Here is a 144,179-nt window from a genome sequence, read left to right on the forward strand (position 1 = left end):
TTATCTCATCTTTCCAAATTTACTGAATGTTCTCATTCTCCGGAGAGTAGTGTTACAAAACCCGCGCATTCTTGGAATGGTAAAGAAATAAAAATCAGGCAAGCGACTTTACATCGATAATTCAAGAATGCAAGGGACTGTACTTAATACCGCATGTTTCGAAATGCACGCAGGATAAAATTTCCTCCACGAATTCAAATGCAGGGAACTCTCAAAGCAAAAAAAGACGTGCAATATCAACATTCCAATCGCAGATTTTTCCTCGAATTTTATTTTTTTCGAAAATGTTAAAAGGGGAAAAATTTATAACCCGTCAAAAAATATTCCTCGCGGTCACCGAGAGAGCGACAGGAAGGCGGAAAATATTTTATACGCTTCTTATAAAATGCGCTTGAAAATAAACTAGGTACCCAGAAAGTCGTGTTGCTCACGCATTCTTGGATTGGTATGATGGAATAAAAATCAGACAAAAATTTATAACCCATCAAAAAATATTCCTCGCGGTCACCGAGAGAGCGACAGGAAGGCGGAAAATATTTTATACGCTTCTTATAAAATGCGCTTGAAAATAAACTAGGTACCCAGAAAGTCGTGTTGCTCACGCATTCTTGGATTAGTATGATGGAATAAAAATCAGACAAGCGACATTACATTAGGGGTAAAAAAAAGTATGGCAAGCTTTCCCGTCGTACAAGTTGAGATAATTCTTCCGCGGTTCTCCATCAGTTGAGATTCTCCATGGACGACGTTTCAATGGTCAACTCGAGCATTAAAATAATGTCAACTGGTGGGTAATCTCAACAAAAAATAAGAACCCGATAAGAATAGGGTGGTTTCCTGTTATTTTTTAATTGCCTCAATCGAAAGAATATTACTCTTGGAGTACGTATTTCACGCTTTAAGATTTTTATTTGACGATATCTATTTTTCGCGATTAAATGAAAAGTGAAAATTTTCAAGCGCGCGAAAACGCGACGGCTAAGTATGAATGCCGGGAAAAACTCCGCGTGACGTCGTTCTGGTTACCGCTGCCACAACTGAGGTGACCTTGGGGCGAGGCTCTGAGCGCTGATACGACGCAGGATGCTAGCAGGTAGCTGAGTACCATTCTAGCTGGTAGCGCTTGGCTTAGATAAGGATTATTAATACCTTATCAAACGAAGAAAACTTTCCGACCTTAGCCAGTTTTAATAGGTGATTATTAAGACATGTTTCCCTGAGCTCTGTGCCTCATGCACGCATTGGTAACCTCAGACGATGTATAACTCCTATCTACTTGTATAGAAACTAGGTCCCTGTGACGTGGAGTGGCATCGCATGGGCGCCAATCTGGCCTTTTTCTAATGTGGTTAAAACTGACCTTTGCCAATCGTCTAAACCGGTATTTCTAAAACCAAATAATTTGTATATTATGAATACACTAATGGTGGGTAACGAATCGCAATCAATGCCTTTCGTTTTCTTTGATGAAGGAAACTACCCTATTCAAGAATGCAAGGTATCGCACTTAATTCTGCATGCTTTGAAATGCACGCAAGATGCTTCCTCCACGAATTCAGATACTTACAGTTAATTCTCAATACGAAAAGTAAGATGTGCCCCACCAACATTCCAATTTTTCAGATTTTTCCTGAAATTTTTTTTTTTTTATTTAAAAGGAGAAAAATTTACAAACCCTTAGGCAACGAATGCGGTTCAAAAATTGGCAAATTTTTCTAAAATAACAAGGAATATTTTTTAATGCCAGCACAGTTAAGTATGATCCCGCGATGGACTGATACGTATTTCAATTTATATAAAATACAGAATATAATAATCATTTTTCTATGATTTTTAGAGGTTTAATGTTTTACGTCTTGTTACCAAAGAATGTAGATAAAAAATTGAAAGAAAAAATTAACAAAGATTTGACTGAAAAAAAAATAAGCTCTGCATGGGAATTAGAATGATTTAGGTGAGTCACTGGGCCTCATTCTTGAATTCTTCTAGGTAATCAGATCATCTAGCGGAAAGCGGCTGCTTGCAACTGCCTCAGAAGTAACTTAACTTACAGCAAAAAAACTAGATTATAGTTGATAATTTTAACTTCTCTGCAGCGTACTTTAATTCTGGAGATGGAGCCACTATATCTAATGTAATCCCAGGTATATAGAACTTTTTAGGCAACCTATCAACATATTTTGTTGAGGTTAGGGTAGCAACAATGGAATGAATGAAGTCAACTTGATGTAAAAAATGATGTATTAGAATGGTACCATAACTGAGAGAAATACAGCTGACATCAACACATTTACCCTCACATTCACTGGTAAAATAAGAGTAGTTCATAAAGCATTTTGCTTTACTTAGGGGTATACTCTGACTAGTTATACCATTTTTTCTGCTCAGAAAATTGCAATTCCCAGAAACTTTTTCCAGCATGAATCAATATTACAGATATTATTATTCTTACAAATTAGTACAGTGGCGCAGCAAGGGGGGATTTTGGGGGTTAAACCCCCCCCTAGAGCTCAGAGAAATTTTTAAGTTTAATCCATTTTACTTATTTGGATCAGTATTACTTATAGAATAGTGTAAGGATTAATCAAATATCCATCAGAAGGCCATAAAACGTAATTTTGAACCATTATTCTTAAAATTTTTCTAAAGGTTAAAAGGCCCTCGCAACTCCTGCTTCCCCTAGTGGGTATGCAGTACCCCCACGCCCCTAAGTATTATTTGTGCCAAAAAACCCCCCTAGCCTTAATTCTTCACTGCACCCCTGACTTAGTAAATAGGTAATAAATAGTAACTATTTTCATAGATTTTTTATTGAATTTTAAATGCAAAACTTAAAAGAATTGAATTTTCAGGAATATTTTTGGTCATAACTATATTGTTAACAAGCATAAATAATAATGAATATTAACATTATAAACCTCAATATATTCATGACATGGCCACTTTTCATCAATAAATTGACTCAACTCAATGACCTCTCAAACATTGATGCCAGGAGCACCATTTCTGAAGGGGAAGTAAATAACTAGAGGAAGGTATTTCTTCTTGCAGATATCTTAGAATCCATGATAGCAAAATTGTCTTGATAAGTCTTACTAGATAAGAGGAGATAACCTGATACTTCCTCCTAACACACTTAGGTGATTATCCAAGTTTCAAGCACATGCGGTTGAAGAATACATTTAAGGATGCTACACAATGCTGCAAAGAATGATGAAGATAAAATGGATTGACCATGTAAGTAATGAGGAAGTAATATGAAGAGTTGGAGAAAAGAGAAGTCTTCTAAATACCATAAGGAGAAGATGGGACAACTTAGTTGGCCACATTATGAGACATGATGGCCTGACGAAAACAATTGTAGAACGATAGGTGCAGTGGCGTAGCCAGGAATTTCATTTGGGGGGGGGTCCAAAACCAGGGGGGAAAATTTTTGAAAAGCAGGGTACTAAGTCATGGGTTGTAAACTTATTTTAATGATTTTCATAATCGAAAAAACTTCATTTGTTAAAAAATATTTTGTAAATTCATGATTTAGTTCAATATTGTTTCCTTTAAGAAGGAAAATAATTGTGCTTTTATATTTCAGGGAGATCCGGACCCCATAGACTAGCGAGGCTAGCCTCGCCACTGGATAGGTGGAAGGGAAGAAGGGCAAGGGACGGCCTCGAATGAGTTACATAGGACAGGTTATAAAGGATGTAAAAGAAAAGAAATGCGTCACTATGAAAAGGCTAGTGGATAGGAGAGAGGAATGGAGGGCTGCATCAAACCAATCTTAGGATTGTCGACGATGATGATGATGATGATGCAATGCTCGATCAAAAGTACATTTGCATTAAAATTGGTGTCTCAGTATCATCACCATCAGCAAACTACACAGCGGAAAAGGAGGAAAGATTTGGGTTCAAAAGGAGCATGACTGGTTCCACAAAAGAGAGGTGATGTCCAGCTTCATGTAGTACCTAGGGCATCATAATCTGAGCTGGAAACTACACTGCATGGAAATGAGCTACCTTGAGGACTTAAGAGTGTACAAGGGCCAGTGACATAGCTAAAAAGAAAATAATCACCATCACCGCTAGGAACAAATTAGATCAGCAATGCCAGTGAAAACAGGACTTCCCTAATCCAGCCACAACATAATAAGCAGACAAGACTGACTCCAAGTTCCATCCCAGGTTAATAATCCTATTAAGTCACATGTTCACCGCCTTTAAAAGGGAAATCCTGAATTAAGGTATTAGGTCAGTCCCACTAAGACCACTTCCATGTCCTCACAAAAAGTCAAATGGTGGACTGTGAACTATATAGGTGCTGGATTGGAAATTATAAATATGTGGGTCTCTTTATTATTCAATACCCCACCGCATTTGGCAATAAAATAAAATTTTAAGAAATGAAAAAGAGAAAACTTTGTACTTTGACATGAAATATTTATTCACATATTTACACGACCATGGCGTCAACGTTAGACGTCATCATCGAGTAAACTCTACAGAGACCCATCACATCAATTTATACCAGGGTTGGAGGGGGAGGGAGGAAGGTAACTAGGCTGAACGGATTGGTCAACAGAGATGAGGGAGAGGGAAAGAACTTGGTCACAAGGTAGAAAGAAGTAGAAGGGGGAAGAGGCTCCCTCAGGGAGCATACGGCAGGTGGAGAGGGGGCTTCAGGTGAGAGAGAGAGGCCAAAAGGCTCATCATGTCATTACAGTCCAGCCGGCGAGAGTTGTCCGATGACACTTTGAAAGGAGGGGCGGAGAACCCTGCACCAACATGGTTTGCAACCAATCGCTTTCCCCCAAACGCACCTCACACCCTTGCCTAGTCATACAACGTTGTCACATGCATATGAAGCACTGAAACAAGCCTGAACCACCAAAACAAGCCCTTTCTGCGAATCGCCAAGACAAAGGATTTTTCCTTTGAATTCTTCACGCTCGTCGTCCCTTCTGGCTCCTTTTTTCATGGAACCCTTTTGTTTACATGTGATGTGGGCGTTTCCCTTCCTTACCTGGTAACCTTGCCCCCAACCCCTTCTAGCTGTCAACAGACAATTCTCGGCGGCCCAACTGTAGACCAGGAATTTAGGAGTGGGAGGTTAAAAAGAGGGTCGTGGGAGTCACACAAGAAGTCGTTATAACAATGTTGTCACTGGAACGTACATGCTGCAAAATTTCCATCCTTTCTGAAGCATCTAATCTTGGTCCTTTAGGTTCAACATGATGGGTCTCTGTAGAGTTCACCTGATGATGCCTTACTTTGAAGCCACGGTCGTGTAAATGTGTGAATAAATATTTCATGTGAAAGCACAAAGTTTCTTCTATTTCATTTTTCAAAATGAATCGCTTGCACAAAGTTATGCCTCAAACCAACAATTTTAAAAGAAAATTTGTTATTGAGCCAATAGGGTAGTTTCCTTCATCAAAGAAAACGAAAGGCATTGATTGAGATTCCTTACCCACCATTAGTGTATTCCTAATGTACAAATTATTTGATTTTAGAAATCCCAGTTTAGACGAATGGCAAGGGTCAATTTTATCCTCATTTGAAAAAGGCAAGATTGGCGCCCGTGCGATGCCACTCCACATGACGTCACAGGGACCTAGTTTCTATATGAGTAGATATGAGTTTTACATCATCTGAGATTACCAATGCATGCATGAGGCACAGAGCTCAGGGAAACATGTCTCAATAATCACCCATTAAAACTGCCTATTAAACACTAAGTTACTAAATGGAAAGAAAGGGAAAATTTTCAATGTATTATATGTTTAATGTAAGAACCAAGTGAAGCATTAAAGAATTGCTGTGGAATGGAAGTCAACAGAGACCACAATCTAGTGATCATTGAAAGTTACATGCATGGGCATACCCAGCGATGGGCAGGAGGGGGCAGCTGCGTAGTCGTTAAATGCCATGGTCGTCGTCCGCATAGGCGGATCTAGGGGGGCACGTGCCCCCCCAGACCCTTATAAAATATGCAATATTTTTAATACGGTCTCGTTATCATTGTGTTCGTTTTATATTATGGGGTATTCTTGTGCCCCCCCCCCCCAGAACAAAATCTTGGATACGGCCTTGCTTGCCCCCGCCCCCTAGAAAGAAATCCTAGATCCGCCCTTGGTCGTCCGTCATTCAAATAAAGTATGAAGAAGTTATGAATTTAAACTAAAGTTAGTAATCTTAACACATCAACAGAGTCTACTCGCTTCAGCTAATGGCACATGCCATACACATGTAAAATTTATGCTAGAAGTTCTAACATCTAGTCACTCAATAATTGAATAGAGGTTAAAATTCTCACCAATCATTTAATTGCATCATCCTCCTTGGTACCTTCATCGCTACTTCCAGACATATTCGCCTGCACATCGACGATATCCCAAAGACACATGACGCTTGGATTCTGTATACCATTTTCTGGGCCTACCCCTAAGCTAAGTATACAACATCAGCACAAGAATCAACTTTTAATATGAAATTACAAAATTTCTATCATGATGGCCCAATACTCTATATAATGCAAAAATACCTTAAAACAAAAAGGAAGCCCAGAATGAAACGCGCCAACAACTTTGAACATTTACATGCAGAGAAATCGCATAGCGATGCGTAATTGTTTCAGCTGGATTTGTTATTGTGGGTTGTTCATCTCTGGAGCTGTTCCTCAAATTCGTAGATTAGGCTCTAATCAACTTTACGCAGTTACGAAATGAGTGCTTAACGGAATGGTTATTTTTCAGAACTGTGCTACAGCTATATAAAACTTACAACACTTGAAATGGACGGCAAACCTCATGTTGTTGCCGGAGAGGCTCCCGAGTCTGACTGTGAAGACGACGTGAAGATTGTGTGTAATCTATACTTTTTGGTATTATATTCAGCAGCTTTTGTTGTAATATTTAGTAATGTCACTTCTTTTGAATGTCTGTAGGTCCCAAATTCTAAATCGAGCACAGCGTCAACACCACAGGGCATAGTGGTTGCAGGGGAAGCTCCTGAATCGGACGAGGAGAATGAGGGTTGGTGAACCACAAATTTTCTTGACAAACTGAAGTAATTTTAAGTCAGAGAATGAAATTTCCATTAAAAAATATAACTGTTTAGTATTTAAGGAAAGAAGAATGACTACATAATCATAATCGATGTACATTGGAATGGCATATGAGTATTAATAATTATTTCCTAATGTCCAAACCAGATGCTGGAAGTGTAAGTAGTTGTGCTAGCGTTACGTCCGTATCGTCAACGACATCGCATGGGTCGAAACAAACATCTGGCTGGAGGAGCAAAAGCAGTGAAGGACCGAAATATAGTACCCTATTACATAAAAAATTACGTAAGCTGGAATTTATGTACTATTATGTCAAAGTGATAGTAAAACTTTTGATTTATGAACATTTTTATGGTGATTTAGTTATGCTTAGTAAGTGGTGGTAGTACTTAACTTTCAAATGTCACCTTATTGAACTCCTCATGTTGTTATCTCTTACCTTTCCTCTGGGAACTTTTCCTTCATTTTTTTCCATCTATATGTTTCCCACGCAATTGCTGCAGTGGTGAGGGAGCAACTGCCCACTCCCCATCTAAGTTTTCTTAAAAGTGCTGTCTAATCATATGGTCAATCTTATGGGCCCAGATTATGGGATTTTTAATCTATGGGGAAGTTTTTTCCAATGGTGCAGGCCTGTTTACACAGTACATTAACCGTACGAGTTGATGTTTAAACATATGAATGCAAAAATGCACTGTGTAACCACCCAACGTATGCAAATGCATGAATAGAAGATATAACCTGTTCATGTTTGGTTCATACATTCATATATGTTTCGTTCCAGTCCACTAAAATCGTTGATGCATTCACTCATTAATGTATGTGTGAAGGTGTCATGTAAACAGGCCTTAAGGCTTACACTTCCATTTCTTACTCAAATGTTTTCATTTGGGGCCGGTTTTATAATGCCTGTTTAGTATTAACTGGGACATGTTACTGTCAAAGCCTTCACCTCAAATATTGGACAGTCAAAATGAAGTATTTCAGAATGACGTTAAGTTAAGCAGGTGACCTGGAATGGAAGAAATCATTAACTGATTTTTGTCATAAAAAAAAACTTTCTTAGGCATGGAAAACCAGCCCTTACTGTTTCCATGTTTCAAGTTTTATTTTTCATATGTACTGTACACTGAATTTATACTACTTTTAAGTTCAATAAACATTTTCAAATATTTAATGAAAGTGTAAACATTGCAAAATAATTCACATTAATAATCCTAAACTTACAGTTATGTAACCAAATATTGATTGGTAAATTTTGTACTTAACCTGTGAGAATGGAAAAATAGAGATACTGAAAATGGTTTTTTTCGATGTTGTGGGGCTCCAAATTTGAGTAAAAAGTGATGTCGTGACAATGCTTTAATTAATGGTGAGTCAAGAATGGTTTATGTTAAGCATACTGGATGTCACACTTTTCTGTCCAGCATTAAACTTCTCTATTTAATTTTCAATAGGGTGTGATCCCTTTCTTCTATTCATATACATCCTTCGCTTCATGGTCATTCCTACCTTGCCTCAGATCCTTCCCTCAAACACAGGTTTAAACATCCCAACCTTGTCAAGCACATACTTGCTCCATCCAAACCCCATGTCTCTTCCTTATCTCTTCTAGAAATGTTCTCTCCTCACCAACGTCATCAAGCTCTGCATCATTTCTCTCCCTTTCCATTCTATTCACCCACTCCATTTTCCTCCACACCTTATACTCTACCCATCTTTTCTCGTCCTCCTTCCTAAGTGTCCTCATTTCTGAACTTTATAGTGGTACACTCCAGATCATATTTTTTTCTAGCCTTTTCTTAACCAGTGAACGCCTACAGGTGCCATACGGCACCCAGTGCAGTGCCAAGCCAATACTCCTGCAATGCATATACAGTGGAACCTCGTTAAAGCGAGTGCGGGCTATAGCGACACCCCCGCTATTACGAGAGATAGCCGATGCACCGTCAATGGACCCTATTATAAGCGTGTTAGAAAATTCGTTTTTACGAGACCCTTTCGGTGTTGGCTCTCGCCATAGCGAGGGTTTCACCGCCGGAAGACTTTCATCAAGACTCCTTAACCTCTGTAATTGCTAGCGATCTGTTAGAAATGAAGTTAATGGAGTGCTCAGTCTCAAATTTATGTGGTAAACTGTCGTTCTATAAATATAATGATGACGAAACAATGCTTTGCATGATTTTTATTCAGTGCGGTGCTTATAAATTGTTTGAATAGTTGGTCGTTATTTGAGTAAGGAAATTTAGTGATGCAAAAAAACATCGCCTTTCGTCTGGATTTATGCTTACGTTTATCGGATAGATGTTTATCTGTCGCCGCACCACTCCTGTTCCTGTATATCTGTTCGCAACAGGTATATTGGCTATTATTTGCTCCACCTCCGGTAAAGCGACAATTCGCTTTAGCGAGTGTTTATTAGTGCACCGTGGGGTGTCGTTATATCGAGGTTTCACTGTACATAATATGTGAATTTTAGCATACGTTTCAGTGCACATACTCAGTAGAAGGTTTCCTCTATTATTCAGTCAGTTATAATTGTGTTCATTGTGTTGGACTTAAATGTATCATATTTTATAAAAATCAAAGATTTAAAAAAATAGCTTTGGGTGCTGACGGGGCTCCTACATCACTATCCTCTCATTTTCTTTTTCCTATTCATAAATGCCTCCTTTGGGAATGCAATTCTTCCTTACGTCCTTACTACTGCTTCCATATTGTACCTTTAATGTGCTGTCCTGAAGGTTAAATTATTCCTCACACTTAATTTTGTGATGCTTTACTTTGCATAATGATAATAAAAGTTGCGGAAAAATATTTTATCATATATTATTACCAAAATACTCACTTAAAGAATTTCATCTTAGCATGTTATGTTGCAAGCTGATAAAATACATTCTGCTTTGAATATGTGGGTAAATCTTCTTTCTGCAGACAATGGCAACATTTTCTAGATGGTTATATCTGCTTTATGCTGCTAGATTTTCTGTTTTTGGGTGTACAGGGTGTAAAAAGCTTGTGGAACAAATTATCGGCCACATTCCTGAGATGTAGACATTGACAATCTAATATGAACATGATGCACAAAATGCTTTGTTTCCGCATTATGCCTCGTTATCTTCAACGCAGCCACCCATGTATTCTACCCAGGCTCATTGGTTACATTTGCCCTAGTTTTGGTAAGAGTGTTGTACCTGTTGTGTTTGAAGATGTGCCTTCTGTAGTTAGACAAAACATGTACAGTGCAACCTCGATATAACGACACCCCAAGGTGCACTAATAAACACTCGCTATAGCGAATTGTCGCTTTACCGGAGGTGTAGCAAATAATAGCCAATATACCTGTTGCGAACAGATATACAGGAACAGGAATGGTTTGGCGACAGATAAACATCTATCCGATAAACGTAAGCATAAATCCAGACGAAAGGCGATGTTTTTTTTGCATCACTAAATTTCCTTACTCAAACAACGACTAACTATTCAAACAATTTATAAGCGCCGCACTGAATAAAAATCATGGAAAGCATTGTTTCGTCAATCATTATGCCAATTCACAACCGACGAAGCCATTTTTCTATGCACTTAATTAGTTCATTTACGTGATCATTCTATTATTTTGGTATTTTCCACTGAAAATTCAAAAATTAACTGATGAAACAGTATCGCGGTTATTTAATGCCTCAAATGTTTCCATTGGTGTATGTTTATTGTTTCTGTACGTTAAGCGGCAGTGAAGTGAAATAACGCATTACATTTGTTTCTACAGGCGAAAACGGTGGAAGGTTGTATAACGCTGCCGCCTTGGAAGACTTTTTTCTATCAGATAATGTAATATCTTCATCATCTACGGTAAAAAGTTTGCTAAGCTTGAAAAATGATGTGATTAAAATTGCCGTTGTTGAAAAAAAGTTTCTTTTTGAGTGTTACGCACGCGACGTATTTTAAATAACACACCGAGTTTACCACGGCACTGCAAACGAGAGTTAGTTGTTCTGTGAGTTCTTCCAGCGGCCACCAGGGGATGCTCGGCTACCCACGTGACAAAAGAGAGCGCCAGTACGACTCCGACCACTGACGCGAATAGTTCACCCTTGTAAATCCGCAACGGAGAATAAATACGTCCATCCGGACAATTCACGCTGAGTATCATTGCTTCGTAGATCCTACATCATCGCTAAGGCGCACTACCTACCTTTAGAGGCATCATTGCAAGAAATACCTCATACTGCAAGGGTTTTTTCGGGGAGTTGTATGTAAAAAAAGTTCTGTTTCGTCTATGTTATATGACGCGGGGAATACTTCTAAAGATACTGATGATCGGAGTCCTTTCTTCCTCGACTTCGGGTTTACACCGCAGGCATCACCAGCAATTATGAGGGGAGATAAGGCTTTGGTGCTTCGCATTAGTATAATCAACCTTCCGCACTCTTAAAATTCTCGATTCGCAATCTATCCTTGAAATAATCCGCTTTAGGCTTGGGCGTAGCCTCTTTCTCAGAAGTTCCCGCAGATTTGAATGGGCAAAACCACCCGAACAAATCTCCTTATAACTCTTCATCGTCTGCATTCCTTGGGCGCTTTTGTTTTTTTTTTTTTAATTTTCAGAGCGAATAGGAAGATCAATTAATTTCGACACTCTCATATTACTCCTTTATTTTTATTTTCTCGCTTAGACGTGTTTGGCGTTTTTTTGGCCATGGTGACTGCCTGCCATCAAATGCTTTCTATTCACGCAACTCACGAACGTGCGGGTATGCTGCCGACTGCTTTCTGCCGCCCGAGGAACAAAAGAAGATGAAGCATTCGCGAATGCTAATTCCACAATATTTTCACCAAAATTAACTACTTATTTATCGAACGACATTTTACCACATAAATTTGAGATTGAGCACTCCATCAACTTCATTTCTAACAGATCGCTAGCAATTACAGAGGTTAAGGAGTCTTGATGAAAGTCTTCCGGCGGTGAAACCCTCGCTATGGCGAGAGCCAACACCAAAAGGGTCTCGTAAAAACGAATTTTTTTAACACGCTTATTATAGGGTCAATTCAGGGTGCATCGGCTATCTCTCGTAATAGCGGGGGTGTCGCTATAGCCCGTACTCGCTTTAACGAGGTTCCACTGTACTTCATGCATGATGAAGCATCTCATTACTATGTAATTTCTGTCAGCCCCTCAATAATAGATTCAGTAACAGATGGATAAGTAGAAGTAGACCAATTGCTTGCCCTCAATGCTCACTAGAACTAAGCTCACTGGACTTTCAGTTGTGGGGGCATTTGAAAGCTCCATTATATCAAATCCCATCAAAAGATCCTCAGTGTGCATGTTAAGGAAGTCTACGAAATCATAAACAATACTCAAGAGACAGTGGCGCCCTGTGGGGGGGATAAAACCCCCCCCCCCCCCAGGGCTCAGAGAAATTTTTAAGTTTAATCCATTTTACTTAATAGGATTGATATTACTAATAAGATAGTGTAAGGATGAATAAAATATCCCTCAGAAAGCCGTAAAACTCACCATTTTGAACCATTTATCTTTAAAATTACGCAATTTATTAATCTCGCACCTACCGCTTATTCTGGTGGGTATACTGCACTCCCACACACTCCGGTATTAGTTGCACCTAAACACCCCCCAGCCTTAATTCCTAGCTGCGCCCCTGTCAAGGGATGCATCAATGCATCCAAGATTGTCTTTTAGGGCAGGCTTATGCATTAGACCGGCACGTATTTTTTCAAAATTATCCGATTTAAAAATTGTGGCCTCAAAATGTGCGAAATGGTAAGAAAAAAATTATAAATGAGTTTCAGGTTCATGCGATGTCAGATAGCTGTGCCCTAGGCGCATATAGGGCCTTAATGCAGTTATTTTGAATGTTGAGTTTTTTGACCCAGATAAAACATTTTGTTAGGTAAACATGATACTTTAAAGCCCTATGCTCGAAACATTTCAACCGTTTAGTATTATCTTGATTGCTTCAGGCGGAAATGCTGCCTCTAAAGTGCCCGCCGCATGCTCCCCGTCTCCTTGCCGCCAGGCGCACCACACGTTTCTTGGTTCTCCAACTCCCCTTGGTACCTTCCTTTCTCTTACATGCTGGCAGAGTGGATATCCAGGTCCAAACAATCAACATTCAAAATAACTGTATGAAGGCCTTCCAGGTACCTCAGGCATCTGATATCGCATGAACCTGAAACTTCTTTAAAAAATTTTTCTTATCATTTGGCACATTTTGAGGCCACGAATTTTTAAATCGGATCATTTTGAAAAAATAAGCGCCAGACTACTGATGCATCAATGGTCATGGAGGGAACATTTTATCCTTGGTGAGAAAATGTTGCATGTGGTATGCTATTGCTTTCAGTTCTTGGGTGTTTCCCATGATTACTGCTGCAGAGGCAATGAGGTGTAACAAATTAAAATGCTATGTGTACAATATGTTTATGGATCCATGTTCTCGTACATCAGGTCTCTGTCTACATGAATAATGTGTCTTGCAAGTCCTCCCCCACATTTTTGTTGTTTGTATAGCTACTATGGGTCTCCATGAGACTACTCAATTTACTCATATGTTGTCAACGTTTCAGGTGAAAGGAACATGTCTTTGCATCGTAATATATCAGACTTGACCAACCACACTATTCATAATGCTACCAAAGATCTGAATGCCATCAATCAAGGACTTTTGAAGTCACAGGTAAAAATAACAAGTAATGAAATTGTAATAATAAATAATAATAAATTTTTTATTTGTCCAAGGATCTTATGAATACAACATAGATATAAGACACGTCAAAGTAATCAACATAACACTTAAAAATGTAAAAATGGTCAGAGTTCATTTGTCATTTAAAAATTCATTTACACTGTAGTAGCACTTATTAATTAAAAATTTCTTTAAAGAAGATTTAAATTCCCTATTAGAATTAATCAAATTAATACTTTTGGGAAGGAAGTTAAATATTTTTGATCTCATTGCAATGGGACTTTTTGCTGCTATACGTTTTTTATGGAGGGTAACATGGATGTGGCGATGAGACCTAGTTAGGTGCTCATGTACATCATTATTAATTGGTAAATCATTAATATTCTCTTTTATCAGTAAACATAGTTGGTATAGTAAAACTTCGATTTTACGCACTTTGATTTTACACCAAGTCTCGTTTTTACGCAGTGACACTCAAGTCCGGCCGGAAAGCATAGGGAATTGCAATGGTGAAACTTCGATTTTACATCTTTTCTTGATTTTGCGCAGTTTTTTGATTTTGCGCAGCATAACCCCAGCCCCAAAGAGGCCGCTAATCTTGATTTTACGCAGTTGTTTTTCGACTTGTTTTGAAAATCCCGACTGGAGCAATATGAAGTTAGGTTATTTATTCGTCTCAATGAGTTGCAAAAAAGAATACAGGAACGTTTGAAATGACGTCACGCTGTTGAGCGCGAAACTAAAAACATCGCGAATCTAATTATTGCTTCCTCCTGCGCCCTCTCAGTAATATTTCAGGCTCCTTTACGAACGCGAATATCGCTCTTGGTTCAAATTTGCCGTAGACGGATATCGAAACCTAAAACATATCGCCGTGTATGCGTAACTACTTTTGATTAAGACAGATGATCGCCGGAGATATTAACATTATCACCTTTCGTTTATTATTCGACTTATTGGTCGACGCTGTTTGTAACATATTTATTTTAATTACAGTAGATGGTCGTTAATCCGGAATTATGAACTACGGAATATCTATCCCTAACGGAAAGTTTTCTGGAATTTTGCCAACGCCATGTTTTCCGTCGCCCCAGCGAAATATAACGGCGAAAAGACCCGTGAAAAATCCTACCGCGCCAAAATTTTGGCTTCCAAGGTGATCTAAAAAAGACCGTCGTACTTCTAGTATGGACGTAAGTCGATGGTGATTCAACACGATGGTAAAAGCAGCATGCGTTGTCTCATTCTGCGGGCTAACCCTACATATGCGGGACGAATGGAGGCGAGGGAAAATTGCTTGCGCGGGGCGCTTATCAGAACTGACTCATCTTGTATCTCATTGTCAGTGGGTTTAAATGAAACATGATCGGAACTTTATAGGTATTAGCTTAACTCCGCTAGGTGGCAAGCGTTTATTTTTAACGGAACGGGAGTAAATGCCGTCGGAGAATAACTCGCGTCGTCAATCGTCATGTAATTATTGAAGTCAAATTCAAGACGTGAGTGATATGGCAGTCCCTTTAAACTCAGGAATGGCTTAGCACTATTAAATCGAAATAAAAAAGTGTCCGGTGTTGTTATCAGATATGGGGAAGCAAAATATTACGTGGAGATGAGTCACACGACTTGTGAGTCGAAGGTCCCGGCGCTGAATTCGCGGAAGAATGCCAACAGAGAAGCTATTCCCGGTAGATTCAATCTACTAATGCTAAAATTTCATGGGGAAATGCTTTTTTAATGCGTAAAAATTATAAAGAGGGAAAATTGTTCCGTACTATTAATCATTTTTTATTCATCACTGGCGACATGACGGCAGTTGCGCGGTTATTTAAATAGCTCACTTAAAAAAGTGATCTTATCACCGGAAAAATCTGAATTTCCGAATATCCCGGGTTCTGTGTGCTCCGTATTATCTATGGTATGCTATTTGGAAGGTGGTAATCGACAGCTGGGGTCATTAGCGCCATGAAGTTAAGGTTGGGGGGATAGGAACCCTATGTTGGCATTATAGCTAGGTTGTAATGATGGGCTCCAAAGGGACCAGGACTTAACGTCCTATCTACTGGACAGCGTGGTGCACTGGAAGTGCCCTCCACGTCAAGTAGGGGTAGGGCCATCTCTGACAAGTTTCTGCTACTGTCAGGACTTGTACCCGGGCCCACAGGGTGTAAAGCCTTTGTGATGTATCAGCAAAATTTTGCTCCCTGTTAATGGGGTTAATTTGGATGACGAACCTCAGATATCTCATTTCTTCAATCTCCAATATTTGTTTGTCTGCAGGTGGTTAAACGGACATCCTGAAAACTGCTTTTATTGAGAATATTTTCGAAAATTAGCTTCTCTGCGGCCATTTAGTATCACCATTGGAAAATTTCTCCTGGGTAACAGAAGTAATCTTAGTGCCAGGAATGCTGGCAATTCAACCATTTTGTTCAACCATGGGAAGCATTGTTCAGGAATGCAACAATGTTTCTCTTAAGGTAACTCGTCATCAGTGGTGTTGCTTGTGAGTAAATATGATTATTAGGCTTCATTTTCTTGCCTTCAAATGAGTAATTGATTCCGGGAAACATATATCTGATGCGATTGAAAAGGATTTCATGCTCATTTACCATAAAACCCCACATATGAGACTTTTTCTGGTTCCGGTTCTGGCTTAAATCAGAACTATATGAAGAGGTATGACTAAGCCTTCTAAAAATGAGCTAGTGTTATCCTGAGAACTATACTCCTCCTCAATACCAACTCTTGATTTTACACACTTTGATTTTACACAGTGCCCATATTTCGGTCCCTCCAACTGCGTAAAATCAAAGTTTTACTGTATATATACAAGGCACTGTTAACAAATTCAGTTCTTTGAATAAGGGTTTACAAGAATAAGTATAAGGCTTACTCATTATACATCTTATAATCTTTTTTTGCATCTTGAAAATTGTATCTAATAGCGTTACAGTTGATCCCCAGAATACAATTCCATAAGTCACTCTACTTATAAAGTTGCAATGGTAAACTGACATCATCGCCTTGTGAGGTAAGGATGCTTTTAGGAACCTCACACTATACAGTACTCGGGACAATTTCGAACACAAGTCTTTTACATGGAAGGACCAGTTCCCAGTATTTTCAATTTGTAGCCCTAAGAATTTACAAGTTTTAGTTAGACTCAGTGTATGGTTGTTCAGTGTCAATGTTCCAAAATCTTTGGAATGATTCGGGTTAAACAGCATAGACTGAGTTTTTGCACTGTTTAATTTTAATTTGTTGGAAAGACACCAATTCCAGACTAAATCTAATATATGCTGACCATAGTGATGCACTTCATTGATGTCATTAGCTGAAATTAGGAAGTTTGTGTCATCTGCAAAGAGGACTGGTTTGACATGGATGCTATTAACAATCAAGGGCAGGTCGTTAATGAATATCAGGAAGAGTAGAGGACCCAAGATGCTACCTTGAGGGACACCTGACGTTATCTTGTTTTGGTTTGATTTACATAGTGTGTCACTAAGTCTCATTTCAACACATTGCATTCTATTGCTAAGGTATGATTTTAGCCACTCCAGTGCGACTCCTCTGATTCCATTTTGGTGACACTTGTTTATGAGTATGGAGTGATTAACCATATCAAATGCACAAGAGAAATCAAAAAATAATGCCAAGACCTGTTTGCCATTATCCAAAGAATTTGAAATAAAATTCCAGGCAGTGATGAGGGCATCCTCTGTAGAACGTCCTTTCCGGTATCCCCACTGAGAGTTAGAAAGAATTTTGTATTTTTCCACAAAAGAAAGTAATCTGTTGTAATATATACGTTCAAAAACTTTAGAAAGCTGTGTTAAAAGTGAGATAGGCCTATAGTTGGTTATATCATCCTTATTACCTTTGTTTTTGTACACAGGTATTACTTTGCTCAGTTTTAGGGGTTCTGGAAAGATCCCTAGCCTCAGCGATTCATTGACTAAAAATAGTAATGGTTGCACAATAAGTTCTTTTAAATCCGCTACTAGTCGACCAGGTATATTATCAACTCCAGGAACTGAAGAGTTAGATAATTTATCTAAGCACATTAACATTTCTTTTTCATCACATGGATAAAGGTAAAGGGAATGCACTTCACTGGTGTAATCTACTAAACAATGGTTGTTATTATTGTTCATGAGCTGGGATTTAGTTAAATTACAAAAGGCTTCGTTGATTCGATTGCATACTATATTTGGATCAGTTATTAAAGAACCATCGTCATTGAAAAATTTTGGTACGCATGGGTTTCGTTTTTTTCCGAGCTGTGCATTGATAATTTTCCATGTTTCCTTTGTCTTATTTTGTGCTTCAGTTATGCGTTTGTTATTAAAAGATTTTTTTGAATATTTTAGTAAAGCAGTATACTTCTTCTTTGTCTTTTGAAAATCTAAGAACAATTCATTATTCTGGGAATTTTTGTATCTATGTACTTTTTCTTTTACAATGCGTGACAAATTAATTATTTCCTCAGTGAGCCATGGTTTTTTACATTTGTTTTTCCTATTTTTAATGTTGATGGTGACGGTTGGAATGCAACACACTATATGATGGAGCAATTTGTCGTAAAAGATCTCAAAACTATTCTCAAATGAGTGAGATATATAAACATTTTCCCAAGTTTCCAACATTAGAACGCTTTTTAGAAAATTTATGTTCTCCTTTGAGAACACCTTGGTGGTAATTTTACAAGGTCTGACACTCTGAAGTTTCAAATCAAACGTCGACATGATCATGTGATGGTCGGATAAACCAAGGTCAACAACAGTGGATACACTCTTATTATGATTATAATTTGTTACCATATAGTCAATTAATGACTTAGAAGTCTTTGTCACGTGAGTTGGTTCCTCAATTAAACATAATAAGCCATATGATTTCACAATGTTCAGTAATTCCGTCCGCTGTGGTGAATCCACTAAATAGTCACAATTTAAATCACCAGTTATCACTAGAATTCTTTGGTTAACATAAAGTAGTTCCAAAAGTTTGTCAAGGTTGTTTATAAAAACATGGAAATCACCCACAGGTGAACGATATAGTGATATAAGTACCAAAGTCCCTATGGCAGTTGTGAGAAAACACACTGCACACTCAAAGTTTTTTTCTTCCACGAATTTGGAGACATTAAAAGCACTAATTTCATTTCGTAGCCTGTTGTGTGCAAATATGGCTACACCCCCATTTTTGTGTGTTGAGCGGCTAAACTGACTCACCAAGTTATAGTTACAAATACAAAATACACTTAGTTCTTCAGCACTCATCCAGTGTTCAGATACACACAAGAAGTCTGGTTCGGTATTATGGAGGTACACTTCTAATTGGGTAGTTTTGTTCCTCATGCACTGAATATTAATGTGGGCAACACTTATACCATTGGCTATTTTCACTGTTTTTTGATTGGAAATATTATCATTCAAAACTGGAGTATTGTACCATTCGTCATTTAGGTAGATGGGGGATTGTTCCGAACTATCCGAAAAAAAAACCTGTTTACTAGTACGTTTTCTGGCCAAAATTCAGGATTTTCAAGTTCATTTTTGAGCCTGTAATCGGCAGACACGCGAAATGAGGCATAAGAGTCCCCTCTTACCTGCAGCTTTTCTACCTCAACCTCTTTATCTGAAAGTTTATCGATAATAAATTTCCTTACAGCTTCCACTGTGGTATCTACTTTAAAACGCCACACATGGAGATGTGTTTTCCTTGGGATGCCGGATATGGTGTTGTCGGTGCTTGCAGTTCCAATGATTGGTTTCGGTCTCGGCTTTCTCTTGTATGTGATGAGCGTGAAATCTTCATTCTTGGTTCCCAACATGATTCCGTTTTTATTACTAGTGCTAGCTTTCGCCAACTCCACTTCATTGCCTGACGCTTGTTTTAACTCTTCACCTTGTACGTCGGGCGCAAATGATTTCTTCGTCGAGGGATTTTGACGGTAGGTGTCCTTAAGAAGTGTTGAAGAAGACCCGTAATCGAAACGAACCATCTTAGTTTCCTTTTTTATAACTTCTGAACCACCTGATTGAGGTTTTACGCACACTTTAGAGTACGCTTGATTTTGTATATTATCACTCACGTGCGAATTCTTACTCGCCGACTTTAAGGCAACGATTTCTTCATTCTGCTTCAACATTATGTCTATGCAGTTTGATAATTTCGCTTGGAGATCTGTAACAATCTGCATTATTTTTTCTTGCTTTTTTTCCATGTTTTTCATCGAGTCACATGTTGCGAACAAACACTTGTTGCACTGAAAATGTAACTGCGTGTTGTTAGCAATAGCAGTTATCAAGCTTTTTGTTAAGCCAACACAGCTGGCGTGAAAAAACAACTCGCAACCGAAGTCACACTTGATTTTTGGTTGAATATCAACAATTTTTTCGGAGCAAACTTCACAATTAGCCAACTCGGGCGCCATCTTGTAATCGACCCACACAGTCATTTGACACAGTAATAACACAGTCATTTGACTGGCGTCTATGTTCTTTTTGAAATGCTTAATGACCCTTCAAATTTGCCTGAATATGTACTCTGTTTCTCAAGCTCTCCTTTTATGAAACATCTCTTTTTGAGTTATTGAGTAAGAAATAATATTTATTGAGGAATTGTTCTGTATGTCAAATTTAATTACATGTTTTGAAAAAGGAAATTGTTACTTTAGAATTTATTGAATATATGTACCCTCTGATGTAGCATGACAATGCCTTCTATAGTAAGCTTAATCCTTGTGATAGAATCTAATCCAGATTATTATTTTCAGGTAACCTTGCAAGAGGCTGCAACTTCTTTACATGTTCTTCTTGCCATGACTGTAAAACTAAAAGACTCTTTGAATGTGACCATTTCTTCTTCTGCACCTTTCTTGCCAAGTATTCAACCACATACAACCTAGTTTTATGTATATATCTCCTGCATGCCAGGAGTCTGTGCAGCATCTAGTGTCACATAAATTGTAATGTGCTTAAAAATTTTAGGTTTATTTTGTTATATCATTTTGATTCCAGATATGATAGCATTAACATTCACTTTTAGTGCTAATCCATAAGTTTTTAGATTACTACATAATGAAATGCATAATTACTGGTATAGTTTCTATTTCATTTATGTACTTAGTGATTGGCTTGGAGTTAAGTTGGCAGTGAGTATGCTGACCTAAGTTTATCTGGAATTGTATTGTGCTATGAATGTGTTCTGAGTGAGCTCTTTTTTTATGTATACCTAAGTGAGAAGCAGGATGTATGTATGAAAAATTGATCATTCCATAGTGTTGATGTTGCTGTTATTATTTTTGTTGTATCTTACTATAAATGTGGAAATATTGGAATTAAATTTGAATTTTACATTAAAAAACTTATTACTGCTGCATCATCAAAGTAATTCCCTCATCATATGCATATTTCCTTGGATTAGCCTAGCCCATTTACTATTGATGCTATTCATCGTTCATGGTAGGACATCTATGCTTTACTGTGTTAATATTTCTGGTTTTCGTTTAAATATATTAGTTTTTCACTAATTGAGGGGCCAAATTGGGTCAACTCATTTATAGTAAAACTTGTACTGGTGCTGATTAATGGTATCACATTAATAATTAATCCCAATGTGTTGAACTCAGGAAGCAAATAATTTGGACTTATGTTTGGAGCATGGTTCTTTATGGTAGTGAGAAATGGACAGCAGTTGATAAGCTATTGAAATGTGGTATTATAGAAGAACGATGAAGATCAAATGATAAATTGGGTGAGTAATATGAAAGTTTTGAGAAGAGCATGTGTGAAGGAAAATATTTTGATATTATCCTTAGGTAGAGGACGGACAATGTAAATCAGCAACATCACGATCCAAGCATCAGACGATATCCATCTGATATCTAAATAAGGTTGATATATCCAAAACATGTTGTTATCACAAAACATCCTCGACAAGTTTTAAAAATAACGTTGCATAGATATTGAAGTTGTTATATCCGTGATATTAAAAAAATTATGATTCCAAACAGTATCCATAGGTAGCATATATTCTGTATAGAATTGAAGAGCACAAATGTTTTGTTTGTGAGGATTATCAAAAACCATACGTAATTAGCACACCTATTATCTACTCATTGGACGTGTGAAGATATCTAAGAAATGTTGTAATATGGACCTCCATGTCCACTGTTGGACATCCCGTCAGTGCATTGGACAGGATCTTGGATATTTGATGGATATCTACAGAACGTTAATTGGATTAGCATGGATATTGCACGGATGTCATATGTTAATGCCGAAAATGTCATCTGTATGTTGTTGGGATATTGATTGCTGCTTATGAAGACAAGAGGGTCTGATGAACATTATCGTCAAAGGACAGCTGGAAGGGAAGAATGGCAGAGGTAACCCATGCAATATATATATGGAGCATTTTATGAAGGATATAAAGCAAAAGAATTATGTTTGTCATTAATAGATTACCCGATAGGAGAACTGAGTGGAGAGCTGCATCAAAGCTTCTTAGGATGGATGGCTGCTGACAATGATTACAGAAAAACCATCTTAATACTCAGAAAACCATCGCACTATTTCTCATTGAAATTGAATAAAGACTCAATCACATTAGGGCCTTCAAAATTATACCGTAGTCTTTTGTGACATCTAGTTTCAACATCTATCTTCTGTCGGTTAAATTTTCCTGACAAATTTTTGTCCACTGTAGTTTAGTCTCCAGCAACTTTGCTGCACCTAATGGATCAGTTTGTTGCAAAACTGATTTCTGTCTTTCTACAGGAAAAGACGGCTTCTGATATTTATGGACGATATTTTAATAACTGGGAAATATAAGAAAATTGTTTAACTAGGTACTGTAGAAAGAGTTTAACCATTTCCTGCCGGTGCCTACAGTTGGAAAGCATTTTCCGTGCTACATAAGTAGCATCAAGGCCGTAGCCAGGGGGGGATTAAGGGGGATTGATCCCCCCCCAAAATGAAAATTTTTTAGATACTATCTACTTTATGCTCGCTTGGTGCTCACACGACGATCTTATATAGTGGCGCAGTGATATCTAGTAGTGAGTGGTGATAGTACGTAGTATCACTACTCACTACCAAATGTCACTAGATAGCACGTACTATGCCAAATACGCAAGCAACTAAACTTCGGGGTCATGTTCGAATTGAATTAAGGAGTAGTCGATAGGCTTAGAGATTCCAAATATTCACAAACTTCTAAAGATCTTCGCAACACTGCCTATTTCCACATGTACCCCTGAGAGGACTTTCTCTCCCCTAAAAACGCCTCAAAACTTATTTAAGAAACTCTGCAGGCCAAGAAAGACTAAGCGGTTTGGCTTTGATGTCAATCCACTGCAGAATTGACATCGACACCGAGGAGTTAATTAATTTGTTCACTACAAAGAAAGCTATAAGGCTAAAGTTAATTTTGTAATAATATAATTTGTATTTTCCTTTAAGGGTTTATAATAAATGTGTATATTTAACTGTATACGCTATTTTATTATAAAATAATATACATATAAAAAAATATCTTATAAAAATAATTTTTTTACTACTCTACTATTCCATAAAACCCCCCAAAAATATTTTCTGGCTACGGCCTTGAGTAGCATGAGAATATTTTAAACCTTTCTGTGATGTTTCATCCCTTAGATTTGGGACCCAGCTCAATGGGGCGCACGTCCCTTACCCCGGCCACTGGACTACACCCGCTATCCTTAGTATAGCAATTTTTATTTTCAACCTAATGCTGTTCTTGATTTTCAAAAATTAATCTTCTAAAAGAATTACTAACATTATTTTTAAGCTTTTTGGAATTTTAAATGGATTTCTAGCGTTAATAACAGCAAAGTTATTAAGTGAAGGGTAAAAGGCTAAAAGTCCAGAAGTCAATTATTTTCTACGCTAAAATTTCATTTAAAAATTGCTTAGGCACAGAACAAAACATTGAATTCATTTCAAAGTATTAAAAAATTGTAGTATGCAAGAAAATATATCATTGAAAAAACTATTGACAATATGACTACTTCGCAACGGATTCCAGCGGTGAGGATGATCATAAATGAGTGGGAGGGTCGGCTTTATATTGTATGGGGAGTGGCCTTAAGGACTAGCTAAACTGGGTCCCAGGCCGGGCCTGAATACATCATACAATAGGGTGGTTTCCTTCATCAAAGAAAACAAAAGGGATTGATTGCGATTCGTTACCCACAATTAGTGTATTCATAATATACAAATTATTTGGTTTTAGAAATACCGGTTTAGACGAATGGCAATGGTCAATTTTATCCTCATTTGAAAAAGGCCAGGTTGGCGCCCATGCGATGCCACTCCACGTGACGTCACAGGGACCTAGTTTCTATACGAGTAGATAGGAGTTTTACATCGTCTGAGATTACCAATGCATGCATGAGGCACAGAGCTCAGGGAAACATGTCTTAATAATCACCTATTAAAACTGGCTAAGGTCGGAAAGTTTTCTTCGTTTGATAAGGTATTAATAATCCTTATTTAAGCCAAGCGTTACCAGCTAGCACAGTACTCTGCTACCTGCTAGCATCCTGCGTCGTATCTGCGCTCAAAGCCTCACCCCATCGTCACCTCGGCAAGTTGCGGCAGCGGGAACCAGAACGACATCACACGGAGTTTACCCGGCATTCATACTTACCCGTCGCGTTTTCGCACACTTGAAAACTTCCACTTTTCATTTAATCGTGAAAAATAGATATCGTCATTTAAAAATCAAAAAGCGTGAAATATGTACTCCAGGAGTAATAACCTTTCGATTTAGGCAATAAAAAAATAATAGGAAACCACCCTATTGCTACGTCAGCAGTCACTTCCCTTCCCTCACATCGGCTTAAGCCGACGTCCACAGCCACGTTCCAAAAGAGAGCCCATAGGTAGTCTCATGTATATCTCTACAATTGATTAACCAGGCATATCATGTGCAACACTACACTTAAGCCGATTTTCTAGACAAACCTATATTAACAAATCCTGGAAAGCTGGCAAGAAAATTTTTCCCCATCCCAATATAACATTCCAAACATATAATTGACATTAAAACACATATTCACTTAAAGATCTTGTATAAAAAGGTGATTGGTGTAAAATACAAACCAGCTGAAAAAAAATTGTAGCTGACAAATTCAAAAACCCTTTGTAATTGGGTAAATTCAATATTTTAAGAACTGTTTTATGTTTATTTTTAACCCTTAGGCTACAGGAACGTTTTTAAACGTTCTGCATGGTGAGTGCGGGATAAACGTTTTTCTACGTTTGACCAGATTTCTTACCACTGGCAGACTTTCCTTAGGGATTTATTGCCATCCTTTCCGCGGTTGCTTGAACTCGGCCCAACCTAGTGGCAGAGAGCACAAAGGTGTCTTTCGAGGACTGGATACCCTCACCACGGGGAGCACTACCCAGATTATCCCTTCTTCGAGAGAGAGTCTCTCTGCTCTCCGCGGCACATTCACGAAGAAAACAATTCCAATGAATCCTTACATTTCCTAGGAATTTTTTATCTTGTCATTGTCCATTAGCCGGGGAAACTTATTTGAAAGCATTGGTTATTCTTTCTTATACTTTCGGTGGTGGGTCTGTCGCACCTGCGTAATTACCAAGGACATTTCTTTCCTTTGAGTATTATAATCTCGTTCTGGATTTCCCACCGAATGGGTTTCCCTTCGAATATCCTGTCTTTTCCACATGCTCTATTGATCTTTGCTCAGTTTTTCCAGAGTTTCGGTGGTGTACTTTTGCTCCTAATCAAGTACCTACTCGAGTGACAACATTTTGTGAATCTCTTCATTTATTTTCACTATGGATAGTGAAAATTTGCCATCTTGGCCAAAAAGGAGAAAGGTTTCTCTCGAGGATGAAGTTCTCAATATTTTATTCGACTCTGATTGTGAGAGTGAGGACGGAAATTTTTCCGATGTGTCTGTGTCTACCAGGGATACTGAGACGGATGAGGATGATGCAAATGATTCCGGCGATGGTGGTCCATTCAATTTGGCTGAAGACATTGAATCCGCATCATCTTCTTGGTCCAGGACTGATGATTTTACTCCTCATATTTTCCAGTTCGACAGCTCCTCATCTGGTGTAATATCGGACCACCTTCATGAGAATGCCTATTATAACCTTTATTATCCATTACCTTTACCTACCGCATCCAAACATACGTTCCAAATGCTCCCCAAAGTTCAATTCGGCTGAAGTATGGTTGTAATATTGAGGAATATATGGTGAAAAATCAATGGATTTTTTTACTGTTTGATATCAAATCGCTCATAAAAATGTCATGCTGGCCAAATTTGAGGAAAAAAAATTCATTTACATTCGATTTAGAAAAAGTAACGTTCAAATATTTTAATTCCAATTATGATTCTTAGAATGGTCTGTCGTCAGGGGGTAGGGTGGGTAGTCCCGGATTATGAGGGCCCACTACCTGCTAGACACACGCTCGGGGTCGGCGGAAAAATATCTTCCCCGCTCATGTCCCGCACACAGTGAGAGAAAAATTTTAATGCTCCTGCAGCTAAAGGGTTAAAGACCTTGAAAAATGTTTGGAGTGCAAATATGTCAGAATACATATGTATCCCTGCAGGGGTTATTAAAACTGCTTATTTATTTGAAAAGGTCGTTATTGATCATTTCATTGCTTGTTAAAGTCAACTTTGGTCAAATATCAGATTACAAATCCAAGTCAATGTATGTATCATGAGTATTTTCCAATTTTGTATTTTTGATGACTTGAAATTGAGTGGGGGTTTAGAGAATGTATTTGATTTAGAACATTTAATTTAAGGTTACATTATCCTTATTTTGTCTGTTTATGTAACGACCGTTATTATAAAACATTTCGCACTTATCCACAGGCGTGAGTTTTATTCCTAACTAGTATTCAATAATGCCATTCTAGATTATGAGACCCAGTTGCTGGCACAATAGTGGGTTTGGAAATGTTTTAAGCAAAGTGAATTTCATCATAAATACACTATAAATGTGACTGAATTATAATTAAAATTCAAACTTAGAGCTGTTTTTACACAGCATTATCATAAAATAATAAGGAATAGTCGTGTATTGTTGCAGAAGTTGTACTGTTTTCCATCCAGTTTGAACTATGGCGCTAATTCTAATTGATATTAGGGGCACCTAGCGGGAGCAGGTACGAGCCGGAATAGTTGACGATCTGTATCGCGGTATCGCTCTTGCCTGCTCTTGCCCATTCTTGGCTGCGCAAATAGTCGTAATTGGTCATCTCCTCACTTGTTGTCTGGATTTTTCTGATCGTTTCCAGCGTTGTAATAGTAATTTTTGGTCTTAGATTTGTCTTCATAATGCCTGTGAAAGCCGTATGTGTTCTCAACGGTGAAGTGGTTAAAGGAACCGTTCATTTCGAGCAGGATGTATGTAGTTGTTACTTAGTTCCTCCGAAGCTATTTACGTTGCCTTTTGAGTTCTTATCTTATGACATGCCTTCTTCAGAACGCAGATGGACCGGTCAAAGTGACAGGAGAGGTTACTGGCTTAACTAAAGGTCTTCATGGGTTCCATGTGCACGAATTTGGAGATAACACGAACGGTGTGTATTCTTTTTGGTTGAGATCAACGCAGATTACCGTCGGTCATTAGTATTAGTTTTATATCACGATTTTTTCCTTGTGCAGGCTGTATGAGTGCTGGCCCTCACTTCAATCCTCATGGAAAAGAACACGGAGGTCCTAAAGACGAAGAGCGTCATGTTGGAGACCTGGGAAATGTTGAAGCCGGTGATGATGGGAAAGCCAAAGTCAATATATGTGATAGTATGATTTCCCTCACTGGCCCTATGAGCATTATCGGGAGAACTGTGGTGGTAAGTAACGTGATATATTGTTGTAATTCATTTCGATTTCGTAAATGTCTTAGTGTTCACGATGTTATTTCTTCAATCAAGGTGCACGCAGACCCTGATGACCTTGGAAAAGGCGGGCATGAGCTGAGTAAATCGACTGGAAACGCCGGCGCGAGAAGCGCTTGTGGAGTCATTGGCATTGCGAAATAATTACGTAACCTTATGGATCTTGTTATTGTTTTAATCATTCCGGCTTCGTTTGAATAAGGGTTGTATCTTAATAGCATCATCTCGCCACTTAGATTTAGTGGACGACTATATAATGTTAGTGTTATGGTGAATTTTGAACTGAATGTTTAATGCAGCCCTCAATGAATGGAAATAAAGACTGGTTCTTCCTTTACGCCAGTTTTTTATGTAATTACGTCGGACCTCCCTTGGTAAAGTGATATTTGTCCTGTCCAATTAAGTAACATCGTAGATATTCGTTAGTCGAGCGCGAGGCACTTCGTTGGGAATATTTTCCTGCTTCTTATAGGTAAATGTACGCAAATTAGAGACACGTATTTCTTATCTTCGAGCTCAGTCGATTCTCATTTTTAAGCTCATTATGTGTCTCTTGGAACTACGTTTCTGAAGCAGTGTGTTACTTCTCACATTTTTTGTGATATTAGCTGATAAGGAGGGATTAATTATTGAAAAGATAGCATAGCATAAACCGATGCCAACAACATGCTGCCGCACAGTCTTTAAAATGACTGAATATAAGGGAAGAAATTTTAGCCTTTCTGCATTAGTTTCTGACGTATACATCCTGTGCCAAATTTTCAGTTTAATTAGAAGCCATCAAATTAATTTGCAATATATTATTTAATTTTCATAGAAGAAAATTTGATTATCCGTTACAAGAATTTAGCCAATGGTTTTTTGTGAACGATATCAAGAACTACGTAAATTATCGTTTGTTGTATCTTTAACTTTATAGCCAATATTTCAATGGGGGAGATTAATTAATACTTTATAATGAGTCTGTATTGTGTACCTGCTGTTGGAATGTGTATTGTTGAGGCAAAGCTTCAGAGTGCCAAGGAAGTATAACATGAATATACGAAATTCAACAATTTTATGTTCATTGAAATTAGCAAATAGTGTGAAACTATCCATTACCCACAAGATAACACCTATAAGGTTGCATGTCGAAAGCAAAAGCAGGTTGCAACATACATTAATCCTTATTTGCGAAACTACTGCTTGGAAAACATTGAATTGCCTTCTATTCTCTTGTATTTGTGTGAAGTGAAATCTTTTCAGTATTATGGACTACAGTAAGGGTGGATAAGCTGGAAATGGAAAAGTGATATGCTGTGGTTTTCCAAAGTGATACGGAGGGAGATAGTGAACTACTGGAATGATGGACGTAGAATAGAAACTAGTGGTGGGGAGGATTATTAATGAGGAGTTTCTTCGGTTTAATAAGTGCCTGAAAAAAATGATACCGCAGAAAATGTATTTTTTCTTAGTATGTACTGTGGTTTCCTAAAGGTAAACAGGCCTATTTTCATGTAGGGCCAGTTTTATATGCCTGGTTAGCACTTACTGGGCATATTTGAAAGTTAAAATGAAGTAGTTCAGAATGACAGTTAGTTAAGCAGTTGACCTTGAAAAGAAGAAATCATTTAGTGATTTTTGTTATCTGGAAAAAACTTACCGTATTTCTCCGAATATAGTCCCCCTCTGAATATAGTTTCCCCCCCCCCCCCCCCCTTATGTTGATGCTTCAGTTTTGTGAAAAGTTAAAAAAATGCATTTGAATATAGTCCCCCCCTTTACTTTTACCATAGGCATTTTTGGAAAAAAGGGGGGACTATATTCAGACGCATATGGTACTTAAAGACTGGCCCTTACTGTTCCCATGTTTTGAGATTTTTGTGCCATGGTTTTCTAAAGCTATGAGATCAAATGGAAGCTTGGATGGAATTGGATTAGGTGAAATGGACAAAAGGAAATGAAAAAGTTCTAGCCATGCTTAATGAGGAAACAGCTGGAGGAGGAGGCAGAGGATGCAGATAGAGCATGTGCTGATGGGAAAAGGGAGACTAGGAACGGTGATAGTGGGAAGGATGTTGAGAAATCAGGAAGGGAGAAGAAAGACAACAGGTTCCACACAGGTATAACATGTTATAGAAAGCATGAGGGGTTCCAACCACTCCCTCAGAGTTTTAGGGAGATTCAGAATTTCTTAACCCTTTCACTGCTGTGAACGTACCTAGTACGTTTGCACGGCAGACTGCTATGGACGTACTTTTTCTTCCTCCCTGCCATGCACTTTCTCAAAAGCACTTCGAAGAGTCCCTAATCCAGGACCCTATCCTTGACGAGCTCACCCATGCAGGACTGTCTCATCGACCCTACCAGCTCACCCACGAGTTCCCTCCCTCCCGAGGGGGTCCTCCCTCCCGAAAAGTGACCGCTCTACTGCATGTTGAAAATCAATCAATCCGATCATCAAAAAATAATTGTTTTCATCAATGTCAATCAAGCAATCAAGTACGTATTTGAACCATGTTTCTGTGATGAAAAATAACGATTTAGTTAACTTTTCTAAAATGGCCATTTTCCGGTGGTCTGCAACCACGTTTTTAGCAAAGTTAACAGAATCGTTATTTTTCATCGCAGAAACACGGTTTAAAGACGTACTTGATTGCTTGATTGGCAAGAGTGCGATGCAAGCAATCGTGTTTTGATGATCAGATTGATTGATTGATTTTCAAATTGCAGCCAGAGCGGTCACTTTTCAACTTCCGCTGGTAGGGTCGATGAGACGGTCCTGCGTGGGTTAGCTCGTCGAGGATAGGGTCCCGGATTAGCAACCCTTTGGAGGGTGTACCACGCCCATTATTGAAGTACCTTCTCCATGGGCCCAAGAAACGCATTTTAACCTTTTCGCCGCATGTGAGAAGGTTTTCGGAGATAGAACAGCAGCTAAAGGGTTAAGTAAAACCCACTAAAATGGAGCTCTTAGCAAAATGCACCTCCGATTCATATACTTTGGTGAATCCCAAAAAATTCTTCAAGCATATGACTGACCCTGAGGATCCTTAAACTGCAGTAGTGGCTGTAATAGAGAAGGAAACTGGGATCTTATTCTGAAATTCATCACTGATTTATCATCCTTTTTATGTTCCCATAAATGTTTACTCTTAAAAGGTGGTAATCAAATAAAGTACAAGTGAAGAAGTTACCAGAATTAATATGATGTTAGAGGATGACTTTACCTTTTTCTCATTATATGAGAATATTTAAAAACTTCATTTAATTTTAAAACTTAATCCATCATCTCTTGATATACCAAAGCATTTTAAAATGTTTAAAAGCATTAAGAACCTCACACATGGGTAATTAATTATTCAGTTATAAAAAGTGTCATCATTTTCATCGTGAAAAATATTATCAATCAGCTAAATAGGCATATAATTCTATGTTTGTTTAAACCAGATACAGATATTATTGATTTGATTTAAGTTCACTGAGGATGCAAGTATCCTTCACCAATCAAGGATGCACTTGTCCAAGTTGCACAGTGAGTTGGGGTCTACTTTCAATATTGAGAACTGGATTATATTTTTTTATCAACCATCCTGAAAGATATGAAACTGTGCTAATTACCAACTGGCCTCTGGATTAATAATTGTTACCATTACTTTACCACCCCTAAGTTTCTGATGCTTAGTTTCCCGTAAAGATGTCGAAGTGTTAATTAACCCTTGCACTGAGGAAATGTTTTTATACATTTTGCAGACTGACTGTGGGGAAAATGTTGTAAATGTTTGACCCTTGCTTGGCTACATACAGCAGTTACCCAAAATTTTCATCGCTACCTTGATATCTTGTGACATCCCTTACCTTAAGGATTGAATGGGGGCTTGACTCTCCCTGGCCAACCCTGACAACAGCAAGTGAATCTTAGAATTTCCCATCTCACTGGCCCTTTTGTATTGTTTCCTACCTCTCCACTCTGTTAATGTACCTATTACAAGTGCCCAAATGTAGGCCCATGCTTTGGTAAGAAAGAGGGAAGAGTCGCCTCAGATTATTAGGGTCCATGTAAGACACTCGGCCTGGCTAGAGGGGAAATATATTTCTGGCTGAAAGCTAAAATCAAGATATCCTGCAGCCCAAGGGCCAAAAGGTGAAAAGCAGGTTGTGCGAGGTTTGGTGTTGCTGCCGTCATCAGAAGAGTGTTATGTCAATGAGCCTAATTGGTTAAGGCCAAAACAGGCTTAACGGGGCCATGTTGAGGGAGACGTTTCTGAATGTTGTGATGATCTACCTTGCAGGAATTGAATACACACGCACATTACTACTACTCTCTCAGATGTTCTTGATGCAACATGAGCACAACTCATTAACACGACTTGTGGAGGAACCAGCATTGTTTTACAACTCATGGCTCACTTTTCTAGTTTAAGGTTGTGGAAAGACTCCTGAAGGAATGTGTGGTGGAAACTCGATGAGGATGTAAAACTTGAGCGAGATAATAGGGTGCTAAATAAATTCTCACTTCAGTGATACCTGCTGTGGTGGGTCAATGGCAAAAGGATAATTAATAATGGAACACTTGTTGTATTAGGTATCCAAGAAGTTATTGTTTTGCTGTTTAAACAAAACAATTGAAGTGTGCGGTATTTAGCTCAAAGAAGAACATGAAGTGTCAGTTCCATTTCCAATAACAAGGTACCCAGTCAACGCAGCAATTGTGGCCACTGGTCATAGTGGGTTGCCGTTATAATGGTTTTGGCCCCCGGCCATAGTGTGGCCTGCCATAATGTGGCTTAAGTATGGATGATACACTTTCTTTATATCAATTAAATCAACCAACTTCCATTTTAATAACTAACCTGTATCAATAGCAACCGTAATATACTTATGTTTACAAATGTTTGGTTTGCCAATCTGTGGCCTTCCTGAGACGATCCATAGTTGTGCACGTTTGGCAAGCCAAACTATGGCTTGCCACATGGCAACCACAGTCCAGCCATAATACGGCAAGATGTGGCTAGCCATAGCCATAGTTGCCACAAGTAAACCACAATTAGGCCACAGTGTGGCCATAATTGTTGTGTTGACTGGGTAGCTTCAGAGGTAATCTTCCTGGGGAGCAAATATGAACCAAAAACTATTTATGCCGAATACAAAAAAGAGGTAAAAGCCCTGTGCAACATTTAAAAAAAACGGGGAAGAAGATTAAACTAGTATCAATTGCTCATTTAAAGCTGTGGGGAGGTACCCCTCATTGAGAATAACCTTGCAAGGTTGAGGCTGAGCAAACCATTCTAAAATTGTGCAATCCCTTGAAAAAGTGCCACCTCCATGTCTTTACGAATATCTAGATATGGGAGATCTTGATACAGTGGCGGATACAGAAAAAACTCAAGGGGGGGGGGGGGGGGGGCGCAACATATCTTGAGTTGTCTTTACTTTTATCGTAATAAAATATGACCAAGTCACAGGCAAAGTATATGAAAATTTTATTTAAAGTGATTATAAACATGTAAATGACAATTCCATCTTATGATATAAAAAAGCTACAATTGTGGTTTTGCAATGTTCGGCAATACAGGCGGACCCGCAAGGGGGGGGGGGGGCGCGCGCTCCCTGCGCCCCCCATCTGTATCCGCCACTGTCTTGATATATAAGAAGAATGGGGTTTAAATAAAATTAAGCGTGCATGCATTAAAAAACGATGTCAAATGTGAGCAAAGAGCGTAACAGAAGTGTGAAGAATGCAAACAGTGTTAAAAGAACATGCAAGAAGTTGGAATACTGTGAATAAAACTATGCAGACGGTTTTCTGCACACCTTATATTTTCACCGGCTGCCTAGGAAAGAATGAGTAATAGTCCTTACAACGAACTGAAGAGGGAAACATGAGAGGTGAGTGACCAGCACAGATATATACAACAGATATATATATCTGTGGTTGTGGTTGTATATATCTGTGGTGACCAGGGTAGTTTATTCTATGCAATCCTATACTTCAACCGTAATGACACCTATCTATCCAAATAATAGTTCCATCTAGGTTTTTTTTGGAAGTGCGAGCAGGATATTATATATTGGAGGTGAAGGCATCAGTAATTTACTGCTACCACGTTTTTTCGTAAAATATAGAGCTACATATTATTTAAAGTCAAACTTCTGTTACCTCATTACTTCTTAATTATTATTATAAACGTAAAAAAATCTTAAATAAACAATTCTCATTATTTAACGTGATTCCCCATTTCTCCAATTCGGCGCGTGTGCACCATTTTCTCCTTGAAGGTTTTTTTTTCGAATATCCTGCGATCTTTTTAGCTGATAGTAGTACATATATGCATTTGATGAGGATCACTGGGAGTGACTTTAACCAAGAATTAAACTATATTTTCCATTTTGAACAATTTTCGGCGGTTTCTAAAGCCGTGTCCCAACTCGTTAGCCATTAGGCATCATGTATTTAGCCAGCCAGATTCTGGGCAGCCAACCACAAGGGAGCATGAATTGGGACATCCTTACGGAGGTGCTGCCATCTACTGGGCACTAGGCCAATGCAAAACAAGAGATAATCGGAATGATTTGAACAAATGATGAACAAAACCCACCCTAAATTGTTAAAATGTGATTTTGAGTATTAGATGTCGGAGAAAAGTATTTGATCATAATTTTAGTATCTTAGACAACCTTTTTGTAATAGTAAAGTAGGGGTATACTTTCAAATTCGTATTTTTAGTTCCGTATGGTTTTGTTAAAGAGGTTTTAGCTAAGTTTGTGGCGAAATGTTAACGTATATCCCTTTTAATTGGTTTGTAATATTTAAATCGTCTCTCAACCAAGTACTTTTTTGAATTCCTTATATTTTAGCAATTAAATTTTTAGTTTTGTATTATTAGAACAGGTCTATTTAGTCTATTCAAACGGTTACCGTCTGATTTGGGATTTATTTTCAAAATTTATTTAAAGTATGGTTTACGTACATAAATCAGGTTTCGGTATCATCTTTTAATCACCATAAATTTTAATTTTTGTTACTTATTCCGATTCCAATTTCGGGACTTTGTCCAATAACATATAATAATAATTGTTTATTCTTACGGGTGTTAACCTAATGTACAAAAAGTGTTAAATAAGAATTTAGACATAGTGTTACATAATTAAGAATATATTAGAAGCATATAAACATCAATAAGCATTATTTAACACGTTAGAAAAGTAAACGGTAGCAAAAGATAACATGTGATCGGTATAAAAAGTTATAAAATAACATATACATACACAAGAAGCATATAAACATTAATTAGCATTAAAATTAACGCCGCTTTCTCTTTAACTAATTTCTCCGTAATTCTTACACTTCCATTAACGCAATTTCATTATTATAAACAAAATAAAAATTAATAATTATTCGAACAAGTCTCAAAATATCAACACTACTTGCAAACAAGTACTATCCCTTGTTGACAGCCATGATGCCCTTTCTCCTGAAGACGCTTTGCACGCTTTGAATCATGGGAAAAGTGGGGCGAAGGATGCACTCCTCGATGCCTAAATCTGGCGGCCGCGTTAGCTGCCTAAATTCCCTCCCTTATGCTGGCTAACGAGTTGGGACATCCTTCCAAGATGGCGTCATGGCTAAATCCTGGAATTGGCATAGCCAAATGGCCAATTGGGACACGGCTTAATTTAAATCATTTTTCGTATTTCAATTATTCATTCCGTCATCTACCGCCATCCAGTAGCCATATCCGTAACCAGTTCTGTGTCGAATGTGTACCATTTGAATATATCTTAATATTTCTTGTTATCAACTTGCGAAAAATGTCGAACAGTAAGGTAGTAATACCTTTTCTTCTTCTCTTGTTTGACGGAAAATGTAGAAAGTTACCTTGTTGAAGACCCTTCAGGTGGCATGTCTTTTCAATGTGGTTGTTAATTTCTCATATCCCAATATCTTTGGGTCAATGATTCTTTGGCTCTGATAATAATTTTCTCGTGGTTAAATTGTTATTTTTATTGATTTTAACTTACTGAATGTGAATTCTATGAAATTACCTCGGTTTTTGTATTGTAATTATTCCATGACCCTCCTGATTGCCCTTTAAAGAGTTTAGAAAAAAGATAAAATTTCTGTACCTATCTGGTTTTATGACTTCCTGGAGTAAGGGAAGCAAGATTTAATTTTCAGATTGGATGTATTGGGGAGGTAATTTATTATATGATTGAGGCAAGGAGATACATAATTGAGGCACATCCTTCGATTTTCAGCTCGGATACCTTGACGCCAAACGTGAAGAGTTTCGACGATATCTTGAGCAGTCCGGCGTTATGGATGCTTTTACAAAAGTATTGGTTGGCCTGTATGAAGAACCACAGAGACCTAAAGACGCCTTGGAGTATCCTTTGTTCGTTTGCCATCTTTTGTGTTAATGCTTCGTTTTAGAGATTCGGTATAAAATATGCATTACGTTCAAATTAATAAATTCAAATACAAAAACATACATTTAGTTTATACTGATGAGGGAGGAATTGCTGATTCTATGAGAGCATAGCTAGCAGATGCTTCCTGGCTATTCTAATTGTTCCCTTTAACGGCTGAAGTTTATTGCCATTATTTTGTATGTTGTTCCTTAAATGGAGGTTATGCGAATTTCGAAGTATTTTTCTACGGGTGTTGTTGCCTTATAGCTTTTGAATCTTCGATTATACTTTTCAATTCATGAAAAAATTACTTCCATTTTTATAGATTGTGTTTAGGCTCTATTTATTCGTAGAAGAATTCGCGTAAGGAACAGAAAATAATTACTGAAGTTTCAACGGCGTAGGGTAGGTTGGAGACAATTAAGTCTTTTTTTATTGCCAGAATTTGTTCTCTTGGAGAGAGATGAGAGATTATTTCCATGCATAGATAATTAGTGTTGTTGAACGAAGGGACCTGATCCTTCCCTATCATAGTTTCTCATAGCCTCTTCTTGACCCAAAATTCCTTTCTTTATTGAATTAATTATTTTGTGACAATGGAATAATTTACAACCTTCTTAGTAAGAAATTCGATGATCTTCTATTACATTGAGGATATTCCCTTTAACTGAAATGAATATGATTTGGATATAATGACTAGTCGTTGCTAGCTGTTATCCATGCAGTTAGTTTCTGTTCTCTCATAACTGCCTGTGGCACAATTTCCTCACAATGCAGTGTGTGACCAGTGTTACCTTCGAGGATTTGCCCTATGGGCTTGTTGTAGCATTTGTTGTCTTTGTGGTACTTTTGTCAAGCTTATAATTTTAAAATTTAATGCATGTGATACTCTCCTATTTTTTTAATTTACAAAGTGAAAACTTACCCTTTGAAAGATGAATTGTGAGTGAAGGCTCCATGCAGAAAATTGGTCACAGGTTGAGTGAAATTTGTTTTTGATGCCATTGCATTGGACAAATTTGCTACAGTTGTCCCCAAAATATTTCATCTGATGACTAAATTTGAAATTTCCCCTCTATTTAGACTCAAAACTAGTCTTGTTGAATGAAGATGTCTAATATGGAATGTAAGTAATTGTTTATTTTGGAGCACATTTTGTTGGCGAAATGCCGGGCTAAGTCTAATGCTTTCAGATAAATTAAATTGAAATCGAAAAAGGAAAAAATCTTATATAAAGCTATTTTATTCTTTTGCTGAACCGAACTGCCAAATGAAACTGTTCATGGAAATGAACTTGTTATGGAATGAACAGTTCTCCAAAACTCCCTGTTCATGTCTGCACTGCACACATGGGGCATATTCGATCCAGCAAGTACCTATGCTCACCAAGAGGTATTTTGAACTGCAGCTTACTCCAGCAATTGCGTTGTGCTTACTACAAATGGTGGTTATAATGCAGACCATCCTGTCCATTCTGTACCATTCCCGTCTCTCCACAAAAACGAACTGTTGAGCTGCTGAACGGATCGAACGGCCTAATATTTTGAACTGGTTTATTTTTCTGAAGCTGTTCATTTTCCCAATGCGTTCATCGAGGCCGTTTGTTTCCTCTGGGTGTTTTTTTTTTTTTTTTTTGAGGCTGTTAGTTTTCTCTGGCTGTTCGTTTGGGATTTTGCGTTCATTGTGATTTTGTGTTCATTAGAACATTTGCAATTGATAAACAGAATACGATGGTTAAGGTTTGCGGTTAATTCACAGGTTGGTTATCTGTTAATAATTTTTTCTGTGGTTCATAGTTAATTTAAACATTAGGTTAAAACCTTATTTTGATTAGTTGCATTAATGCAAAAATGTTTCATCAAACTGAAAAGTTAATTAGAAATTGTTCAATTATGTTATATCCACTATTTACGTTGTTATAAAATTAAAATATTGGTGATGGTATCATGGGCATACCCAGAATCTAAACTAGGAGGGGGCAAAACTAGCTGTGGTCATTCAAGTTGTAACTTTTCTGCACAGAAAAGGTTAATGAAACAAATTTTAACGAAAACTGTAACTGGGTTAATCTATATGTCACACTGCGTTGCTTCAAGAGGTCTGGACTGATGATTTTGGGAAACATAAATTTAGCTCCAACTCTCCTCAAATTACTTGTATTGTAATTGAACATTGAAGGGGAAGGACTTTTTACTCTTCGGGAGAAAGTCTATGGAGGCATATATCCATCATTTTCTAAGGAATGAAAAAAATGTTATCTACAGTGATTTTATGACATTAGGTTTTTCATGTCTTGACATTTCGTATCACCACTTAGCTTAATTGCACATAAATACACCTCAAAGCATTAACTCCTTTGTTTTTCTTGTTTAATGCTTAACTATGTTACAGAATTCCATGGCTGTAACATATTTGACGTATTTTTTACATTCTACCGAAAGTACTTATTTGGCAATGAAACTTGACTATTTCTCACTGTCTTACATGTGCTATTATTGCCTGTTTATTGCATCATTAGAGTGAATAGATACCTGACACAGGCTTTAGTAAGGAGAAAAAAATTGATTTCTTACCAAAGAGTCTAAAAGAGAGGTTCACAAATGCTATGTATACTATAAATGTTATAAAGAACAGTTAGTTGTTTATAAAAGTCTAAGTTGCTCATAGGAGGAGCATTTAAAAACTTTTATGGTGCCAAAAACGTGTGAAGAAGAAGATGCTGAGTTAATAAATGTTAATTCTGGCTTATTCTACTTGTGGACAGCAGATATTTTCCTGCACACAGATAACCAAGGACAGAAATTACTATGCACACACCATATAATACCGCACTAAGTTTTCATGTACTCTAAACACCCAATAAACAGTATTTTCTACCCGAATGACCCTGACTGTTTGCCAGGAACGGATATAGCTATTCTTTTTACTGAACAGGATCAAAGTGAACGGTTTATCAAAATGAACTGTTTAACCCACCTCTTCATAGAAGTAGCCTTTATCCAGGAGTTGTTGACATTCCCTGTATCTTTGGTTGTTGTCTTGAGTTTTATTTATGGATATTTATGTATAGGTACGTCAGAAATGGTAAACAGGATTTAAAATTCATGTTGCAATTTTTTCATGCATGCTAAACCTCTTTATTTTAGACTTAATAAGTTTTCGTAACTACTGTGATGTTTTCTACATTTGAGTGGTGAATAACTTGTTTTTGTCATACATTTAATGCAATAAAGTAATAATATTAAGCTGATGCGAGTACAAATCTTATTTTCTTTTTCAATTTTGGAGTTAACTGAGCTTTTTGGTTAACATGACGTCAAATACAACCACACTTAGTATGGATACGAGTGCGTCATGAACTGTTTAACTTTTTTTGTGGTTATCTTTATCATCTTTATTACCACTAGTTAGAATTTAAACTTGCTTTACAGGAGGTTTGATCATTCCATTACAATGAATACGTAAATTCTTGCAAATTCCATTGTGCAGTGGGTAAATTTGTAGGCATAATTTTTAATTAGCATGATGAAGTTGTGATGGGAAAAGACAGAGAACTAGCTTGATATGTATGTAATTCAATAATTGGTGAAGATTCAGGACATATATTAATTGGATTTTGCATATTTTATTTATCAAGGTGATTTATGACGCTGTTAGTCTAATGTCAGAGTTACTGTATTTGGTCAAAGGGCAATTGTAGGAAGATGAAGTAATGGCTGCAGTTTATTGTCAATAGATCAATGGTGATGTCTTTCAGATCATGATATTGTTAATGAGCTTATCTAAATTTCAGGTATTAAGGTTTTTAGAGACTTACATCTTAACTCTATGCAGATATGTCAAAAAGCACTTGGGAGATGACTCACCAGAGTTGGTGGAATTTGAGTCAATGAAGGCGGAACTGGAAGAGTATAAAGCTCGCCTTAAGTCATTAGAAAGTGAGAATGAAGAGCTGAAAAAAAGACTAGGGGAAAATGAGTCCGATCAAGCTGTAGATGATTCAAATGCTACAAGAACCCCAAGTTTTGTTGAACCTAAAGCAGATGAGGAAACTACCAAGGAAGAGCCAGTTAATGAATAAGGTATCAATATATATTGTTTTTACGTAAAAACATAGCAATTTTTCTTTTTTCTTATTCCATTTCTTTCCCAGGTACCACCAAAGGAAATAATGGATAAAACTTACCTCTTGAACATATCTGATTGAGTGCATTGTTGTTGAAGGGAGAATTTCATGAATAACACAAACCAGTATGGTAATTTTTGTTGTCAAAGGTTTATTTTTTCATAAAAATGAATATTTCATAATATTGTAAAATTGTAAGTTTGTATTTAAATACACATTAAATATTATACAATGAGAATCTTGTTATTGCAATGAAGTAGTCACTGATACTTTTGAAATAAATAAGCTCGAAGCAGGTATTGTTAAAAGGAAACTGTAAAAACAAGCAACCTGATGCAACTCATTCAATTAAGACAGTTAAATCAAAGGCATATGTGATTTCTGAATGATAAACTTGTGTTCATTGAGATTTGGCAGCCTGCCTCCGCTTCACATCCCAATTGTAAACTCTGGCCATATTAACCTCGGTGGTGGTCAACTGATCTCTGTAAGAAAAATGAAAAGGATTTAGTCAGGATCAACAGGGGTAATAATTAAGTTCAGGCTGCATGAGTTATACCATCCTTCTGACGTAGCTACAATCAGGGCTTTTGAGTTTTTGGTCATAGAACATGGGTAATACCATAGAGTAAGTATATCCTAGAGAGCTCACGGCATAGGCGGAAATGGTATCGAGAGTTTAAATTCTCAAAGAGCAGATAGATGGCCCCGGAGTGGCAAGCAAGAGGCGAGTGTGTCAGCATTCAAGGTCGTTACCTGTCCCTCGCTTCTCCCCTTTCCTTCCCACCATCCCCTCTTCCTAACTCTCTATCAGTCTCCCAAGCATCGAAGGAAGGGAAAATAATGTTTGCATGGGTCTATGAGAATAGTCTCACTCTTCCCAGCAAGCAAAATCGGGAAAATAGGCTGGGTCCTATAGGAGGGATTTCTTTCTCGCCTGGTGAGCTGCGTCTTCCACGAAACCTTCCCTCTTCTCTCTGCTTGGCTTTCCCCATTACTAATGAAAACAGTTTTACAACGTGAATAAGTGTTGAAACTGTCTCATGCACTTCAAAGATTGCTGTTCGAAAGCCAACCAGGAGAGAGAGGGTATTTTCAGGGGGGCCCCGGGCCCTATAAATATATATTTGCAAACTAAGCGAATAGGCTATCAGTTAGATAGGGTCACGGAAGTATTCACTCGACCAACACACATTTTGATTAAATTGTGATTGGAGATGTGCTCGAATATCAAACGGATGTTGGAGGGGTTTTACTTAAAGCTATGTAATAGTATGCGAGACAGAATGATTCCTTTGATGAAGTACTACAGCCTTCCGCAATGCGGTACTGGAACATTTTCAAATTTGAGAGAAAATATTGCCGATGGTCTTTTATCGGAAGATATTATGCTGTGCGACTTTTTGAAACTTTCTGCATTCCATTTAATAAGTTAAGTTAATTAGTTTCTTGCTGAAAATTTGATGCGAAAGCGGAAATGCATTTATGACAATAGGAGTTTTTGGTTTGGAGTTTCTTATTTCAGGAATAAAGGACATATAAAATGTAAAAGTTTGCAAACAACAACATGCGAAAAAATATACACAAGAATTCACATTGATTTAAATAAAAGCTGGTAGCAATTTTCCACGACATTTCATTGCGTACTATGCGTTTCTGTTCACGGAGCCATCATCTGGTACAAGACACACACTTACATATAAAGATTACCTTTTTACCTGAGAAAAAGGGGTGGGGGAGTATTTGACATGTTTGAAGAAACGGTGGGAAACAGGCATACAGAGTGGAGACAGAGATAAAAAGGTATAAGTGAAGAGGTACGGGAAATCCAAGGTGGGAAGAGGACTCTAGACTAAACTGTAGAATAACGGGGGGATTGAGAGGAATAAAAAGTGGGTAGGGTAAAATGAGAGGCGACGCACAGTTAGATTATCAAGTGATATTTTATTTATTTGATTGCAATTTATATGAGGAGCGTAATCAGAAACTACTCGAGAATATCAACCAATGAAGACTTACTTCGCCAGCACCTTTGCACTTCGATTCCATTAATATCGAACTACGCAATTATAATTGCAAAGAAATCCCTAGGCTTGCCAATTGGACTAATGAGTTAACTGTTATTATTAGACAATTGGTATGACATTCTGAAGCATGGAAGTGGATGGGACAGTACTTATACCGAATCCAAATCATGCAATTACGTGTGTGATATTTCCAACAGCTATCAACCTATCTATTGCTAATCCTTTATTTAAATGGAGAAACAGATACAAAATTGTGTAATCTATTGAGTAAACAATAAGGATAACGATATATGCAAAAATAGTCTATATTCCTATACATATCAATTGTAAATTACGCTGCATCACGGCATTCCATACCATCCGGGAGCTGCCGCGGACTGCAAGCGCGGCCTAAACATAGATTTTTATTTTGCATGATGCTAATGGTCATAGCTGATTTAATTGGATGGACACTAAAAAGTTTGACGTAATTTAATGTAAATACCTTGAGGTAACTCAGTGATGCTTTTCTTATAATCCCAAATAAAAACAAAATTTCGACGAAAAACAGTCCTCCAATTTGTATTGTATTGGCGATAAATATCGCAAGACAGCGAATAAATTAGGTTATATGAAATGTAAAATAAATGTGGCACTAAATAAATTAGTTCTTATACATAATTCACATGCTAAAAGATTCACTTTCCAACGTCCGTCGAGTACGGTAATTCCCGTGGCCAGCAGCAAGCTCCGAACTGTGCGCCACGATAAATTGATCTTAATTTCGGTGTCGCAGGTGGTCACAATTCTCCTTTTGGTATCATACTCTATAGGTTTTGTTGTATACATGGTGTAAATATCTCTAGGTACCTCGGTGATCCTTTTTTTTTATAATCGTACATATACACAAAATTTCGACAGAAAACAGGGTCCACCATTTGGTATCGTATTGACGATAAATATCGTAAGACAGCAAAGAAATTAGTTTGTATGAAATGGAAATGAAATGTGGTACTAAAATATAGCTTTTATACAATTAATCTGCTTTAAAAGATTCAAGGCCCAACATCTGTCGAGCATGATATTTCCCGTGGATAAAAGCGAGCTGCAAACTGTGCCGTACGTTCGAAAAACCGATCTTTATTTCGGCGTCGCAGGTGGTCGCAATGGTGTCATACTCTATAGGTTTTGTTGTATATGTCGTGTAAATATCTCGAGGTAATTCTGTGATCCTTTTTTTATTATCCCACATGAAACAAAATTTCGACGAAAAACAGGGTCCGCCATTTTGTATCGTATCAGCCACAAATAATGCAACTGACAGTGGAGACCACGAAACTTGTTCCGCCTTTTTCAATGCTGTATTTTTTATGGCCTTCGGAATGGTGAACACATCCCTGAACTAGTAGCGGTTCCGTTGAATGGGCCTTAGTTTGGCTGTAATTAATTAATTTTCATGTGGTACTTTTCACAAGCCGTGTATAGTTCCATGATATCGCATTACTCAGCAGACGGGTCTGGGGCCGTATTCTGTAACTCCAAACCGATCAGTGCGGCACCAATTCGTCGGGTGCGACGTCACACCGACTCCCGGTAAGAAGTCGTGCGATTCTGTACGAACCCGGTCGGTGCGGCACCGATGAGAGGACGGGAGATCGTCGGTAGCCGTACCGACAGCAAAGAGGTGTCGGTACGGCCACCGACTAGTGGGTTTCATGAATTCCCCGGTGCGCATTGTACGTTTTATTTTGTTTTTACCTCATCACCGAGTAAATAATGAGGTTTTCTCCAATGTTATCTTTTTCTGCCCCTTCGAATACGCCTCTATAATTCACTGTGTCATCATCTATATTAATTACCTTGACAGAAATATAAGATAATGGTTAATAAAAATGAGGTTTGCTAACATATAATGACTTTCTCTCATTTATGTTACCGCACTTTCACTCGCTTGTAATAAGCTTCATTTCTCTCTATCATCATTTATTTGCTCCTTTGACATAAAAAAGATATTTTTGATTAAATATGATTTTTGCCGCAATGTTATCACTTTATATCACTCTGAATAGGCGACTGTATTTTCACTCGATCATCAATTTGGGGTTTCTCTCGGCATAGAAATAAGATCTTTTTATTTAAGTATGAAGTTTGCCTCAACGGTATCAGTTTCTTTCATTTGTAACGGGCAACTATATTTCATTTCATCGTCAGCCATTGATTCCCTTGACGATAAAAGAAGATATTTGTTAATAAGTATGAGGTTTACCGCAATATTATCATTTTCTCTCACTTGGAATGCGCAACTTATACATATGTATTTCACCCAATCACAATTTATTTACTTCCTCGTCATTACACTTCTTTTAATTGCACCCAGCTCCATATTTTTATCACAATTTCCTCACTTGTTCCTCTAATGTTACATTTGCATTTGAATCCTACGTTCACGTTCCATGGTATGCTATTTTCGTCTGCTACGGTGCCAATGGCAAAACCTTCCGTTGATAACATTTATACGGAACTTACTTAATGACAACTATATTACCAAATCATGAATAAATAGCATTATACGGAACCAATATTTAAAAAAAGAAACTACGATCTCAAGGATAGTTTCAATAATTCATTCCAGCAACAACAATCTCCATCACATACAAACTTTATTGTGATGTTGTAATATTGTTTCCTTCGATTCTGTAGGTACAGCATTACTACCACACATTATATAAGCATTGTTAACAACTTATCCAATATCGTTTATCTTAATCTAGCAATAAGTCGTAATTTCCGCAAATAAAAAGATTGAGAATGATGACAACAAACTGTGCCAATGAGTCAATTCTCTTGTTTTTACCCTTCTTTCATTGGTGGAGACACGTGAAACTTCGGATATAGTCGGATTTTCCCTGCTTGGGAAGGAGAGGGAATCGTACCGACTGGTTTGAAACCGACGACCTTACAGAATCGCTGAAAGTGTCGTCGTCGGTGCGGAATCCGTTGTCGGTACGGTTTGATGTCCAGTCGGTGGGCTTGAAAGGGAAACCGACCGGTGCGGCACCGACGAAATACAGAATACGGCCCCAGGTGGGGTAGTGGTAGCGTTTAAAGCTACCACCGAGGGGACCAGGGTTTGGGGCTTCATGATGGCTGCATACCGTATATGCCTGAATATAGTCCCCCCTTTTTTCCAAAAATGCCTGTGGTAAAAGTAAAGGGGGGGACTATATTCAAACACATTTTTTTTAACTTTTCGCGAAACTGAAACCTCAAAATTAGGGGGGGGGACTATATTCGGAGAAATACAGTATTTTGTTGTCTTCATTGTGATCATACGGCATCAACTTTTTCATTAATTTTAATTGCGACAAGCATAGACATGAGACTATTTTTTTATTATCATAATGGCGTTTAGGTATTTAAGCAGTGTCATTTCAAACATGGAGATACGACGACTACACTAGCAAGGGTTGGTGTGCACCAAAATGTTAATTTTTTCATTGCTTATACTGATCAACTTCCACATTAAAAATGAAAACCACTCTTACGAGAGCACATGCCATTAAAGGCTCGCGGCGATCAACAACACGCGTACAGACTTAATTACTAAGAACACAAAACTATTATAAAATGCCATATTTCTCTTTCTATTTAACTTCATTGTTACTTAGTTAAATTTTGCAGATCAGAAATTTCCTCACCCTTGGTAGAAACAGTAGAGATTCATTTCCCACTAGCATAACATAGGCACTATTTCATGTGTCTATCAAACATGTAAAGAGCAGGAGAGGTCTTAACAAAACTAAAATTCCTACAGTTATTGACGTGCTGAACAATAAGGTACAGTCCCATTCAGAAATAAGTTACCACCCGAAAGCAAGTCTCAACATGGCAGTAAATTTGCCCCGAAGATTGCAGATGACTGATTGTGAAAAAACCAAAGGCCTCTCTAAGAGACCTCTAGCATGGAGCTCTTTGTTTGCCCAATTTGTGATAATTGCTTTTGCTATTACATTTTATACATCAATACACTTACATACGTATTTTATAATTAATTGCATTATAAATTATTATATTTATTATAATTATTAATTATAATTAATTTACAGATTTAAAAAAATAACTTGTGCAGGAAAAAAATACATTGCTTGTTTTTTCAAGTTTCAGATTTCATGAAAAACATGAAGAATAGTGGGGCAGATCAAATTACGAATTATGAATAATCAAATCAGTATATTTGAGTACTACGTCATTCATCAGCCCTGCATAAACTATCATCACTGCACAATCGGTTTAAGTTTTTGGGGTTTTGGCCACCATTTCAGTCACTAGTCCCACAGTGCAGCTTAAAGACCTGAGTGGAATTCACTCATAAGTCAAATATTTACCTCTGCTGAGTAACTTCTAGAGCTGATGGTACCATAATCCGTACACTAACTCCTTTTTACAAAATAGGCCGTAAGTAGTCATTTGAGGAACATTTCCTCAGTCATTTTCTAGATAACATTAAATAAATTATAGAAAACTTTAAAATTTTCACTTTTTAACGCAATATTAATAATATGTAAATGGAATTACTGAACGCTTTTAAACATCGCTGTTAAAGTAGACCACATACGGCATGTGTTCATACCCATTGCTACCATCTGGCTAGTTGGGGAACTTAAAAAAAAAGCACAGGTAGTCACTTAAGCTCTCATGACCCCCACATGTAGTAAATGGAATTTTTTATAAAATCATGAAGTGAGTAAGAAACTAGGTAACCATAGGTCTATTTCAAGTTACATAAATACCACATTCCACATACATGTATGAATTTCTCAAAACAAGAAACTAAACATAATCATACACCAAGCTCTTAATTCCTTAGTTCAAATATCTTCAAACATAAAATCACTGACAAATGAAAGCATTTTCTGCCTCTACAATGATCAGGGGATCAATGGAGTTTCACTAAAAGAAAAATCAAGGCAAAAACTTACCGAAGAAAATCTAAATCATGCTCTACGTAGGCAAGGTGCTTCTTTGCAGTATCAATATTCTTTTTCAATAGTGAGGAGGCATCATCTAAGGTGTACTCCAACATTATATTTGCCTGAAAATAAAATCACAACTGAGTAATGTTTTCTTTAAAAAAATCCACCAATAATCTTGGGGTGGTTGAAATTATAAAGTCATAACATTTTCACAACAACAAACATTTCCACACTTACCCCAAGCCAAAGACACACTTTATCAGTGGGTGGCACTAAGGCTTTCATAAATACTTGTTCTGACAGTAAAAATTGGGTTTCAATATCCTTGGGAGACTCCCGCTGTTTTTTCAGCAGATTTATCATCAGCTGTGAATGCTCTAAATCAGGAACTTGGGACTTTAACCTGAAAAGAAATTTAATTTTTAGGGATGAACCAATCAACACTACTAACATAAATCCTTTCAACCATTTTGCATCACAAATTGGCTATGGCATTATTTTTCAAGTTCTCAGAGTATTGATAAAACTGATTTAAGTCCTAGGCATTTGTTAAATGATGGGAAAAAATCTGTAGCACGAGGATGCAAGAACATCCCTAATCAAGGAACACCCACAAAGATTCATAATTATAGCCCTGCCACCAAATTGTATCATTCGGGCATTTAAACCTGCACCAAACGGGAAGCGCTGGTTCAGGAGTCTCTTCAATTGAGCCACAATGGGATGGGTAGCCCCTAAGAGATTTTCACTTAAAATGTAATAATTATTTTTTCATATTTTTGATGAAAACCTCTGTTACAATGAAACAATAACATGTTTTAATGTCAGCTATGTCCAGTGGCAGATCCAGAGTACGGACAAGGGGGGCTAAGTGGGGGTTAACCCTCCAGCAGTAGTGGGGTTCAAAAATTATTATTCTACCTAGTGTAAATTGGATATCCCAGGGGGGAGGGCTATAGCCCTTTTTGCCCCCCCCCCCATTGATCTGCCACAGTAAAATACATAATATTTCTACGGGAGGAATGAAATTAATTATTATCTTAAAATTATGGCAATCATCTGAGGTTTATCATGACGTCGAAACTTGATTCTGACAAATGGTCATTTCTTGTAAACAACCATCGTAAAATGAAATTTACCTAAACTTACAAATTTAATGAAATTTTCTTGATAATGAAGAATCCATTAGCTAAGTAGCTCATGTTTTATTTCAATCACCATTTCAACTAAATCACCACTACGAAGCATTATTTTTTTCTTTACATATGTATTGTAGGCTTCATTGCTCTGGCCGCACCATGACGCTAAGTAGGTAATAAGTATGTATTGCTTTTGAACATTATAATTTGTATAATATCAACAAAAGCAATTGAAGATGTAATATTAATCCATGAGAGTACTTATGATGATCTCTATTCCCCAGCAGAAGTGTAATTAGTACTTATGATAATATAAAGAAGAATATTCACGTGCAAGGAATATTCATGCAACACCTATAATATGAATTTTAACAGAAGAGTAACGACAATAGATAAAATGAAAAAAAAGTGTTATATAACCTGGAGGCTATACTACTTGCATAATTATGATTGACGTAAGTACATATAATTAAAGTAAATAAACTTATCTCACGCAGAAATGAGCAAAGACTTCACCAGTTCTTTAATTAGGCATGTTAGTCAGCCCAAATACATTATTTTTAGTCTATATTCTTTTGAGTCATCAAAATTTTTCACAGGACTAACCATTAACTAGACAGAAAATCCACAACACTCATCTACTACCTACACCTGATGCATTAACATTTCAGCAGCAGAATCAAAACACAAAACTACCCAACACAGTCTACATGACTCACACTTCTCATTGATCCATCGACAGTACACCACATGGGCACTGAAGGCAAGACAAGGCTCTCCGGAGCATCTGAATTCCTCAGATCATCAAGCAGTAATCAAGTACACAACTACAATGAATATTTTAGGTGAGAATTATCGTATAGCAGACAGCTAAAAAAAATCGTGACTGCTTCAATGTTTTACTGACTTTTTCAGTCTTTTGCTGTGATTTCCCAGACTTTTCACTGACCTCAAATTTACAGACATTACCAGGTTTTTGAAAGGCAAAGAAATCCTGCTCCTATGTACAATGGAACAACAAGAAATATTTATGCATTTCAATACACATTGATGATGGTCTGATAGTAGGCAAAGATAGAGCATAAATGGAAGAATTCATGGAAATTTTACAGCAGCAATTTCATCCAAATAGAGGGTCTCTCAAAAATTTCTTGGACATGTGGGTACATCAAAATGAAGACGAATCAATAGCAATAAATCAAAACTACTACACAAGGAACATTTAGGAGAGATTTGGAATGGCCGAGTCAAATTGAGTGCCTAATCTGGTAAGGTGTGATGTCAAAGACAATGTCACAGCTACAATTCCTTGCTGTAAAGCAGTGAGCTGTCTGTTGTTTTTGGCTATGTACAGCCTCACGTCTGGACATAGCTATCGTAGTGAACTAAGTAGCTCAGGTCATGGAAGACTCAAGGTGGGATCAAGTAAAATGTATCTTTAAGCAATGGATGGGTAAAATACATTAGGGAATTATTTAAAAAACAAAACAAAAGGGTTATAGGTCTTCAGTGATGCTGACTATGCAGGTAACAAGGATACAACAATTCAATGACAGGTAATGCAGCAAAGCTATTCCATGGGTCTGTACTGTGCATCAGTCAGTTACAGAAGTCAGAGACAACATCAACCACAAGCAGAAATAGTATCAGCAACAGAATGAGGAAATAAGCTGATCTGTCTAAAAAGATTGCAAACTGGATGTAGTGGAACTGGCACCCAAGACAAATCTTCTACACACTACATTTAAAATAACTGAAGCTGTCTACAATTCCAGCATTTCATAGAAAAACAAAACACACATCAACACTTCTATGGCAGGGAAAGATTCTTGAAGGACGAACTTGGATTGGAGCAAGTCAATATGGTTAAGCAGCTACCTGACCTGCAAACCAAGCCATTGGAAAGATTTATATACAAGCTGCTGGGTACAAAATTGGGGAGCTGGAGAGAAATATTAGTAGGTATTCCTTTAGCAGGAGTTTATGATATGAAAAAGAAAAATATTAACATACCTGCAGCATGTAATAGATTACAAATAATTGTTGTACTATGGCTGTAAATAACTGAAACAAGAGGTGTACTTAGGAAATATTGAACTAATAGTTCTAAACGAATAAAGATGATTTCCACAATTACCTACTTGATACAGGTGATTGTTTTCATTCAGTTGCACCAGATTGCATGGTAATTGAGGAAAAGGAAGTTCATAAACTGAGATTACCACTAAGACTTAATTCAAACTTGAAACTTAATGGATATTAATTCAAGTGTAGCGTTTTGCAGTGATTCTTATACTTTATGACATTATAATAATAATAGTAAATTTAAATTATCCAAACGCTTTCTTCCTTAGCTATTAGGCTTCAAAGTAATGAGCTAAGGGCTGAAATTAGGGGATTGATTAAAATATATTTCAAATTTAGCAATTGCAAATTTACGGGAAGGGTAATGAACAGAAAAGAAAACGACAGTTGTAGCTGCCTTCAATGATTGTGTATCCGCCCACACAGCAGCGTAGTCGCCCACTCAATTTGTGTAGCCATCTGTGCAGTCATTCGGTACAACATGTGTGGTCACTTCCTCGTGGGATCCACAGCAAATTAACTCAAACATGGACTAACTAAATTTAGAAAAAAATCTAAAATGGGGATTTTTGTAGGGACCATACACCACACATGATATATTAAACACAAATTGGCGAGGTTTGCAGGTCGTGGGGGATAAAAATGTTAGCAGACGGCGAAAGGAGCCGTATTTAACGTTTCAAAAAGTGACGACCTGAAGCAAAGAGGCTAAGCGATTAATTTTCTTACCCTAGAACGAGTTTGCCGACATAGAATCAAAATGCGTAAACGCCAAGCGATTAATCCCATACATGCCTCCGTGATCAAACAAGCAGTTCAAAAAAATTACACGAGCTTAGACATGACACATACGCCCAAAAGCGTGAAATACATGTAACCATGAAAAATACATTTAGATAGTTCACTAGCAATGAGGTTGCTTCCAAGGATGTGTTTAAGGCTCACCTTCTTCGTTTCGCAAGTAAGTTGAGCTCCATAAACTTGTATTTACTATGCTGCTCGTCCAAGCGTTTAAGAACTACTTCAACATTATTGTTATTTTCTGAGAGGGTCATAAATGTATCAACGTCGTCCTAGGGAAAGAGGTTGAATAGAATGCATTAGCCACATGAGATTGACCACCTTTGAACGATGAGAACAAGATTGAGAAACACGAAATATCACAAAGCGTGCACCAATTAATTACCACGAATGCTGCTTCAGGTATTCCCGCAAATGATTTCTTCTTTTCCTCATTACCAACATCTTCGTTACCTGCTGCCATGATGAACCGAAACCTGCCGAAACCGAAGTCACCGACTGCAGCCTGATAGCAAAATTCGGCAGAATTTTGGAATCGAAGACAGATCTTTACAAGTGGTAATTCCGGATACAATGGGAGCTAGTTCATAAAACTACTATTAAAAATACTAAATTAATTTTTGACTGCTGATTCCAGCATGATTTTAATTCTGCGTAAGTCATTAATAATTTAATCCTTGTGTTGACTGCAGTAGGAAAATCATAAGTGTCATGGCGGCGATGTTAAAGGTAAGCTGATGCCGGTGTATACGAGTGACAATCTAGTGACATATGTGTTCAAGACAGTGTAATTTTGTGGTTGACATGACATGGCATGCGAGATTAAGTATTAATCAATTTGCTGGATGTATTTTGTTGACTCCTTCCGTTGCATGACGTTATGTTTTTCGTTACCTTGTAACCCTATATCCAGTCCCAAGTTTTCACTCTAGCAGAATTATAGGTGCTGCATGTTATAAATATGTTTTTTACACAATTTTATGTGATTTATTCATATATGGATTCATTATTGATGGTGCAACTAATCCGTATCTTCGAAGAATTTGACGTAACACTAATTATGTTGCAATGACGTTAGCTAAATTTTCTTGGCATTTAGGACAAAGGACAGCTTATGTTCGAAGATAAATGGCCATCTATGAGGCCAATTATCCTTAAGCTACTTCAGCAGGAGCCCGTAACACAGAATGAATGGCAAGACTTATTTTACTCAGTCCACCTGGTTTGCCTATGGGATGAAAAGGGCCCGCCTAAAGTGAAGGAAGCCCTTCAAGAGGATATTATGGACTTCATTAAGAAAGCGCAATTGGTAATTAGATCCATTTCATGATTTTGTCGCCACCCTTAATGTTATGTCTGTGGTGTTTACATATCCTTGTGAGGGTGTATATCAGCCTTTTTAAAAAAAATCATAGGTTTAATTTGACCAAGGAGTTTCTATGATTCTTACTAAATTGTCATGAATTATTCACAAGTGATAAGTTGACCGGCGCAGATTACTCTAGGATACACCCTTCTGGTCAAGCTATTTAGCCTTAAAAATACAAAATTACATTTTTATGGTACCTATGTGGGTTCCACAGTTGTTATTTCATTGAAATTCCATGTACTTGAGTGTATGCTTGACCGTTGTGACTTTTTTAAGTTCTTCCTTGTTTTATAAATATTTATACTGAAGTATTTGGTATTATTTTTTGTGGATTATCAAGAATTAAGTTAACATAAACATCTGATGGTTCATTTCAACTTTGTGTTGTCAGTAATGTGTTCTTTTTTTGTTATGGGTTAATACTGTATGTTATTTTACAAGTCTGTTTCATAATGAATTTATTTCCTTTAGAGGGTATTGGCTCATCATGAAGACCAGGCTCTTCTCAAGGCATATATTGCAGAATGGAGGAAGTTTTTCACGCAGTGCAACTACCTACCCACTCCATTTAGGCAGTTGGAGACATCATTAGCTGGTAAAAATCCAGCCGTTCAAAAGAAAACCCAGGGTGAAGAGAGTATAGTTAGAAAGGTATGTAAATAGTATCAAGTTCAAGAATATTTCTTTGGAGATAAATCTCAAATATGTATTGTAGAATTAATGTGTCAAAATATGACAGAAAGTCAGTAATTACAGGGTCCAGCTGGGTTATTATTGATAAAACTTTGCTGTAAGTGGCCAACATTTGAAAATTTAGGAGGTTACTGCTGAGTATACGTTATAGTTTCATGTATCAGGGTTAGAATTAGTAGTGAGGTATTTACATTTTTTAAGGTGTAAGTAACGATCCTCGCATGAAATCACACAATTGTGGTCCTGATTATCACACACGCAGAAAATCATGTAGAACCTTTGAATTTGAAGAAAAAAACAGCCAGAAAACTTATTCTTTGCCGACCTGCTGTAAAACCACCAAGAATTAAGAGCTGTATCATACTACTTAATATTTCTGGTGCACATTTATCCTTAAAAGATTTAATTTTAGTACAATTTACAAAGTACAATAGCTAGTTATAATAGTTAGGCTTAGCAACTTTTCTAAACTAAACTTTTCTTCATCTTTCTTTTAGTTTTCCGAAAATTATTTTGCTTTGAATAAATAATTTCATGTTTGATGCACTTGAATTTTTTAATTAATCCACACTCAAGCAGAAGCGTGTCATTCCCGTGCCCTTGGTCACAGCACTAGTGATGGGTCGATCATGAACGATTCGATCAAAAAGATTGAATCACTAGGTGAATCAAATGACTCATGATTCATTTCGTTAAACAAGTCGATCATCAATCACTCCGACTGCCGGTTTCATATCAATCATCCCGGTTTCCGGTTTGTTTCAAAATTTGGAACGATCGATTCTTGATCTATTTTCGTCAGGGCAGAAATAGTTCTGAGAAAATTAAGTACTATGTTATGAAGAACTGAATACTTGTGTAATCTTTTTCTTTAATGTTTTCCAGCAGTTATCAGTATTAATTACACCAATACACGTAAAAGGAAAATATTAAGATGACTCCTGTAGGAGAACGTTAAGAAGTAGAAGTTAAAGCTGGTTACATTTTATTGTGCCGTTCATAAAATTATCCTGCAGATCATATTCATGCATAGTGTGTGGTGTATTTTGTGTTATATTTTGAGATATGTAGTTAGAAATTATTTTATTAGTGTTAAGAAACTGTGGCAGTTTTGCCTTCCTAAATATTTTCATGACACTACTTCCTTCATTTTTGCAATCTAATTTACTCATCTTGGAATTTACAATCAAAATAGTATATGAAATGATAATATGGATAGCAATCAGCGTTACCAATGCTCTTCGCAGATGAGGCAGTATTTATTCAATTATTCAAAGTGATTTATTACATCCATTGATTGAGTCTTTTCGATCATGATTCCTTTTGAGTCTTTTCAATCGTGACTACTTTGAGTCTTTTCAATCATGACTCCTTTGAGTCTTTTCGATCTTGATTCATTTGAGTCTTTTCGATCATAATGATTGAATCACTTATGTGACTCGAGTCAAAATGATTGAATCACTGAAATGATCGACTTTGCCCATCACTACACAGCACTATTGACAAGACAGCAGGAGAGGTCTCTTGGGTGCTTCACTTGATGGCATTATTGTTGATGTTGCCACAGTGTAATTTTATTGTATTTTACAATTAAATTACATTGTGGTAACATTCAAAAAAGGAGTGCTTCAAATATGTGGAATTAAGTACCCTATGTTGAAATTCGACTAGCTCACCATCGAAAAGTTGAAGACCTCTCATTTAAGATTTTTCACTGTTATTCTCTTTGTAGATTTTATGAAATTTCTTGTGCACAAGAATAATGCCTATCACACCTCTACCTATGGATCCTTCCCTTGTGAATAAACTTTAGGCTCCTCATTGTTAAAGAGGCCTCAAAAAACGAAGTACCAAATTCTTGTCTTACAATGGAAAATTTTGATGTTATTTTCAAGTGTCAAGCATTCTGTATTGGTTACTTATATTTATTTTTTAATATTTTCTATTTGTGTCTTAATGGTTTCAGCTGATGCTTGACAGTTGGAACCAAAGCATATTCTGCAACATCAAGCAGAGGCTTCAGGATTCTGCAATGAAGCTGGTCCATGCTGAAAGAAATGGAGAGGCTTTTGATTCCCAGCTAGTCATAGGAGTCCGGGAATCGTATGGTAATATCTATGCGCTTTTAGTATATCTTTCATTCTTTCAGTAATGCGCTGCCTGATTTTTATAATACTGTTATAAAGGCAGTTAAGAAAGTAATTATAAAGGAATTTAAATATTCTATATTAATTTACAGATGCTTGAAGCTGACCAAAGATTCAAATTTTTTTTCTAATTCATTATCATGAATTTATTTTTCATTCATTTCCTGTATCCAGGGAATTAAATTTAAACTGTATGAGCTAATAGAGTAATCCTGTTGCATATTATCTCCATTCAACAATTTCCTTTCAAACAAAGCCTTGAAAGAAATCTTTTTAAATCAAGATAAGCTCACTCTACTTGCAAAACAGCTGGTTCTATTCTGGATAATTCCATTTTTTACTGAGTTATCTCGTATTTTTTCACTGATTTCCTTAAAGAATGGATCTTCATTGGCTACAAATTCTAAGCAACTGTCGCTGCACTGTTACTCATTTGTAGGTTTCAAGTTTTCAGGAGAGGAAGAATTCAATACCAGGTAGTCATGACAGTTTTATGTAGAAAGTTATTTAATGGCTAATTTTATCCTCCTTCCTGAAACCCTTACACGTCTTCCCTCTATTCAGTGGTCACCACCTTGACCCTCAGCTGAAGGAAACGTATATGTACTAGTGGACTGTGGGAAAATTGCACAAAAGCGTACGACCCCCTTCTGACCTTCTCTTCCACATCCTTTTTATCGTTAGGGCCCAAATTCACTCTTGTTTTTCATGAATATGACCATTGGCTACCCTTCCTTCTTACCCAAACTATTCCCTCCCTTGCTTGTTAGGGGTCCCATTCCTCACACTTGAAGTAATAGCCTGCCCTTCTAATGTCCTGTCAATTTTTTCTGGAAATTGCATGAGTGAGTGAAAGAATTTTAACCAATGTGAGTAAATATCAACTGATATCAACTTGGTGTTTGGTACATAATTAAATAGAAAATTATTGACAAACTTCTTGCTGTATTTATTTTGTCGATTTTTGCCAGTAAAATAATTCGCCAAATTATTCCATATTCCACTAATCCTGAACTTGGGTGGAGTAGGTACTTCCGCCCCTGTGGGAAAGGGTCTTATTCTTGCTCTGTCCTGCCTCGCAGAATAAAGGCTTAGGCCTCATTGGCAAATTTTCCTGCATTGAGCGTGAGACATGCAATCTAACTACAGCAGCTGAAGGCTTGAGTGACCTCTTCAACCTGTTCAGTGGCTTCTTAAGACAGGTTTCATTGTGTATTTTTCTCATATTTCTCATTTTTTATGCATAATTATGTATTTTATTTCATTTCCAGTAAACTTATGCTCAAATCCTGATGATAAGCTTCAAATCTACAGAGAAAACTTCGAAAGGGCTTATATAGATGCTACTGAGGCTTTTTATAAAATGAAGGCACCTCAGTATTTGCAAGCAAATGGAGTACAAAACTACATGCGTTATGCGGATGCAAAACTGCGTGAAGAAGAGCAAAGAGCCCAAAAATATTTAGAATCTTGTAGTGGATCTGTACAGGTGGTATGTATTGTTTTAATTCTTTATGTGGTTTTTGTGTTACCTGCCAGTTAAAAGTCTATAAGTGTTGGTCCTCTAATAGCTGAATATGAGGATATTTTCTGATATTCAAGATGTGTGAAGGCTTTAGTGAAACAGCTCCTGCTTTTAACTGAATTTTCTGGTGGCTTCTTTGCTTGATTGGCCTTCAAGCTGCTCATTAATGGCTTCACTATGCAGATACTATTTGGGATAATACCGTATTTCTCTGAATATAGTCCCCCTCTGAATGTAGCCCCCCTTCCCTAATTTTGAGGCCTCAGTTTCAGGAAAAAATTTTTAAAATATGCTTGAATATAGTCCCTCCACTACTTTTACCATGGGTATTTTTGGAAAAAAGGGGTCTATATTCAGAAAAATACGGTAATAATTTATTCAGGGATTGAAACTCACTCTATGTTACCTGTACGTTATAATCCCACATAGGGCTGGAAACCTACTCTATTTTACTTCTCTTAATGTTCTAATATTACCATATATTTAGTGGCCATAAAAATCAGTGATAATCTTGCAGTGAAGGGAAGGATTAATGAAGCTTAGCTAATAAATTTTGAAGCTGTAAAATTTTGTTCTGGTATTGAGTTTTTGTTCATGCTTTACATGGTATTTGTTTTTACACACTTGCATCCAAATGGTGCTGGTAGTATGTAAAAAAATGTGGGATTTAGTCTTTTATCTTTTAATGCATGCTTGAGGATAAATTTAGCCAATATTCCAGATATGCCTTCATTGGTAGAACCCAAAATGGAAGTTTTAGTGATCCCTATATTGTAAAAGCCAATTATTTTTTGTCTTTGTAATTTTTGTTCTTCCAGTACACTTTCAGGTGACCCTGTAAAGGTTCACCGCTGGTTTATTTGTTTCCTAAAAAAGATTTCTAGTTTTTGCCGGGGAAACTCCTGGAAGTCACTAGAGAGGAATGTGTGAAACAATCCATCAAATAATTACTCAGTAATTGGTGTGGAAAAAATTCTCCTTGACTGGGAATCGAACCAGCACCCTTTGGCTTTCCCAGTCAGATCACTACACCATCCTGGCACTTTGGTTTCTGTGCCAATTCAATCAATTCCCATGGCAATCAAGGAACTTAGATTGCAATGTGGGCTCTGCAGTAGTCCGTAAAGATCATGGTCCATGGTTCAATTACCTGACCTGTAGAATTTTTTCCTGTGGCAATTGATATGAATTTGACCGCCTTTCATGCTGCTGGATTGGAATTTTCCACAGCAGATGATTAGATCCTCCAGTCAGAAGTGCTATCATGATCCAAGATGGTGAAGATTCTTGAGCAGTGCTATGCCATCAAACTCGCGCAAACTGCGGCCAACTGCAACGGAGACCCTATGACTGATCAAGGAAGCCTATGGGGACTCTGCCATGGGCTGATCAACAGTTTTCGAGTGGCTTAAGCTGTTCCTTGGATGCTTGTTGAAGACAACCTGCTTGCCAGTCAACTTCTAGGAGTGATGAAAGTGTGGCCAAACTAAAGGTCTGAACTCCAACCAGCACTATCACTCATCTGATAGTTGATGAGCTAGGGACTTTGGAGAGTAGTGTCCTAAAGATTATTTCCAAATATCTGCGAAAAGTGTGTGTCAAGAGTCTTGAATAATGAACTGAAATTGAATCATGTGCAAATATCCAAGAAAATCTTAATTTCTTAGACAAAGTGATTACTAATGAAGGAACTTTGTGTTTAGATAATGATCCAGTGTCTAAATGCCAAAGTGCTGAATGGCACACCAACTAGTCCCCGTGGTAGAAGAAAGCCAGAATGAGCTAGTCAAGGGTGAAATCCATGCTCATTGTCATTATTGACTGTTGATGGTGTGCTTAACACAGAGTTCGTAACCCCTGGACAGACTGTGAATGTCATTTCTTACCTGGACATGCTTGGCAGGTTACGTACACGCATTCTCCGCATGCAGTCTACAATCAGTAATTGTTGGAGGCTTCACCATGACAATGTGCTGTGCCTCTCTTTGCTGTTGGTGAGAGAGTTTCAGGCCGAGCAGAGGCCTATGCTATGTTGCCTCACCTCTCTCTCCCATTTAGTCCAAATCTGCCACCACCTGATTCATTTCTTCGGCTCTAGCAAGATCTCAAGGAAAACTAATAAAGCTCCATAGAAGACATCCGAGAAGTCGTAATGGCATCTCTGAATGGGATCCCGGAGTTCCAGAGAGTTTATGCAAAGTGATAATCGCATTATACATGTTGTGCTGAAGCACAAGGGTGCTATTTCAAAGAATGCTAAGGATTTTTACCTATTGGTTCATTATTAAATTTAATTTATTCAGTCCTACTATTTCTGATCCTACCCTGCACATATTCAACAGCATATACTGGTAGAGTATTTTTTTTTTATATAAGGCTAGTTGGGACTTTCAACCATTGAAAGGCATATTGTTTTTACTTTCATGCTCAAAAATAACTTAAATCCGTCATCATGTACTGGAGTAAATAGAGTAAATTAGTCTGGAGAATAGGGCATTGGCAATGAGCTTTGATATTTCCCATTTGTCATGAAAAATTTTTCTCTTAAACCTATTTCACATCTATGTTTTCATTTCCAGCTGACAGATTGTTGTGTGAACGTGCTGGTGTCTGCTTTTAAGTATATAATCCGTGCTGAGTGTGCTGCTATGATTAAAGCAAATGAAACAGAAAGTGAGTAATCTTTACCCATATTACAATGACACCTGTAATGATCTTTACCTATATTATAATAATAATATGGTAGTGGGAATGTTTATTATTTGATGGTTTGTGTGCTTCATGAAAATCAGCGTCAATTCCGTAAATCAATCTATTGCTTTAACTTTGGGCACATTTAATCCCTCTGCTTTTGCTTTATTGATTTTCTATAATTTTGTTAGAATTACCATTTGGGAAACTTCTGCATCAATCAAAATTATTATGTACAGAGAAACCTCCACAAATCAATAAGACAAATTGTTGGGCTTGTTTATTTGAAATTTCAACATTAAAAAGTTGGAATTATCTAGAATGTTGTTATTATGTAATCATTTCAATGTAAAGAACTGCAACCACATATGATTTGGAGATGATTCATACAGCTGTGACTTGTTAAATCATGTTATAGTAATTTTCTGGAAATTTCCCGCTGTAGTTTTTTGATCAAAGTTTAAATTTAGCATTTTAATTTTCATACATTTTACGAGGGCTGTTTTTAAAGTAAGTATGTACTGTTTTGACGTAAAAAAACAACAAGTAAATTTTTTTCAAAAATAATTTATTCACTTGAAAGGCCATACTTTACTGTACTTTTCTACACAATTCCCATTACTATTGAGGCATTTATCGTATCTTGGGACCAGCTTTTGTATGCCATCGTCAAAGAAGCTTGCCGCCTGATTAGACAACCACTGCTTCACGGTCGTTTTCACTTCGTCATCATCGGAATGGCGCTGACCCGCCAGATGCCTCTTCAAGTGCATAAACAAATGGTAGTCACTCGGCGCTAGATTGGGACTGTATGGAGGGTGGTTTAATTGTTCCCAGCCAAAAGAAGTGATAAGGTCTGGTGTTCGATTTGTTGTGTGTGGACGGGCATTATCGTGGAGCAAAATGACACCTGCACTCAGCACTCGCCTTCTGTTTTGAATAGCATGGTGCAGTTTTTGTAAAGTCGCACAGTACGCTGTTGCATTGATTGTGTCGCCGCAAGTCGAAAAATCGACCAGCAACACACCCTTAATGGCGGGACAGTGCCATTCTGATGATGACAAAGTGAAAACGACCGTGAAGCAGTGGTTGTCTTATCAGGCGGCAAGCTTCTTTGACGATGGCATACAAAAGCTGGTCCCAAGATACGATAAACGCCTCAATAGTAATGGGAATTATGTAGAGAAGTAAAGTATGGCCTTTCAAGTGAATAAATTATTTTTGAAAAAAATTTACTTGCTGTTTTTTATGTCAAAACGGTACTTTCTTTAAAAACAGCTCTCGTAGCAGTTGCTGCTGAATTTTGCACAAAATTTCACATTTTTTAGCTCGATGATATTTTGAGAAAAATTGTTCTCCAAGTTTTATTTTGATGTTTATAGGGGAATGTTTAGTGAGCACGGCATTTTACGAGAATCGCGTTTTAGCAGGTGATAGTCTTTGTAACGCCAAATGGCTTATGTTTTACCTGTAAAATAAAAGGGCTTTTGCGAGGCAAAAAAGTTCCTTCCACTGTGTACGCTCGGTATGACGGCAGATATTTCTCGAGGGAGATGCTCCGCTGAACAAAGGTTAACTATTATGTTTTGTATTACATCTTAATTAAGCTAAAAATACAAGATGGTTGTTAGATTTACTACACCTAAAGCCAGTTACCTATGTCCAAGAATTTATGTGATTTACGGCCTTACGTTACAGTATGCTCTGCGTGCTCCCATTTACGTTCTTCTATTGTTAGGCCCAGTCATCAGTGGAAGTGGAATGGGAGGAAGATGACAGTGGGAGAGGGAGTTAGTTCCCCCCCTCCCCCATCTTCTTTGGCTGGCTTCGTCATTAATAGGCCCCTCTTAAGTACGGGAACTTACATTGTAGTGAATTCCCCTCCATCTTTTCCCATGTTAGGTATGGAAGTGGAAAGCGCAGCATTGTCCTAGTTAGATCGCCTCCCTTACATGGACGTTACCTTACGCTGCATGCTATCCGTCGATGTTTATTTCAATACTTCGTTAATGCATAGGAATGTAGTTTGAGCAAGACATCGTCAGCTAAACTTGATGCATTCCTTATGAGCAATTAAATGAATTAATCCCATTTTACAAAGGGGATACAAATTGGTTATAATAATCCCAGTGTAGCCTTGCATTAAAATGCAATTATCCTTGTGCTTTTGCATCCATTTTGTTTTGTAGAAATCGCGGAAAATGTCAAAGGAGTGTGAACTCATGTACAGATAATCCACAAACCTGATAAACCACAGCCAGATAATCAGGATTCTACTGTATTTGGAATCATGATTTCAGCTACCACGGCACTAACAAGGGGAGTGTCACAAAAGTGGGTCTCAGATTTCAATCAAACTTTGTGGTGTTGTAGTCCATCGGGAGCTGTCCACGAATCACCCCCCTTATGGGGTTATATAGCCAATACTTTAAACAAAAAACGCAGTTAAACATTTGCAGGTGAAATGTATTGCTTTGAGATCGCGCTTCCATCATCGCCTGGCGGCAAGGAATTTTTTTTTATCCACATGCTTTATACCTAAAGCCATGTTATTTCCGTGTCGCAACACAAAGCATTTTTTTACGATACACATTCACTTGGTTTTCTTTTATGTTGAAATATCATATTAAGGACTCATATTTTAAAATTGTCAAGTTTATTTCAAGAATCCGATTGCTTTCATTAGCTGAAATTTCAGCACAGCGGGGTAGGAAAGTAATAATTTAGCCGGGAAGCTAGGCTTATGTGATATCCATAAGAATCGATCATTCTCTTGCCGTAATAGTAAAAGCAAAATTAACCAACGCTATAATATTCGGGAGCCCCTAGTCACAGATGGCTTGCTTGCAGTTGAGTGACCGCTCGCTGAAAAGATGGTTTACCGACCCCATCTCCGAAGGAACCCTTACCTCCCCGGCTCGCCCTCTCCGGAGCACAACGGTTCTTTTTAAAAATGTCTATTGTTGTCTGTTAAATCCGTCCGCATGCATTTTTCCAACTATCACCTCGTCGCTTTTTAACCGCAACTTTGGGAAATAGGAAGTGTATTTTCAATGATATAAGCGTTTTTGCGCATTAGTTTAATAACCTTTTCAATATAAATTGCCATTAAAGTCATGAATGGTATTTTTCCCGGAGGAAAATGGCAGCGGAGATTTCTCGAATCTCACACGGGTTAAGTCCATCATGTCTCCTTCCGACGTTCCGATTACCGAATCTCTGAGGACGATGGTCGTGTTGCACATCGAAACATCGGAAGGAGATATGGGGGACATTACCCGGTGTGAAACCCAACGAATCGTCACTGTTATTTATTGACAAATTTATTTTGTACAATTTTTTGGATGGTACTCATCAAAATAACATTTAAAACAAAACACATTATAGCACCACGAACATCGAGCGAAGCAAGCTTCTCCACAGTTGCATTTTGATTTTAAAATGTCTTCAGGAAAAACAATTTGTTTTACATTTAAAAAAACCTGGCGTTCAGTGGACAGTCCAGATGCATACCATGCATACAGAATCATGGGGCGAAATGCTGGTGCTAACAATTGTGCATGAATGAGCGCATGTATTTTAATCATGTCTCTACGACTGGTTAAATCGCGTTTTTCTTTTAGGAGAGTGGTAGCATTCTGAATGCGAGAAATAAATATTTTCACTTGCCTATAAAAGTACACATCACATGGTTGGCAAATAGGGGTACATTTCGGCGGGATTACTTTCACTGTGCACGTGGGTTCATTTTTACCATCCACAAACCGTTCATCGTACAGTGACTGATTAGTCTGTCCCGACCAGGAATCGATAAAAAGAAGTAATTTGTCTTCCTTGACGTATGACTTCAAAACATTGTCCAAGTAAAGTTCGAAGGAACTTGTATAAAGTTTCCCTGATTTTGTACATGTAACATAAACATTTTCATATTGTTCCATCGCTTCTTCCACCTCGAGTTTCACTCTCGGGCCAAACTTCCCCGATACCTCCTGTAGGCATATAAAAACTTTAGGAAGCAGTTCGCCAGAGAGCGTCAAACTATACTGTGCGGTGTATGAATGAGTCATTTTATTTAATTGACTCACACAAACTTCAGTCGATTTTTCTCCCTGATGCGATAGGGTCCGTCTAATTTGTGCGCGGTACTCACACCCCGTCTGATCGGTATTTATAACAAGGGGAGGGTTAAACAGCGGTATTGCTTTTCGGCATTGCTCCTGGAAGAGAAGAGCGGCCTTTATAATATCCTCTGTGGAGGCCTTTTCTCTCCTGCTCACGTATCTTGTGACCTTCCTCTGACGAATTTTATGTTTCCTTTTAAAACGGTTGGTCCATGCCAATGACGCGCTGAATTTAAAGTCTCCATCAAAAAATTGAAATGCTGCCGCCACAGCCCACTGCTGCAGCATTCTCGTGGTGACATGATTGCCATTTGCCCTGCACTCGCGGAACCGGTCGTAGGTCCATCTGTCGATCATATCCGCTTTGTCCCTTCTGGTTCCACCGGAACTAATGTCTCTTTCCCAAATGCGCAAATGTTCTCGGCGTTTCAAGCGATGGGTCACGCGGGAGCGAAGTGATTTAATGGACCACGATGGATTCAGTTTAGCCGCTGACACCGCCTTCACTTTGGTTTCTAAGGGGACCCTAATTCTTTTCTTTGGGGAAGGTTCAATGTTCACTTCACTCGAGGATGACTTTCCCTCAACACTTCCATCGTCATCACTAGTAGAGGAGACCTCCAAATACAAATCTCTGCAACACGGATCATTTTCCTCCACCAAATCATCGGCCAACTCGAATTCCATTTCGTCCATCATCTCCGTAATTCGAGAGAACATCTCCTGGCCTACTGCAACGGCACGTGAGGTGGGCTCTTCATCGGTTGGCGCCGTAATGAACGCACCTTCACGCAAAAGAGCCGCACAATGATAAAAGGCTGCCGTGAATAACCGTGCCTTTTCCGCGGCATCTTCAATTGGAGGAGTGTTACTCCTATCCGAAGAAATCCCCGGAAGAGGTTCCATTGGAGTAGTCCAAACTTTCTCTGAAAGTTTGCAAAAATATTTTTAACCTATGTAAACGATAACGAATGAGAGATACTTTAAATTTAAATAATATCATTTTTATCAAAATATACTTACTAGAGGAAACGTAAATATATATCACTCCTGACGGATGCACGACTCCAATACACGAACACCAGCAAACACCTATAATGTTATAGCTTCACTCAAAACTCAAAACTTGCGCACGATTCAAAAGACAGCAGAGAACTAACTCTCGTTTCCTTCCATCCCCCGCGCTCCAAACGCAAAAAGGGTCATAAAAGTTTTTGGAAAAGAACCGTTGTGTTCCGGAGAGGGCGAGCCGGGGAGGTAAGGGTTCCTTCGGAGATGGGGTCGGTAAACCATCTTTTCAGCGAGCGGTCACTCAACTGCAAGCAAGCCATCTGTGACTAGGGGCTCCCGAATATTATAGCGTTGGTTAATTTTGCTTTTACTATTACGGCAAGAGAATGATCGATTCTTATGGATATCACATAAGCCTAGCTTCCCGGCTAAATTATTACTTTCCTACCCCGCTGTGCTGAAATTTCAGCTAATGAAAGCAATCGGATTCTTGAAATAAACTTGACAATTTTAAAATATGAGTCCTTAATATGATATTTCAACATAAAAGAAAACCAAGTGAATGTGTATCGTAAAAAAATGCTTTGTGTTGCGACACGGAAATAACATGGCTTTAGGTATAAAGCATGTGGATAAAAAAAATACTTGCATGAAAATAAAATTTACGGGGAAAATCGATAAAATAATGTTCAATTGCAGACTTTTGTTAAAGAAAAATAAAAAATAACAGCTGAAAACAATTAGCCGCTACGGAGACTCGATCCTAGGAAATCCGGCGCAGTGGTCCGGTACCGTAGCCACTAGACTACGCCAGGCGATGATGGAAGCGCGATCTCAAAGCAATAGATTACACCTGCAAATGTTTAACTGCGTTTTTTGTTTAAACTATTGGCTATATAACCCCATAAGGGGGGTTATTCGTGGACAGCTCCCGATGGACTACAACACCACAAAGTTTAATTGAAATCTGAGACCCACTTTTGTGACACTCCCCTTGTAAGTGACAAAATGTTTGCTAATTTATGTTGAGATACGAGGATAGCCTTTAAAGTGTTGGGAATGAAGAAAGCTATAAGAGGTACAATAATGCAATTCTTTTAATTGTTTTCCATAGTACTCTCCACGATAGTCAACGCACTTTTGCGTTCGATGGAACCAGTCATTATAACATTTGTTCCATTCCGAAGTAGGGGTAGTCAAAATGGCTGTTTTGTAGACATCAACCACTTCTTCAGACGTCTGGAAGCACTTTCCTCGTAGCATATTCTTGATTCTGGGGAATGTGAAAAAATCATTGGGGCTTAAGTCCGAGCTGTATGGAGGATGATCAAGAAAGTCGATGTTTTCTTGTTCCAAGAACGACTTTGTGACTCAAGCGGTGTGTGAGCTTGCATTGTCATGATGGAGCGTAATGCATCTATTTGGGTTGTCTTTCCGAAGCTTGGCCATCACTTCCGGCAAGCAAATATGCCATTGAGTATTAACTGTTCTTTGATTTTCAAGAGCAATCGTCGCTACATGTCCGGATTTGGCTATAAACGACGTGACCATTTACTTGGAAACGCTGCTAGAGCGAAGAACTTTCTTCGGTTTGAGCTCACTATGGAAGGCCCATACTGAAGATTGGCGTTTTGATTCAGGCTCGTAGCCATAGTTCCATGATTCATCACCACTTACGATGTTGTGAACGTGCTTTGATGCTCCTGAGTTTAATCATTGTAGAGTATTTCGACACCATTTGGTTCAATGCTTTCTGTTCTTCTGTGAGAAGGTGCTGTATCCAGCGGGAAACCAATTTTTTTAAACTTAACTCTTCGTGTAAGATCTTTTGAACTTAGGTCCCTGAAATGGCCAATGATGCCTGAATCTCACGGTATGTAACATGATGATCTACCATAATCATGTTATGTATGTACACGTTTTCTTGAGGGACGGCGGTTTTTGGTTGCCCTTCACGTGGTTCATCACTGAGGCTAGAGCGTCCTCGCTGAAACTCTGTATACCAGTGATAAATGGTTGTCTTTGTTGGTGCTTCTTCGCTAAAAACAACAAAAAGTTCAGTGACGTATTCTTGCTGGGTGAGGCTTCTTCAAAAGTAATCGAAAACTATGGTGGGGTACTGTTCATGATTTAATTCCATCTTGCACAGCAACTTGGGAACTTTGACACACCATCGTTTTAAAACTATCAGGCCGATATTAATGAAACTTTGCAAGGGCATTAACCAACTCAAAAAGTTGTTTATGAATACCATTTATAGTTGCTAGGTGATAAGGAATGTTCTATTCCCCACACTTAAAAGGCTACCCTTAATTATTATTTATGGCACCACGCACTATCTTCAGTCTTATGGTGTGTGCAACTATATGTACATATATACAACAACTTTTCTGCATGTGTTCTCAGGTGATATTTTTTATCGCAGAATCGTAGGGTTTCGTTTTCGTCATGCTGAGGAAATGTGAATTTTAATTAACATTCATCGCAAAATGCCATTCAAGCAATTATTATTGTAACCTGAAATATTTATTGAATGTTATAATTTCTTAAATTTGGTTGCAATGCAATGAGTTTATTTCCAAGTTACGGATTGCTAAATCTTTTTGTTACAACCATAATAAAAACTCTGCATGAAGTACTATTTCTTTGTCCCCTTCTTTATTTACTTATTTGTATTCAAACTCAAATGCACGTTTTTGTGCCAGCTGTAAGACAGTATGAATGGGGCCATGTTTCTTTAGAAATCTTGATAACCTTTAGGTTTCCTTCCTCTCATTTAAATTTTTTATGTTTTCATTCAATGTTTATTACAGAGGTGGCTTTCCAGTTCTTGATCAAATTTTAAAATCCCGAAGGTTGGTTGAAACTATTTCGTAGCAATAGGGTGGTTTCCTATTATTTTTTTATTGCCTAAATCGAAAGATTATTACTCCTGGAGTACGTATTTCGCGCTTTTAGATTTTTAAATGACGATATCTATTTTTCGCGATTAAATGAAAAGTGAAAAATTTCAAGCGCGCAAAAACGCGACGCGTAAGTAGGAAAGTCCGTGCGCCGCATTTCTGGTTCCCCCTCTCTCCTTGTGAAGTGACCTTGATCGAGGCTCTGAGCGCTGATAGGACGCAGGATGCTAGCGGATAGCTGAGTACCTTCCTGTCTGGTAGCGCATGGCTTAAAAAAGGTTTATTAATACCTTATCAAGCGAAGAAAACTTTCCGACCTTAGCCAGTTTTAATAGGTGATTATTAAGACATGTTTCCCTGAGCTCTGTGCCTCATGCATGCATTGGTAACCTCAGACGATGTATAACTCCTATCCTCTCGTGTAGAAACTAGGTCCCTGTGACGTCACGCGGAGCGGAATCGCATGGGCGCCAATCTGGCCTTTTTCAAATGAGGATAAAATTTGACCCTTGCCATTCGTCTAAACCGGTATTTCAAAAACCAAATAATTTGTGTATTATGAATACACTAATGGTGGGCAACGAATCGCAATCAATGCCTATTGTTTTCTTTGATGAAGGAAACTACCCTATTGTCGAAATATATTTTAGTGAAGCACCCCTTTGTTGGCCATTAGTTTTACTTTTAAATAAAATGACCCCAGTAAACAAGATTGGCAACCTTAAGACATCTCACACGCTTTGAACTTATTATAATTTTATTAACTCAAGAAACAATTCATTTGCCCTGGTATTGAATTGCTTTATTATTTCATATAGCCAAGGCCGTTGCCAGAAAATATTTTTGGGGGGTTTATGGAATAGTAGACAAACATAAAATATACATATTTATTATAAACCTTTAAAGGAAAGTATAAAAATATTATTATAAATTTGAATTTAGCCTTCTAGCTTTTTTTTTTTGCAGCGACCAAATGAATTAACTCCTCGGTGTCGATGTCAATTCTGCGATCCCTCAGGAGGCTCACTCACCTCTCTTCTAATTCACAGCACTATTATTTCACACACTGCACTACAACTACTCACACTGCACCTACAAATTCGCTTAGGTAATTATTGACTTAAGTCGCATTGGACTACTAGATGTCCCTGCGCCGCTATATAATATTGTCGTGTGAGCACCAAGCAAGCATAAAGTATCTATTTAATTTTTTTCATTTCGGGGGGGGGATGAATACCCCTTGATCCCCCTCCTGGCTATGGCCTTGCATATAGCAGTAAATCGAATGTGCCTAGTGCTGTGTCCTCACTGTGTTTTTAGGAAACCAAGATTATGGATTTGGTGTTTGAAATGTTTATTGTTATTGTTATGTTTGTTACTGCGTCACTATAAATTGGCAGAAATGCTGTGTGTGAGCAACTTCTTAAATAAAATAAAAAAAAATAAATTATGGTTACATGCCCCCATATTTATTTGTACCTACTGAAATGATTTTTTCATACAGTCCTGTTGCTAACAAGTGTATTTTGTGGATTTTGAAGGGCTCCAGTTAATGTTCAAGTTGATGGACCGCGTACCCGAAGGTATTACTCCAATGTTAAAGGATTTGGAAGATCATATTATAAATGCTGGTCTTGCTGACATGGTTGCATCAGCTGACATCATTACTCAGGTGTGAGACTCATTTTGTGAGCTGATTTATTGTGAAAATTATTAAGATTGCCTGTTATTGTGCTCTTAAAACAGGATGATTCAATTTTGTATTTTATGATTTCTAGGATTCGGAAAAATATGTTGAGAGGCTGCTGGAATTATTTAATCAATTTAGTTTGTTAGTTAAGGAAGCTTTTAAGGATGATCCTAGGTTTCTCACAGCAAGGGATAAAGCTTATAAGCAGGTTGTGAATGACACGACAGTTTTTAGGTTGGATTTACCAAGCAAACAGGTGAGTCAATTATTTTAATAAAAATTTTTTGACTTGTACTCTGTTGGCAAAATAAACTTCTTGAGAGACGTATTTAATTTTTTTTATTAAATAAAAATGTTCTGCCTGAATTATATGTATAAGTATTGTTGGTTAACAGTGGAAGCACATTGCAATGCATATGTACTTTGTTATCAGATTTTCTACTAGTTTGTGTGATTTTGAGAAGTGTTTCCGTTCAGTTATTTTTGTATTATTCTTATAATTGTAAACAAACTTGCGTGGAGTGGAATCTCTAGCGAGAGGTCTTGAGAACTCATCCTTTCATATTTCTCATGCTTAAAAAGATAATAAAATATGTAGACATTCCGTAAACATTTTGCAGCCCTTTCTATGAGTTACAAAAATATTAAGCTAACCGTTGGAGTTCATTTTTGAAGATTTCATTGATCATACACACTTTAAATGACATTGTAGTGTACGTTGTGCATCACATATGTAATGGAGTAGAGGAAGTCAAACTTCTACACTTAGTTGTGACTGAATCTGGTATGGAAAGTGCGCTAAATTTTTTGCTCATTGGCATCCTGTTGAAAAATATCTATCCTCTTTTCAGAGTGCTGGCATTAAATCTCAACCTGAATCCAAATGCCCTGAACTTCTAGCTAATTACTGTGATATGCTGTTGAGGAAAACTCCTCTCAGCAAGAAGCTCACCTCTGATGAAATTGAGAGCAAGCTTAGAGATGTTGTAAGTTTGGCACTTAGTTTTTATTAGAGAAAATTTTTCAAACCAATGATCTTTGCCATATTTTTTCTGTTTACATACTGTTTTGACATAAACCTGCGGTTCTTCTCATTTCTAAAGTGTGTACTTGGTAAAATTTTATTGAGAGACTTAAATGCCAAAGTTGATATTTTTAAGAAGTTTGAAGAACTCTAGTTAAACTCACAATTTTTATTGCAATTTTCCATTATAATAGTGAAGTTTAACTTGAATTTTACTTTTAGAAATCCTTATTTTGTTTATGGGAAAGTTAATATGTCATTCCGTATTAACATAACTTGGTGGCTTCTGCAGTGTTCATGGTCAACTCAAATTTTGGACTGTGTGTGGAAACTAAATTCGTTCATACAAGTTCTTATTTCCAGCTTCTTGTGTTGAAGTATGTTCAAAACAAAGATGTTTTTATGAGGTATCACAAGGCTCATCTCACTAGACGACTGATTTTAGATACTTCAGCTGATTCTGAAAAGGAAGAAAATATGGTAGAATGGTGAGTTAAATGTTTATTACCTTCAAAATAATGCATTACATCTTTCCACGTCAATGATTCATTGTTATCATATTAAAAGTGATTTAATATGAAGTCAAATTATTAGAAATGGAACAGAGTAATGGTTTAAATTTGACTACACCCATGTCTCGTATAGCGCAAGGGATGCGTTCCTTGGGGTCTTTGCGCTATACGAATTTGCGTTATACGAGAGCGTTTTAACATAGGGAAGATAGGGATGCGTTCCTGGTAGCATAGGTCTTGGGTATTGAATTTCCTCTAAAACATCTATATTCCCATAAAAAGCCTTAGAAAACATTATTTCTATAAATATTTATAGTTTAAAACATCTTTAAAGATAGTATTCACGCATTCAAAGACTTTTATTCATGTTAAAAAAAATTCTTACGTGCTTTCGAAATTCCATCCTGTCGTGCGGGTGGGCTAACATCTGCTATCTCAGGGGATCGTAATGCGTTGCCGGCAGTTGATGATTTTTCAAACCAGTCTAAAAACAACTATTGTGTCACCCAGGCCCTTTTGTCGCTCATCGAAATGACAGGAAAATGCTACTTTAAATGCCATTTCATAGCTAGCGGAGTTTATGGATGATAAATCATTTTAATTTGAAGTCCTCTGAGTCATTAGCAGCTACGTGAAACAGTCTTTAAATGCCTTGAAACCTGACCCAGGTTTTCCTTCCCTGAAAATGAATGAACGAGAATGCATTCTTTTCCAAAAGAATATCGTCTCATCAACACTAAAAACTAGTTGAGGGGGAAAGGAGCCACTTTCAATAACAGCTTGGAGTTCATCAGAAAATGTTGTGGTGGCTGCGCTATCAACACTTGCAGATTCACCTGATATCGCCGCACTGAAAATACCTGCTTGCCGTTTAAATTCTGGAACCAACCGGAGCTTTCACTTAATGTCTCGGAGCGATTACCACTCTCGTCTTTTTGTACTGATTCACCATGAACACCGTATGTGTAGACCGCTTGGTTGAAGTTGGTGCGGCTGAGGTCACTGATGTTTTAACTTCGTCTTTATTCAGAATAAGGCATCGTGAGTTTAAACTTCCGCGCAATATCGCTTTGACGCTCTCCATTTTCAAAGCAATTGACCTCTCTCAAGTCCTCTTCTAGTTTTAATTGATAAATTCTTGATTTTTCTACACGCATTCCTATTTTTTGCCATATTCTCTTGGTTTTTTCTCTGTATGGCTCTATCTAAATCACCTTCCACTGCTGAACTGTATTCCTGAGACGCAGAAGGCCTAAGACTGCGGGGAGGGAACGAAGCCATTGTGTTTGAGACTCTATAGCGGACCCTTTTATGTGTTGATGCTATTCATGCTCAACTCGGCCACCGCTCCATTTCTCCCTCGTGAATACCGATGACCTTGAAGGCTTTAGCGTAGACTCTCTACCTGGAAGTCAATCGCCCGGTAACCTACGACGGCAAAAATACGTCTCAAACCGTATTGCTGAAAAAAAAACTCATTTCCACTAGCCCCACGCTTAATTAACGATCTAAATTATTTATTATCATTCTGTTAAGGAGACGAGATAAATCTTCGGTAGGCCGGCTATCTAGACCCAGTGACGAGTAATACTTTTGGCAATTGCGCAGCAATGAATTTCGATTAATATATAAACAAAAAAGAAGATTTGAGGCAAGAAATAATATTACTATGCGTAAATTGATAGAAATTTCGTGTGTACTTAGCGCAAGTTCACGTTTTATCACGAGAGCATTTAAGATTTTTGATTAGGCTACACTGCGTTGCAATGTTTCCCCGAGGAACGAATTTGCACTATATCGAAATTGCGCTAATCGAAATTGCGCTATACGAGACATGGGTGTATTTTCTATAAAAAAAAGATGTCCACAAGCTTGATTACCGTAGATTTGAAAGGTTAGTTTCATTTTTATTGAAGATTTTCATGTTAGATTTATTATTGCCCAGATGATTATCATTAATTATCTGGGTGTTATATTATAATTATAAATACAAAATTAAAGTGTAAGTATATACTAAATTATAAGTAATTGTATTAAAAGTAATTCAGTGTTGTAATTATTTTGGTACTTTAAATAGAATAAACTTGTCCGCAAGTATCAATCCCTACAAGGAAAAAACAACAAACAATGCTTAGTCATTTCCTTTAAGCAGCCTCCTTATTCTGTTTACACTATTTATCTGGAGTTCCCTTATGATTTATTGTTCACTTTAACTTTTGATGTAATAGTGGTTACTTACCAAAGAAAAGTATATTATTCCTTTTTTTGTAGCTCAATTGCTTTCTTTTATGCTAACTAGTACTTATTCGGTTAAAATTTTTCATGTGTGTTGTGTTATTTGTTACTTACCTGTTAATGAATCTGTGAGAGGCTTAAGAGGTTAATTCACTTCCAATTGAGTGATTTTTTAATGTGTTATTAATTAAAAACTCATGCTGCCTTTGTGAAATTTTCAGAGTTGGTGTACTGACAGGGCACTTGAAAACATCTTCATAATTTATTTTTATTATGAAAATTTAAATTCTCTGTATTTTTTAGTCAACTTTTTATATTTGAAATAATAGTAAACGCTGATGAGGTTTTACTTTACATGTCCTTAAAATTTCAAGATTATAGCTTAAGTTTTAAACAGCTAACACATGACAACAAAGGAATTATCACATTGTGTCAATTTCACATTTGAATCTACTGATTTTGATATTACTGTGATGTCTGTACATGGTTTTTCAGGCTCAGAGAAGTAGGAATGCCTGCAGATTATGTGAATAAATTAGCTCGTATGTTTCAAGACATTAAAGTTAGCGAAGACTTAAATCAGCAATTTAAAGAACAGTATCGGAGCAGCAAGGGGAGTATAGCAGGTTTGTACTGCTTGTATTTATGCTTATTAGTGTAACATTTCTATGCTTCTTCGTTAAAACTTTTGTGGGTAATTGTCATGTTAAATAAAAAATAGTGATGGGTCGGTTCGATTCCTCGATTCTTGACTAAGAACCGGAATCAAAAATGAGTACTTGCCAAAGTGAAATATCGATTCCAATTCCAGTAGATTTCAAAAATTTATATATGACCGCGTTTCCAACAGTCATTCGAATTTTCGCACCAAGTAATCGTAATAACAAAACACATTACGTATAGATTGTAAGTGGCACACCACTTCCAGAGGAGCAAATGCAGACTAGGGAGCCTGTGATGGGTGTATGGTCAAGATACAATGATGCATTTGGAAAAGTACCCTAAGTCACCATAGCAAACACTGTTGAAGCTGAAGTTGAAGGTTATTTATCAGAGTTGAATGCATTATCAAATTCCTTCCCTTGGAAATACTGGAAGACTTGCATCTCCTACCCAAGGCTGAAAGTAGTAGCGGAAAAGTTTCTTGCCATACATTACTAGGCATTGTGTTCAGTGTAAGACTTTTTAGTTTGGCAGGAAAAATATGTGATGTAAAATTCAACAGGCTTGATCCTGACAGAGTGAAGATGCTTCGCTTTCTGAACAAAAATTTAAAATCTGTAAAAGGGCATTGAATTTGTGAAACATTATTGATAATGATAAGATATTTACAATAGAAGATAGTTATAGGAGATAATTTTATGTTAAATTTAAACATGAGTGCTAAGGGCCGTATTCTTAGTCGACCCTGTAGGGCCAACCGACCCTGGATACGTCATCAGCCCCTACATAAACCGATCTCACCCTACATACGCCACATCAAGCCCTACATATGGCCGTTTTTGGAACTAAACGGGCCCTACTTGATGTAGGGTACCCGAACCAACCCTACACCCTACAAAAACATGGCGGCCAAATATCGTCTGCTGATCACCTCGATTAAATAATTTACGTTGTAATGCATATTAAGGGAGACGAGCTCGCACAAACCATTTTAAAATGTACAGTAACACAGCGGAAAAGTAATAATACTACCACTTTATAGCCACCAAGTTAAATAAATTATAAAATTGACTGAACTTGTGGCGGCCGCACGTCCTGCCTCGCCGCCACACCGCTTGCCCGGAGGCAACATAAATAGCGCTTCATCATCAATTCTCCTCGATAGGCCGGCTAGCCCAGCGGTACAGCGGTCGCCTCCCAAGCGGACGTCCCGGATTCGATTCCCCGTGCCGGATATTGTAATTATTTTATTTTTTCTTGCCTTCTAGAATTCCTTTCTAGAAATTTCTTTAATGTTCAAGAACAGTAACATAGAACATTCTGGAAGTGCACCAATAGAATAAATACTGCGGCCTTTCGGCCGTTGAATTTTGAATTTGAATTGGCCGGCAAGTCAGTCTGAAATATGGAACGGATTAATAAACATCGTCCAAACCATTAAAGTGCCTTATCATTGCTAGCAGACAATTCCTACGCCTGCTACAAACTAATAAGAAGAATATAGCGGTATACAAGCGTCTGGTTTCTACGAATATATAATATTTTTCACGTTTGGCACTTGGTATACTTTTGGGAAGCCAATACTTCGTTTACCTACAACCATAGGAAACGTATTTTCATGCCACTATTTTACACATAATAAACTTAACTACGGAAGGTAAAAGTGAACGACGAACCTTATTGATGCAACGTAAGTTCCCACGTCAATGATCATATTTGCTCCGTACTTATTACTATCTTGTACAGACCGCTTTTGAAGTAATTTGAAGACAATAAGGTTCTACTTTTGGCTCGATATGAGTGTATTTGTAGCGATAATTAAGGTACCGACACGACCTGACGGACGACACCGATTGTTTATTTACCTTGAGCTGTTGCCCTAACCGCCCTAACAATGCGCCCGAAAATTATAGGACGTCTTTTCTTACTTTCATAGTTAGTTCCCATTACGCCACCAGTATGGAAAATTGGCGCTGCGCCATCATCTACGTCATCTCGGTGGCGGTGGGGTAAAGTCCTCGCCTGCCAAACCGTAGGTCGTGGGTTCGAATCCCGCCTGGGTAGGTGATCCCTATCCAGGGCATGGATGTTTGTGTTGTACTTTGTTCATATTGGAAACCTTCGTTGTAAAAGGCCGTTATGTGCTGTTTACGGGGGATGTGATAAATAAATAAATAAATAAATAAATAAATAAATAAATAAATCTCAGAGAAGTTGACGATGGAATCACCCCCCACCACTTATGTAGGGTCGACTGAGAAACGCATGTAGGGGCCTTTTGTTATGTAGGGACGGATATGTAGGGTCGACTAAGAATACGGCCCTCATATTCTTAAGTTATACCTATGTGGTAACACCACTTTTCAGGTATGTTCTGTTTTGAAATTTAGCAATCATATTTTTATAACATAGTGATCATATGAGTGATGCTTTTGTTAACTGATTCTTTCACTGAGTTATAATTTTTTAAGTGGTTGTGTTGTTGCCTGGAATTAAGTGATATTTTTCTTGGAGCCTATGGCATCAGAATCGATGGAATCCGCATCAGTAGAATCGGAATCGATATGTCAGAATCGGAATCGTTAAAATTTTGGAATGGACCCATCACTTATAAAAAATTTTTGGCTATGTCACTGCATCAATTTTTGGGTGGCCCCTACATTTCCCGACCAATGCTGGTCGCTCTCTCAAGGGAGTCTTAGGGAAGATTCCCTCGAGAAAGCGACCAGCATTGGTCGGTAAACGTTGGGGCCACCCAAAAATTGATGCGGCAACATAGCCCAAAAGTTTTTATTTAGCATTTCTCTTTGCTTTTGAACAGATGTTTACAGATACTGTATTATTCTATAAAATTGGTTGAAAATAAGGATGACCATCAGAGCTGAAATTTAATATTTATTGATGACGTTGTTATTATATTGTCATGCTCTATACTTTCCACATGCATGATGTTGTGAGGTTTTTTGTGGGTGATAAGTGGAGCTTTTCTGAATGGTTTTTTGAGTTCTGTTGGCACTTAGTGAACATTCTGGGTGTCCGCTGACCTGAAAAACTGGGAAAATGTGGGAAAAAGGAATTTGCTGAGTTGGCTGTGTTGCATGCAGTGACCGGCAAAAACCTGCCAGTGTGTTGAATTCTCACTAAGCAAAGCTGAAATAGAGGTTTATAAAAAATTATCTGTTAATATTTTATATTAATTTATATTCATAAGCAGATAATTGGTATTGCCATTAATTACCCAATTAGGTATCATAATGATCTTATAATATGGCTAGTTAAAAAAAAAACCTCCTTCCCAACCTGATTTAAGGAATTGACAACGCCTATTTAACTAATCCTTTTCTTTTTGTCTGCACTAGCAAGCCATTAAGGTATCACAATGATCTGCTCGTGAGATTAATTGCAGCAATGAGCAATCTTGATATTATTTTTTGGTTATGCTTATATTGTTTTGTTATGCCTGTGACTGAAATTTTCACCATTTGTGTTTTTATCATTTCATGCTTCATCATGACTTAAATTCTTTTTCCAGATTCAATAAATATAAAAATTCTGAATGCGGGGGCGTGGGCTCGTGGAAGTGAGAGGGTGACAGTTTCTCTCCCTATGGAACTGGAGGATTACATCCCAGAAGTGGAAGATTTTTATAAAAAGAAACACAGTGGCAGGAAGCTTCAGTGGTATCACCATATGTCCAATGGAACGGTGAGTAATTTTTTGGAAAATAATCAGTTTAGCAATCCTTTGATTCCCACTTTCTGCTGGATTCTGGCTGGAGTCCACCAAGTAATATCTAGTGTAGTAGTCTAAATTCAGTTAAACAAATCCATTGTGCGAACAATACACTGGAGGACTTTGATTTTACACATGCAGCAACAGTCAAGTTTACCCGGAAAGCATAAGAAATTGCAATGGTGAAACTTTGATTTTACATATTATCTTGATTTTATGCAGTTCTTTCATTATGTGCTGCATAGCCTCAGACCCAAAGAGCGAGATATGTAATCTTGATTTTACCCTAATTTTTCTCATGTAGGCATGTAAACCTTCGCCGCTACAGTTTCTATGGGTTTACGTAGTTTCTATCTTTACCATTACTATCCTTTCATTAAACTGCAGTTAGCTTTTAACACAATGCCCAGCACTCTTTCTAAGCATTATCCCTACACCAGCCTTACCATGTATCATTCTGTAGCTTCCACTCCAAAAGTCTCCTTCTTGGGGCCACTTCATTTCCCTGATGCCTAATACATGAAGGTTCATTCTTCACATCTCCACCTTCAAGTTCTGTAGCCTACTGCAGGTACGAAGCGATCTAACATTCCATGTTCCTAACCTAGGTATTCTATCACCTTTGACCAATGTACCCTCTTGAGTAGTCCCTGCCTGGAAATCAAAATGGGGGACTAGTTAACCTCCAGAATATTTTACTTGAGAGAATTCCATCATGTCATGATATAAATTGAGTGGAGTAGCTGCGACCTCCTCAGGATGATAATGTGGTGGTTTCCCCTTTCCTTCCGCATCGCAGCACTGCAGCTGTTAAAGTATATGTTATCACACCCGTGGTGAAATGTTTGTCTCTGTACTCACCAATATAGTCTCCACCTTCGCACAGAAGAGCTGCTGCCCTCTCCCCCAGGTGATGAGAGGCATAATTGTTGGCGTCGCCAAGTCATGGCATCTTCATAGGTTTCCTTATCATGTAAATGGTCTACTTTACCCAAGGATTGACCAACACCCCCTCAAAACTCGGTCAGTTTTTGTCACTTTAACTCCACCAGAGCTAATTCTTTCTCAAACCACCGTTTGCTTGCGTCTTCGTGCTCGTTGCCCGAGTAGCATTTAGAGATGTGTCAAAAAAAACCAAACTGCCAAAATGAACTGTTCATTGAAATGAACTTGTTCGAAAATGAATAATTATCTTAAACTCCCTGTTCACTGTTCATGTCTGCACTGCACACGTGCAGTGTTTTCGGTCCAACAGGTATCCTCACCAAGAGGTATTTTGAACTGCAGCTTACTCCAGCTAGTGTGTTGTGGCTACAACAGATGGTGGTTACGATGCAGACCATCCAAGGCCATCAAAGTGTGTCATAGACGACCGAGCTCTTTCCCTTCCTTCTCTAACATTCCCTTCCATCCACAAATAAGAACAGTTTTGCTGCTGAAACACGTTCCAAATATTAGGGTGTTTGTTTTAGGTTCATTTTAGCTGTTCATTTTCTCAGGGTGATCATTTCTCGCCGGCCGTTTGTTTCCCCATGGCGTTCATTTTTCAGAGGCTGTTCGTTTCCTCTGGCTGTTCATTTTGATTTCATGTTCATTTGAACATTTACGTTCGATGAACAGTGCGATGGTTCAGGTTTGCTGTCAATTTACGGGTTGGTTATCTATTCATAATTTGTGCTGTGGTTCAAAAGTATTTAAACATTAGGTTAAAACTATTAGTTATACTAATGCAAAAAATCTGTTTCAGCAAATGGAAAAGTTAAACATAAATTGTTAAATTATGTTATATCCACTATTTATTTTTATAATAAAATTATTTGTGATGGTTTTAACTGTTAACTGGGTTAATATATATAATATGCTGCTTTGCTTTTAGATGGTTTTGGGGAACACAAATTTGGCTCCAACTCTCCTCAAATTACTTGTTTGTAGTGTACTTAGACATCGAAAGGGAAAGACTTGGTACATTTCTAGAGAAAGTCTACAGAGGCATATATCCATCATTTTCGAAGGAATGAAGACAATATGCTATCTACGACGATTTTATTTGACGACATTATAGTGTATTCACTTTATGTCAGTGAGTGAGCTTCGTGAGAGCCCGGACACTCTCGGATGACTTCGCTGATAGGGGAGGGGTATAAAGGAGAGAGGGGAGGAACGAATATAACGTTGCCAAATGTACGTAGCCTCCCTACTATGTCACTGAAAACGTGTGAGTCATGGGTGGCCACAGGTATTTTGGCCCCGGCATCGAGACAATATACCTACTCATTTGGAAGGCATTGGGGATAATCCTTTAACAGAAGCCCATGACATTGTCAGCTGCCATGCTGAATGAGGCACCGTTGGTGGAAGGCATACTTAGTCACATACAAGGAGACTGCATGAGGTTTGGTAACACTGCTCCACGAGCAGATTCACGATGTTCACTCGGCGGAGGCCAGAGAGCGACTCACTGAGGCCATGCCTACTTCATGCTGATTGGCAAAGGCAAAGTCACATGTCGAGAAAGTTTCCCTCCCCTCATCTCCACTTGCTTTGGCCACACCAGCTCACCCGCAGAGATAAAATGAACAGAGTATAGGTTTTTCACATGGCGACATTTTATGTATTATATTGTGACCACTTAGCTTAATTGCATATAAATACACCTCAAAGTGTTAACTCTTCCTTTGCTTTCCATGTTTAATGTTTAAATATGTTACAGAATTCCATGGCTGTAAAATATTTTTTACATTCTACCAAAAGTACTAATGTGGCAATGAAACATTATTTCTCACCATCTTACACATGCTATGATTGCCTGTAAGTGGAATCGTTAGAGTGGATACCTGATAGAGGCTGTAATGAGGAGAAAAAATTTATATCTTACTGAGGAGTCTAAAAGAGAGATTCAGAAATGACTTTTATATTAAAAATATTTATAAAGAACTGGAGCTTTAACTATGGTTAATTCTACAAAATGGAAGGCGGATATTTTCCTGCTCACGGATAACCAAGTAAAGGCCCTGGACAGAATTTTCTTGAAATTACTATAACACGCTGCACAAACCATATTATACCACACTAAGCTTTCATATACTCTAAACGTCTGATAAACAGTATATTCTATCTGAATGAGCTTGACTGTTCGCCATGAACAGATATTTTGAACTGTTCTTTTTACCGAACAGGATCAATGTGAACGGTTCATCAAAATGAACAGTTTAACCCACCTCTATTCTCAAACCACATAATACTGGCTGGTATTGGCTATTTTAAATCGGGGTGTTTTAACAAATTTAACAAATACACGTGCACAGACAACCATGCCCTAGAGAGGGAAACCTACCCTGGCAGGACTCGAACCCGGGACCTCTTGTTTGGGAGACTAGGATTTTACTACGCGACCTGCGAGGCTGGCAAATTGAGCATTAGTTGTAGCAGCATTAATTCCTGTCAAGGGTTACAAAATCCCAAATGGAGTAATTTGTAGTCATGTTCTGTTACCATATGATTGAGTTGTAAAAATGAACACTAGAATGGTTGACATGACGTTGTGCTATTTAGTGTGAAACTGAATAACTCATATATTTTGGTTAAATTAGGCCTGGCATAACCTTCCACAGCACTGCTTTTCCTACCACACCTGAATCCAATGGCCTAGGACTTACCCTACTTTTAAATTAAATTATTACTCCCCTGTGGCATCTCAGTGGTTTTTCAGCATCCTGTACATAGTAGTATGTGGAGCTGAAGAAACATTGTTTGCCTTTTTTAGTGATTGCCACTGAAGTAAACTCCCTAGTGATGGTCCTATTTTGTCGGAGAAAGTGAGAAATTTGGCCCTCACACTAGGCCATCAATACTTGAAGTGCTCTATGAGATGGTTGGACAATTACAAAAAGAGGTACAACATTAGCTACCAACATTGATGTAGAGAAGATGGGAAAGCAGGTTATAACTTGGTTAGCAAGTGGCATCAAATTGATGACTCAATCATTGAGTCATTTGCACTGCAAGAATTGTTTTAATTAGAATAGAAAAAAAATTTAAAAATTATTTTTGAAGTGCTGATATCCATCTATTTTTTTTCAGATTACCTTCTCCAATGCAATCGGACGGTTTGATGTTGATGTAACAACCTTCCAAATGGCTGTACTATTTGCTTGGAACCAACGCCCACATGATAGAATCTCTTATGAAAACCTACGATTGGCCACTGAGCTCCCTGATCCTGAATTGAGGCGGACATTATGGGTAGCTATAAATTTCTTCATTTGTGTCTTAATTGACATCTTTTAGCCAATATTTTTCCACGTGGAATGAAAGAATTAATTACCTTGATAATGTTACAAATATAGAATACACCACGTTCATGTGATAGAGATGAGTCAGCAGGTCATTATTCTCTTCCTCTGTTAATAGTATAGTTTTCAGCTCATTCAGTGTCTAACTCACTCTATTACATCCTATCCTATCTTACTTAGTTTTTGTCCATCATTGACCAATAGTATAGTTTTGTACGTTGGGGCAGTCAGGCAGTATCCTTGCATGTGGCAAGTTCAAATGCATTTTGAAGTATTATTATCGGTTACTTATTAGTTATTGGATCAATAAATTTAATTTTTAAGTACAATTATCTTCAAATTGTATTGAACATTGCTAATAGAAATAAAAACTTCTAGCATTAAATCAGAAAATTACTCACTAATGACATTTGAACTCATTTTTGATAGTGTATTTCATTTTTGATACTGCACAGTTGAAGTCCTTCCTATTGGAGAATAAAAAATACCATTAATTAGGTTCTGCTATAAATGATAGCCCTCGTTTTTATTTATTTTGCTGGTAACTGGTTTGATCTTTCAATTGGGAGTTTATGCACCGATAACTATCACCTTGACGCGAAGGATTTTGAATATGCAATGTCAAAGTTAATTTGGTTCATTTTCTTCACCATGGTGACATTAATGGCTTTGAAAGTTATTTTCTTTATAAATAAAAACTAAACCGTCACGAAGAAGAATGTTTTATTTCAGAAGCTTCGATTAATTGTAATGGACTACGAATCGCAATCAGTAATACTGTACAATCCTTATTATCTGGGCTAATGATGGGGAGAGACAGCACGAATAATCGGAAAACATGGATAACCCAAACTTTCACTTTAATGCCTTTTAATGTTCATAATTTAAGTAAAACTAACAAAATATTACTAAAAATAAGTCACCTACGGGTGTATGCCGCGTGTCGTGATGGAGATAGCCCCGACGTTTCGTGACCGACTGCTGGTCACTTTTTCAAGGGAATAGTGTTAGGATTGGGTTTTTGCTGCCTTTTTATTGTTCATCTCGGCAGCGCAGCCGGAAGGCCAGGTGACAAAGAAGGGTAGACTTCTTGCCACGAAGTTGGTCGAATCTCTTCGATCCGCGACGGTGGTCCTCCCCGTAGAGGCGTCGAATTTCTTGATTGAAGCTTTCGCGGCTCATGATGATTAAAAATAAGTCACATACGGGTGTATGCCGCGTGTCGTGATGGAGATAGCCCCGACGTTTCGCGACCGACTGCTGGGCACTTTTTCAAGGGAATAGTGTTAGGATTGGGTTTTTGCTGCCTTTTTATATTTCAGGTGGGAGGGGTGGGCGGAGGGTGTGGGGAGTTAGGACTGGAGGGGGAAGATAACGAAATGTTGCGGATGACTGGGTTCCAAGTATTGCTGATTCTTAATCCGGTATCTCTATTGTAGTTGTTCTTGTTTTTCTTTATTTCTATGGCCTCGCGGATGAGTCTGGTTTTAAAAGTTTTATCCTCGCGATGACTCTTGATTTTTCGAAGTCGATCGCATGTTCGGTGGCTTCGTGCTCCGCTACGGCTGACTTTGAAGGGTAACCCAGTCGAATGGCCCGCTTGTGTGACCAGCAGTTGGTCGCGAAACGTCAGGGCTATCTCCATCACGACACGCGGCATACACCCGAAGGTGACTTATTTTTAATCATCATGAGCCGCGAAAGCTTCAATCAAGAAAATATTACTATTTATGCAGTTATTCTGTTATCTTAGAGTGCTTCCGGGACTCATTGAGAGCTTTCTTTGCCATTTCGCGATCTTTTTAGCGGCGATAAAATGGTTGTACTCGTATTATTAATGCTCCTTGTAAGGCCTGGTTTTGAAAAGCTCACATCCGTGGCTTTGTGATCACAGATACCGAAAATTGGTTTGCACCAATGCTTGAAAACCACTGCTCGATGTCGGAAACTACACTGTCAGGCACCACGCCTCATAGTCGCGTCTCGCACTAGTTGCCCAGGTTTCAACAGCTGCGGGACGTGTATCCGTGATCACGGAGCGCAGTCGCACACTGAGATGCTTGGGAAACAGGAACACGGTGCTCCCATGGATGCAGCTAGCACGCGATCGCTTCCGTTTTACGAAGGGGATTCTAACAGAAATAATAATCCTAGTGTATCCTAGCATTAATGCAGTAATTCCGATGATTTTGCATCCAATTTTATTTCTTTATTAAGATTGCGAAAAATATTGAGCGAGAGTGAAAATCATGCACGAATAATCCGCAACACGGATATACTGCAGCCGGGTAATCAGGGGTCTGCTGTATATCAAAACTTCTTAATTACAATTACAAAATATGAAAAATGGAAGACCCTTCATTTTCCAAGAATAGATTACATATTACTATGTAAGTATACCCCAGCAGTTGTATTTGTTCAAACTAGCTCTATATGTTCCAACAAGACCCACTTAGGGAACCTTGGGTCTTATATGTTATAAGGCGCCCAAAAAGATGAAAATGCTAAAATTTGTAGGTAAATGAGTTTTTTTACGTCTGCGTAAGGCTTGATATTTCAGTGGGAATTGTATAGAGGAGTACTTAATTACATAGATACCAGGGTATGGGTCATTGGGGTTCCCAGTAGGTTTAACTGATTGTGTAGTGGGTAGTCCTGTTATTTAATGTGTTCTCAGTACCAAACCTCCTCCTTTTTTGGGAACTGGAACTTCTTAAGAGTGTAATACATTGTATTTTTTAGAGATGTGCGAATAGTATCCGCGAATACTCGAATACCTCGAATACTGGAAAGTATTCCATATTCAAGGTCTCGAATAGTTATGCGAAAAGTACCGCCTCTAATACCTCAAATACTTTGAATTTCGCGTCATACACTGTCGCACACACGTTGTTGGTAGTTGACTCAGAAAAATGAAGAGAACTCTAGTCTTTTAGTGCATGCAGCACCATTTTAGGCAAGTTGATGAACTACATCAAATTCGCGGGCTAGAGCGGTGAGAAGAGTTCGACGTGGGAAACCTAAATTGATCCGGGTGAATAAATCCGAAAATCCCCGGTTTCCCCCACCAGGAAAACCTCAGTGCCGGGGGATAGTAACTACGTAGCACAATTCCCAAAATCCTCTTCCCCATCCATCCATCAGCCCTCGGCCCCTCCTCCGACACTTTCCTCCTCTTCGAAATCAAACAAAAGGCCCCCAGCTCGCGCAGGTTTCGTATAAATGAGACGAAGTGTTTACCATGTGTCATTTATGGCTAATAAGGACAGGCACTTAGTTTGAATCTTTTCCAGGAGATGAAACTACCATAGGGAGAAACTCAGTGCCGTGGGATAGTAACATTGGCGCATTTCCCACGATCTGCTATCCCCCTCCATTCAGCACTCGCCTCAACCACTCTGACGCTTTCATCTTCTCCGAAATCAAACAAAAGATCCTTGCTCGTGCAGGGATTGTATTACGAAGACCTTAGCTTCGAAAAAAATATCAAGTTACACGAGAAAAATAAAGACGTGTCTCACGCCCCCCCCTTTTCTAACCCACTGAACTTTTTCTGCCTACCTGCTTCAAAGTTCCCCATTTCTGGAGGTCAACTGCTGCATGAATCACCTATTAGCCCAAAAGGTGTCTAACAATTACTTTCGGCAATTGATATTACACCTTTGTTGGACTGAAATATTAGTAATGTGCGCGTAATTTAAAAAAGAACAAGACCAAACGCGACGCATTTCTGGCTTTATTTAAGCATTTTACGCGAGGAAATAAATGTCAAAATAGGACGGAGACTTGGCATTCTGGCGAGACTCGATATGAGCAGCAGAGCTTCTCGGAAATTGATGCGGCATTTTTTTCCGAAAACATATGTCAAGTTTCAATTTATGAGTAGTGCTATAAATGTTTATTGTTACAGTCCCAGACGAAGGGATATTTTCTCAGGATATTTGGTTTCTCCCTGATAGCAATTCCAATTCATCTTCTTATCTCGTGAAGATGGACCGAAAATAATCGAAGAAGAAGAAAATCCGGTGGAGAAGCACGCGTATTTTGCAAAACACTTCGTATTGTCCGCTGGCACTTGACAGTAGGAGTGGGGGTAAAGTGAGCTACCTGTTGAAAATAAGAAGTTGGATGACGCCGAGTATCAGATGGGCGTGCCGCTGAAATGGCGTTTGGTAGATAAGAATGTATACATCAGACAGAAATCCACCGTAGCAGTGTAAATGCCGAGACGGCATGCAATCATTTTCGCGAGGTGGTGTGTCCCCTTAGAATATTTGAAAGAGATGTTAGTTGAATCAATTATATGCCCAATTGTGTCCATAAAATTAAAATATTCCATTAATCAGCTAAATTCCTGTTCGAATCCTTTAAAGGAAATCAAAATTACTCCCCAAAATCTTATGTTTCTTGCTGCATAGGCAACCGAGTCAAACATTCCAGCATTCATCGTTTAGTATTCGAGGTATTAGAATATTCGAGCAATGATTTAATATTCGAATTCAATATTGGAGTTCGAGAAATCTGCTATTCGACCCATCTCTAGTATATTTAGGTATTGCCTTGGTGTTTATTACTAATTTATATGTATGTTGATTTTTTTCAGTCTCTTGTTGCTTTCCCCAAATTAAAACGTCAAGTGCTAATGCTTGAACCAGAAGTACAGAGTCCTAAGGATTTTGATGAAAATTCAATATTTTGGGTCAATCAAGAGTTTGCACTTGTGTAAGTATAATTGCAACTGTCTGTGCCACCATATGCAATGATATTAACTGCTACTGTTCGAGAGATATTATCTTTGATGATAATGATTCATTTTTAAAAAATAAGTTCAACTCATAAAGGAATAAAGTAGAGGAATTAAAATTAGTTGTTCATTCTGAGATTGATCACCTTACACGTAGGCATTTTTCCGAAAATGTATTTGACACTTAATAAACAGGAAAATAAAACCCTAATGTGCCTCTGTATTATGGAGGGTATATGATAAAGGGTCATCTTTACCATGAAAAGAGAGTGGAATGGGTAATGTAGTTTGAACTTCAATTTTTTTTCATTTGTACCTGCTACTTGAGTGTTTTTTATTATCGTTTGTTATTTCTTCCAGAAAAAATGGAAAGCTCCAAAAACGTGGAAAACTGAATTTAGTGGGTAGATTGCAATTGTCTACAGAGAGGAGTAAAGAAGAGGATAATGAAAGTATAGTGCAATTGAGGATACTTCGTGTTCAGGTGAGATACTTCCTTATACAGTACTTTCCTGATTATCCTGTCTAATGATGGGAGAGGTGGCACAAATAATAGGAAAACATGGATAGTCCGAACGATCACTTAATTTTCTTATAATGTTCATAAATTACGTAAATCAAACAATGTATTATTATTAATGCACTTGTTCTGTTATTTAAGAGTGCTTCCCGAACTCATTGTGAGTTCCCTTCACCTTACCACGATCTTTTTAGCGGCGATAACATGATTGTGTTCGTATTCCTACTGGTCCATATAAGACCAGGTTTCGAAAACCACGCATCTTTGGCTGTGTGATCATGGATACGGAAAATAGGTTAGCACAAATGCTTCAAAACCACTGTGCGACGTTGGAAACTACACTATCAGGCACCACGTCATGCAGTTGCATCTCACACAAGTTGCCCGGGTTTCAACTGCTGCAGGACACAAATCAATGATCATTGAGCGAGGCTGCACACTGCACGTTGGGGATTCCGTTTATGTAAATTATCCATTTTACGAAGGGGATTCTATTGGAAATAATAATCCCAGTATAGCCTAAAATGCAGTATTTCTGGTGATATTGCGTCCAATTTTACTTTTTATAAAGATCGCAGAAAACACTGAAGGAGAGTAAAAATCATGCTCTGATAAGCCGCAGCCGGTTAAGATGAAGTTTGCTGTATTAGCAGTGGTACATTGACTCTTAACAGAAAGGAGCAAATCAATTTTTAAAAATTCTGTTGGGCATTATGGTCTAGTAGTTTCAGTGTCACCCTGTGAATATTTCTCAAAATATGCTCTGGAGAGTATCCCTCAATGACCATAAATGTTCAAGGTACTCAAGACACCTTATTGTAAACCAGCATAATTTCCTTCATGCCCTGTGAAGGAATTACATTTAGAGTTTTTAATCGGCTAGTTTTTTTGCAAATAGGTACAGTGGGCAATTCAACTTTTCCTGTATTTTTGCATAATATCTATTTTGAACCCTTCTTTTTTCAACAGTGAGGATTTGTTTGGAAGGCGACCTTATAAGGTCTTTTTGCATCTCATTAGCTGCTCAAAAACTGGTCAAAATTAATCATGATTATTTATCCCTCCAACATTGGCAGGCTTTTTCATAATAAATTAATGATAATAATAATAAATTTTCATACTGATCTTTCTTGTTTTTCATGCCTCTCTTTTCTCTAATATACCTCAACGACTGAACCCTAAGATTGAACAGGATGCTGTTTCTATTGGGTTTATAAACCTAAATTAATACTTAAGTAGTTGTTTTGTATAAAACCTCCTCATCATAATTCTGTGTGCTAGAGGTAACTTTGGATTACTTTGGGCCTGGTTTATATGTTCATTATTAGCCAATCATGCAAGTTTCTTTCTATAATATGTACCTGCTTCCTTTCTTTAAGAATCTTTACGCCTATAAGGGTATATTTCACCTAGCTCTATTTTTTTAACTAAATAGTAGGGATGGTCAGATAGGATACTATGAACCCAAAAATCTGCAGATATAACGTTTCACAATATAGCAAAATAAGATTCTGATTCACTAGAAAAAATTGGATCGAGGTTCAAAATTTAAGATTACTGTAATTACTTCTTTTTGAAGCATGCAGTTATTGAACTGTACTGAAAAAAAACATAGATACATCCTTCCTTATTATGAAAATGTTTTTTTTAATTGTTCAATACTTCAAAATATCTTGTTTGAAATCTAATTTTATTTGTACATGCAGTGGAAGCTATGGATAACAAGTGCACAGGATGGCTAGGAAATCTCTGTAATAAGCACTTGTTAAATCTGGATAAAATGTAATTAATCGTAGAGGGCGTAACTTGGTGGAAATCCATTATATCACGAATACAAGAAATAATAATGCTAATAAAATATTATGTGGAAATAGCAAAGTTCTTGATTCTTGTATTCGCTGGATAAAATGGTTTCAACCTCTAAATTCCCATAGTCATGTTTTTTTTTTCTTCTTTTACGTATTACCAAACTGTTTGATACATGTAAAATATTTTATCAACCATGTACAATTTTATTCGTTTATGCTCAATGGGTTAAATTATCATCTATGTTGAAATTGTGCTGAAGTCCTAGTCTTATTTCATGTTTTTTTCTCTTTATTTCTATGGTAAATTGAAAAACTCATCTTTTGACATTGGAATGTAGGAGGCCATAATAAAAATATTGAAGATGAGAAAAAGGATTACGAATGCACAGTTGCAGACGGAGTTGGTGGATATCCTGAAGAATATGTTCCTGCCTTCCAAGAAGATGATTAAGGAGCAAATTGAGTGGCTCATTGAGCACAAGTATATGAGGAGAGATGAGGACGATATTAACATGTTTGTGTACATGGCATGATCATTGCCTATCTCCTTCGGGCATACATGTGATATAATTAATTCCTTTGAACCGGAAGGAAAGGAATGTGTTCTGCATTTTGTACCTCTTGTCTTGGGCCCGCATTTCCATTTGGAAACGCTTCCCCCGACTCATCATGTACATTGTTACATTGCTTTCTATATTGTTGAAGAATTTCAGTCACCGAGTGGTGCCAAGTTGACCATGGTACAGCTCTAGAGATTATTGCTGTCACATATCCATTCATGGATCTAACTTTTGTGGGCACTACTGTTTTATGTATGGACTTGAATTTAGTTTTATCTTCTCATATTGTTGTAAATGAGGGATTGACATATTTGTATATACATGTTGTGAAGAGTATATGGTGAATTTTTCTATTGAAAATATTCCGATTCTCTGTACTATACTTCCAGTGAGGAATTAAGCAGTGAATGGATGCTTTTTTAGAATGTGCGATGAGGCCACACCAACTTCTCTTAAATCTTTTTATCACTGTTTGTCAGTGTGTGCGTGGACACAGGGCCGAGGGCATCGTTTGGAATTTTTGTCAACAGTGATCACTGTTAAAGACACAAAAAATCCATTGCAGCTTTTATTTATTTTGCTATTAGAAATGATGAAATTATGGCAATAAAAAGTTCCAATTTTGATATCTAATTAGAGTTGCTTTTTTTTTCTCATTTTCCTCAGTCTAGAATGTGCTCACCTCTTTTGTTTATCTTGAAAGCTTGTATGTACTTATGTATTAATTCTGATCATTATCATAAAAAATGTGTACAAACAGCCTTTAGAAGGTGATCCTCATTGATTTACATGGAAAGAAAAATAATTTTCATATGCCTTGATTTTTTTCCTGAAATCAGGCATAGCTGTATAATCTGAAAATTGTGAGATATACCGACTATTAACATCCTCATGTTTTTGAAATTTTACCTTTTGAAAACAGTGTCAGCTTTTTGAAGCAGAAAAATACAAATCTGTTTCTTTGCCTACAAGAATTGACCTCAAAAGTAGATTGATGCCAAGAGTGAGAAAAAAGATACCCTTGGTATACTGCATGGTAAATGATTTCTTCACGCTCAAGATAGTTCACCCACTCTCACATAAAGTGGTACTAGGGTATGTAGCACTATATAAGGTTTCCTGGAGTTCACTTTTTGGAGATTATTTCTTCAACCCCCTCGAATTTAGGGTTTAGATGGTAGATGGGACTTTCTAGTCCCAATCTCCCCCAATAAAGACGAATTATTATTAATCACAATTGGCCTCAGGCATTAAGGCTTCCAGGTTCACTTTATGGAGCTATGGTATGAGGAAATAAAAATTACCTCTTCAATCCCCTCTAATCTCAATCGGCTGCAGACATTATATGAACCTGTGATCTGAACACCCTGCAACAACCAGCCTTAAGAATAACAGAGAAGTACTTCATCAAAATATGTTCCAACAGAGATGGTAAGCCCTACTCCATTGGAAGCCCAAGAAAAATTCATTGCATATATTGAAATAAATTGGGAATGCTTAATTTATGATGCAGAGGCAGCTATGGGATCCTTCCCAGGGATGAAAAGTTTTATAAGCATAGACATTTAAGCCAGTATGGATGTGATGCAGTGGCGGCGCGTGCGTATACGTATGTTAGCAAGTGCACACCCAAAGATGAATAAATTATAAAAGAAAACTATTCCTTTGCAACGCGAAGGATAAAAGTACTGTCTGCTTGTGCAAGAAACATGAGCCTCCGAACGCTACAGCTATCTCCTTTTCGAATTCACCGCTCTACAAGTGTGCGATCCCGTGGCATCATGCCGGGCGCATTTTCAGCCTGTGCGATCGCTTGAGGGTGCTCTGGCGGGACGAGGTAAGCGGGGGGGTATGTGCTGTTCAAAGGGGCGATGAGAGCAGACTCCAAACCATGCGAATGCGCACGCGCATAATTTTGGTGACTGACTAGCAGGTAGTGTAGTGGTGTAGCCGCCACCTACACTACCTGCGCCCTGGATCCTAGTCCGTATAGCCGTTTTCTACACTACTTCCTCATAGGAAGTAAGGAAAAGTGAATGAATTTCAACTACCGTCACTTGTAAGGGCCGTTTTACACGGGGCACGGAATTGCGCAGGTTAGAGCTGCATTAATTTCTAAAATGGCGCGGAATTGCGCGAATGCATGAACGAAATTAGAACAGGGGCTATTTTGCCGTCTCGCATCCACGTATTCTCGCATGTGTTCTAGCAATTCACCGCTTTACACGACGCAATTTTGATTGAGCCTTCGCACGTACGTCGGATTGCGCAATTCCGTGTACCCTGTAAAACGGCCTTAAAGGTGTGTTGAGAATAATTATTTTCACACATGCTAATATTATTTCTGTTCATGCAATTTTAAGGGTAGAGTGTACCAGTGATATGTTTTGCTTGCTATGTATTCTATTACGACGAAATATGATGCTCATGGATTAGGATTAACATAATTAAATCATCCTATATCTGCTCTAATGCACACCCTAGATAAATTACCACCAGCCGCCACTGATGTGATGCATGAATTTGTAACCTTTATGTCGTATCCAATGAAAATAATTTCCTCTTAGGTACACTATGTTATCAAAAGTATCCGAACACCTGGCTGGATATGATTTACTATTAAGTCTAGGTAATGCTAGAATTCAATATGGTGTTGGTTCACCCTTAGCATTGGTGACAGCTTCCACTCTCGCAAGTATTCGTTTAATGAGGTGCTGGATGGTTTCTTGGGGAATGACAGCCCATTATTCATGGAGTTGTGCACAGAGGAGAGGTATTGATGTAGGCTGGTGAGGCCTGGTACAAAGTCGGCATTCTTAAACACCACAGAGGTGTTCCATGTGATTCATATCAGGATTCTGTGCAGGCCAGTTCAATACAGGGATGTTATTGTCTTGTAACCATTCCGCCACTGGCCGTGCGTTATGAACAAGTGCTCGATTGTGATCAAAAATGTAATTGCCATCCCCAAATTGCTCCTCAACAGTGAGAAGTGAGGTGCTTAAAATATCAATGCAGGCCTGGACTGTAATCGCAGAGCATCGCTGCTGGAGAGCAATTAGGAGATGGGATTTGCTGGCTTCCAGGTAGTGTTGTTCCAATACCCCCAAACACACATGGGGGAACCAACCCACAATGTAGACTATGGAATCGGAAAAAATCATGACAAATGATAAGAATTTCCAGCTGGGGCTTATCCAAGACGCCATAGAAACAGCCAAAGCACCCACTTCGATCGGAAATGATGACTATTCAACATCAAACACCTGGAAATGACTGTTAAAAAAATATGACCAATCAGGATATACTCTCCTGTACCAATTGGCAATCTGAGGTTGCATATGAGAAAGATTGTGCCTGGAGCAGCACTTCATACAGCTGAAGATGCATGCTGAAAAACTGACGTTTGAAACATGAAATAGCACGCAGGATATCCCAATGCAATAGCCATACCTCTGAACCTATGGATACCTTATTGGCTATTGCATTTTTGAATTTAAATTACACAGGGTGTTGTCTGGTGGTTCCATCATCCTTCCCATGTTGGAGTCTAGAATGCAAGCAATTTGAGTCTAACAAATGAGAGTTCTTCACTGATGGTGATGATCAATACCCCTGGAGTCCTGTTTTGATAGGGCCCGTTATGGTAAGTGGTGTGCCTTAAATCCCACAGGTCCCTCCACAGGTTTTTTTTTTAAAGAACATAGTGTAACCGATGCCGCTTGGCACGGCATCGGTTACACTATGTTCTAAACGTCTAAATCGGCGTTTACGAGGTAGGGAAGGCTTATGTAATTTTGTGTGAATGTGTGTGTGTATGTGCAGTGAAGCGTGAATGACCCCATGTGCTGAGTATTTCCGTCCCCCCTCCCTCCCACGGTTCTTCCGCCTATTTCAAGAGCGGAATTTTCCTATATGTACGTGACTTACCCCATCCCCCCCTCGAGAAAACAACACCTGCACACAGTGAACAGAAGGTGATGTAATACGCTACCCCCACCCTCCACAAACTTTGGCAAAACTCCCCTATTGAAGATTCGGAGAAAACCCACCATTCCGAGACTCCCCTTCTTACCCCAATCCCCAAAAAGTGACCCCGCGGGGCTATAAAAGCTGAGTACAGCAGGCTAAAAGAAGACTACTTGGCATGGAGAGGCAGCCGAAGGCTCTGGTGGTCATCTAAGGCATTCCCGTAAACCTTTGGACAAGAGAAAGAGAGATGCAGCGAGACATGGTGGTTGACAGCATATTGAAGTACGGCGGTAGCAAGGGAAGAGGGGACGAACGGCAGATTTCCAGCACGCAAAAGAGAGGAACGTCACTCCACGACACCCGAGTTAAGAATTCTCTCAGCCCACAGCGAGAGGAGAGGCAGCGACGTAGACTGGAGCCAGCCAAGGAAGCCATCTTCACCCACGACACAGAGAGAGCCGATAAGTACTCTTGTCACCCTATATCACCCCCCTGAATTCAGAAGATCCCCGAAGAGCCCCATTTCCACCCCATTCAAGTCCAGAAGAATTGTGAAACATTCCAGTGCATTTTTTTTTCTGCCCTCCCCTTTTCCCCTGTGTGTGTGAGTGAATGATTAAAGCAATTAGGACAAAGTGTTGTAATTTGATATTGGCATTGTTCATTATTCAACTGTACTGTTTTCTTTCATATACGCCAACATTTGTTAAAAACAGAGTTTCTTTTCTTTTATTGTTTGATAATTGTTGTCTCTTAGCATTTAACTGGCCAGTAGCAGTAGTTTTATTTTTTTAAATTCAAAAGAATAATCCATTTATGTGTTTTGTTGTTTATTTCAATGCTAAATTGTGTATTAAAAGTTTTGTTGAAATTGTAACTTACCGCGTAAGCCTTCGTTATTTTGTACACTCCAGCCTCCATTCAGCAATTGAAACCCACCCCACACCCACTTTTCCCCTTTTGTTTCCCCCATCTCCCCTTACTCCTGAACCACGACCCGCTCGCCTTGAGCAAACCCTCCCCCACCCCCAAAACGCGACGAGACGGGTTACAATAGGTACCGTAAATTTTCATGTACATCTACCAGTCATGCGTCAACACTATCTCAGCAAACTTTTCTTCATCCCTTTTCATTGCTATGAAGCTGAAGATAAGCACTTTTGACAGGACATATAATGATTAAATCATATAAGTACAATATTAATTACAACCATGTAGAATGCAAATTGCTATGTAATAAAAAACTCATTAAAATATAATTAGCCTTCTTAATTCTAATCCATTTTGAGCGGGATGTGTGAGGACTGACGAGGATATTTTCGCAAAGTTTTTTTAGATTTCAGTTTCCTCATTATTTGTAGTACATACTTGATTTTATTCGATGCATACATATAGACTTTTTCCCTACGCTGAAGATATGATTGACTATTAAAAGAACTGTGGAAGATATAGTAAATAGTTTTCTTTACGACAAATTCCATTTGCTGTCACTTATTACTTACTTCTTCAATGATCAATTTTATAATAATAATATGTAATGATTTTATTTCTGTTGGTTAGCAAGTAACATAGAAATCGTCTAAGGGAAAATAAACCAAAAAAGATAAATAATATTAAACAGCATTGGTCAAGTAGCAAAAAATATTAACAAAATAGGACTCAGTAAAAACAAATACAATAAGTTCAAGTATGATAGTAGCCATACTTAGATACCATGAATTCAGAAACGCATTCATATGCATTTTCAAGAATTAAATTCTTTACACAGTTTTTGAGCACTGGTAGAGAAGTAAGTGATTTAATATCAGATGGTAATTTGTCATAGAGGCTGCATGAGGACTATGCAGAGAAAGGGAAGTAGAGGCTTGGGATAGGTAGACGTCAATACTATTTCGCGTGTGCTAAGGGTGCACATCATGGTGAATATTTGGGGGTTTTGTTTGACAAATAAGGCACAATTAAGTACCTATGTAGGTATATAAAGGAAGTGTGAGGAATGAGTGTGAAGAAGGAGGGAAGTGTGAGGATGGTATGGTTCTTGAATAAAGATCTGCCAGGGGTATGAAGAGGGAGGCGAAGCAATGCCTTAATCGTCTGCTTTTGAAGGGAAAATATCTTTTGGGAAAGATTGTATGTATTTCCCCCTGAATAAAATGTCATATGAGATTGGATTTTTGAGTGAAATAGGAGTTTCAGGGTGTCAAGAGCGACAATTGGGGCTAGTTTTCTAATTAAAAAGATTTCAAGGGTAATTTTTTCATGGTATTCTGTATGTGGTCAGACTAGTCCAGGATTTCATTGATTACTAGACCAAGAAACTTGACAGTATGTGATCTGATGAGGGTGTTATCCTTTAAATGACATAAGAAACTGGACGTGAGTGGGTATCTTTTGTGGTGGAACTGCAGGTGAAGTGATTTATGAAATTTTATGGTGAGTCCATTTGTTCGGCACCAATTTCTCATATCTGAGATGGAGGTTTGGGAAATATCCCCAAGTTCTGCTGAATTTTTTGACTGTAAAAGACAAGAGGTATCATAGAGAAGTTGCTTACCAACTGCAATTGAACGTGGAAGGTCATTTGTAAAAATTATAAAGAGCAAGGGTCTAAGTATCGAGCCTTGGGTAACACCCTGGCTTACTTGAAGTGGTTTAGATAGAGTTATTTTAGAGCCAGTAGGTACATATATGATTGGCAGCAATATTTTATTTGCTGCTGCCAGTTGGAGAGGAAAGATTTTATCCAAAGCAGGGCATTGCCCTTAATCCCTAGCCTTGAGAGCTCGTAGAATAATATCTTATGATTGATACTATCACAGACCTTCCTAAGATCATAGAAGATCCCTAGTGTAGCATTTCTACTAACAAATATGGTTAAGTAGCTTAAATGTGGTAGTGGTGGTAGATTTCCCAGCTAGGAAGCCATCCTGGGCTTGGTCAAAGAGCTATAATAACTTAAGAAAGTTTGAGAGACGATTGAGAAAAATTTTGGAAAGACAATGAAGCACTGATATTGGTCGGTAATTGTAAGGGTCAGTGTGAGGACCATTTTCGTTGATATGGCTAAGATATAGGCTAATTTCAGGTAGTTAGTAGGGAAATGACCTTCAGCAAAGGTAGTATTAATTATGTGAGCTAGGGGGTCACTTATGCAATCTTTGATTGCCTTCAAGATAGGGATTTTCCATTTGTTAGAGGATGTATTCAAGGCTTTTTTTCCCAATGATGATCTATACCCCACTGATGGGAGTCTTGTTTGATAGAGCCTGTAATGGAAAGTGGTATGCCTTAAATGCCACAGATTGCTGATGCACTACTATTATTTTTTTAATAATAAAAATAATAGTCGCATTGATTGAGTTTGAGAATTTTTTCCATGTGTGCAATGAAAAAACAAAATGTACTGATTGGTTTTATTTAAATACACAACAAAAACAACAGCCAGCACCATGTGGTACAATGCTGGTGAGGGGATGAACAATTTGAAGGTGGAGGGAGGGAGATGAGAAAACATAGATTACAGCACAACATTCCTTGACAATTAAAACATTTATTTTAAAAATATCATTGAGTGAAAAGTTTTAGGAACAAAATGTTAGCACACTGCTAGACATCAGCATCTTTTGCTTACAAAAAATACAGCAGAAGGGATGAGACAAAAATCACACACATCATAGGACTCCCACTTATTCAGTGGAGTCAGAACTGTAGAGCCTTCTACATAACAGGTCCCGTATCTACAAAATGATGTACACTGTTATTTCGTCCATGTTGCAATAGAATTTTCGTACTTAAGTAACATAGGCCACCAGTATTAGCACACTACTGTAATAAATTTCATGGTCGAAAGTCATACTGATTGAAAACATGAATTTCCAGAAATCATATTTTTGGTGAACACCTTTCCCTTCCTGACCTTAAGTTGGTGGACTAAAAAGTCTCTCCAAAACCAGCTTCCGAAGTTTGCTGATTCATGAATGCTGTGGACCTATTCTTTTGACAGAAGAATGCATTCACAGCATAAATTATGGTGAGCACCCTGAATTTGACATGTATTATATAAAACTTGCTCCAAAACCAGTGGAGAAGAGGAAAGGAAAAACATATCCCAAAAATGTTGTACATACTGCTGAAATTTCATCGCATTTAACTTGATGGCAGTTAAAAATGAACAATTTTACATGCCACGAAGGCCAAAAATTACCAAAAAGGAATCAGGCATATATTTTCTCCTCATAATTATACAACAGGGGAATATTATCACATAAAATCATAATATAACATTATATTAGCAATTATTTACAATAAATAATACAATAACAAAGAAAAACAATCAACATTTCTTCTTTTTAAACCATCAGATGCAAATTACAGTCTATGACAGCCGTTTTTTAAGTTCATATATTGAAAATACCTAGGGCTCAACCACAACAGGCCACACCAAACTTTAATCATAAAAATGTGATAATCTTTCTTTATGCCTTACTTAAAGAACACTTTACATATGTAGAACATTTATATAATTACTGCTCTGTATATATGTACATATTTCACAAACCATACGTCAGATTTAAAGCCAAACAATGGTAACTGAAGCACTGTGACTATCAAGAATTTGTCAATGGCTGCACTCAGGCTTCTCATCTTTGATACATGAAAATAATAGACCACACTATTCTACTACTAATGAGTTCATTTCTGAAGATATGGTGAGAAAATAAGACATTCACAACCACTTCAAGCAGAAAAAAAATAAATTTTCAATGAGACTCAATAGGCAAGAAAGAGGCCTTGAGATTCAATTTCGACGATGCTCAGGGCAGCGGGTCTGCACCAATCTAGGCTTAACTGCTGCACCATCGCTTGCTACAACTTTGGGGACAGCACCTTCCTCACACACATGAACCACTATGCCAGGCTGACCACCTGTTTGAGGATGAAGCTCACGTGTTTCACCTGAAACGAAAAATAGCATAAGAATAACTATTAACATAATATCTGGACGCACATTTCCTGACCGAATAAGAACAATAGCAGGTTTCCCACTCAATTGAAATTATAAAATTCACGGGTTTTTCAAGGTTTTCACAGTCTGAATGTCTTCAAATTCACGGTGTGATGATAAACCATTTTAGGCAGAAATATTAATTACGTAACAATCATCAGCCGCACATTATCTAAAAATTTAACAAACGCAACGGACACCGTGAATGCAATCAAAGTGCTATCTCTCCTTATGTCACATATCAGCTCCGGCGAAAGGTTGAGAGTGGGAAAATAGAGGGACCAGGGCAGCAGGGAAGTTAAGAAGAATCTGAATTTTTGCAAGTTTTAATGAACACTTTGGTTACTAGTCTTCCGGCTTTGGTACAGGCTTAAAGTCAATGTGTCATCATGGCACACGGACCAATAAATTTTGCTTCGAATATACGTGTGCAGATAAATCCATGGCCATGTCTGCGCGTGACTGACCTTGAAATATGATCGAAGTATCAATTTTTCTTTTAATATGTCAATCGTAGTTCTACGATCGTAAAATCGAGATTGAGACATTTTTAAGGTTTTATGACGAAATTCACAGCTTTTTCCATGTTTTTTCACGGTACACGAAATTCACGGCTTATTCACGGTTTTAAGCTTTTCAAGGTTGAGTGGGAACCCTGAATAGATGAATTAGCACAGGTAAAAGCACAATGCATTGCAACAGGTTAAAAGTTCTTGAGCACTTGGCAGTAAAGCTTCACATGCTTACAAAACTATATGAACCATTTAGCTTTCCCTCTTAAGCGGCCCATGGACGATCAATATTATTGTGCAATGTGGGTTGTGCAATATTTTGATGGCGGCTCCTAGAGGATCAATATTATTGTAAAATATTTTGGTTTGTGCAAAAGATTGTACCGCATGGAGGCAACATTGATGGTTGTGCAATACACTGAGCAATCGAGAGCAGACATAAAACCACATTGTAAAAACAGTCCCTGCCAGAATTTCACGAAACCTACATGTTGTGTGAAAGGGAATTGTGTAGCGTGATACTTGATAATTGTAATAATTTATTTTTCTCACTACTTCTTGTTTCTCAGCATCCGGGGATTTTAAGCGGTACTTTTCTATCAGCACACCCTATTGCTTCCTCTTTTTTGCACGATAACTACAACCTTTTGAACTTCACATCCCACACAGCTGGAAAACCTTGATACACTGCAATAAGTCAACAATAAAGCCTTTTATGGCTTTCTTGTCACGCATTATAATTACGTGTGGTTGAGACCTCTACTTCAAAATGCCACAGGAGACCAACTGGCAGGATATTGCACAATATTGCTGACAGACGGCACAATATCATCCCTTTTACACAATATATTTCAAAGATTTTGAAAATCACACAGTATATTGCACAAACTTTCAATATTGCCCACATATTATCAGTTATATTGCACAAACCAAAATATTGAACAATAACTTTGACTGCCTAGGGACCGCTTTACCTGAGGATTTGCACAAGAGCCGAGTTGGGAAAAAACTCTCTACATGTTACTACATACATGTACTATCATTTGCAAAAGTCTTGCAACAAATCGAGCGGCGCCACTTTCGCTCCACAAAGATTGTGCCCGGAAATTGTATGGTTTTCGGGTGTATGCAGCAATCCAATACTAGTCTTCATGGTTCAATGCATGGAGAACGGGTCATTGGGTGGGTGAGGTATTTTGTCATCCTTTTCAGTCTCGGGATTTGACCGCTTCCATTTAAGTGAAATTAATGTTCATGATATTCCCCCAAACACATTGTAGCATTTAATGCAGTAGGAAAGATCGAAGGTAATTCCTCGGAGAGATTTAAAAAAGTTGGTAGCTTGGCTCTTTTTGAGTGATCTCAGCTCTTTTCAGAGAGAAGGAAATCACGAGTCGTTCACTGTGAACATGGCAGACTTTTGTTTACATCTATCGACTCGGGTTGATGTTTTAATACAATATCTACGACATATGATACGAGGCAGCTTTGAAATTCCCAGTGTTTCATCATATAAATATCTGAGCAAACACGTAAAATATGAGTTAGTTAAGCTGATCGGCATTAATCGTTGCGTAAGTAATAACAGAGTTCTCCGACGTCCGTCAATCGGTAAAGATGTATTCCTTACCACTTATTCAAAGTATGATGAGGAAAACTTAATTCCAGCTAAAAGTCCCATTTTTAATGATTGTCGGATTTCAACAGGTATTGTTTGATAATATGTTCTACTGCTGAATTAGTGTGAATGCGAATAATAACTCTAAGCTGCTATGTCGTTGATGATTAAGTTATCTTATTTAGATGCAATCATTTACTTATACACTGATGAATTCGGGATAATGTAGGATACTTACTTAGCATTATTAATTGAATTATCTACTTGCATTAAGTAGGCTACATTGTATTAGGAAATGTGTTTGTTGGCAATACGTTTTATGTTTAAGGTATCAGTGGAACTGCAGCTCATTTCATAAAACCTTTCAAGTCGAGTAAGAAGGACGTAAGCAAATCCTAACAGAATTTCTGTTCGTAATGAATGTATACGCTTGCTTCATTAGAAATACAAATACCGAGTTTGAAACATAATAACAAATAATAACTTAAAAAGATGATACCATACCGAAGTCGTAGGCGACAACATCATTATATTCCTATAGTATATACTAACCAGCCGAAACATAGAGTATGCGAAAGCCTCCATGCTCAAGTTGTAATCATATAAACGAATAAAAGACTAATATACCGAGAAAGTGATTATTTTGATCAAATTCGTTCAAGAGAGAAGCCGTAGGAGAAGCACATGAAGGAGCTCAGTGTTACAATAACAACAAATAATTAAAATTACCGCTGCATGACCTTGAGCCAGAAATAGCTCAGTGGGTAAACATTCGGGCTGGTGACAGGAGGGGTCCGCGTTCGAGTCCATCCCCAACCCGAAAATTTTTGTCCTCCGCACAGCCGTATTTTATTTTAAAGCTTTTTTTTTTTTGAAATTTATGTTAAGAGAGTACCAGCTGTTGAATTTGAGCATTTTTTGCAACAATTTCTAATTTAAATGACCGTGCGACGGGAATCATGCGTAGTTAGCGCGGTAGGACGAATCAATTGCGTTTTCTCTTGAAAGAACTCCAATCAGAATCACTGGTGAATGTAATTCCTAGTGCTATATGGTTTCCTTTACAGGTCCGTAACTGCTCAACATTATTAACCTTTGGAATGAGAACTATCGTAATAATCTAAGGTTCCATATACGTTTGTAACATATTTATCCAATTAACAAATTGATAATTAATGAAGAAGAAAACTTATGGAGCTATCTTTATCAGCTTCAACCTACGTAAAGAAATATTTAATGCCAATCAATTAAATATGGTGGAGACGACAGAGTCGTGTTTTTTTCCGGAAAATTGCCAGTTAATTTTTTTTTCATCTATTAATTCTTCTATATCGAGCAAATATTTCAACAACTTAATATAAAGTCTCCTGAACGACGTTGAATCTCTAAAAAAAGGGTTACGAGCGAGTTGATTTCCGTGTTCCTAATGGCGAAATCGTGCCCCCAGCCGGCCTTAAGGGGTTTACCATTGGAAGCCAGGCGTCATAGGTACCCGCTCTTTTAACGGGTAAATATTTTCAATCATCTACTCCAGTCAACTACGGGTACAAAAATAATCTCAAACGCCGCGACGACTTAACAACATCTACGCTCGTTTACTCAACTGAACATCGTAACGATTTCCTACGTCTCACTCCCGTGTCACGATGACCCATTCGTGAGTCGTTCCCGAGCTACCATGAAGATTCATACCTAGATAGTGATCATTCAAACTTAATGGTGGCCAGAAATCGACAATGGAGCGAAAGTGGCGCCGCTCGATTTGTTGCAAGACTTTTGCAAATGATAGTACAATTGATAATACAGTGGAATCCCTCGCCTCTTCCTAAACCACCTTGAATACAGTGTTGGGAACAATACAATTGTTATCCATTATTTCCTCAATAATTTCATTTAAGAATGAATTTGAAACAATGCTGCACATGCACATACAGTGAGTCCTCGTTCTACGTCACCCCGTTTAACGTCATTTCGCGATAATGTCACGAAAATTTTGAGACCGTCATTCTTTTATCGCACCTTCGCTTCGCGATAACATCAAGTCTTTTAAATTTTGCGCGAAAAAAAAAGGGAAATGGCGGGCGTTGCAGGTTGTTTGTGGGCGGTAATACAGTCAGCCTAAGCAAAGTGTAAAACGGTGTGTTTATTCTTAATTGCGATTACGGTTTTAGCAAAAATTTCTGAAAAATGAATTCTTACGTAGGTGCGCAAGGTTTTACTTGACATAATGGTTTTCAGGAACCTAAAAAGTGATTCCAAGGCATTTTTCCGTGTAGAACTCGGATATTTTGTCGTCACTTTTTTTGCCGAGTTCACAATAATTTTGGTTCCTGTAACTGCGACGATTTTTCAGCGATGATGATGCCCAGGCGACGCTCGCCCGGGCGACCACCATAGCGAAGCCGAAAAGCAAATGCTGGAAGATACAAAAATGGAGAAGGATTTACGTCACTGCTGCTATTGTCGTCGATGAAGACAGGAACTCGAATTTATGCGATAGTTTGGCATTCCCACCGTAAAAAATACCCCAGATATGATACGCTAACATTTTTTTCGCGTGGGAATTGTGAGGTCTAGGAGCCGATATTCACTTTTTACATTGTTTCTTATGGGATACAGTAAAACCTCTTTACATCGTAATGGAGGGGACCAAAATTTGGGCAATTTGATGTATGGAGGTTCACTAGAGAGAGGTTTTAGTGGTAGGCACCATTTTTTCACATCCTTGGGAAATGAAAGGTGCTACTGTCTTTTAAGCTATTATATCAATATATTAAAACATATTGGCATGCATAAGTGAACACATATTTACAATTTAATGATTACACAAAGGTAAAAGTAAATTGTTCAAGAGGCCTTTTTAGAAAATAAATTAGTTAATGGGTTTGCTTAAAATTTTTTTCAAACTCTTTCGAAATAATGTTTTCAATTCCACGAGCACTTTTTAATGTCATTTTCACTATATATAAATCACTAGCTGTTTTCGTTAATGCCTTTTGACTTAAGAAATAATTCTCTGGTCTAAGGGTTGTAATTTACTAATAGTGCTCGGAGGAAAGTACAATAGTTTTATACTTCTAAACATAATTTCTTCATCCTCGTATTTAACTGCCTGAGTTTTTTATTTGTGCAGCCTTGATATACAGTTTCCTCTGTTTTTCCTCGGTTGTTTAAAATAGATGTAAGGTGAATGATGGTATTCCAAAGGTCACTGCCTTCTGCCTGTCCTCATTCATGGCCAGGAAAATTGCCATTTATGTGGTAATGTCAAGCAGTCGCCTTCTTTTATGTCTCAAATCCATCATCAGCCTATGATTAATTAAGTAATTTTCATATTTTATGGCAAATAATTGAAAATACTCCTTAAAATATCTTTTAGAAAATTGATTTATCATTCTTATAACATGTGACTTGTTAAAGATTATAAAAAAATAAAAAACACGTGACTTCTGCAAAAAATAGACAAAAAATTGAGCTTCATTTTGAAAATTTTGTTGAATTCCCTCTCTCCTAAATACAATGCACGTAGCGTTCCGAAGAAAACTCTGTCGAGGGCACACAGAAACGCTAGGTCTGCGAAAGGACGTGATTTCCGGTGAGAATGCTGGGCGAACTACTTCAGAATGCAGCGGTGACGGTAAAAAATTTCATTGCCCTACCGCGTATCAGCTAATTAGCTGTCTCCTTCACCTAGCACTTTCGCGCATGGATTGATGTTCGTTCAGTATTGCTAGAAATTGACGTCCCCGACTCCCGATGGAAGCGTCAGATTTCGCGGCATAAATACGCACGCAAAACATATGACTGTCGCTAAGCGCAATAAATTTTAAACTACGATCGTTCATGCAAGGCCATGCGTTCACGAAAGCATCGAAAATATTACCAAGGCGGTAGTACGAAAGTGCTACACCGGGAAATATGGGAATGAAATAATTGCAAAACTGTATTTGATTTATTTCTAGTCACGGAAAATTCATGAAATATTTTCATTTTAGAAGCGGAAGTAGCAATGCGGTCGAGTAATTCTATCTCCATGGATGGGAGTGAAGTTAGTTGAAATATTTCCATCAGCAAGTGATTATAGGCTGCGCTGGTCGCCTCTTTTATTAATTGAACATAGTATGTAGGCACTTACTAGAAAATAAAGCCTTAATTAGAGAAAAGCGAGTGCTATCGCACGATTTTGACCATGATTCGAGAGAAAACGACATGTTCTGTCTTCATTTACCGTCACTTAATATGATTAGGATAGTTGGATGCCGGCATAGGAATTAGGGCCCTAACTAAAGGTTAACGTGAAAATTATTAAAGGTGTATAAGAAAAAAATAAGCGTGAAACATTTATCGCTGAAAATGTCATTCCATGTAGGTAATCGCGGCTGCATTCATGATCTCTATTTGTCTCGGTACGATTTGCGGAGGTAGTTAGGCCGTCTCGGGGTGTCTTGTTGGTACGATATATGGAGGTTTTACGAGATAAAGAGGTTCACTACATAGAGGTTTGCCTATAAATTTACATGTAAACCTGACGGGACCAGAGGGTTGGTACGAAGTATGGAGGTTTACGATGTAAAGAGGTTCACTACATAGAGGTTTTACTGTATTATACTTCGATTAACGTCATTTCGTTTATCGTCACATTTCTCAGGAACGGTAAGTGACGTTAAACGAGGACTCACTGTATATCTAAGTTTATGCTATGGAACTTTTATTTATTTCTTTTTAAAGTTAAATCGTAAACTTAAGTGAATTACATGAATGAGATCATACAGCAAACTCCTGATTAACCAGGCTAATGATGGAGAGAGGTGGCACGAATAATCGGAAAACAGGAATACTCGCAACTTTCATTTAAATTTATTGTTATTTTCATTATTTACTTAAATCAAACATTCTATTATTGAATACGCAGATCGTCTGTTTTTTAGATTACTTTCCAGAGTCATTTAAAGCTTTCTTTTCCTGACTGTGATATTTTTAGCAGCGATAACGTGATTGCAGTCATATTCTTATTGCTCTATGTAATACTGGTTTCCGAAAACCATGCACCTGTGACTGTGAGATTACCGAGTCAGGAACTGGTTTGCATGAATGCTTCTAAACTGCAGTGTAGCGTCGGAAACTTTACTGACAGGCACCATGCAGCATAGTCCCGTCTGCTACAAGTTGCTCAGGATGCGACATCATTGGGATGCATATCTGTGATCACTGAGCGCAATCGCACACCCCGATGCTTGGAAATCAGGAATAGGGAACTACCGTGAAGACATCGATTGCGCAATCATGTTATTGCATAGCAAAGGTTATAGAAAACCAGGACTCATGGCAAATTATCCACTCAGTCAAGTGCCTGGCTGTGACTCATGCTATCTCCACTTCCACTTTCCTCGCTGCATTCACTTCTACTATTCCCTTCCTCTCTAGTTTGACCTTGACAAGTCATGACGTAAACATGCCCGAGTGTTATTAAATTTCCAGCTCTCAAGGTGCATACTCAACCCCATGTGAGGCTACGCCAATAATTGTGTTGGATATTCACTCCAAAACTCACAAAATATCGGTTGTAAGGGATAAAATGAACCACACAATTTTAAATCGTTTCCGGTTGTGCACCAAAAAACAAAAACGAATCACTTCATTCCTCACTAAAACAAAACATAATCAAAACCCGTACACAAATAATGAAAAACCGCATAAGTATGGAAAATAAAAGTAATTGAGATTGTATATCCAACACACATTTGAAATATACCATTAAAAATCGTACATAACACTTCCCTTAATTTACCTTCCGTTGGGTCAACCATTAAAGAATCTTCTAAAACTAATCAAGAGTTTTTCCTGCCACTGACTGTTGTCTGCAATGTTAAAGCAGATGTCCAAGTAAACTTGAAACATCCTTGTCAGCAAGTAATTAAAATAATTCCATTTTACATAGGGGATTGTAATGGAAATAAAGCACGTTGTAGCCTTGAATTAAAATGCAAATGTCCTGGTGCTTTGCTACAGATTTTATTTTTTTGGTAAAGATTGCGGCAAAAGTTGAAGTAGTGTGAACTCATGAACGTAGCCGGAGTCTGCTGTCTGGGATGTCCTTAATAGGGTAGTTTCCTATTATTTTTTTATTGCCTACATCGAAAGATTATTACTCCTGGAGTACGCATTTCATGCTTTTAGATTTTTAAATGACGATATCTATTTTTCGCGATTAAATGAAAAAAGAAAATTTTCAAGCGCATGAAAATGTGACGGCTAAGTATGAATGATGGGAAAATCCCATGTGATGTCATTCTTATTCCCGCTGCCGGCGAGTGAGGTGACCTTTGGGGCGAGAATATGTGCGCCGCTGAGATGCAGGCCGCTAGCAGGTAGCAGAGTACCCTGCTAGCAGGTAGCGCTTGGCTTAAAAAAGGATTATTAATACCTTATCAAATGCAGGAAACTTTCGGACCATAGGCAGTTTTAATTGTTGATTATTAAGAGATGTTTCCCTGAGCTCTGTGCCTCATACATGCATTGGTAATCTCAGACGATGTAAAACTCCTATCTACTTGTATAGAAACTAGGTCCCTGTGATGTCACGTGGAGTGGCATCGCATGGGCGCCAATCTGGCCTTTTTCAAATGGGGTTTAAATTGACCATTGCCACTCGTCTAAACTGGGATTTCTAAAGCCAAATAATTTGTATATTATGAATACACTAATGGTGGGTAACGAATCGCAATCAATGCCTTTCGTTTTCTTTGATGAAGGAAACTACCCCATTGTTTACTTAATAATTTAGAAAGCTTAAATCAAACCCACAACTATGAAATTGGCAGTAATAAGCCTTAGAGCAACTCATGTGTTTGTCCAAATTCTTTTGATGAATTGAGATTTCATGTATGAGTGAATGGCCCCATTACTCATTTATTTGCACATATTGATAGGCATTTAGGGCAAGCTATGTAAATAACACATGCCTGGGGTTAGGTTTGCAATGGCAGCCAGAAGGTCGTAGTTGACTAATGGCTCTGCTTCATCACGGGGTACCCAGCCAACTGGAGGAGATGCAGGGGGGGAGATCAGGAACTGGCGCACTGGTGCAGGAGGATGAAGATGCTGGTCTTCTCCATCAATCGGTGAGACAGGCTGCAAAGTAGAATGAGAATCTTAACCCCTTTCAGTTCAATTTATTTTCTGATTATTGTGCTCTTATTCTCTATTTATTTTTTCTGTGGTTCTTTTTAAATGGAATGGTAGATAATGAAATGATATTTTGTAAATTGTAATCAATGTAGAAGAATGAAATAAAAAGTGATTGTCATTTCATATTGTAAAGTATCTAGTTAAATACATCGGTAAAACATCTATCGCTACTCGTATAAAACCATTTTATTACTTCCAATGCTTTATATTTCATGAAATATGAATTCTTTATGTACATAATGGATGTTTAAACAATGTTATACTTTCAATATATTTATATTGCCCCCTAAAATAGTGCTAAATTTATGAGAATCTGATGACAAGCTAGACTTGCCATTGAGCAATTTGGCAAATTGGCACTTCGTGACGAGCTAGACTCATCAAGCTCAAGTGGTTAAAGAAATGCGAAGTGCTAACAAAGACCAATATGCCCATACAAAGTATTACAAATGGATAACATAAGAGTGCTGTCCAGAAAGTAACAGATGTTTTGTTATGGTGCGGCACTGGGCTAGACTAGCGCCGCTATTTTGGCATCAGAGTGTTCTTACACTCCATACGCAACTAGCCGAGGTATCTTGCGCATCATACCTGACGTACTTTGTTTACAGTGGAGGATTAAAATGAGCACTGAAATTGAAAATCACACCAATTTTCAAGTGCGAGTTATTGTTGAGGAAAAATCACAAACCAAATGAAATTTATCGTCAGATTTGCCATGTGTACGGTCGAGGATTAATCACTCAGAAAATTGACACGCGTGACACAAAACAAGTATCTCGGGAAAACTCAGCAAGAAAGTTTTGCTTCCCCATGACAATGCTCGTCCAAACATGGCAATTCTAAGCAAGGAGCTCTTCGGTGGAAAGTTTTCAGTGACACAACGTTCCGCCCAGATATGGCACTGAGGGACTTCCATTTGTTCCCATCGATGAAGATGTGGCTCCTTCAATAACGATTTGACACTGATGCTGAACTGTATGCCAGTGTGCCTAAACCAGTGGTTGAACTCCCAGGCACCAGATTACTACAGAGAAGGCATTGAAAAACTTTCACCTTGTCAAGATAAATGCCTTAATTTAAATGGCGATTATTGATAAAAATAGCTAAAGAATTTCACTTCAAAATTTGTATGATAAAAATTGTTATCTTTACTTTGTTTATTTTTTATTTCAAATGTCTGTTAAAGAAAAAAAAATAAAAACAGTAAGATGGAGTACTCAATACCTTCACATTTTTGGCTGTGGTATTTGGCTACATCAGCTTGATACACACTAAGCCAATAATTGCACATCAGAAACTACTCATATGAAACTGTGGAATACTATGTCACCTCCTATAGTTAAAAGAACATTAACTATGAATTTTGTCATTTTCATTTATTTGAATTCAGCCTCGTCAACCATGCACCATAAAATTTTGTCCTAACTTTATAACCATTAATATGTACTTGAGTTGCCATTAACTGCTAGGGGAAAAAATACCCTGAACCATGAATTGAACCACACATATACGAGGACCATTTTTTCAACCTACGATAGATCACGGTCAGAAGGCGAAGTGATCAGTTAAAAATTATTTCATTGCTAAATGTTGAGCACACTTGTGGTGCCCTTTCGACATCGACAGCTAGGTGATAGCAAAGCTTTGATATACCTTCTTCATGGAATGTTGCCGCCAATGAATTATGCCTTTTTCCTGAAGGTCATCGCCCATTTGAAAATGCTTGCCATCTAGCCACATCTTCATTTCAGCGTAAAGACGGAAGTCACACAGCACTAGGTTGGCATTGCACCGTAGGTGATCAAAAATGTCCCATTGAAATTGCACTCAGCGTGCTCCCTCGGTGGGAGATTCAATTGAGGCAGTGTAGTTAATGAGATTGCAACTAGCCTTAGATTGAGCCAATGAGATTGCAACCAACAACTTACGGTCAGAAATGACTACGAGCATGTAGTGCAGAGGACACGTAGTTGCCCTATCTGTGCAGTACCCGCCTGTCACTTACATGGTGTTTTTGCTGAGCCATAGGAGGTTGAAAAAAAACACACACATATAAAGTTATATGTACCTTACACGCTTCCTGGGCCACTGCCCAGACCACTATGCTGTTCATACTCCAGTTGCTTCCCATGGCAAATTATTATAAAATATTCCTTTAACTTCTTTTGCTAGTGGTACAAATAGCTTTTTAAAAACAAAGGAATTATTAGGGTATCAATAAGTACAAACAAAAAAGAATAAAATATCAAGCAAAGAATAGCATTGTATCATATCATTTGGGTCTTGTTTGCTGCTTCTCTCTCCTCGGGTATTTTCCATGACAAACTAAAAATGGCAGTTGTAACTCCTCTACACAAAAAGGGTGATATTCAATCAATTGAAAACTATCGACCCATATCAAAACTTTCAGTTTTTTCTAAAATATCAGAAAGTGTCATTTCAAAAAGAATAATGTCATTCCTGATAAAAAACAACATCTTATCCAAATCTCAGTTTGGTTTCATAGGTGGTTTTTCGGCAGAATTTGCCATTTATAAATTTATTGACTCTGTTCTTGAAGGTCTTGATCATCACCTTAATACTGTTGGTATTTTTTATGATTTGTCTAAGGCTTTTGATTCTATTGATCATGAGACTCTCTTGAGGAAAATCCATATATATGGTATGAGAGGAATTGCAAACAATCTAATCAGGTCTTTTCTTGAAAAAAAGAACCCAGGCAGTAACCATTATAACCGATAACATGGTTTAACATACCTCACCAGGAGATATTGAGGGGTGTTCCTCAAGGCTCCATTCTTGGGCCCCTGCTTTTTTTGTTATATATCAATGATCTACCCTCACAATTAAAAGGAAATGTTTTTATGTATGTGAAAGCACAAAGTTCTTCTTTTTTAATTCAGTTTTTATGTATGCTGACGATACGAATCATTTACTGAAACGTGATGGCAATATTGTTTTTCCCACTCAAAATGCTGTCATCAAAATGGAAACATGATGTTCAACTAACAAAGTGGCTATAAATAAATCCAAGTCTTCCTTTATATTTTTCCATCCTACTCAGAAAAAAATTGATTACAGCCCTTACACTAAATTTTCGGATTGTACTCTAGCGGGTTACTAATACCAAATTTATAGGCATCTCCATAAATGAAAATCTAAACTGGGATACACATATTAATTGTATTTCATCCTAGGTGGCTTCAGGCTGCTACTTAATTAGACGGGTGATTCAGCTCACAAATATAGAAACAGCCATGTCAATTTACTATGCACATATTTATAGTAGATTAAAATATGGTATTTTAGCCTGGGGTCACTCCCCTAAGGCAGTCTGTCTTTTTAAACTACAAAAATGGTCGGTAAGAATATTATACAAAGCTAAAAAACAAGCTAGCTGCCGTAATCTTTTCAAAAGGTTACAGATCCTTCCCCTTCCTTGTATATATATTTACTATGCTGTGATGTTAATTAGAGAATTTAAACAAAAGTTGTACCTTACCATGAATAACGATATTCATGATTATCATACAAGAAGTAGAAATGAGCTCACAGTGAGGCAACAAAATCTTTCTCTCTTCAGTAGAGGGCCTATCAATATAAGTATTAAAATTTATAATAAATTACCTAAATCAATCAAAGACGAAATCAGACCTGGCCTTTTTAAAGCAAAATTAAAAAAATATCTTTTAGATCATTGCTACTATTCAATTGATGAATTCTTTGAGGATGCCTCGCTATTTCTTCCTGATATTCATTAACGACTTGCCCTTGATTGTTAATAGCATCCATGTCAAACCAGTCCTCTTTGCAGATGACACAAACTTCCTAATTTCAGCTAATGACATCAATGAAGTGCATCACTATGGTCAGCATATATTAGATTTAGTCTGGAATTGGTGTCTTTCCAACAAATTAAAATTAAACAGTGCAAAAACTCAGTCTATGCTGTTTAACCCGAATCATTCCAAAGATTTTGGAACATTGACACTGAACAACCATACACTGAGTCTAACTAAAACTTGTAAATTCTTAGGGCTACAAATTGAAAATACTGGGAACTGGTCCTTCCATGTAAAAGACTTGTGTTCGAAATTGTCCCGAGTACTGTATAGTGTGAGGTTCCTAAAAGCATCCTTACCTCACAAGGCGATGATGTCAGTTTACCATTGCAACTTTATAAGTAGAGTGACTTATGGTATTGTATTCTGGGGATCAACTGTAACGCTATTAGATACAATTTTCAAGATGCAAAAAAAGATTATAAGATGTATAATGAGTAAGCCTTATACTTATTCTTGTAAACCCTTATTCAAAGAACTGAATTTGTTAACAGTGCCTTGTATATATATATACCAACTATGTTTACTGATTAAAGAGAATATTAATGATTTACCAATTAATAATGATGTACATGAGCACCTAACTAGGTCTCATCGCCACATCCATGTTACCCTCCATAAAAAACGTATAGCAGCAAAAAGTCCCATTGCAATGGGATCAAAAATATTTAACTTCCTTCCCAAAAGTATTAATTTGATTAATTCTAATAGGGAATTTAAATCTTCTTTAAAGAAATTTTTAATTAATAAGTGCTACTACAGTGTAAATGAATTTTTAAATGACAAATGAACTCTGACCATTTTTACATTTTTAAGTGTTATGTTGATTACTTTGACATGTCTTATATCTATGTTGTATTCATAAGATCCTTGGACAAATAAAAAAAAAAAATTTATTATTTATTATTATTAATATATATGTATTATAATATATTGTGAGTTTCTTTGTACTTTTGATTTGCTTTTTATGTTTTCCTGACAGGTCCTATATATGTATATTCATATCTTTTCTGTGACCAATAAAATATTATTATTATGCATTTTATTTAATTGTTGCAACAGTATCCATTAATGACTTCTTCCTGATTTGAGTTGGTGATGACATGCAGTGGTAGATTCAGGAGGGAGGAGTATAGGGGAGAGGGTCAGAGGGGTCATCACCCCCTTGAAACTTTGACAAAACAATTTAATTTTTTAGTAGTTTAATAGAACTAAAACTTTTTAGTATCCTTGTAAAAGAGTCTAAGTCCCAAACGTTTTCCCAAGTCCCAAACAAAGTTTGAGTTTTAGTTATTGTACAGCTTAAAAAAAAATACGTTGGAGAACACCCCTCTATTCCATATCCCCCCCTGAAGACATGACTAGATATGAAAATACTGTATTGAATGATAGGGGCCCTAGAAAAAAAAAGCACCATGGTTATCTCATCTAGGCTCAACATCACTTGAGCGATCTCTCAAGAACCAGTGTATCAATGAGACTAAGCCCTTATCAGATCACGCAGATGATATTAGGAGATAGATTACCCACAACAATCAAAAGGAATGTTTTTTTGGAGATTATACATTCAGAAGGTACACATGTATGCTATCAGAAAATGGAGAATACAAGACATGGATATAAAGACAACTCAAGTTTGCCTACCTGGGCAAAGTAACAGTTGATTTGGCTTTCCCCAACCTGGACTCTGTGAAGATTCAATCTTGCAGAAGCAGCCGCAGCAGGACAATCATAGTTAACTCTCATACGACGAAAACTTCGGAAGAATTGGAACGTGACGGGTTCACCGTATTGCGTGAATATAGCTTCAAGCTCTTTCTGCAAGTGACCATTCATAATAAATGTATACAACAACTACTTGGATATCTTGTGCAATGATAAGACTAGTATGAGAGGCACAGCAACAACAAAACTTACCCTGCGCTCTTCATCTTTAAAAACCGATGGGTGAAGGTTTGCCACTATTAAAGATGTAGGGAGGTCTTCGTCAGACACTAAATCTTCCAGACGTTTCCTACCTCCACTGTCTGACTCTCCATCCTGCATCTGAGACAAGTTATCGTTCTCGGCCCAATCGTCTGCCATTCGCACGACATGCCCAGCCCCAGGCAAATCTCTGTAATTTGGATGAACGTTTGGCAGGCCATCGATAGCATTGATTATCATGCCATTGGTATCTGGTCCGTCACAATCACCACTTCCAGTATCATTGACATCGTGATCCTCATTGGTTGCCATTCCATCAACGACGCTCAGATGCAATGAATGACCTAAGTACAAGGAAAGTTTGAAATTTGGCCATTAATTCTAATCTCGAGGTATTTCCCGTTCCCACTGATGAGTAAATGAGTATGAGACCATTAATTCGTTCGGCTTGTCATAAATATGCAATAGGAAATTTCAATCAAACATAATTGCAATGCACCAAAAAATTGACCTTCGACTTGCAATATTTAATAATCTTAGAATGTCTTGAACATCAGCGCCTATACTGACAACATCGGTTTTGTTTGGGAGTGCCAAAATTCCTATATCCAATGAGCAACTAATCAATTTTTCAATACAAATGCGTAAGAGGATTATCCAGTAAAGATAGAATAATAGCTGCCAAGAAACAACTCTTACCTCGATACCATTTGAGTTTTGAAGGTATAATCAGGTAAAACTAATCACAATCACAAAACAAACACAAATGGGGTAACTCGTTGTTGTTACAAAGTTGCAAAGCAGAACGCAAGCAATTGGCGCTGTGCGCATTAGAGGCGGGGGTGGGAATCGTGGGTACCGTAAGTATCGCAGGTATTGTGTAGCGGTGTAGCCATGCTGCAGCCGCACAGTATCGCGCATCGCGTTCACGGATCGCGTGTATCGCAGCGACCGCGGCAAACAGCGAGACCGCCATGTTTGGAGTTTGGCGTGGTAAATGAAAATAGGAAGTATTTTTCGGAAATATGGCTTCCGGACCGTTGGAGTCGATGATAGTGGAGGAAAAACCTGAACCAGAGAAACCGGTGGATCGAGAAAAGGTATGATTTCGCTAATGTTGTGATTGACTCAGATTTGGTGACTCTACTGTAGAGCGGATGCCGGGCCTTGCGTTCAGATATAGCCCAAGAACAGGGCATGGCTATACTTCATATTTTTGGTTATTAAATTACCAAATGCTCCCGTAAGGTCTTGATCAGATGGTTTCAAAATGTTTTAGTGATTAAGTAAATAGACATATTTCACCTTATAAATTCTTGCACAATGAGTGTAGAGTAACTTGCTGACAGCGGGATGATACTTTTTGCCTCAGAGATTTGGTCTAATTCCTTTAAGTTAATGAAAATTGCTACATCCATCATGTGGAGAAGTTGTAGTCGTCTATCCATATTAATATTTTTTCTATTATGGAATTCGATTTTGTGAAGAAACATCGATAAAACCAAACATTGACCGACTAATACTCTTCCTCTGGATGGTTTTGAGTAAAACATCTTCATGTTGTTTTTAACGTGCACCATTTCCTTTACTCCATATTATTTCGGCTTATGAAGTTATAGCGAAAGGACGCAAATTTGATCAGTATAGTTTGAACATGTTGAAATTGGAAAGCATGCTTTTAATCACCACTATGTCCCTTCACGTTCTTGAGCTAGTGTTGTGCGCTTGGATTTTTTTTCCAGATTTCTTGTTTTAAGTTACCGAATTAGCTAGTATTAAAATTTTAGTGTAGTAGTTTGAATATTTGTTTGCTTTGTGCCAAATTTCTGTCAGGTACTGAGTTTGGAAAACTTGATGTGGAAATGTGTGTAAAATATATGAATTTGATTGTGTCAATCGTTTGCGTTGAAGTTAAACAACGAAATTAGTGTCATATGATAGGGCACTTAGGGAAAAGCTCAGTCGTTAGCACCATAGGAAAGAAATAGGTAAATGGTCCTTACAAATGGCAGGCAAATGGTCAGTAGTTAGCACCATGGAATTGTTAAGAATGTGAAATAAGATACAAATACTAAGTTTGGTGAAGATCCGACGAAAATTCGCGATTCGATAAAACTGTTACCGAAATAGTCAGGTAAATGGTCAATACGCATATTTTTGCCATAGAAAAAAAATGCTCTCCTATTTCATACTCTGGACTAGCTAGCGTATGCTACTAAGTACGTCAATGATTATTTGTACAGCATATGGCCTCGACCCACAAATAAAGGGTTTTTGTTATATGCACACTGTAAGGTCTGCCAATATGAGTGTTACCGAGTAGGTGCCCTAAATATCATTACAATCCTTCCAGTGATTCAGGAGGAAAATTAGTTTGTATATTTGCCCTCATAATTTTACGAATTCATGCGAAGGAACATGAAGTAATTCTTAATATTAAATTTTAAAAACCTAATGCTGCAATCATTACAATTCCACAAAATGTGTTTAACCAAATTTTCTGAGTCTATTTGAAAGGGGTTATTACAAATATATTGTTTCAGTTTTTAATTAAATGTACATAGTAAACAACTGACAACTTTTTATTCAATGTCATTATTGCAAAAGACTTAACCGTGATTGAATAATTAAGTAGCTAATGGAAGCAATTAAGTTAAGGTAATATGTGTTCATCTGATTTGTCTCATTTTAATTTTTGTTAATTTATATTTAGACATGCCCTCTTCTTCTGCGAGTGTTCTGCAGTAATGGTCGACATCATAATACAATGGAGTACAGTCGAGGAAATGTTCCTGCAAATGAGCTGCAAATTTACACGTGGTATGTATTAAAAAGCGTGGTTTTTAACTGTGTTTGAAATTTATTATGGTGAGTGTTAGTTCCAGTGACTGCTTTCCCCTACCTCTCTATATGTGACTCGGTATCTCTTGTATCTCTTTTAACACTTACTGTGCTGACAGTATTACTGTAAATCTGCTCCCCAATGCTGGCCGTTTTCAATACCTTTGCGTTATTTCTTATCAATCACTCTTTGATGCAATGATAGATGTTTGGTATCATTTTGTACAATGAATTTTACTTTATTTTTTATTTAGAGTTTAGATTTAGAAGTTAACTGCTTAGTTAAAAAAAATAGCTAAGTACGATTTTTCATAAGACTGATGGTGTAATATTATGCCCTTAGCACTTAAAGTGTTAACTTCAGGCTCAATGTTTACGTCTTTCTGTCAGTTAGCTTAGCGATGGTATAAGTGTTATAGCCCATACATATGCACATTTAATGTTGAATGGGTGAAAAAGAAACCAGCCAGAAAAGAGATCTATGTTCTTAACTGTATTTCATGCAAGAAACCACTTTCAATGTGGAAATATCTCACTTAGGTGAAACAACTATTCATTTCTAAGGTGTAAGGGACTAAAAAAAGTGATTCACATAATACGATGCATCACGTGACACCATCAGGGTATCAAGTTTGTAACTTAAAGTGCCTTTCGCTGGAGAATCTGTTTTCTCCAGGTCAGAATTCTCCCACCTGTTACTAGAGGAGAAGCGGCATTCTCCCATACAATAGCAGACTAATTCTCTGTATCGTTTGGTTATGGTAGGTAGTATGAATATTATCAAGTCTTTAGTGACTTAATCCAGGTATTATATCCAATTAAAAAAACAATTCTGTGTTTAAAAAGATATTGTATGCAATGAAAACGCTCACATTATTTCACTACAAATACTAAATGCAAACGATACTATGCCATTATATTTGCCAAAAGAAAGGACTACGTACCGAGATTTAAGTCTTGCCACGTGGTGCCATTATTATGCCTAAATCCATTTAGTACAATTTATAAATAATCCAAAATTATAACTAATGAAGGAAGACAACTTCGTATTTTGATCATAAACAATGAGGAGAATGATCCCCTGGTTTCACCTGTTGTGTATGACAGAAACGCTAGGTGTCGGAAATTATTCTTGGGCACTTACAACTCTTCTTCCCTTCCCTAACTCCTGTGTGTTTGACGGTTACTGTCCTAAGCGATAGCTTCACAAACCTGTGTGTGTGAGCGCGTGTGTCCCACGTGGACTTTTGTTCCTTAGAACAAATCCGCAAGGTCCGCAAGTGTGAGTGTGCATTTCCTAGTTTTATATTTTTTGTCTTATTTCTTTGGTGTGAGTGGGTCACTGGTATAAATGGAAGCTTTGCAAACCTGAGTGAGTGTGTGTGATTGAGACCTACACAGAAAATCATTCCTTGGTGCAGATCTGCTCTAGATGAATGAGTGAGCTTGCGTCTTGTATGTTTCATTGCGCTTCAGTTTAATTTTTGTATATCATCGCACTGTCATCCTTCTAACTTCCCATGTCTTTTTTATGGGGAGAATGCTTTTTAGAAGTAGGAAGAGTAACAAAATGACAATGGCCAAAAATATGTGTTTCATTTGTTCCTCAGTGCACAGGCAAATAAATCTAAATTTATAAAACAAAAGTCAAAAGTCGTGTTAGTTACACCATTTATAACTCAAGAACGGCATCTCGATTTAACTGATATTGGTGTTTTGGATTCGTCTAATAATAAACTCCAGATAACAGAATAAACATTAAAAAATTGTAAATGTTCACAAAAAAATTGCTTGAAAATTTAATGCATTTATAAAAAATTTAGCCTACCAACTGTAACTTTTAAGGCCTTATTTTTAAATCTGGCAAAATATCAATGCTTAAATACGATAATAAGAACTAGTGTGTTTTTGACATCAGTTTTTTGATCCTGTTTCAATTATCACTTTTTTCTAAAAAAATTGGTTCGTATTGGGAATGCATAAAATTAAACATAATTTTTAGAATAGTTAAGCAGTTAAATAAACATTAACACGCGTATGGATGGCGAGAATTCTCGTCATTTTTTTCCCGAACGTTCCGGACAGATGAAGATTCTCGTCATTTAGGCGCGTCAACCTAAACAATTTTAAAGCGTACAATACGTATTCGTTAGTATGTTTTCAGTTGTTGTTCGTCATTCATAATGAATTGATGCATCATAATGATTGATTGGGTCAAGTTAAATTCAAAACATTAGCTTACCCCGGTACGCAATGTGTTAAACTAAGTAATAAAAATGACGTTGCAACATTTTATGAATTTTTGGTTTATTGTGATCTCTCAGACTGCACGTCACTGGTTAAGGGACAAACTTGCTCTAAGAACTGGGCAAGACTTGGACCTAAAGACTTTTTTTTTTACAGTTAGAAATGAAAATAGGCCAAGACTTGAATGCATAAAATTTCGACATTATTAATTGCTTTATTAAACCACAATGTCTAAACTTTCTTAAGGTAAGACATAAAAATTAGATAATTCATTGAAATGTGCATAATAGCGCCCTGGTCTACTATACATATGTAGATTGAATAAAGAAAATATGTTTCTAACCAGCCATTGTAATGCTTATTTTGTAGTTTCAATGAATTTATCTCATAATTTTGTTATAATAGTTCAAAAATCATTAAAGTCAGTACAGTCTCTCTTGATGTATAAATAGTGTAGATAATGTAATAGTGTAAAATGATGAAATTAAGCGTAAGAGATGCCCCTAGAATATGTAATGACAAGTAATCTGTTAATATTAATTTGGATATACATTATTTTATCAGGTTTATTTTTGCAAGGAATTAGCGATAACTAATTTAAATGAACAATAATTAATTTTCAATTCTTTGCAAGGACATTTCAATTTATATCAAGTTTATTTTCCAGTAGTTTATAATTTCCAGTAATTTATGACAAATTGCTACTTTGCAATACAGTAATCAATTATAATAGTTAGAGACAGGCGTCCCTATTGACATTTTTCCTCAGAATTCTTCAATTTGTACTGTTGACAGGGCACAACTATAGTTAAATCAATTTTAAGCACATAATAGCTTTTTCAGCATTAATTGTACTGCTGTGTATAAAAATAATATGAGCGGTTTTTTCAATCTCAGGATAGCAGGCTTAGTTGCATTGTAGCTATGCCATTTATGTGAAAACATTATCACCCTCTGTGTTATTTCATCTAGTGACTCACTGGTAAAGTACATATTGGGCTGTGTAGCAGAGTTATTCTGCTCTCCTGTTAGAAATTTGTATTCCAGCCTTTTTTTAAATTTTGTATTGAACTTACGTATCCCTCCTATCTGCCTCATTCTAGACATTGATGGACTTCCATGAAAGGAAAAATAATGTGTGCATTTAGAGAAAAATAGGCAGTGTAGTTTAGGGGCCCAAGTTATCCATATACCTTTATCAAAATTCTAACCTTGTGCCAGCCCATTGAAAAAATAAAAGAAATATTCATTCTTAAGCATTCTTGTATAAAAATTGGTTCTGTTATTTGTATGATGAAATTTCATTTCGGTTTATCATGGCAACCAAGATTAATTTTTAATTTTCATAAGGCTTTGCTTAAGTTCTCTGGATAAAAAAATTAGGCCAGCAAGTTTTTGTGGAAACTTTACTGTGGCATTCTCTTGCTTTTTGTATATCTTTTTTTAATCTCTCTTTGTTTAGTGGACTTAAATTTAGCCCTTTCAATGTTGCACTGTGAGATGTATTAATTGGAATTGGAAAGTTTTTTATGCCTAGTGCGATTATTTCCGTATAACTTAATATTGATTTTCTAATGTTGTCATCACCATTCGTCTCCATAAAATATTCAACTCCCTGACCTCACAAATACCCATACTTGACCTCTTCCCTGTGAACTCCGTTTTCAAATCTTCCCTCTTAAATCAATTGCACTGATATGCTATCCTTATTCTTAACCCCCAATGTCTATCTTAATTGTTTATTTTCTTGTTAATTTGTAATTACTGTTTCTAATGCATGCTATTGTGTGTTTATATGGGATATAATCTGTTTCTAATGTGTACTCTGTGTGTGATTCTATTTTCTTTTAGTTTGTTACCTTTGTTGTTCCCTATAATTCATTTGATTTATTGTCAACCCAATGCACAAAGCCTTGCTGCTGTTTTGGACCTTTTTCAAATTAGTTAAGTTAATTTCTTATTTTTGCACTAAATGTTGAGAGATAGGTTTTTATATTGAATTGGAACTGTGATACAAATTTCACAGTTCTATAAAATACACATAATTGTGCAAACTTAAGTTTGTTTTGAGTCAGGTCGTGTTAGATACTAATTGTTGTTATGCTCTCTGAAGTGAAATGACTTTGTGAGGAGATGTTTGGCAGTAAATTTCACACTGGTATATTATTACTATAGCCTTTTTAATTCCAATTTTTTGGGACAGGATGGATGCAACTCTTCGAGAAATCACCAGTTTAGTGAAGGATGTTAATCCGGAGGCAAAAAGAAAAGGAACATACTTTGATTTTGCCCTTGTTTCACCAGACATGAGGAGTTCAGGGTACAGAATGAGAGAAATTGGCACCACAATCTCGGGCCAAAAGGGGGCTGATGATGGTAAAACTCTTAGTCAATGTCGGTGAGTAAAAGTGATTGTTGGCTTTCAGGTTGGTGTGAAAATGTTGAGTGTATTGTAATACCCTCCTAAGACTCCTAGGTATTATGTAGGATGCGATTACTAATGTTTATCAATTAGAGAAAAAATGCATGAATGCTTTCAAATGATATAGAAATTCAATAAAAAATGTTATTGGGCCCAATTTACTACTGTTTGAGTCTTTTAAATCATACTATCAATTACAAATTTTGTTTTTTTTTTTTAATTTTTGAAAGAATAAAGGGACTAGCAGGTTAAGTTGGTGAAAAGTGCCCCCAGATATTTTGAAAAATAAAAAATATACTTAAAGTGAATCCAAAATAATTTGTTTCCCCTAAGTTTCAGGCCTTAACAATGGATAATAACCCCAAAAAAAATTTAAACACGATTTTTATTTTTTAACCATATATCCAATTTTTATTTTTGTAAAATCTTTTTTTTAATTTTAAAATGTATTTACTTTTACGCTCTACCACACTGATTTTTTTCAAAAAATTTTGACTGAAAACTAAACTTTTACATTAGTTTGAAAATTTCAAAATTAAATTAAAAAATTTAAGAAACAATAGACACACCGGAAAAATATATGTTATTACCCCTACTCTATTACTCTAAAGTATATTCTTAATTTTTTTCAGTTCTTTTAAATTGGTGGAACACGGTCAAAAATACGAATAACTGCTTTGTGCCATTTGCATGTATGTATTCCAGGGGGATATTTGATTTTATTTTTGAGAGCTACTATTGCTGATCTGTTTCTAATATTATTGATTAAGAATAAACATTAGCATAAACAATGCCTATCACACTTAGATTAATCTTAATTATTCTTTATAACCATACTGTTAAGTTTTAACCTCCCGTTGGGAGCAATGGATCTGATAAGCTCAGTGCTTTTCTTGCCAGTAGGTGTCATAGACCCTTTATACTCATAGTATCTGTTTGCTTTGACTCGCTACTATATGCAGCCCCTCTGTTTTTGCATTTATGCCGACAGATCAATGGTGGATTATTTAGCATAATTAAGCAAAATAATGGTAAAATAAAGCAGAATAATAGTATTATTAGATATATAATGTAGCAAAATAAAAAAAATGCTAATCATAGAATTCACTTGCTAAAATGATATTAACGATGGTATAACGAAACTTTTATCATAACAGTATAACTAGAGCGTTTTATCGATTAAAAAGTTGCTCTTTTCTGTGAATGGTATAATATAATGGAGATATTGTTTAAAATTATTTTTAAAATGTAATATAAAAAATCATTTTGCGATAAAGCGTAGTTACTGCAACATATGAATTCATTTTTAAATTGCATATCCATTATATTTATTGGTTTTACAAATATACCAATTATAACTTCAGTGGTAGACTATTACATTAAATCCAATATATCTGTTCTAATGGGCAGTCATGTCTACAAGGAAACAATACATATGGATAAAAATGTGTAAGGCGTGGCATTCGCTGCAAGGAAATAATTGTACTCTAAAAGTTGCTTGACACAGCTTAGTTTATGAAGGAATTTATGAGGAAATTAATGACGTGGTCTTAGTTAATGATATTTTGTGCCGGAAATGGTGGACTAGTGTGACTTAGACTATTTAACTTAAATAATAACATAAATGTATCTCAGGTATATACGAAGGCGCAGTCGAAATTGCATCATATAAAGTGGTGAATTGCTACAATACACAAGAAAATGCACTTTTGCAAGATTGCAAAATAGCCCCTGCTTTAATTGCAGCCTCGGATTCTCGCAATTTCGACAAATGTTGTAAAATTCTAACCTGCAGAATGATTTTCCCTGTGTAAAATGGCCTTTATGCATATTCGAAAAGAAGGTATACCAATTATCACCGCTTTGCCATTTTTGCGCATTAAATAGGAAATTAAAGATTAACAGTATGGTTATAAAGAATAAGTAAGATTAATCTAAGTGTGATAGGCTTTGTTTATGTTAATGTTTATTCTTAATCAATGATATTAGAATTTAATTGACCTTCCAGAAATTAGGGTATTATAATCATCTTCCATTCAAGTGTGTTAGTGACATTGGGTTTTAAAAAAAGTCATGGGAAAAAGTCACAAGGACTCGAATTGGGTGAATAGGAGGGTTGAGGAACAAAAGTAATGTGTTTAGAGGTCAAAAATTCACCAATGGAAATGGCCGTGATACTCGGGGCATTGTTATGGTGAAGCATCTACTTGTCTGGCATGTCTGGTCTCAGACGAATCATACATGGCATAAATCTTTCACATCATCTGTCAAAACCTGATCCAGTGTGCAAATGTTTAAATTTAACTTTTCACTCATTCTTATTGCTAAACGACGGACTGAGCTCACAAGAGCCCTCAAACGTTCCATGTTTTCATTTGTTTTTGAAGTCGAAGGTCTCCCTGAGTGAGACTCATCGTCAATGTGTTCTTGGCCTTCAAAAACTTGTGCTCTTGATGAGCTATGTTCCCCATTCAACTTTTCAAAAGTCACCTATGCCAATTCACCAAGTTTAACACAAAACCATCGCACAACATTACTGTAAACTCCGATGCTCCATTTTTGTAATACACAACAATAAAACAAATTCACTCATGGCATTGTCAAAAATAAGGTGTTAGCTGCATGGAGGTGAAACTTGGACTGAGGTAGTGGAAGTGATAAACAAATTGGTCTATCATAGTAGGCCAGTAGACACAAAGTTGCCAGGTCGCCCACATTAATGCTAGTCTCATTACTTTTCTCACACACCTCGTAAATTGAATGGCTTGTTTGTTATTAAGGTAAAGAAGTTTATTGACGTAAAAAAAATCAACATTCATCTGCATTTATGCTAAAGTTAATCGGATAGAAATGTTTCCATCGTCGCACCAATCCTGTTCCTACATAAGTGTTGACAAAAGGTTTATTAGCTATTATTTGCTCCACCTCAGGTAAAGTGACAATTTGCTATAGCGAGTGTTTATTTGAGCACTGTGGGGTCTCGTTTTATCGAGGTTGCAGTGTACAGAAGCGGAAATAGTCTATCATACATTTTGACGTGCTGTAGAAATTTGTTGTGAAAAATAATCTCTTTGCTTGACCAGGATTTGAATCCAAATTTCCCAATTTCCCACCAGGAAAAGCGACGAGATATACACTATGTACCAGGTTTAAGTTGTAACAGGTGGCACACAGGCAACTGTAAGATTTGAGTTCAGATTTTATACCCAGATCTTCCATTTGCAAAAAGCATTTGACCAGTGTCACATTTGAATGATTTTTCTGCTTAAAATTTATTACATTGGTATTTACGTATCCCCATGTGTGTGCCTGACTGCATTTCAAGTCACTCGCGTATATAGTGCTTGAAGTACATAACAATGCTCATTGAAGTATATACACTGGGTAAGGAATACATGGGAAAGTTGTTAATCATAGGTCTTGTGATGGTATACTGCCAGTCATTCATTATTACCTAATTCTCGCTATATGCCTAACTCACTATAAAGAGCTTCTATTTCAGTTAATAATTTTACTCTGACCTGTGTGTATATGATTGTACTGGAATGTTATCTATCATATTACAATTATATACTATTCAAGAATATTTTTTCTGAATGACCCAAACTTCATTCCAGGTTCTGCATAGGAGACTACATGGATATTTCCATCACACCACCAAAGCAGGTTATGTCCATTCGGAGAGGGAGGAGGCCGTACTAATGGACTTAATGCGTGTGTTTTTTATGACCAGCATTCAAAGTTGTCATATTTTACTACAGTGTAGTACAAGTTAATGGAAATGCATTGATTCATGTTGAAGAGTTAATGTGGATTTGTGTAGTGTGTGAGATGGACAGGAAGCACCTCTTCAACTAGGATTGTAAAAATATTGTGTTTAACTTTATAATGTGTGTGATGTGAGTTATTTTTTTCATTTGAGGCTCAAGCAATAAAGTGCTATGTGCTTTAATTTCTCTTTACTTTAAAGAAATACAAAAATCCAATGAATCTCAAGGATCAACATAGATGATGTGATTTGGCCAGTGCCATTCCTTTTTCATCGTACGTGTTACTTCTAATATAGGACCAGTGGGGTCTTTCTGAGGTTTCATTGGAGAAGTATTTCACATTCTAGATCAAACATTGTCACTGCTGGATATCATTTCATAACTTCACCACAAGCTGTGCTCTTCTTAATAAGTTTTCTCATGGCATTCATATGAACTTCAGGATTCGTATTTTAATCATATTCTTTGTATGTTCATCATTGATTTCCATGTACGTTTTATTTTTGACTCAACCATCTGTAGTGATTCTTAAAGAAAATGGGTTTTAAATGCTGAACTCAAATTCTGTGAAGTCCACTTATCCCTAAATATTTGTGAGTCCCATGATAAGTCCATAATATGCATTGTGTTCTTCACTTTAAAATTTTTGTGGCTTAGCATTGGGATAATATGGTGAAATTTGTTATTATTGTTCTAATGATTATTTTCCCTCCGTTGAAAAATACATTTTAAAAAAATTTGTGATTGAAGTTTTTACTGTTAGCACTTGATCCTGTTGTTGGACATTATATTATATTGGAATAGATGATACTTGTGATTTCTCCTTAGGGAAAATATAGTGGTATTGGAAGGACCAATGAAGAAGTAAGAATGAAGAGACCAATGAAGAAAGGGTATGAATTAGATCATCTACAGGTGTTATTTACGGTTGTGTTCAGTATTGGTTGTCACTTTCTCTGTGACTCACCTTTTCATTACCTCGGGATTAGTATTTGCTCATAAACATTTTTAGTTTCAAATGAAATACTCTTCAACCCTCTTAAGAATCTTCATTTGTCATTCTGTATAGATTATTTTTTATTGTTGACATTTTGCATTTCATGTATGTGGTTTGAGCTTGTGCACAGGTGCTAGTGGAACTTTGATTTCAGGCATTAACACTTTTCATAGATGCTAATATTGGGATGATTATGGGTGTCAGATGGCATGGGTACTCATGCAAATGTAAGGGAATGCTATGCCATTTTTAATTAACTCAATCATAAACATGGAGAGTCTAATATTTTCCTGTTCCCCTGTCTTGAAATTGCCGGAGGTTAAGTTTTAAACAATAATATATTTTATTTGTTCAATGATAGTATTGTTTACAAATAATTTGTTTGCTTGAAAATAGTGATGAAATTGGCATAGGTTTTATATACATGGAACTTCCTTTATACTTATGTGGGTGTTGAATCGGAAAGTAATAAGCTTATTGTTAACTCTGCATGTAATCTGATAGTAAACACAAGTTAATTGCTATTCTTTGTTCAATGCAGCATAATTCTTAACACAATTTTTTACAAGTTCCCACGACTTTCATTTAGCAGAGAATTTTTTCTTATTGCGATATGAAATATCATATATTATATATCTAAATTATTCGGCAAAGGCAAAATGTATGCTGTGATTGATTTTTCATTAACCTAATTATGTGATAACAGTATTTGAGTATTTTCTTGTTGAGACGTAAGTAGATTGGGGACTAGAGAGGTTATTCACATCATTCAATGGCTTTTTTTGTGGTGGTTTTACCATGTTGGAAATCATATCTCTTTATTTAGAGCTGAAATGGGTAGCAATTATTTACTTCAGTTAAAATGGCCACTGGCTGATTTTACAAATTTGCCACTTGGCAAATATTTATTTGTCAAATGGTCATATTTTTCCCTAGGGATCAAATGAGTATGTAATGATCTACATCAATCTTTTTGTCAAATCCCTGCGTGCATGGGGATAGAGAATACTGCCGCAGTATCCCTGCTTGTCGTAAGAGGCGACTGAAAGGGTCCGTTAATATGGCCTCGGCATTGTTCTCAGGCCTGTCATTTGTCAGCTGAATTTTAGGGCTCCAATGCTGTCATGGGGATGTAAGTCTCATGAATTCTGATCGTGCATGTAAAACACATGATCAATCATTATTGGGGCAGAGTTGAGGCGTATAATAATGCCTAACTATAACCTGGCCTTCTCATTGCAGTCTAATATAGTGGAGTCCACTCCTTAACAGTTCATAGCCGATTGTCCTTTAGAGACCCTGAATCAGTCACATCCCTAGTGCAAGTCTCAAACGGGGCATTCATCTAAGTAGTATCCCTGTCACTTCAGAACGAGGGGGGGAGGGGTTGAGGTCATTGATCCTTACGCCAGTGTCACTTCAGAACCGAGGAAGGGGGGAGGAGAAAGAGGTAGGAGGTGAGACTGACCGTCACCGTGACTATATAACCGAGGGGGTCGGGGAAGACCTCACTTATGCTATGGAGACGAGACAGGGTTTCCTGGGGGTGGGGCCCCCGACTCCCCCTGTTCTATGGAGTCGAGAGGGTGTTTTTGGGTTCATTTCACATATAATTTTATTAAACACTTTGAGTACATAATTCAGAGTGAGTTTTCGATTGATGTAATAAATATGAAATAAAACCGAAATGTGCGATTAATTTACAATTTTAATGTTCCTGAGAATTTGAATGAGCGACTGTGATATTCGCCACTAGAATTTTTTTCTTTCGTAAGTCTTTAGAATACAATGTACCTCTTCTGCGAGCGCTTGAAAAATGAAGGATGGCGGCGCGTTGGATATCTCATCGAGATTCACTTTTGCACTTGTGATTTGTTTCTAACTAATGCTATCGCGATTTTCGCCTTCAGCATGCTCAGTGGCATTAAAAATTGATGCCGTATTTTTTGTGCTTGTGGAGACCAGTCACATCGTTCTTCCCAACGGAGTGTAACACACTCGGCAAGGTTTAGCAATTCATGCCACGACGTTTTCTATAGATACACCGCTGTTATCGTGAGATGAATTCACTTCCTCAAGAGCAACAGACTTGATTCCGAATATAGACTTGAATTTCAGCTCAGTTTTTCCGAAGCTGATGGCATGTTCGAGGGTACCTTGGTAAAGGTACGATGCTACGACACTTTCGCACTTCATTAAGTCACTAATGTATTTTTAAGCACTGACCACCGACTTCAGCAATGGCGATGAAGGGGAAGCACGCGTTTTTCATGTCCAAATCGGTTGTAGCTCGTTTGGTATCGCAGAAATTCAATCGATATGCAAACTGCAAGTCCTAGGTCCCGTGTACGCTGATTCCAGGTTGACTTCGGCTCCGCCAAACTCGCCTCTTCGGAGGCTAGCACACAAGGCTGTGGGATGGCTAATAGGACGGAGGCCGAAACTTCCCACTGCTCGGTGGGCGTGGAGAGTAGGGGCGGGCGGCTTCCGCCTTTCGGAGAACCTCTCCTGGCTGGTCTTCTGGGTGTGCGAAAAGACTCCGTCTCCTGCCATCGCTCAGGAGTAACTGCTGTGAGGTGTGAAATGGTAGTGTGCGTCGCCTTTGGAGGGTACGTGTGCATACCCTAACGCACTGTGGTGGGGGTGAGCCGAGGAGAGGGATGGCAGGAGGAGGGGTAGATGGGGAAAACAACATGGCAACTCCGCGAACTTGTCATCGGGCACGTTTTTTTCCGGTGGAGTTAGAGCCATACCTAATTGCGTACGTTTCGACTCCATATTCACAAGCCTAACCTTACAGACGCTTTCACAAAATTATGTTGTACATATAAAGGACGATTAAGTCGTTCTTTTCGACGGTTCCTGAATGAAAACAATTAGTAAATTGCTGCATCGTATTGCTCAAGAAGTGAGAAACTACGAACAATGCTAAATAATTTCCGCATCACCGACATCCATTCATACATTTGTTACCTGGTGATAATTTATAAGAAACACTGATTGGATGAAAAGCTTCGCCTCATGAAGAAGACCTTTCGTTCGTAAGTTACCAAGACCTAGAAGCCTTACAGTCGCTTTACAAACATCAGGAGTGGGGCTGTGCTTCGGAACAATAGTGAGAAAAGATTATTGTTTCGCACTACCTCTCGGATAAAATTTGGAATTTGCATGCCTCTCCCAAGCAACACGAACAACAGGATAATGCGGAGTGCACGACTTCATAGGTTTGCTCTTACGTTTGCTCCTCAATGTTTCTTTAAAGGAAATCAAAATAAGTTTCCGATGAAGTAAAAGTTTCTAGGGGATGAAATTTTTTTTAAATATCGCTATGGGAAATCCGACGCATTGAAACGCTAGGAATGCGAACGAGTTAATATCGCGCGAGGTAGATGTCCCGCCAGGAAGATGTTTGATTTCGTGCCGCCAAGGTTTTAATTCATAATGCGGAAAGGTTAAGTTATCATCGATCATTGGCGACAATCTAATTCTTCCTATCGAGAAGCGACTATAATCAATGCATTGCTATTTTCTGCTATATATATACGAAAATCTTTTAGACAATAATGGCTACTGTAAAGAATCTTGTATTACGTTAGTGCGACAAAATATTGCGAATTGAGGAAATATCGATTACAAGTGAAATTATTAAAATGATTCTTTCTTGGCATTATTCACCGCCATTAAACACATACGCAAAGAAGTTCCTTATTCCACCTGTCCCACGCGAATTATAGATCGTCGATATCACAAAAAAATCATTGACGGTGGGATGTACCAGCACTTTAAAACTAGTCCACCCGAAAGGATTTCAAAGAAGGAATGTATTCCCTGCGGGTCCAGCGCTCCATACTGGACCCCGAATACCTTTCTTCGTACTTCCTCTTCTCCGCAGGGTCGTAGGTGGAGGTTAGGTGCCGCCTGATCCTTCACTATATTGAATATTAATGCAGCGTTGGCGGCCTCCGATGTCGCGAGTCGGATATATCCCCATACCTCTTCTTTGTCGGGGAAATGGTGCAGGTGGACCTCCATCAATTCGCCGTCCACTTCAAGGAACCCGAGCCACGAGTGTATCCCAATTGCTGGCTCTCTAGTACTTCCACCCGGATCCAACTGCTTCGAAGCATGGCGACTAAGCCGAAGAGGCTGTTTGCAAGGCAGCACTTCACACAAGAAAAATGAGCACCCCTCTTAAAACAATGGCCCCATTACAAGTGACCTTAAAACAAGCACCCCAACATTGATTATAATAGTCTTAAACTTGAAATTTACTCTCTACAAAGGATAGTTATGAGATAGAAATAAATAATTAAACCATTTATGATGCCTTTGAACGTAGTAAATTCAAAGTAATGAGTTTACGTTTGGCACCTTGAGCCCCCTTTTTGCTATGTATGTCATCGTTCGCTGATTTTGCAGTAAAATGTTAGAAACTTAATTAACTAATATTTTTAAAATTGCTGAGCTTACGCTCCACAAGGGCAATAATTAATCACCCAACTCCTTAAAACTTTCCTGAACAAAGGCCCTTTCAACTCACTCCATTATATAGTCCCTCTATGCTGCACAGCTCAAGAACAAGGTCTCACATTTTTCGGAAATGGGGTATAGGATAATGGGATGCATAGTCTCACTCGGTCAACCACCATTGCAGTAGGCATTGTAAAACCAAAGAGCTAATCAAAGCACGCACATGTTAATCCATCACTGTCACTCATTGCACTGGAACACAAATGACAACCAAGTTTTTTGCTGCTTTAAAAGCGCAGCGTCCTGCCACGCACACAGCCGCACTTAGGTCCGCATCTGTATGACTATCGTATTCACTTACAATAGGGTAAAATGGAGTGAAATCACTACTTTCACTGTCAGGTTATACATCCTCTGCTGGCACATTGTTGTGTATTAATGTGACCATATTTAGCAGAACGAAGATCAAGGATACCTTTGACCGTGATTTTCTTATCAGCCTCCAGGATTTGTGGGAAAGAAATATTTTAATTTCGCCGAGGAAGTTGTCGGTAAATCCCAAAGCTCCTTTTCTAAATCATCTGTTATTAACTTACCTATCAAGACATAGTCTGCTTGAGGTCTGTCAAGAAAATTTAAAGACCTCCACTATGCCTTAATGGGATAACAATGGATGCCATTGTGTCTTTCGTCAACCCAATTTGAGCAAAACTGGACATCCGCCATGCATCTAACCACCAATACATCTTACCACAAATTTTTAAAAGACTGCAATGTAGAAGTGTGCCAATGCGTTAGATGGATGCTTTTCCTCGCACATCTGACATCCCTTGGTTTGGGGTGTGGATGTTGACTCAATCTGAATTTCGGCAATCACTTCCAAAAAATTGAGTTTCCTAGCTACCTTAAGATAAATTTAAAGCAGACAAAGGTGATTCATTGATGATGTTGCACACGAAAGAAACATTTTCTCGTTGGTAGATGGTGTAATCGTTCACTTCAAAAAGGCGTTGTACGTCAACGTTCGGATCAGAGAGAATGGATTTCAAAGCGTCACACTGCCTTATGACGGTGGTTTGCGTTTAATTATCTCGTTGCCCCAGTTTCCCCCAAAGACTATTTAACAGCATTTTCGATGGTGAGCGTTTTCCAGGGTTGTGAGAGAGTGAAAGTTTCTCAAGATCCATTCCTTCCCTCTCTCTTAACTTCTGTAGATATTCTTATTTCTTCTCCTCCGTCACACACCAGGAGGGCCAGACGCTTGCCGTATGCTTAAGCTTGAGGAAAGCATTTATGTAATCAGCGAATGGCCCACCCTGTTGTATTCCCTGCGGGTCCTCGCTCCATACTGGATCCCGAATACCTTTCTTCGTACTTCCTCTTCTCCGCAGGGTCGCAGGTGGAGGTTAGGTGCTGCCTTATCCTTTACTGTATTGAACAGTAAGGCAGCGTTGGCGGTCTCCGCAGTCGCGAGACGGATATATTCCCATACCTCTTCTCGGAAGAAACATTTTCTTTTAAATTTGTTAGTGTGTACAGACTTTTAAGTAACTTCATGAGCACTTATTACCAGTTGATGTTGATCCTTCCTATAAAGAAGTCGCAATTCTCTGAACTGAGCTTAAATGGAGCATTATTTAAAAAAACAGGTAATACGATTGTGTCTGCCAACTGGTTAGCCAATTACTCCGTATGGATTTTAAAATGTGACTGTCGTAGAAAAAAGTAATGGCAACTTTTCAACATACAGGGTTTTCAATGGAAACGAAGTGACTTATCGTCGAGCTGAACATACCTCTGCTTAATATTACTATCAGATATGACAGGAATGACTTTCAACCCGCATCCAAGAAGCCGTTCTGGGGTATTTTTGTTACTCGCCAGTTTGTTTCTTAACAGGGATTTGATCTTCAAATTCTTTGAACCTTTCAAAAGCTAGACTCACCATGAACGCCAGAATTGCCTAAGCAACCTTATCAGGTACGTTGTCTGCTTGGCCAAAGAGAGACCCTTCTTCGAAATTAACTCCAGGATTCACATTTATTTCGTCAATATACAAGATTGCTAATATCTTAATATCATTAACTGCCGGAAGGCAAGACTTGGGAAACTACTCGTTGAAAGACATCTTCCTAAAGAAAGTCTGAGGAGATACCATGATAGCAGATTTTGAGCTACGAGTGCTTCGGATTGGTCAGCATATGCCAATGGCTTTCTCTAAGAGCAGAATAACAACAGGAGATATGAACGAAAATGTAATGTTGCATGATGAGAACCACTTGTCTTTATCCTGTGGAAAATGAAATCGTTTCATTAAAAAGGCAGGTGGCAGCTGTCCTAGCCAATATATTTGCTGTTTGAGACCGCCTCTGTAGCCTTCCTGGTAAGGGAAAATCTTGAACGAGGCTGAATTTCCTTACTCCATTTGCTCTAAGAAAACTTCTACGTTTAAGCCAGGATCAACGGTGATGCTAGCTTTCACACATTGCGCAGAAGAAAAATCCATTGCGTAACAAAAAACAATTAAATCTGCGTTTTCATTGACGCTACATTGACATCAAGAACCAATGAACCATATATTGTAGCTCAACAGAGACTCTGCGTAGTCCTGTATTTTGTCTGAATCGAGGTTTTATTGTACAGAAGTTTCTAGTCGGTCCATCATTCACTCCTGCTGCATCCTTTGCAGTCTCAGATCTCCAAATGCAGATCTTGCCTCTCATTATCTCGATTCAATTTCTGCAGTTGTAAGTCGTGGACCAGCTTGGTTGTTACCAGCTCTATTTCTTCTGTCTCTTTTCTGAAGGCATGAATCTTATCGCGGTGTGCAATATAGGATTTCAAGCCCTCAAGCCGGTCCTGCAACTCCCTCTCTTGCAGCTCCTCTAGCCATGCCACTAGAGGAGGATAGTGTCCTTATCTGACCTCCCATCACTGCCGTGGCGTACGTAACATCTGTCGGAGGAGCCTCGACTACCTTGAAGAGAAAAAAAGAGAAATTCAATGTTATTGTAATTTCGGTACCTACCAGCTGGTAATGCATTACCACAAACAATATCGCACATACTAACTTGTCGGATACTCCAGTAGAGTTCCGCGTGCCCATCTCTCGCATTGGGGATAGGGGGCGAGGTCTTTACGGCCATATGCTATTTTATGGGTATATTGTACCGTTGTCCCAGGTTCATCAATCAACAACATAGCTTTCAGCTTCTTTAAACACACAATTACATCATGTGAGTAATTTATTGTGATTCCTCGTACTTTACATACGCTCTTCTTAAACGCCGAATTGCTGGAAAAATTAACCACGTAAGTGTAATTTTTAGGCTCACCAGGTACGAATTCGATATTCTAACAGTCCCATGTCTCGCCGATTGGTTGAGACCATTCCCCTGGTTTCTGAGTGAAAATAATACTATCTGTGTCGTGGTATAACATTCGCATCTGCAGCTATTGCAAATATCTATAGAGCTCCAATCTGGCTTGCTATTTGGTATAACAGGTCATGATTATACCACTTGAGCTTGATGGGGAAACAACTCTTCCTTTCCCACCCAATGGGCGTAGATGGTGTATTTGTTCACTTCAACAAGGCGTTGAGCGTCAACGTTCGGATCAGAGAAAAGGGAATTCAAAGCGTCACTCTACCTTATGACGGTAGTTTGCGTTTAATTACCTCGTTGCCCCAGTTTCCCACAAAAACTTTTCAACGGCATTTTAGGTGATGATCGTTTTCCAGGGTTGTGAGAAAATGAAAGTTTCTCAAGATCCACTCCTTCCCTCTCTCAAAACGTCTGTAGATATTCTTATTTCTTCTCCTACGTCACACATCAGGTGGGCCATACTCTTGGCTTCCGTTCAAGCGTAAGGAAAGCATTTATGTAATCAGATAATGGCCCACCCTGTTGTATTCCCTGCGGGTCCTGCGCTCCATACTGGGCCCCGAATACCTTTCTTCGTACTCCGTCTTCTCCGCAGGGTCGCAGGTGGAGGTTGGGTACCGCCTCATCCTTTACTGTATTGAATATAAAGGCAAGGTTAGCGGCCTCCTCAGTCGCGAGGCGGATGTTTCCCCGTACCTCTTCTTTGTCGGGGACTTGGTGCAGGCTGACCACAATGAATTTGCCGGCCACTTGGAGGTCTGTGAACCACGAGTGTATCCCCATTGCTGGCTTGAGTACGTCCACCCGGATCCAACTGCTTCGAAGCATGGCAACTAAGTCGTAGAGACTGTTTACAAAGCACCGCTTCACACTAAACAAATGAACACCCCTCTTAAAACCATGGCGCCGACGTAGATGCTTGGATGGCCGACTGCATATACGCCATTATTTGTTGACAAATGGATACAACGAACAAATAGCAGTGTATTTGATTTTCCCTGTTGATGCCTCGCAAGCTTTGTGGTAAGGACGCATTTGCCCTACCTCCTTAGAATGTGTCGCGCAGGTTCATTAGGATTTTTATTATCCATTGGATGTTCTTTCGAAAACTTTGTCAAGGCGTAGTCGCGCTCAATCTCCCTCTAAAATTGGCATTCCCACATTTCGATAACTTTTTAACCAAATCACGTCAGCATGTTCCTCGAATTCTCGATGCTCTCGAACCGTGTTTCCATTGTTTCCCTCTTACTATTCGAAAACGGATCATGCGTAGGGGAAACATTTAGGACAGCTGTGAAAAAGGAACCCGCAAAGTTAAAAAACAATTTCCTCTTCGTCGATTTTCATGTACCCGTCTGCTTTCCTCCCCAAAATTTTGATCTCCCGACCATTTTGAGCGTGATGGATCCCTCCCCTCTCCTCTCTTCCGAAAATAACCAAAGGAATACCTTCTTGTTTTTGGGATCAGAGGAGATGAATAATACTTACTTTTAGCCAAATATTTATATGAGTCAACCAATTATTTGCAGGAATGGTGCTATCCATTGATATAGATGGCTCATTACAAAATTATTTACAGAAACAACCCACATTATCACAATTAGCTGCCTGTCGAGAGAAGCTAGACACTTGTCACAGCATTTCAATGGGAACCCTTGTCAAAATATGTGTACATAATCCAACAAATGTGGCAGAATGACACAAAAAGAAACCTGAAAGAGAACAAGATTTTCAATGACAAATGTGATCTAAAGCCACAAAGGCTAATAAAAATTGAGTTCCTCAACAAGGTCAAAGAAATAGAAAATTTATCAACATTAAAGTTTTTGGTATCGGAGGAGTTGAATTACACTTTGGATCAGTGCCCTTTGAAGTGAATGGTTTTGGTGTTGATGCTGCGGCTGTAATCCAACTTCAACTCCGACACAATACTTTTTCCAACATGATACAATCTGATGGATAGGCATTGAAATATAATAGCCCTAACCAGGTTTGTTGACATGATCTTTATCCAGGATATGGTCCCTCAAATGTGGAAATGGTGATGTAATACCTCTGAATGCTTCCAATGTAAATAAACGGAAAATATCTTTTTTCCGTAGTTTGCCAGCTGCCTGAGCTTCCCTGAATGCTCTCTCCACTGCCCTGCATATATTTACTAAGTCTTTGCATGGAGTTGTAAGTCCTCCCATGTTTTTCCGTGTTAGCAATGATGTGCAGTCATGCTCCGGGTTTTGTAACAATCCCTGTCTGCATTCATCACCTTTCAGGGTTTTTAGTATCTTCTTCTGCACAAAGCTTGAAATATATGTGGCAACGTCTTGCACATAAGCGCTCAGTCTAGATAAATTCGGAAGCTGAGCATAGGTGTGGTCCTTAGCAACAGGATCATCTATTGTTGTTGTCCTGCACACCAAGGAGTTCATCCTCATGATATGAGTGTTGCAACTGTATGCCAACTGTGATGGCACAGTTGGGATTCCGGTGTGATCCATAATTGTACAATTTCCATGAACTGAGGACCTTACAATTTGGTGGATCAAGAGCCTCTGATACGCAGCCTTTCACTGTCAGCAGGTAGGGTTATTATTGTGACCACCCCGGCTGCGAACCGCAGAGAAAAATGTCTGAGTGGTCTTGACTCATTTTATAGGTCAATAGGAAGGAAAGAGATGAAGACTGAAAAAAGTGTTGAGCCAGTTTTTCACAGTTTCAATTCAAACCAGAAAACCCAGGAAACCCGTCCGCCTGGAGGAGGGAAGGAACTGGCTGAAAGTTTTGACCTGTTGGCAAAAATTTTGATCTCTTAGCTCTGAGAAAATAAATCTATCACAGTTATTTCTGCGCAGATAATAGAAATATCAACGATAGCTCAACATCGGTTAGTAGGAATAGCCCAATGAAAGGAATAATTAGAGCTAACAGGAAGCTATTTCTCTTGACATCATGCTGTACCTGGCTCAGAAATCATGGTCTGGTTGGCACTACTCCAGTGGTCTCAAATAGCGTTCTCATAAAATATTAAGTTTAAAGAAATTGCCCTAAAATAGATTTCATTTATTGTTCCGCTTACACGTGGCAATTAGGAGGTCAATACAGTGAGATTCGAGGTAAACATTGTCCTTTATACCTTAAGTAATTAGTTTTGCAATAGAAAGGATTTAGAGAAAGGTAACGCAGCAAACGTAAATATAAAAATGTAGGATTGAACAGCCATTATAGGGTAATATGTTTCCACTCACCAAGTTCTTCCACAGATTTCTTGCTTGCTCTGGACATGGGAGGTTTTCTCAGATTTATTTCTTCATCAAATACTGTGGAAAGGCGAAAATCGGCGGAACTGGGTCTGGTTTCAATCATCTTCCGCCACACCTCTCCCGATCAAAATCCTGCTCAGTGAAATGGTTTGAGCATACCCTTGAGTGAACAGTGGGGGTAAAGTTCTCTCTTCTTAGGGCGACTTACTATTTCCCTCGTATTTCCTTATTCACAGGAAAGCTAATCAAGAAAATATTAACAGGATAAGAATTTAATCCACATCCACTTCACCCAATCTTCCGCCAAACTTCTCCCGATCAAAATCCTGCTTAGTGAAATGGTTTTAGCATACCCTTGAGTGAACAGTGGGGGTAATGTTCTCTCTTCTTAGGGCGACTTACCATTTCCCTCGTATTTCCTTATTGTTAGGAAAGCTTATCAAGAAAATATTAACAGGATAAGAATTAAATCCACATCCACTTCACAATGGGAATCAGAGTTCCTAGTCGGCCGGTCCTCACTCGATACGATATTTAATAGCTCATTCACTCCATTACACGTGTGTTTTCTCAATAGTAAATATATTCATCGATAATACGGCATTATTTTGAACAGAAAAAAAACTTACCAGTGAAAAGGAATAACTTCCTTTGCGGAATCTCTACTTGCAACCAAAGGCACTACACGTATTCACCATGATGCTGACCCGAATCACGTGATACACGACAAGATTATGTTGACCACGCTGACGTGACGTCATGCGCCATCTACCAACATGAAAGATCTATGGATCCGACACGGTGGCGTGTCCGCTGTCATCTGCACTGACTCAATGAGCGTTCTCCAGTCCATCATCCGTTACTCTCCGTCTCATCCTATTGCACAGAAAATTCATGCTGCCCTTAGCTCCCTCCACATGAGGGCTGTACACATAATTTTCATGTGGGAGTAGTATCCCTGGGACTTTGGAACATGAGGGGGTGGGGGAGGTCATTGACCGCTACGTCGTTGGTGCGAGGGGGTGGGGGATAGAAGGTGGGGTGGGGGATAGAAGGGGGGTGGGGGATAGAAGGGGGGGTGGGGGAGACTAGGAGTGGGAGGCCCTTAAGTCGTTGGGACTTAAAAACGAGGGGAGTGAGGAGAAGGGGGAGGGCGTGAGATTGATTGTCGCTAAGATTATATAACCGAGGGGGGAAGGATACCTCACCTGTGCTATGGAATCAAAGTGGGTAGTGCTAGGGCCCCCGCCTCCCCCTTTGTTCTATGGAACCGAGAGGGTGTTTTAAGTGGTTTTGGAGCAGGGGGTGGCTGAGAGGAATTTGCTGTCCTCCCGGGCCATGTAACTTACCGATTTTTTCTGGCACTGCACCGACCTTACCCATTCGTTGGAATGCCACCTCTCAGGGTCCAGACTCCTTGTCGCCCTAATTTTGCGGTGGGGTGGGAAACCCTCACGTGTTTCCAGGTGCTATTAGGCAAACGGTCGTTATTTTCCCGTTGGAAGAGCATGGGAAAATGTCGAAGGTTGGATGGGGGTTGGGTATGATGGAAGATAAACAAATCACAGAAAGCAGAGAGTTCTTTTAACAGAGCTTTATTTTTTTAATTACAGCCAATTCCTCGTAATTAGCTATTATGTCGGTGAAAATTTCGGCGCTACATCTGTCACAAAGGCGCACGCGCAAGTACGGCTGGTGCTAACACTCTCTACTGCGAAGGCGTGGGCTTTGCTATCGGCTGAGAGTTGAGGGTATCTTTCAACCACTTCAGCCATTATAGCCTCAATGCACTCAGTGCACGCCACGCAGGTACACTGACTCTGCGATGTAGTGGGGGCTACATCGCAGCTGAGGAGTAGGTCCGAGTAATTTCTAAGTCTCGGCTCCGGCACCTCGATTTGCTTGCATTCCCACCCGCCAGCAGGCTCGTCGACGATTATGGTGTTCGCCGAGCTTGTCAACTCTTCTACGTTGGGTGTCAGATGCGCGGGGGACCAGAATCCGTCAGGGAAATCCCGGTCCGCCGCTACTGGTGTGGAGCAGTGAAAATCATCTCTCTCTCCAGATGGCGACTCCTCAAAATCTGAGTAATCGGACTCCCACGACAATTCATTTACTATGTTCAGCTGAAATAAATATTAACCCCCATTAATATAAATAATAAAATATAATGGTGAATATATTTTCAGAGAAAAAGAGTGTGATAGTACCTCCGATCCGGAGGAGTGTCTAGGCTTACCTCATGCTCGATTTCATCTGAGCTGTCGAACTCCGAACTCCATGAAAGCTGTCGGGCGATCCTAATCTGAAATAGAGATATTACCAAATGATTTGAATACCAAGCGTTACCTACATCGTTGAAATGAATTAATTGGGAAGATAATTTGCAGAAACTACAATTGAGTACTTATGTATGGAGAGGACGGGACATGGTGCTTACCTCGTGTTCGATATCCTGTGCTGTACTTTGGTGATCCCACGTAACCCATGTTAAATAGTTTTGACTGTGCTAGGTTCTAGCGAAGAGTGAGATGCTTTCGTGACCGTTGGGTAGCGCCGAATGATGAGGGCGGAAGTTTGAGCACTGATCAGGAGTTGGTGGTGGGGAGAGGAGGGGGGGCGGAAACGGCGCTCGTCACTGGTCCTTTTCCGGTATTTTTCAAAATCGCGCTCAAAGACGGTTGACAGACCTATTAATGGATATTCACATGTGTTGTGGAGAACGACATACAGGGTGTGTTAATTAAGTTTCAAGACTGGTCTCGGGAAAAGAAATTTATTGAAGATTCATGTACAGCGGGCTAAAAATCTTCAAAATAGGCTCCTTCTGAGTCGACACACCGCTGCCAGCGAGTTTTCCACTGTTCGAAGGCTTTCTGGAACTCCTCAACTGGAATGTTGTTTAAAACCCTCGTCGAAGCCGCTTCGACCGCTTGGACGGTGCCAAACCGCTTCCCTTTCAGGACCTTCTTCATCCGGGGGAACAAAAAAAAGTCGCTGGGGGCGACGTCTGGGCTGTAGGGTGGCTGCGGCAGCGTTGCCACGTTGTTTCGGGCCAAAACCTCGGTGACGGTCAGGCAGGTGTGCACGGGAGCGTTGTCGTGGTGCAGCACCCAATCATTTTTCTTCTCCGGGCGGACGCGGTGGACTCGATCCTTCAAACGACGGATCACTCCCGCGTAATATTGTCCATTGACAGTCTGTCCAGCCGGAACAAACTTTATGGATCATGCCTTTCGCGTCGAAGAAGGCGATGAGCATGGATTTCACACGCGATTTGGTCATGCGGGCTTTTTTCGGTTTCGGTGATTGCGTGGTGTGCCACTCCGAGCTTTGCCTTTTTGTCTCCGGGTCGTACTCGAAGACCCAGGTCTCATCCCCGGTGACCACTTTGTCCAAAAAGTTTGGTTCGGCTTGCAATCGTTCGAGCATTTCCTGCGCAACTGCCATGCGCCGCTGCTTCTGATCGTCCGTGAGAACTTTCGGCACAAGCTTGGCACAAATCTTCCTCATTGCCAGATCTTCAGTAACCATTTGAAACACGGTTCCGTAGTTTAAATTCACTCTGTCCTCGATGAGTCTGATGCTCAGACGTCGGTCACTATTGAGAACTTCCCGCACTTTGGCCAGATTGTCGTCGTTCCGCGAAGTTGAAGGCCTTCCAGAACGGTCATCGTCTTCGACGTCTTCGCGGCCCTCTTTGAAGCGCTTGTGCCACACAAAAACCATGGCCCGGGACATTGCGTCTTCTTTGTAAGCCTGCTGAAGCATCTGGAACGTTTCCTGGCCGTTCTTGCCAAGTTTGACACAGAACTTCACCGAATAACGCTGCTCGATCAAACGCTGCATTTTCACTGTCGCGACTTTTCGACGTGAAAAAAAAACACACTGACTTGACGCGTGATGCGTTCACTTCAGCGTCTCGCCGGCAACTGACGAGTGCTCGGTCGCTTGCCTGAGACTCCCCCCCACCACGCCCGGCCCAAGAGACCGGTCTGGACGTGCTCCGTTACGCAGGAAAAAATCAGTCTTGAAACTTAATTAACACACCCTGTAGGTTCCGCGTCCAAAGTCGAGCTTTCAAGGGTCGACGCAAGAAAAAAAAACGGTGCCGCTGTCACCAAATAGAATGTTCGGTGAGGTGGAAAAAAATTTTGTGGTAAAACAACGAAAACCAATCTATTCCATCTCCGACCTCTAGTCGCTTAGAGGGTTTTTAACTTACACTGGCGAGTGCATAATTAAAAAAATGCGTAAATCACCTGTAGAATAGGCGGGGGTTTACTTTTGACAACATAGTGGAGAGGTTGATTGAAAAGGGAGGAAGAGCTCCTCTGAGGGTTTTCTTTTGACGGAATAGTGGATGGGGGTGACTTGAAATCGGTGTGAGAACTCCTCTTCATTCCTCTCGAGAGTGAGAATATTTTCAAGAAGGCGTCGCCCCCTTGGGCTTCCTATATAAGGGGGTAGTTGTCGTACAGTCGATCACTGTATTTTCCAAGAGTTAGCGAAAGATACTCTGTTCTCTATCTCCAGCTAGCAGTTGTGGGCAAGACTTTTCTCATCGGTGTTAAGTCCGAAGTAGCAACTCTAGCCTACGCACTCGCAAGCCGGAGAAGCCAGCATCAGCGTAGAGCAAGGAGCTTCTAAGGGGTCTGGACCTTCGAGATCGGAGTTCCTACGGGGTTCCGGTTGGAGACACCACTACGCGAGGGAGGAAGCCGACCTGATTGGGGCTGAAAGCCGTGAGTTGTGTTTACAATAAGAACTCAACTTTTCGGTGGGGAATTTAAAATCGAGTAGGCGCAATGGAAGCAATTTTTGCGTGTGTACCTGCAAAGGAAATAATTCGCGCCCACCGTGCTGGAGCGTATGACACTCTTTTTAATGCCGCGTTGGACGGTTTAGTTCATCGTATGACAGTGATTGAGGAGGAAGTGGACATGAGCGACTTTGTGAGACTAGTGGGGGGCGTTAAGAAGGCTCAAGACGCATCCATTTCGGAGGTGGCTCTTGAGGAAACTAGCGATGCTAATCAGGCATTGGCTCAAGGCATCGACTCATCATTACCTCTATTAAATGAAGAGTCATTTCTGCACACCCTTGAGACTGGTAACTCTAACAACGTAGCGATAGAAACTTCTCATGCTACGATGAGACCGCCAACGGCATTCGATGAATTAAATTTAAGTCAAATGGCAAGTGATGTCGCCTCGCGTGACGATTCACTGGGATTCGAGGATGGGATTATGTATTTAACTCTCAAAAATTGGAGTCTAGAAAATAAATTTATTCGCGATATGGATGAGGAAATCCCTGTACTCACCGGTGAACTATGGAGCGAGGATAAACAGAAGGAGGGATTTCCAAGTGAACGTTGCGCCTCACCCCCTAACGAAGCAGGGCCGCCTTTAGATCACCGGGACGCTCAGTGGGGCGGAAGGGGCGAAAACAAATATTTCACCATTATTTCTGAGAATCGTAGCAATCTCAGAAGTTTTCGCCTCCACGGACGCGAAAAAGTGTGTGTGCTGAAACCAGTGCCCGAGAATGGAGACCCCATTGAATGGTTCCACGAGTCTTTTGACGCTCTACTTTCAGAACTCAAGAGTGGAGTACCTCCGAGCAGTAAGGCTGGACCCCGCACGGGGGGAGGAGAGTTATCTCTTCCTTTGGGGAGTCGCGCCCCCACGGACCCGAGCCCACCGAGGAGACAAGCTCGTAAAAAAAACCCCGTCGCTCGCTCGGATAGTGTCCAGACAGCATGTGACTCTGCTGCCCTGAGTAGCCGTAACATCTGGCGTCCAGAATCACCCACGTGTTTGCCGTGCGTGGAGACCCGTACGTGGGGGAGAAGGGGATCCTGGTGGGTGAGCTCTCCGGCACCCAGCTGGGCGTCGGATACCCGGTATGGGCCGGAGTTCAACACCCCACTTCGGCCCTGGATTCCCCGCAAAACGGGCGGCCGAGAAGAGCCCAGCTCGGTCAATCGGCTCCTGGCGGCTGGGGAGCTTGGCGGCTCCTTCCGAGCGTACGCCAGGACGGGTTAGTGCTGGAGATATGGGGGTCTCCGTAGGGCGGCCGAAGGCGTGTGGGTTCGGAGGGCCCCCGCGCTGGAGGTTCTAACCCGAAAGAGACCCCCTTTCGAAGGTTCCTATGTCCCTTGGGTAGCCCTGGCGACCACACCGAATCTCGGTGTGGCGTCCCGAATGTGTGGCTCCGTGGTGGGTGGGGAGCCCAGGGGATGAAATATAACGTAGTATGGAGTCTGAAATTCTTCCTCCACCAAAGAGATCCCGCCCGAACACGGGCGGAGGAGAACAGTTATTCGAAAGAGCAAAACGGTTTCTGTCATTGAAAAGCTCCTAGGACGGCGAAAATTTGAAAAAGGTTTCTCCCTTCTTCATTAAAAAAGCACTTCAAGCCATCATTCCAGGAGAGCCAAACTCAGTAAAGAAACTTAGAGATGGTTCCCTATTAATCGAAACAGCCAATAGCGTACAAGCCGAAAACTTGTTAAAAGTAGAAAAGTTGCGCGATATCCAATCAATGTCGAAATCCACCGTACTTTAAATACATCTAGGGGTGTGATCAGCCACTACGAACTACTGTATGTCGAACCAGACGAAATTAAGAAGGAGATGGCTTCCCAGGGTGTCATTGATTGTCGACGACTTACAACAAAGCGTAACGGTGAAGTGATTAATACTACCTCGGTAATCCTCACGTTCGGTTTGGATAAAATCCCGAGCAAAGTCTACCTAGGCTATGAATCGGTACCTGTGAGACCTTTCTTTCCCAACCCGATGCGTTGCTTTCAATGCCAAAAATTCGGCCACATCGCACCGCGATGTGAGGGCAAGAACACCTGCCCGCGCTGTGGCAAGGACAAGCATGACGTTGAGAAATGTACCTCGGAGCCTTTGTGTCAACTGCGAGGGCACGCATCCATCGTACTCCCGAGATTGCCCCGTCATGAAAGATGAAAGGAAGATAATGGAAATCAAGACCCTGGAAAGAATTCCCTATTCCGGGGCACGAATGAAACACCGATCACAGATGGCCCCAACATTCTCAAAATCGTTTTCGCAAATAGTCGCAACCACCACTAAAAAAACTACATGTACCATCTCTACGCAGACTTATAATGATTTTCGCATTGAGAGCACGAAGATGCCCATACGAGAACAAAAAAACACAGAAAAGCAAATTAATAAAATCACAGACAGGAAAAGTCATTCTGAGGCGGTTTCCC

The 144,179-nt window shown here is 38.3% G+C and overlaps 7 protein-coding genes across 9 annotated transcripts; 5 read left to right on the top strand and 2 right to left on the bottom strand.

Annotated features, from left to right (window-relative positions):
- Positions 1-6,656: 6,656 nt before the first annotated feature.
- On the top strand, positions 6,657-21,034 carry LOC124165460. Its single transcript, XM_046542893.1, has 5 exons — positions 6,657-6,858; positions 6,943-7,030; positions 7,210-7,347; positions 13,657-13,766; positions 20,560-21,034. Exons 1-5 carry the CDS (start codon positions 6,790-6,792, stop codon positions 20,689-20,691), a joined length of 537 nt encoding a protein of 178 aa, XP_046398849.1. The 5' UTR covers positions 6,657-6,789; the 3' UTR covers positions 20,692-21,034.
- Positions 21,035-27,014: 5,980 nt separating this feature from the next.
- On the top strand, positions 27,015-28,044 carry LOC124165606 (superoxide dismutase [Cu-Zn]). Its single transcript, XM_046543068.1, has 4 exons — positions 27,015-27,213; positions 27,293-27,389; positions 27,475-27,662; positions 27,744-28,044. Exons 1-4 carry the CDS (start codon positions 27,145-27,147, stop codon positions 27,849-27,851), a joined length of 462 nt encoding a protein of 153 aa, XP_046399024.1. The 5' UTR covers positions 27,015-27,144; the 3' UTR covers positions 27,852-28,044.
- Positions 28,045-35,376: 7,332 nt separating this feature from the next.
- Positions 35,377-40,462, top strand: LOC124164850 (c-Myc-binding protein-like). Its single transcript, XM_046542051.1, has 4 exons — positions 35,377-35,513; positions 35,946-36,073; positions 39,933-40,180; positions 40,252-40,462. Exons 1-3 carry the CDS (start codon positions 35,499-35,501, stop codon positions 40,177-40,179), a joined length of 390 nt encoding a protein of 129 aa, XP_046398007.1. The 5' UTR covers positions 35,377-35,498; the 3' UTR covers position 40,180; positions 40,252-40,462.
- Positions 40,463-40,505: 43 nt separating this feature from the next.
- LOC124164849 (prefoldin subunit 3) lies at positions 40,506-51,775 on the bottom strand. The gene is made up of 5 exons (XM_046542050.1): positions 51,614-51,775; positions 51,373-51,500; positions 47,441-47,606; positions 47,210-47,322; positions 40,506-40,709 (listed from the first exon to the last, which is right to left on the bottom strand). The coding sequence occupies exons 1-5, from the start codon at positions 51,689-51,691 to the stop codon at positions 40,625-40,627; spliced, it is 570 nt and encodes a 189-aa protein (XP_046398006.1). The 5' UTR covers positions 51,692-51,775; the 3' UTR covers positions 40,506-40,624.
- Positions 51,776-51,836: 61 nt separating this feature from the next.
- Positions 51,837-90,101, top strand: LOC124164848 (cullin-5). Of its 3 annotated transcripts, none has more exons than XM_046542047.1 (16): positions 51,837-51,957; positions 52,328-52,537; positions 53,069-53,248; positions 55,257-55,398; positions 56,709-56,929; positions 59,542-59,635; positions 69,230-69,360; positions 69,467-69,634; positions 70,230-70,364; positions 70,766-70,890; positions 73,645-73,775; positions 77,345-77,517; positions 81,625-81,786; positions 86,440-86,558; positions 86,941-87,064; positions 89,247-90,101. In XM_046542047.1, exons 1-16 carry the CDS (start codon positions 51,940-51,942, stop codon positions 89,439-89,441), a joined length of 2,328 nt encoding a protein of 775 aa, XP_046398003.1. In that variant the 5' UTR covers positions 51,837-51,939; the 3' UTR covers positions 89,442-90,101. The 3 variants fall into 3 exon arrangements, with proteins under 3 accessions (XP_046398003.1, XP_046398005.1, XP_046398004.1); XM_046542049.1 differs by lacking the exon at positions 51,837-51,957 and adding an exon at positions 51,987-52,054; XM_046542048.1 differs by lacking the exon at positions 51,837-51,957 and adding an exon at positions 52,072-52,171.
- Positions 90,102-96,839: 6,738 nt separating this feature from the next.
- Positions 96,840-114,371, bottom strand: LOC124164832 (calcipressin-2). Its single transcript, XM_046542031.1, has 5 exons — positions 114,234-114,371; positions 113,526-113,878; positions 113,253-113,426; positions 107,538-107,706; positions 96,840-98,396 (listed from the first exon to the last, which is right to left on the bottom strand). The coding sequence occupies exons 2-5, from the start codon at positions 113,844-113,846 to the stop codon at positions 98,239-98,241; spliced, it is 822 nt and encodes a 273-aa protein (XP_046397987.1). The 5' UTR covers positions 113,847-113,878; positions 114,234-114,371; the 3' UTR covers positions 96,840-98,238.
- Positions 114,372-114,455: 84 nt separating this feature from the next.
- Positions 114,456-125,553, top strand: LOC124164833 (histone deacetylase complex subunit SAP18). The gene is made up of 4 exons (XM_046542032.1): positions 114,456-114,634; positions 116,248-116,354; positions 120,826-121,020; positions 124,662-125,553. The coding sequence occupies exons 1-4, from the start codon at positions 114,560-114,562 to the stop codon at positions 124,744-124,746; spliced, it is 462 nt and encodes a 153-aa protein (XP_046397988.1). The 5' UTR covers positions 114,456-114,559; the 3' UTR covers positions 124,747-125,553.
- Positions 125,554-144,179: the final 18,626 nt, after the last annotated feature.

The sequence above is a fragment of the Ischnura elegans genome, chromosome 9 (genome assembly GCF_921293095.1).
Source record: "Ischnura elegans chromosome 9, ioIscEleg1.1, whole genome shotgun sequence".
NCBI classification, from domain to species: domain Eukaryota; kingdom Metazoa; phylum Arthropoda; class Insecta; order Odonata; family Coenagrionidae; genus Ischnura; species Ischnura elegans.

Excerpts from the sequence above, each read along its gene's own strand:
- LOC124165460 (XM_046542893.1), top strand. The coding sequence starts at position 6,790 with ATGGACGGCAAACCTCATGTTGTTGCCGGAGAGGCTCCCGAGTCTGAC. Across the intron at positions 6,859-6,942 it reads GTGAAGACGACGTGAAGATT|GTCCCAAATTCTAAATCGAG; the intron begins GTGTGTAATCTA and ends GAATGTCTGTAG. Across the intron at positions 7,348-13,656 it reads CCTATTACATAAAAAATTAC|GTGAAAGGAACATGTCTTTG; the intron begins GTAAGCTGGAAT and ends TCAACGTTTCAG.
- LOC124165606 (XM_046543068.1), top strand. The coding sequence starts at position 27,145 with ATGCCTGTGAAAGCCGTATGTGTTCTCAACGGTGAAGTGGTTAAAGGA. Across the intron at positions 27,214-27,292 it reads CCGTTCATTTCGAGCAGGAT|AACGCAGATGGACCGGTCAA; the intron begins GTATGTAGTTGT and ends TGCCTTCTTCAG. Across the intron at positions 27,663-27,743 it reads TTATCGGGAGAACTGTGGTG|GTGCACGCAGACCCTGATGA; the intron begins GTAAGTAACGTG and ends TCTTCAATCAAG.
- LOC124164850 (XM_046542051.1), top strand. Across the intron at positions 36,074-39,932 it reads AGACCTAAAGACGCCTTGGA|ATATGTCAAAAAGCACTTGG; the intron begins GTATCCTTTGTT and ends AACTCTATGCAG.
- LOC124164849 (XM_046542050.1), bottom strand. The coding sequence starts at position 51,691 with ATGGCAGCAGGTAACGAAGATGTTGGTAATGAGGAAAAGAAGAAATCA. Across the intron at positions 51,501-51,613 it reads TACCTGAAGCAGCATTCGTG|GACGACGTTGATACATTTAT; the intron begins GTAATTAATTGG and ends CTCTTTCCCTAG. Across the intron at positions 40,710-47,209 it reads CATGATTTAGATTTTCTTCG|AGATCAGTTGACCACCACCG; the intron begins GTAAGTTTTTGC and ends TTTTTCTTACAG.
- LOC124164848 (XM_046542047.1), top strand. Across the intron at positions 55,399-56,708 it reads AGGAGTCCGGGAATCGTATG|TAAACTTATGCTCAAATCCT; the intron begins GTAATATCTATG and ends TTTCATTTCCAG. Across the intron at positions 69,361-69,466 it reads CAGCTGACATCATTACTCAG|GATTCGGAAAAATATGTTGA; the intron begins GTGTGAGACTCA and ends TATGATTTCTAG.
- LOC124164832 (XM_046542031.1), bottom strand. The coding sequence starts at position 113,846 with ATGGCAACCAATGAGGATCACGATGTCAATGATACTGGAAGTGGTGAT. Across the intron at positions 113,427-113,525 it reads TTAAAGATGAAGAGCGCAGG|AAAGAGCTTGAAGCTATATT; the intron begins GTAAGTTTTGTT and ends GGTCACTTGCAG. Across the intron at positions 98,397-107,537 it reads CATTGCAAACCTAACCCCAG|GTGAAACACGTGAGCTTCAT; the intron begins GCATGTGTTATT and ends TTTTCGTTTCAG.
- LOC124164833 (XM_046542032.1), top strand. The coding sequence starts at position 114,560 with ATGGCTTCCGGACCGTTGGAGTCGATGATAGTGGAGGAAAAACCTGAA. Across the intron at positions 116,355-120,825 it reads GAGCTGCAAATTTACACGTG|GATGGATGCAACTCTTCGAG; the intron begins GTATGTATTAAA and ends TTTTTGGGACAG. Across the intron at positions 121,021-124,661 it reads AAAACTCTTAGTCAATGTCG|GTTCTGCATAGGAGACTACA; the intron begins GTGAGTAAAAGT and ends ACTTCATTCCAG.